This window comes from Eucalyptus grandis, chromosome 3 (assembly GCF_016545825.1).
Source record: "Eucalyptus grandis isolate ANBG69807.140 chromosome 3, ASM1654582v1, whole genome shotgun sequence".
In the NCBI taxonomy this organism is placed as follows: Eukaryota; Viridiplantae; Streptophyta; class Magnoliopsida; order Myrtales; family Myrtaceae; genus Eucalyptus; species Eucalyptus grandis.
In genome coordinates, this window is record NC_052614.1 from 14,187,071 (window position 1) to 14,329,478 (window position 142,408).

Genomic DNA, 142,408 nt, shown 5'->3' on the forward strand with positions numbered 1-142,408 from the left:
TGTAGGATGAAGGACTATAGTAACACCTTAGAAAAAAGACAAAGGCAGTTCTTAGAATTTGTGGAAGCTAGGCCAAGATAAAGGGCTGCTCTAACACCATAATAGAAAATAAGGTAGAATGGAGAGGGAGAATTTTCTGTATATCGATGTATTGTGTACAATTACAACGATCCAATTATAGTGTAAGAATGAAAAGGAAATTAGGTAATAATATACAAAGAATCATAATTTCCTATTCACTAAATCCATTATAAATCCACTGAATCAATTAGAATTGACGCCATAGTCAGGATCTTCAATTATATCTTCAACATTGTCTTTCTTTCTTCTCCTTTTTTGCAATTTCCTTTTTTTCTTAATTTTTTTAACTACAAAGTTCATTTTCTTATTCCTTAAATTCTACGTGGGATGCAATGTCGGCGTTGAACAACTAATATCAGCATTTCACTCTCTATTTTTCACACACACACACACACACACACACACAAAAAAAACCAATTCAAAAAAGAAAGAAAAAAAGCATACATTTTAGGGGCCCAATTGTCCAAAAAAGAGAGTAGGTGGACTAAATTTTCCTGTGATTTTTCTTTTCTTGTTTTACTTTTATTTTAGACTCCATTAGTTTTACAAAAAATATTTTCTTTAAAAAATGATTATTGCATTCATTCATTTTTATAAACGATACAAATGATCATTTTAAGAAAATATTTCCAATCATTTATTTTTCATGAGACTCTATTTATTTTGCGGAATATGTAAAAAATGTCTTCCATGAAATCATTTTTAGGAAAATGAAAATATTTTTTGGTGTTTGGCTAAAACCTAAAAATGAATTGGAAAATATTTTCTACCATTTAGTAAGGAAATTCTAATTTGATTTTTTTGAAAAGACATATACTATTCGGATGCTAGTGACTTGTGTATGGGCAGTCAAAGAATCGAGTGTTGGTACTAGGGTATTATGTTTAGCCTCAATGGACCTTCATCCAAGTATTGGGGACCTGGGCACGAGCACAAGTCGAGTCCACAAAAGTCAAACTCAAGAACCTATTACCCATGCTCAGATCTCAACACCGAAGCTAGAGTCCCTAAACCCTAGTGACTATGCCTAGTCCCTAGCGGTTGAGCTTGAGTTGCCAAAGAGCAACCTTGGTATATTAAGGCTAGGCTTAGGCATAACATCGAGGTTTCAGGCCTGGCATTGATGGACCCAAGCCTAACTCTCAATGGACTTAGGTGTTGCGCATCAAGATTCTAGACCGCCTTAATGGATCCAAGCATAGATACCGAGGAACCAAAAATAGGCACTAAGGGGTCTTAAATCCGATCACAATAGACATGGATCTAAGTGTCGAAGACCCAAGCACTGACACCAAGCACCTGAGCCAAGCCTTGATGGGAGCAAGTGTTGGGGATATGGTCACGAATGTTAGGGCCCAGGGCTCGGCCTTAATGGATTGGGGCAGGAGCGCCAGGATCTCGAGCCTTGGCCTTGAACCCAAGCATAGGCACTGGGGTCTTAAGCCTTGGGCTTGATATACACTAGCTTGAGCAATAGGACCCAAGCTTGAGCATTGGTGCTCAAGACCTAAATATGGGTATTGGGATCCTACACTCGGTTTTTGTGGAACCAGGCCTAGCCTCAATGTATTTGAGCATAGGCTTCAGGCCCATGGGCTTGGTCTTAATGGACTCAGGCCCGGGGGTAGGGGAGCCAGTCCTTGAACGTCAAGGACCCTAGAAACCAACGCTAGGGTTCTTTTACACAAATATAAAGTTATGTTTTAAGCGTGGAATTCTAATCATGTTATGGAAAAATGATTTTCAATTTGTTTAAAAGGAAATCATTTTCCTAAATTTAAACATAAATATTCAGTTAATTAGGAAAAATATTTATATTGACTTATTTTACTAATAGATCTAAACGTTGAAAATGAAAAAAAAAAACACGGAAAAAAAAAGAAAAGAAAAGAAAAGAAACCTCAGTTACCTTTTTTCCAATCCACTTCCGAGGTATAAAAGGAGAGTGTGCACGCGCCCGAAAGGTGCGTGCGAGACTGTGGTGCTGGCGCGCCTTGCATTTAGATTCGACCTTCGATATGCCTGCCCCACTTTCCCACCTCACGTTTCGCCTAAGTGTGCTCTCTCGTGCGTTGGCTACTCTTACGTGTCGGCCCTTGGCTCGGCCACGTGTAGGCCCCAGCCTTTTTTCCATCGTAATTCGGATTGAATAATTTTGTTTTTGGGCGCTACAGCCAGGGACGTGGGGAGAAAAATATGAATAAACTCTCTCAACCGTTGAGCAAAATCCAAAGAAACGACAAAATCGAGATTGGCTCAGAATCAAAAACCCTTTTCCCAACTCCCCTTTCTACCTGTCCTTTCATGCGCCCCGAATGATGACATCTCAATTTTCAAGCAGCATCTTCTAGCATCATACTTGGGATCTCAATTTGGACCGTCTTGGCAGTGCCAAATTTTCTTGCTCCATTTACACTTCGCATGTGACATCTGTCATCGAACCCTTCTAAATCTTTACGAATTTCCTCGAATGCTCATTTAGCCAGTAATGTTATAATCATCATTAAGTGCGTTTGATAAACAACTCAGAAATGACTCCAATCACCGGATTCTGCGAATCCACATGCGACATGACTTCTGAATGCAGTTATTGTTTATGTTTTCTTTTTTGGCTGTGTTCCACTTTTCCATATCAACTTGAGTTTCCAAAGCATCAACCTATTATCAACTCGACTAGGAAAATTAATAAAAAAGGCAAAGAGATCATGTGTTTTTTGGAATTTTCCTATTGGACTAATGGCCGTACATTCTCTCTTATCCATCTAAATTAATGATGTGAGATATTGAGTGGATACTAGCACAGTAGCACTTGGGGATTTTCTGTTATGGCTGTGTCCTTGAAAACAAACATAGTAAGTTCTTGCTCACATTGTGCTCGTAGTTGTAGCTACTAGCCAAGTTACCTAAATTCTTCGCTTCTCTGTTATTACCGTGTTAGTCAAAAGCAAGCATAGTGAGTATCTATTCATGCTTTTGCTTTCGATTGCAGCTAGTAGCCGAGCTACCTAGATTCTGCACCGATTCTCTGTTATCCATTAATTGTCGGTCGGGCCATTTTTTCCTTACCAAACATAACCTGACCCTGAACTAATTCCCCATTTGTGAATATACTTAAGTGACTTGTCGAAGCCTAATTTCCCTCTGATGAAAGGCGATTACACCATCATTCTTCTTTCCTTCTCAGGAACGTCGGTTGGTTTAACATGGATGTGCTCAAGACGGTGTATGTGGAAAGCCGAAAAGGACAAGAATGTATCAGAAAAGGGCAAAAGAATCCAAAAATCAGAAAGTGACGAATAAAGGTGAAATAATTTCGATTGATTTCCTCCCGATTTAGACGTGGATTACGAAGTCTAATTGGTAAGGAAAAAGCCTGATTGGACTGAAGTGATTTGTGGCTCAAGCCGACTTAGGAGAATATGCTGGATGCCACCCCCGTTGCAAATCTAGAAGTAATTCGGATTAAAGCATCTCTTAATTAGGATTAGGAGGGTCTAGAGTTCCTCGTATTGTCTTCGAATTAGAGGGTGATTCTGACTTGAAGGAACAGTCGTTTGTACATTGCCATCTCATTTCACCTAAGAGCCTATGAACCCACCAAGTAGCTTTATTAATTTGGGCATATCTTCATATTCTAGAGCACCCTTCTCCTATCCATATTCACAATTGTATCATGACAACGATCATTTTGCAAACTTTAGTAGAATTTGTTGCCATCTTGTCAATCAAATTGGAACGAAAGATACAGAGGTTGGTTAGATTTCTAGTTCTATCACTATATATAAGAATTGGATAGGCTTTTGCTTCGATCGCTGCAAACATACACTTCAAACCTACAGTCTGAAAAATTCCCCCCAAAAGTAAGCAAAGCAAATTAACAGTAAACACGTAACCCTTGATCTTTGACGGCTGAGCAAATTAAAGGACAACGTCAAGTTTGCATGTGGTGAGACCTTAAAATTTTGATGCAAAAGCTTGAATAGGTAGACAAAACAAGCAAATCTCACATTATGTTCGTGATCCATTTGGAGTACCTGACGAATTCAAGTGGTGAACATCTAAAAAGAAACGAAAGACCAACTAGGGTATATTCCATCATGGATCATTCTTTATTACTTGTCCCTCTAATCAATTCAAGGACACGACTCAAAAATTGTGATGTGACTGACAATATCAATCGCAACCGCCTTGGCGGACAAAAGTCATTGTACATGTACATTTGGAGAATTATTGGGTGATGTTTGGTCAATTGGACCTTTTATGAAATTTTGATTTTTCTGATTAGAAAAAGCGAATATCTTTATTATTATTACTATTAATAGATAAAGCCCAAAAAAAGTGTCGATTGATATGATGCCACAAAGGCCTGCTATTCCTACCCAAGCGATGGTTAAACCCAACTTCTTTAAGTAGTAAGCGATCTTGATTGGAGGAGAAAAGTGGGCGAGGCTTGTGCGATACATCATACGGGTCACATCCACTAGTCCTAGACCCCGGTGATGTGTCGAAATTAGGTTCGAAGTTGAAGATCAAGTAAATGCATCTTGATGTTGACAGTAGAGAGGAAGGATTGTGTGGCAAGCAATTGGCAAGAAAGAGCCACGACTTATGTTAGCTTAGAGATTAGGGTGAAACACGGTCAATGGCAGTTGGTCGTTGGACCAGGGGCATAGTTTTGTGTCGTAGCTGACGGGGCAGTTTCTGATTATGCATCTATTCGAATTTAATTGTAAACTTAAACGATGTAATAAAGCGGTGCCCTCTCACAGTCAATAGATCTGTTCCTAAATGAATTGTGATCAACAAAGATTAACGGTGCTCGAAAATCTATTGCAACATTTTGTGATGTGAAATCATAGATTGGTTTGCTTCCCTTGTGATTGGACTGGTGGATTGTATTGCCAAGACCCATAAAAGGAAAAATCTTCATTGTAATTGGACTGCGAATCCTCTTTTAGTTCTTTGGGGTCTTATTTATTTGAAGGCCCAAGTATCTTATAATGAAGGTTTCACTTAAATTAATGAAAGGAGACTTTTTTCTGACCAAAAAAACAAATCATAAATTGGTATTAATACGTTCGATGTGTTTATGTGTCCTTAAATGTCAATATGCATATTTTTATATATCAAATTATTCACTTTAAATTATGGTAGAATATTGAATGGCAAGAAAAAATATCTAATTCTAGATACTAAATTTTGTATGAGCCATTCCAAAATATCACATGACGGTAATTCTAAACCGATCATGCCAGCAAATTCAATCATCATCCAATTTTCATTATTTGTTGCTAGGGCGGCACTTTTAGAGAAATCTTTTATGAGGAACACCATCAACATAATGTCCCTTTTCTTTGGGTTATAAAGTTAATTCTCATTCAAAATGCTTAAATTTGATTCACTGTTGCGATGGGCTGGATTAAGATCAAAGAAAAACCTTATTCAATCCCGAGCCTCGTTGATAAGCACACTTGCGTCCCACCTCGCTCGATCTGTGCTCAACACCCCTCTTATCAGATCGGAGTGGTCTGACTCCAACTCCATACACTCGTCAAATCGCGCTCGAAGGTGAAGTAGGGTTTCTGGATGGGCAATTGCTTCGATTCGAGCTGCAATTCCGAGACGAGTCGATCCGATGCTGCCCCTTTTAGTTTTGCCGTTGATGCCCACCGAGCGATGCTCTTTCGTTCACGGGCTCTTGCCGATTCCATGTCCACCGACTTGCTAACGTTCGCAACAAACTGTCGGGTGCTCTCGATGTCTTCGCGCACAGTCAGTTTTGCGCAGGTACAGTCGAACGGAACTGGGCCTAGATTTCAACTGAGAGTCACTTTTGCGCAGAAGAGCTAAGTCAAGATGGTCTTTCCTTTCAATTAGGCCCATGAAATTGCTACGAGTTGCCCGGTCTGATGGAATTATTATGATCAGTCTTTATTAAATTTCCGTAATTATGTGCTTAGCAGATGCCTAAGGGGCACTCTTTTTGACGAGATCTTCAATTACCATTATCATCATCGTCAGATCTACTGATAGTGGTGATTGTTATTAGGATGGTTGTCTTTGCAATCTTATATGTTTATTTATTTCTAAGACCGAATCCCATCAATCACGTTGAGATGGCCGAGTTGGTCTAAGGCGCCAGATTAAGGTTCTGGTCCGAAAGGGCGTGGGTTCAAATCCCACTCTCAACACCCATATTTTTTGCTTTTTATTTTTAAAATTTTCCTTTATCATCTCTTTTTATTTTTTCATTTTCAAGCGTGCATGTGCTTAAAAATTCTACTTTTAATTTGGCTGGCTTGGCTGAGCTTCTAATTTTTTTATTTTTTTGTCGGTGGCTAAGCTTCTAATAGATTAGTCTTTCACTGGTTGTGTTTTCCTTGAATGAAGCAGCGACGCCACTAGCATAAATCGCCGATATGGCGAAGTTGGATGCTGTGGACAGACCTTCCGACCTCCATTGAGTCATCCAAGGCCAGGTTGGCTGGTCGCCGCCACTGCCACCGCCGCTGCCGGCTGGCCGCCGCCGCTGCTGTGCGGTCAAGGGAGAGGTTGGTGGCTATTAAAAAAGGCGAGGCCATCCGCGAAAAAGATTCTTGAATATTCATCACTCATCAGCAAAGCTGATTGATGCAGAACTTTTTTTCTTTCCCCCTTCGGGTCCTACCACTACCAGATCCACCTTTCTCTTTTCGGTCTCATTCTCATCGACCCACCAACGATTCCTTGTCTTTGAAAATAGGTTATTCGTGTATCGGCAAGATCCATACAAAATAGGGTAAAAAAGATTAAAAATGATATGCATTTGATACGTCAGACGCATATACAAAATAAATCGCCCCCTCCAACGTGGCTTACGGTCTATTTTTTTTAGCCCGCAAGCACCGTGTCCCTGATTCTGAACTACCCTTCAACATTGCGTTTGAACCGCAGTTGTCTACTAAATGGACAAATTGCTGGAGCAAGGCCAGCAGCCGATCGCAAAGCTTTTGACCCGACGCACGTGCCCATGGATGGACGGATAGGTCTGAACAACCGCTGAAGATCTATAGATAGAGACTAAAGTCAAATTTACTCATGACTACCTTTCTAAAATCTCTCTCTCTCTCTCTCTCTCTCTCTCTCTCTCTCTCTCTTCCGTGCAGACTCCATTGCTAATCATCTCCTTCTGGGCCTCCTCTTCATTTCAGCCATGGTATGTACATGCATTCTTTTGCTCTGATGTCCGTTTCAATCGTGTGTAATCATGGAAAAATGATGGGTTTTGGTTTTTTTTGTGATCTGAGTTTTGAATCATGAGCAAAGGAGAGGCCAGTACATGTTGAAAAATGTGTTTTTTCATTGGTGTTTTTGCAGTCTCTAACGACTTTGATGTTCCGATCACTGGTCAGGCTAGTGACGTCGCTCGTTGGTGATCCTGCCGCCTCCGTGACCACCATCCTGTACTATAGCACCCTGCTGCCTCAGAGCGTCGTCCTAGAGAGGCTGGTCCGGCACGAGCTGCTCGACCATGAGAACTACCTGTTCCATTTTCTCGTCAATTTCTTGAGGTGTTTTTGGTGATATAGGGGTTTTTGGGATTCGCTTGTTCTTTCTTTTCGGTCAATGCCCCTTGAAAGATTCATTTTCCTTGCCAGAGACCCATTCATTAATTGGTGAATGTAGGGGTGATTGTAATTGGATCGTCATCTACGACGAACATTTTAATCTATTAACTCGAAATCAAATACCAGAATCTTGTCTCTCAAAGTCGAATCTGCGTTCAAATAGGATAAAAGCTAAAAGCTTTTTAGTTTATGTAACTCTCCAGTTTTATTTTCCGCATTGAGAAGTGATTGAAAAGTGCGAAAGATTACAAAAGGAAACTGCTTTTTCAAGGCCCAACTATTTCAAAAAATCAAAAAAGGATTCCTGGATGGGCCTGCTAATTGGGCCTAAAAAATGAACCGATCCGATCAGGTCATGGGGTTCATGATCGACCCTGTTATGAAAAGCGACACCACAGGCGATTAGAGATAAGCAGATCTCAAATAATCTTAATTTGCAGTCTTCCCCTAATCACCCGCGCGGATCGATGGATGGTAGGGGCGATCAATTTCAAAATATTGGACCACCCATTAAGTACCCCCGTCGATTCCATGGAATGGATTGAAATGTCCTAGCAAATTTATGCAATTTATCTGTTCAAAGCTAAGGAATTCACCTTCCTTTTATTATGATCTGTTCCACCGCTTGACCCTTTTAGATCATCAAAGATGAGAGTCGATTCGAGAGACGCATGTGGATTGTGAGAATGTGGCTAGTCAAAAGTCACGATCGATGCTCCTTGTTGACACTTAAATTTTGGCGATTTGTTTAATCATTTATCGCATTAAAAAATCAAGGATTGATTTTATTCTTGAAAAAATATTAATTGCATAAGCATATAGATTTATGTGCATTTATTTTGCATTTATTTTTTGGATCGGTAGCGGATGGGTTCGAATTGGTGGTTATGAGCTTTAAATTGACGAGGTCGGACTAAGTTCACAAAGCAAGCAAATTAGCCCAAGTTCATATCCTCAAGTAAATTTTACGGATTTATCTTTCAAATTTGAAAAAAAAAAAAATCCTATTACAATAAGAGAGTATTCATTTTTTTTTTTTACAAAAGAAATCTAAAAGAGATATGGAAAAGAAAAAGTAATATTACGTGCGGAAAAGAAATCTCTGTGGATATTGATTTGAAATGGAAATTGAAACCCTAATTCCTTCTCCTATAAAAGGGCTGTGCGCGTATGTTTTAAAGGGGGCACACATTGAACATATAGCCACATGTTGAGTGAATAGATAGAGTGGAGGATCCAGTTGAGAATTGAAACCGAAGTTCTTTCTGCTCTTTGGGTCCCAATTCTGAGATCGCTCCATCACCGCCTCCGAGATCCACTAGCCATCATTGTTGCTGCTGTACCTGCACCGCGACGGCCCCCTCTCGGCCGAGCTCTTCCCTTTCACTACAGCGAATCTCTTTCTGTTTTGCAGGTTCTCGAATGAGCAGCACCGAGTTTTTACCGTGCTGTGAGCCGTGACATCGCCGCCGTTGTCGAGCTGAGACCAGTTTGGTGCCTTCCCGCAACAAAATCGTTCTCCATTTTGCAAGTTCGCTGTGAGACTATCTCGGTGAACATCTGAGCATCCTCCTCACCGTCAGCCCATGCTTGTGCGTGGTGACCACCTCCATCGAGAAGTCCACCTAGTGAGTTGCTCCTTCCCTGGCCGACAATTATTGAACCGGCAGGCTTCACCAAGCAGCCCGTACTGAGAGTCCCACCGTCGGTCCATACGTGACACCACCACCACGGATTCCCCATGGACGAAGCTACTGCCGTGCTGATCTCGATCCTCTAGCCTCACCGCAGGTCCGCAACTCAGATATTGAATCCTCCATTGACACGATCTATTTGAGATTGTTTCTCTGATGGTTTAGCTTGAACGTTGGTATCTGAAGTCAAAGTTCTGCTCCTCAATCAAATTTGCCAGCGTATGCTCGACAAGAAATTCTTAAAACTGAATTGGGATAGATTTGTCTCTGATTGTTGGATTATTTTGAGTGCACATTAATTGCCGACCACGATTTCAGTCAAATTTCGTTGTTGCCGAGATTGAATCTGCCCATATCTTTTCTGTTTTGTTTCCACCCTATGAAATCAAATTCCGTCGTTGCCGAGATTGAATCTGCCGATATCTTATCTGTTTTGTTTCCACCCTATGAAATCAAATTTCGTTGTTGCCGAGATTGAATCTGCCCATATCTTTTTTGTTTTGTTTCCACCCTATGTTGGCGTGTCTTCCCGCTGCGTTCAATGTGGGTCGCCGAAGAGGTCGGAGAGGAGACCGAGCTGGAAGTGAAGTCAAGCGTTCCTGACCCTCATACTAGAAGATCCAGCGAGTTTCCCGCAACGAGCGACTTTGGTCGGGTCACATCAATTTGCGACAACATGTTCCATTGAAGTCCTGATTTTTATTGTTCTTATAGGATTCTTTCGGTCGGCAACTAGAGTCTTCCCATGCATTTAGAGAGATAGAGAGGGAAGGTCTCAATCGACCCTTGGCGGGACCTTGCCAAACACTACTCGAGTTTCTACGTGGGTCACCATCCCAACGACGTTACTGCTAATATTAGCATCGCAACGAGCTGCTCTTTGCCGATCACTCAACTGCTGCCCGGACACTCGCTATCGTTTGTGTCGCTGCCGAGGTTTGACCAGTTCTGAATCCACTGCTGGTCGAGTTTGCTTTGCTTTCCTCTTCATTGCATCCAACGAAGTCAACAGAATTCGTTGGGTCCAATTTGGATTATTTGCAGACTTCTTTAATTATGTTGAGAAGTACAAAGTTCCTGGGGCCAGAATTCATCGACGGTGGACGTCCATCATCATTATTCATCGCAAGCTAACCCACTACCGATCTACCGCCCGTTAATTGTGGTTCTCAGGTTGCCAAATTTGAAAGCTGATATTTGAATTAGAGCCCATTGTGACGATCCACCGCTGAATGCAGCACGGTCTTCCAGTCCCAAGCGTCAGCTAACGAGTTTCCAACGTCCTCGGCGAGTCTCCCTGAAGGTTACGGGTTCCTGTCGGAGTTGCCATTGTCCCGTGGTTTGTGGTCCTATCCAGCCACCATCCAACGCATTCTAACTTGGAAGCGTTATCCGCCTGATATTGTGAATCAGGTGAGAATTTTGATTAATTCGTTATTGTTGCACAATCCATAGAATTGTGATGTTGTTTGAATATTTGATCAATATTGCCACATCCAAGAGATAAAAAAAAGAAAAAAAGAACTAGAATTAGTGCAAAGAGTCATTGCACATTATGATAAAATTGCATGCTTAATTTTATTTTCTAATTAATTATAAGTTAGATAAAAAAAAAATTTAGATAGATCACATTTTAGGTTAGGGATTACCAAGTTAAGATAACATTCTAGTTTAAATTAAGATTTGGCCTAACATAATTCTTAATATAAGTTAGATGATATCTTAACTTGCATAAATAATTTTTGCATTTTTTAAATTTCGAATTTCATGGAAAATACCAAAAAAATTGTATTTAGAATAAATCAATTTCATTCTTTAGTATAGACTGCATTTTATTTATGTCATATAGGTAGATCATATTGCCATGTCATATCATTTCATGTTAAATCAATAGCATGTATTGCAGGACTCTCATTAAACAAGTGAAAACAAAAAAAGAAATTGCGTATTAATTAGAAATCATATCTAGGATTGTTGATGTGAATTATAATCTAACAATGCAGATATGTTTTCGTTGCTATGAGGTCTTGCAATTTATTCATTGCTTTTCTTGGATGATAAATTGGTGGTATGCGCATCCGCATGAACACTTCACATGTTAGGGAGATAAATTAAAATCAATTTAAGCTGCTTGCAAAACATTATTTTTCAAAATAAAAGAGAAATGTACCGAATGGGCGTTAGAGAAATCTAGCGTAACTAAGTTCTCGAACTCATAGTCTCTGGTTCGTAAAAGTAAAATAATTCTCAAATTATTTTACTTAGGTGTCTAATCGACTCTATGAAAATAGATTAGTGACGACTTCTAGTTGAAAATCAATGGCATGTTAAGAACTTGGATTAAGTCGCGAATTGGTATGGACTTAGGAGAACCCGAGCTAAGTAAGACTTAATAATCCATTAGCCCAATTTTAGATGGTACACCCGAAATTTTAGTCACAATACTCCTATTAATAATTGTGTGGAAGTAAAACCAAATAGTCAGATTGTCTCGTATGTTTTAATGACAAGAGCCATAGGGAACGTGAGAGAAGGAGCAAACTTGGAGAAGCCAACAAAGGGAAATTGCTATGGAATGTCGGCAGAAAATATAGTGAAGGTGAATCTCTTCTTTAGAAATCTCAAACCTTCATATAATGGAGTCTTAAGAGTTTAGCATCTCCTCCATTGTGTTGAGACTCGAAAGTGAATTAAGCAGAGGAAATTACTTGATACATGCAAAGACCAAATAGAAGGCTGATAATTATATAAAAATAAGGGGAAATTCCAAATAAGAACCTCAAGTAAGCTCATTTTTTTCAAATAAGGAGTAGAAGTGGACATTATTTCAAATGAATACCTGAAGTGCTTTCATTTTCTTAAATAAAGGCTTGAAGTGGATATTATTTCAAATAAAGGCTTAAAGTGACTATATTAGTATCAAATAAGGGCATAAACTTAATGTTTGGTGAAGGGCAATTTCGTCTTTTAATTTTTTTTATTTTCTCTTTTCTTTTTTCCTTTTCTTTTTCTTTCCAAACTCAATCCTCGGCAATGGTGCCAAAAACTTGTTCAACATGTTCATCGCATTTAGAATTTCATAAACAAAAGCCCGATCCCTAAAGTAGGAAAATGGGTTCTCGTCCTCCATAGGACATCATCGGGTTTTAGGATTTCTATTGAGATCATAGAAGTAATGCTAAGGGGGCCATGTCGCCTAAGGGGTTGGCACGGTCTTTCTCCTCAGCGGTGGACCAGGGCTGCTTCATCTTCGTGAACGCCTAGTGTAGACAGAGAACGAGAGAGAAGCAAAGCATGAGGACAAAATGACGTGAGGTGGGGAACGGCTCGTGGAACAGGTCAAAGCTCCCTTCCTCGTCGGCCAGGAATGGACTCCTGGAATTGCGCAACCACCTATCCCTCGCCACCTATTTATTAAGTTCTCGAAAGTGTACAAGCGACACACCACAAACACCAAGAAGAATGACATTTTCCGGCAGCTCCAGCCTGAGCCCAAGGAGGCGACGCTCTAGCTCCAGCCCAAGCTCAAGTCCTCTCCCGTCGCCGCCTCCTAGGGGCCACCGTGAGGGACAACCCGATGCTGACCTAGGTGATAGCCCGGCCCAATAAGAATAAAGCGTTAGTGCGGACGAAGGCCATAAAGAGCGTCCTAAAGAAGAGAATAAAACCCGTCAATGCGACCGTCTTACGGCGGCCGATCCTATCGGCGATCCGCTCAGCCATTGCTACTCTGATGAACAAGAAAAAATTCAACGTGGCGGCCTGTACATCAATGAATTGCTAAAAGATCCATTTTTCTTTTTAATAAACGTGGGCGCCTCGCTAAATGTTCCAACAACTAACAAACAATATGAATGGAATCGAGATAGGAAGAGAAGAACTCACATAAACCCAAAAATATGAGGGTCATTGCTGTGCTGCCAGAGCTTCCATGGCCCTCATATTTTTGGGTTTCTGTAAATTCTTCTTTCCTGTTTCGATTCCATTCATATTGTTATGACTGACAAATGATATTTTCTTGTTTTCTTTTTAATTCTTATTGTTAGTTGTTGGAGCATTTAGCGAGGCGCTGTGTTCATTAAAAAAGAAAAATGGATCTTTCAGCAGTTCATTGATGTACGAGCCACCACGTTGAATTTTTTCTCGTTCATCGGAGCAGTAATGACCGAGCAAATCGCCGATAGGATCGCCGCCGCAAGACAGTCGCATTGACGGGTTTTATTCTCTTCTTTGGGACACTCTTTATGGCCTTTGCCTGCACTAATGCTTTAATCCTGTCGGGCCGAGCTATCGCCCAGGTCAACATCGGGTTGTCACGGTGGTCCCTAGGAGGCGGCAACGGGAGAGGGCGAGGCTTGGGCTAGAGCTGAGGGAGCATCGCATCCTTGGGTTCGGGCTAGAGCTGCCGGAAGATGCCATTCTTCTTGGTGTTTATGGTGTGTCGCTTGTACTATGTTGGGGACTTAATAAATAGGCGGCGAGGGATAGGTGGTTATGCAATTCCGGGAGTCCATTCGCGATCGACGAGGAAGGGAGCTTTGACTTGTTCCACGAGCCGTTCCCCACCTCACGTCATTTCGTCCCCACACTTTGCTTCCCTCTCGTTCTCTGTCTACACCTGGCATTCACGAAAATGAAGCAGGCCTCATTCGCCGCTGAGGAGAAAGACTATGCCAACCCCTCAGGCGACATGGTCCTATCAGCGTTACTTCTATGATCTCAATAGAAATCCTAAAACCCGATAATGTCCTCTGGAGGATGAGAACCCATGTAGAATTTTTTATTTAAGAATCAAAATTTTGATTATTTTTATTTTAAATTTCTTTTTCTTTCTATTTTTTCTTTCCCCATTCTTCTTCTTTGGTTGGTCCACAGCAACGGCTAGGGCCAAAGGCAAGCTCGACGTTCGTTGGCCTCGAGCCTTGCTAGATTGGTGAGTCAAAGGGTCATGTTCGCCAATTCGGCAAACATTTCTTGAAAATTGTTTTTCACGAAATGAAGCAACCTTAGATTAAGAATGAAGAAAAATGTTTCTTTTTTAAAGAATTTTAGCGAGTATTTAATTAAGTGGATATGCAATGGGTAGTTATTAAGGACATGCAAATTGAATTATTATATGCTGAATTTGCCAGATTTGGTAGTAGAGGAGAAAATTCAGTGGGTGGGTGGTTTTTTATTTTATTTTTCCTCACTATTTGAGTGGGTGGTTTTTGAAAGTGGAGGCAATGGCAAAGAAGTTAGTGGGTGATTCATGAATGTGTCTGATTAGTGATTACTCAACTAACCTTTATCTAGTTGAGCAATCACTAACCTTTATTTTTCGAAAAAAAAAACCATTATTTGTACCATTCTTCTTTAAAAGATGAACCAGACCAGACTTCTTTTAGTGTGTAACGTTTGAGTTGGCCAAATATGGTAGGTGCAAAAAATAAAAATGTCCGATGCTCTTTGCCATTTTTTCTTTTTTAAATTTTCTTCGATAGAGGGAAATAATCAACGAAAAACGAAATGGAGTTATGGTTCAACTTTCGTTGTGTTCGATTTTCATGCCTTATATTTTGGTGTATTATGCTATGTTGTATTATTCGATGGCAAATTAGGTTTGGTGTGCTGCACTCAAAAACTAAAGATTTTGAAATAGTTTTAAAGTCCAAAATAAAATTTTAATGAACTTTTTGTATATCTAAGAATCATGAAAAATATCGAAACGGAAGAACCAAAACAAAGCAAATCATCTTCAAATAGCCTTGATTTTTACTAGTTTTCGCTTATTAATAGTTTGCCCGATGCAATAAAAGCCCTAAAATTTAATGCGCAATAGATGTGAATTAATTGAAATCATTTAATCAAGCGTGCCTTTTTTTCAATTGTCATGTCTGATTTAGGATTTAAATTATCTGTGCTCCATCTCCCAATAAAAGAAGCCAAAACAATTTAACTTTTAATTAAAGACCAAAAGTTGACTAAAAGCCCGCTAAATTAGGCCCAAAGATGTGCGGTCCAGCTGAGGAGATCCCTTTCCCGTCCCGATTCCGCCAACATTTTTACGGTTCCACCACCCACATCACCGTCACGATCTCCATCGTCATCCACTCCCCATTTGACCCGCTGAAGTTCCCACATCCAACGGCAACCATCCCTTTCTCTCTACCCGAAATGGCCTTTCGCCCTTTTCCCGTACTACCCTTTTTCTTTATCAAGAAAATGACACAAATGATCCATGAAATTTTCTCTAATATACAATGTAATCAATGAATTCTTAAATTATTTATTATGATCTCTAAAATTTTGATATCTATTCAATTTAATCCTTGAAATATATAAATATTTTTAATGTTGTCCATAAACCTGAAATAATGAAAGGACAACATGGGATATTTTCATATATTTCATGAACTAAGTTGAATATGTATTAAGAGTTCTGAAATTTTATTAAAAAAATTAAGATTTCATGGATTATATTACATATTGAGCCAAAGTTCAAGATCATTTATGTCGTCATCTTTTCTTTTTTTCTTTTTTTATATGAAGCCCCCTTCAGCTTTTGTTTTCATCTTAGCAAGAGATCACGTTACAAACTTCAAGTGAAAATCAACAAAGATTACATTAAATTTCCACATAGAGGCTAAGTATCAAATTAAAACGACCAAAGAGTTTAGAATCACATCAAAATCGGAATGATATATTTTGGATTGTATTAATATACTTTCCCAAAGCATTAGACTCGATTTTGGATGCTATCTCAACAACAATATTCTCTAGAAATAAGACACTCATGGAAATCATTATTTAAGATAAAAAAATATTTGAAAAATATTTTCATAAAATTAATATCTTATATTACTTACAAAAATAAATAAACGAAAAATATTTTCATTGAAAACATATTGTCAATAATGAAGACATTGTATATAAATTAATTATTTCAATAACCACAAGTGATCATTTTAAGAAAATATTTTTTAAATTGTTCATTTTTGCCGAAACAAATAGAGCCTGATAATGACCTAAGAATTTTTTCTGTATTTGACACTGATAATTTTTTGATTGACCACAGATCCTTCCAAAAAAATTAAGAACGTGGGGGATGGGGGCGAGGTCATCATTGTAACTTCCGCCTCCGCTCGCCGTCCCACTAACTGAGTTGAGCACAGTTTTATTTTGAAAAAGCGTGCTTACTGACCCATCCCCCTCTCTCTCTCTCTCTCTCTCTCTCTCTAACAGATAGAGGGAGACGTTACCGTGCATTCTCGAGGTGAGGACACCTGGAGTGCCATAACTTGGCACACCGGGACACTTAAGTGCCATAACTTTAAAATGCTACACTTAAGTGCCATCATCGGAGTAAAATGGGACACTTAAGTGCCACTCCGGCGAAAATCCGGCCAAATGGCTGACGTGGCAATTTTCCGGCGAGTTTAGTCCAAAACGGCGTCGTTTTGCACGCCGACGTGGCAGAGAAAACGCAAAACGACGCCGTTTCGTGCCTACGTGTAAATAATAATATAAAAATTAATTAAATTATAAAGTATTCAAAAAAATTTAAAAATTTTTAAAAAATTTAAAAAATTAAGAAAAATTTAAAATTTTTAAAAAATTAAGAAAATGAAAAATTAAAAAAAAAAAAAAGGGTGGGGAGGTCGAACGGGCGGGCGAGGGCTGAGCCTCGCCGTCGCCGCCTCCCCCGCCGTCGCCGGAAGGGTTGGCGACGGAGGGGGAGGGTCGGCCGGGGTCGCGACCCCCCGCCGACCGACGGCGAGGGCTGCGAGCCCTCGCCGAATCGCTCGCGGCGAGGGCCGTGACCCTCGCCCTAGATCTGGGCGAGGGCTCGCGGGCCCTTGCCGACCCTCCCCACTCCGTCGCCGGCCCTTCCGGCGGCGGCGGGGAGGTGGCGAGGGCTGCGAGCCCTCGCCGGATCTGGGCGAGGGCCGCGACCCTCGCCGGATCCGGCGAGGGGTCGCGGGCCTCGCCACCTCCCCGCCGTCGCGGGAAGGGCCGGCGACGGAGGGGGAGGGTCGGCTGGGTCGCCGGGCCCGGCCGGGGGCCGGCCGACCGGCGGCGAGGGTCGCGGCCCTCGCCGCGATTTGGCGAGGGCTCGCGGCCCTCGCCGTCGGTCGATCGGGGGCCGGCGACCCCGACCGACCCTCCCCCTCCGTCGTCGGCCCTTCTCGGCGACGGCGGGAGGCGGCGGCGAGGGCTCGGCCCTCGGCCGCCCGTTCGACCTCCCCCACTTTTTTTTTTTTTTTTAAATTCTTAAATTTTAAATTTTTTAAATTTTCTTATTTTTTTAAAATTTTTAAAATTTTTTTAAATTAAAATTTTAAAATTTTCTTTTTTGATTTTTTGTTAATTTTTATGCTGATTTGGAGCTCCGGCGAGCCACGTAGGCAAAAAATAATAATAAAATATTGCCACGTAGGATTTCCGGCAAGGGTCGCCGGAGGTGGCACTTAAGTGTCCCACTCGAAAAAAAGTGGCACTTAAGTGTACCGTTTGGAAGTTATGGCACTTAAGTGTCCCGGCGTGCCAAGTTATGGCACTTGTGCTGTTCTTCTGCCGTGCATTCTCAGTCTCTCTCGCTCTCTCTTCCATGGCCAAACTCGATCTGCATCACCGGAGGATGCTGCATTGCTGAGTCGCTCTCGCCCCGACTCGCCCGACTCGGTGGTCGTCGCTCGCCGAGGAGACGAGCCCGCGCCGCCGCCGCCGGAACGATGCTGGACGGCTTGCTCGGTCGCGGCTTCGCCGCCAAGTGGTGACCTCCTCAGATCTCTTCCTTCTCTCCGGTTTTTCTCTTTTGCGCGTGCTGTTGTTGCTCCGCGCGTCGTGGCCACGGTGCCGTTTCGGTTGGTGTTCGAGGGCCGTGACTTTTTGCCCCGGTGCTTGTTTTGGCAGCAAATCGCTGATCAAGCTGACGAGGTCGAGGATCGATGTCATACGGAGGAAGCGGCAGGCGACGCAGAAGTTTTTGAAGAAGGACATGGCCGATCTCCTCGCCAATGGCCTCGACATCAACGCGTATGGACGGGTACTTGACTCCTATAAATTGCTTTCCGTGATTTTCGGTCCTTTTGCGTGGTCTGATTTGGAGTAGCTCTGTTTCTATTTTGTTTATGATGTGATAGTCCCCAGTAAAGAAAGACGGTGTGAATGTGGCGAGGAGGTGGCTATGTTTGCAGATTTTTGGAAAAAAATTGAATCTTTTTTGGAACTTCTTTGCTTTTGTAAATGGAAGGGAAAAATGGAATGACTATCATGTTAAGTTGTTTTGAGTTACAGAAGTGCAACGATGCAGTTGCATTTAGGGGTAGAATTAGGAGAATGTAAAATGGACAACGGTTGATTTTGCCATAGTTCTTGAGTGGATGTCGATGGCTTTGGGTATTGTGCTTAACGTTGGTGTATTCGGTAGCTCCAACTTAAACTAGTAATCTCTATGGTGAACGCTGGGGCAGGCTGAAGGACTTTTGGTCGAATTGATGCTCTCGTCATGCAATGATTATGTAGGTCTTGTTGAAGCAAATGTCGACAATGCAAAAGCAGAGGTATGACCTTCGACTCCAAGGATATTGCCCTACGTTAGCAAGTAATTCATGGAAAAATTTCCATCTTTTTTTAGAAGAATTGCAGTCCATAGCTCTTTAACTCAACTGCTCTTACTTTCCAGACGCGGCTCTTTTCAATTGTGAGGACATATGATGAAGTAGAGTCCGGAGAATTTTAAATCCCCATTTGCTAATCATCTCTATCTTCGCCTAGGAAACCCTAGGGAAGAGAGGAAGGGAAAGGGAAACAGAGAGGGAGATTGACTGAAGGCAGAGAGAGAGCGAGACAGATAGAGAGGGAGAAAAAAAAACACAGAGGGAACCTAAAGCGGAGAGAGAGAGAGAGAGAGAGGAGAGAGAGGAAAACACTGCCGCTACCACCGAGCGGCGCTCAATCGACGCCGACACCACTCAACCCAGAACCCAAATCTGAAGGCGCCATGTGGAGGAGGTCAAATCCGGCAGGACTAGAGACGCCATTCGAGCCGTCGCCGCCCTCTGTCCCCGACGTCGCTTGAGCCACCACCCTTCGAGCGACGCCATTACGCTCGACCAAGCCGAGATCTGGAGGGAGGAGGCTCACCGTCACCATTCTGCTGCCATCGCCACCTCCTCAGCCACCAACAGCACCATTGACCCCAACGTCGTCGTTGCCCCTTTGCTACCCTGTGTCGCCATTGAACCACCCAATGCAGCATCGCTGCCACCACCCACCATGTCACGGTTGCCGCCCGTCGCGTCGCTGTCGCCGCCCGCCGCGTCTCCATCACCGTCCCTACTGCTGTTGCCATTGTCTGCCGCCCACCACACCGCAATCGCTGAGTTGCCGGTGTCCCGAGCGTCCTCCTTTGGCGCTGTGAAAGCCCTGCAGAAGGGCACAAAATCGGGTCACGGCCGGGTCGGTGGAGCCTCCAATCGGGTAGGTTTTGGGTGAATCGGGGCCGGGTTTTGGCTTGTGGGCTTGTGGGCTTTTGGACTTTGTGGGCTTATGGGTTTATGGGCTTATGGACTTCTTTCTTTCAAAAAAAAATTAGACTGAACTAGGCATGCACATTAGGCCCAACCTAGTTAGGTTTCCGCTGGCCTTGGGTTGCACAGCCCAGCCTAATCTGGGTTCAGGCCGTCTAGCCCGATCCTGGGCCCTTTATACTGAACTGGTCGGACCCAACCCGGGAATCCAACCCAGTTCGTTTTAAAGATATTATGTTATTATAATAAAAATTTTAAAAATTAAAAATATATATTTAAAAAATTCAAAAATTCAAAATTTAAAAAAATGTAGATTTTGGTTAGGAATTGCTATATCTTGCATTCTTAATGTGATTAGGCATTTTATTTGCTCGTATTTTGATTATATCGTATATTTAATTTGGATATCTAATTATGTTTGATTGCACGTATTTAATTTTACCGCAATTAGAATTTTGATAGCTATGATTGTTACTTAATGATTGCGCACCTGCATGATTACCTCATATGTTAGTGTATAGTTATAAAATCAATCCAAACTGCTTGCCAAAAAATCATTGTTAAAATGAACAAGATTAGGTATGAAAATGACACTAATTGGTTAATTAGTGTAATCAAGTCTTTGACCATTGATTATCTGGTTACGTAGAAAGTGAAACACACTCCAATGCCTCACTTGGTTTCTAGCGAACCTCAGTAAGCTAATGGCGACTCCTTTTGTGCAAAATTCCTAAAAAATATCCCGATGTCACGCGAGGTATGAGCTTGGGAGAGCTCGTACCTAATTAAGGGCTATAAGCTCATCATTTAGGCAATACCCCTAAACTTGTTCCATTCCCCTGAGGGGTAGGTTGCGACAATCACATTTAGAATTTCACAAACAAAGGCCTGATCCCTAAAGTAGGAAAGTGGGTTCTCGTCCTCCAGAAGACATCATTAGGTTTTAGGATTTCTATTGAGATCATAGAAGTAACGCTAAGGGGGCTATGTTGCCTGAGGGATTGGCACAATCTTTCTTCTCAGCGGCCGACCAGGGTTGCTTCATCTTCGTGAACACCAGGTGTAGACAAAGAACGAGAAGCAAAGCGTGGGGACGAAATGACATGAGGTGGGGAATGGCTCGTGGAATAGGTCAAAGCTCCCTTCCTCGTCGGCCGCGAACGGACTCCCAAAATTGTGCAACCACCTATCCCTCGCCGCCTATTTATTAAGTCCCCAAAAGAGTACAAGCGACACACCACAAACACCAAGAAGAATTGCATCTTTCGACAGCTCCAGCTTGAGCCTAAGGAGGCGATGCTCCAACTCCAGCCCGAGCATGAGCCCTCTCCCGTCACCGCCTCCTAGGGGCCACCGTGAGGGACAACCCAATGCTAACCTGGGCAATAGCTCGGCCCAATAAAAATAAAGCATTAGTGCAGGCAAAGGCCATAAGGAGCATCTTAAAGAAGAGAATAAAACCGGTCAATGCGATCGTCTTGTGGCAGCCGATCCTGTCGGCGATCTACCCGACCATTGCTTTTCGATGAACGAGAAAAAATTCAATGTGGCAGCTTGTACATCAATGAACTGCTAAAATATCCGTTTTTTTTTTTTTTAATGAATGTAGGCGTCTCGCTAAATGCTCCAACAACTAACAATAAGAATTAAAAATAAAACAAGAAAATATCATTTGTCAGTCATAACAATATGAATGGAATCGAGACAGGAAGAGAAGAAGTTACGAAACCCAAAAATATGAGGGCCATGGAAGCCCTGACGACACAGCAATGGCCGTCAATGCGATCGTCTTGCGACGGCCAATCCTGTCGGCGATCCACCCGACTATTGCTATGCTGCCAACTTCCATGGCCCTCATATTTTTGGATTTCTGTGAGTTTTTTTCTTCCTATCTCGATTTCATTCATATTGTTATGACTGACAAATGATATTTTCTTGCTTTATTTTAATTCTTATTGTTAGTTGTTGGAGCATTTAGCGAGGCACCCGCATTCATTTAAAAAGAAAAATGGATCTTTTAGCAGTTCATTGATGTACAAGCCGCCACATTGAATTTTTTCTTGTTCATCGAAGCAGGCAGATCGCCAACAGGATTAGCTGTCGCAATACGGTCATATTGACGGGTTTTATTCTCTTCTTTGGGACGCTCTTTATGGCATTCACTCGCACTAACGCTTTATTCCTATCGGGCCAGGCTATCGCCCAGGTCAGCATCGGGTTGTCCCTCATGGGGCCCCTAGGAGACGGCAACAAGAGAGGGCTCAGGCTCAAGCTGGAGTTGGAGCAGCGCCTCCTTGGGCTTAGGCTGGAGTTGTCGGAAGCTGCCATTCTTCTTGATATTTGTGGTGTGTCACTTGTACTTTGTCGGGGACTTAATAAATAGACAACGAAGGATAGGTGGTTGCGCAATTCTAGGAGTCCATTTGCAGCCGACGAAAAAGGAAGCTTTGACCTGTTCCACATGCCATTCCCCACCTCATGTCATTTCATCCCCACGCTTTACTTCTCTCTTGTTCTCTGGCATTCACGAAGATGAAGCAACCTGGTCCGCCGTTGAGGATAAAAACTATGCCAACCCCTCGAGCGACATGGCCCCCTCAGCGTTACTTCTATGATCTCAATAGAAATCCTAAAACCCGATGATGTCATTTGGAGGACGAGAACCCATATAGAATATTTTATTTAAGAATCAAAATTTTGATTCTTTTTATTTTAAATTTCATTTTCTTTCTATTTTTTCTTTCCCTCCTTCTTCTTCTTTGGTTGGTCCACAAGCAATGGCCAACAACCGGCCAAAGGCAAGCTCGACGTTCGTTGGCCTTGAGCCTTGCTAGATTGGTGAGTCAAAGGGTCATGTTTGCCAGAAAATTCGGCAAACATTTCTTGAAAATTATTTTTCATAAAATGAATCAACCTTAGATTAAGAACGAAGAAAAATGTGTCTTTTTAAAGAATTTTAGCGAGTATTTAATTAAGTGGATAAGTAGTGGGTACTTATTAAAGACGTGCAAATTGAATGGTTATATGCTAAAGAGAATTTGTTAGATTTGGTAGTAGAGGAGAAAATTTAGTGGGTGGGTGGTTTTTTTTTCTTTTTCCTCACTATTTGAGTGGGTGGTTATTGAAAGTGGAGCAATGGCAAGGAAAATGTCGAAGCTTGGTCCTTGAACTTTCATCTAATATTCAATTTCATCCTTGAATTTTCAATTTGCTCAATTTGGTCCATAAACTTTCATCTAATATTCAATTTCATCCTTGAATTTTCAATTTGCTTAGGGATGAAAATGAAAGTTCATGGACTAAATTGAGCAAATCGAAAGCTCAGGGATGAAAATGAACATTAGATGAAAGTTCAGGGATCAAATTGAGCAAATGAAAAGCTCATGGATCAAATTGAACATTAGATAAAAGTTCAAGACCGTTTGTGACATTTTCCTCAATGGCAAAGAAGGTAGTGGGCGATTCATGAATGTGTCGATTAGTGATTACTCAACTAACCTTTATTTAGTTAAGTAATCACTGACCTTTATTTTTCAAATTAAAAAAAAAAAACCATTATTTGTACCATTCTTCTTAAAAGATAAACTGGATCGGACTTCTTTTAGTGGGTAACGTTTGAGCTGGCCAAATATGATAGGCGCAAAAAATAAAAATGTTTGATGCTCTTTGCCACTTTTTCTTTTTTAAAGTTTTTTTGATAGAGGGAAATAATCAATGAAAAACGAAATGGAGTTATGGTTCAACTTTCGTTGTGTTCGATTTTAATGTCTTATATTTTGGTGTATTATGATGTGTTGTATTATTCGATGGCAAATTAGGTTTGGTGTGCTACACTCAAAAAATAAAGATTTCGAAATAGTTTTAAAGTCCAAAATAAAATTTTAATGAACTTTTTTTTTTGTGACCCAAGAACCCCTCGCACAGCCGGCAGCCGGAGGGGTAAACCTAGGGGCTGCGTAAGCGGGAGGACCCACCACCCCCGACAACCCACTTAAGACGTCACGCGGCAATCCACTAGCCTCCCTTCAACTTGCGTTGAAGGGGCTTCGAACTCCAAACCTCCTCGTTGGAAACCTGAAACCTACCCAGCGAAGCCACCACGGCCGGTGGTAATTTTAATGAACTTTTTATATATCTAAGAATCATGAAAAATATCGACACAAAAGAACCAAAATAAAGCAAACAAAGCAAAGCATCTTCAAATAGCTTTGACTTTTACTTGCTTTCGCTTATTAATAGTTTGCCTGATGCAACAAAAGCCCTAAAATTTAATGTGCGATAGATGTGAATTAGTTGAAATCATTTAATCAAGCGTGCCTTTTCTCAATTATCATGTCTGATTTAGGATTTAAATTATCTGTGCTCCATCTCCCAATAAAAGAAGCCAAAACAACTAAATTTTTAATTAAAGACCAAAAGTTGACTAAAAGACCGCTAAATTAGGCGCAAAGATGTGCGGTCCAGCCGAGGAGATCCCTTTCCCGTCCCGATTCCGCCATCATTTTTACGGTTTCACCACCCTCATCACCGTCACGATCTCCATCGTCATCCACTCCCCATTTGACCCGCAAAGTCCCCACATCCAACGGCAACTATCCCTTTCTCTCTACCCGAAATGGCCTTTCGCCTTTTTCCTGTACTACCCTTCTACCTTTTCTCTTTACAAGGAAAATGACGCAAATGATTCGTGAAATTTTCTTTAATATACAATGTAATTAATGAATTCTTAAATTATTTATTATGGTCTTTAAAATTTTGATATCTATTCAATTCAATTCTTGAAATATATAAATATATTTAATGTTGTCCATAAACTTGAATTAATAAAATAACAAAGCATGGGATATTTTCATATAATTCGAAATCTAAATTGAATATGTATTAAAAGTTCTGGAATTTTATTAAAAAAATTAAGAGTTCATAGATTATATTACATATTAACACAAAATTCAGAATTATTCATGTTGTCATCCTTTTTTTTTTTTAATTTTATTTTATATGAAGCCTCCCTCGGCTTTTGTTTTCATCTTGGCAAGATATGACGTCAAAAAATTCAAGCGAAAATCAACTAAGATGACATTAAATTTCCACATAGAGGCTAAGTATCAAATTAGAATGACCAAAGAGTTTAGAATCACGTCGAATCGGAATGATATATTTTGAATTGTATAAACATACTTTCCCAAAGCATTAGACTTATTTGGATGCTGTCCCAACAAGAATATTCTCTATAAATAAAACTCGTGAAAATCATTATTTAAGGTAATAAAAGATTTGAAAAGATTTTCATAAAAATAATATATTATATCACTTACGAAAATGAATAAACGAAAAATATTTTCATCGAAAATATATTATCAATAATGAAGAAATTTTATATAAATTAATTATTTCAATACCCACAAGCAGTCATTTTAAGAAAATTTTTTTTAAAATTATTCATTTTTGTGGAACAAAAAGAGCTTAATAATGACCTAAGATTTTTTCTATATTTGACAATGATAATTTTAGATTGACCTAGATCCTTCCAAAAATAAATTAAGAACGTGGGGGGGGCGAGGTCATTATCGTAAATTCGACCTCCGCTCGCCGTACCACTCACTAAGTTGAGCCCAGTTTTTTTTTAAAAGGCGCGCTCACGTTACCGTGCATTCTCAGTCTCTCTCTCTCTCTCTCTTCCATGGCCGAACTCGATCTGCATCGACGGAGCATGCTGCATTGCTGAGTCGCTCCCGCGCCCCGCGTCGACTCGCCCCGACTCAGTGATCATCGCTCGCCGAGGAGACGAGCCCCGCGCCGCCACCGCCGGAACTATGCTGGACGGCTTGCTCGGTCGCGGCTTCGCCGCCAAGTGGTGAGCTCCTCAGATCTCTTTCCTTCTGTCCGTTTTTTCTCTTTCGCGCGTGCTGTGTGGGGGAAAGCTGTGGTTGCTCCACGCGTCGTGGCCGCGGTGCCGTTTCGGTTGGTGTTCCGGGGCCGTGACTTTTTGCCCCGGTGCTTGTTTTGGCAGCAAATCGCTGATCAAGCTGACGAGGTCGAGAATCGATGTCATACGGCGGAAGCGGCAGGCGACGCAGAAGTTTTTGAAGAAAGACATGGCCGATCTCCTCGCCAATGGCCTCGACACCAACGCTTATGGCCGGGTAATTGACTCCTACAATTTGCTTTACGTGATTTTCGGTCCTTTGCGTGGTCTGATTTGGAGTAGCTCTGTTTCTATTTTGTTTATGGTGTGATAGTCCCCAGTAAAGAAAGACGGTGTGAATGTGGCGAGGAGGTGGCTATGTTTGCAGATTTTTTGGAAAAATTTGAATCTTTTTTGGAACTTCTTTGCTTTTGTAAATGGACGGGAAAAATCGAATGACTATCATGTTAAGTTGTTTTGAGTTACAGAAGTGCAACGATGCAGTTGCATTTAGGGGTAGAATTAGGAGAATGTAAAATGGACAACGGTTGATTTTGCCATAGTTCTTTAGTGGATGTCGATGGCTTTTGGTATTGTGCTTAATATTGGTGTATTCGGTAGCTCCGACTTAAATAAGTAATCTCTGTGGTGATTGCCGGGGCAGGCTGAAGGACTTCTGGTTGAATTGACGCTCTCGTCATGCTATGATGATGTCGATCGGTTTTGCGAGGTCTTGTTGAAGCAAATGTCGACAATGAAAAAGCAGAGGTATGACCTTCAACTCCAAGGATATTGCCCTACGTTAGCAAGTAATTCATGGAAAAATTTCCATCTTTTTTTAGAAGAATTGCACTCCATAGCTCTTTAACTCAACTACTCTTACTTTCCCGTGGAATAGAGATGCGGCTCTTTTCAATTGTGAGGACATATGATGAAGTAGAGTCTGGAGAATTTTAAATCCACATTTGCCAATCATCTCCTGTAAATAAATTTGGTCCCCAAATCCTCATGTTGGTATCTGCAACCACGTCACTTAGTACATAGACTGCAACAATTAAGTTGCTCCAGTCTTGTGGAACGCGCGAGTGATAAATGACATCAGTTAGGGATGCTCATGAGCAACTGCCGCTGCCATGTAGCAAGTCACTGATGCGTCTGTGCAGATGCTGTTGCTCTTCCCAAAGCAAGCATTCTGATGAACGACCACACCTTTAAGAAGTTCGTGGCATATGAAATTTGCATTTTTTGTTTTTTTCCAGGTATTGCATTGCAGTTTCTATTGGTGTTTGGCTGCGAAAGACTACTTTCTCCTCTGTCTATTTCTTCCTAGCTGTTAAACATCTCTGTTGAGATTTTTTTTTTTTTTTTGATATCAACTGAAACTCTAGAAAGAAAAGCCCAAGACAAAAAGGGTGACGATTTCCATGATGTCAAATCTTACCACTTGGATACCGACAATAAAAACCTTATTGTTATTAGTTAAATGTTTTGTCAGGAAGTACCTGGCTATAAACTCCACTAGAACTTTAGCATGTTGCTTCTTACTCTTCTGACCAAATACCATTCTTGCTGTTCTACACTAGACTGAAGCATTGTTAGCTAAGATAATTTTTCATTTATCGCATTGTTCCTTTCAGTGAATGCCCAGAGGAATGTCGAGAGGCTGTATCGTCCCTGATGTTTGCTGCTGCAAGATTTTCTGATTTGCCAGAGTTGCGCGACCTTAGGGATAGTTTCCAAGAGAGATATGGAAATTCCTTGGACTGTTTCATAGATCAAGAGGTACACCCTACCTCAGATAATGCTTGCTAAGCTATTAATGTGCAGGTTTGCTATATTACTAATTACCTGAAATACTCTCAGTTTTCCAATAAATTAGCCGGAAAGCCTTCTACACTGGAAAAGAAAGTTAAGCTAATGCAAGACATAGCAACAGAGTTTTCGATAAGGTGGGATGCAAGAGCTTTTGAACAGAGAATGTCCAGAAACTCTTCGACTGTCCAGGTACGCTCTTGCGCTTTTGTTGTATTCGAGTGTTAGACTATCCTTACATGAACAGCTAAGACGTATTTTCCAAGTGCATCTATTCATATCCTGACTCTGTTTGTGTGTCTTGCAGGAGCAACCAAAAGATCAAGGACTTCTTTCCCATGCCACTCCAAAGCAAAGTTTTGAAGAAGTGGATGAAGGGCAGAGGTTCCGTAATAACATGGGAGCCAGTGGCTTTAGAAGAAATGACCTCAATCCTCAACCAAAGCTTGAATCAACTGGCAACAAGTGGAATGAGTTTGAGGATGTTATCTCGAGGAAAGATGATCATGATACTCAACAAGGAAGGCCTGGTCTCGCCTCTGATAAAGCTGAGGAGGGTACTAGCTTGAAACAAGTTAAATCTGGTGCTTCATCTCATGAAAGACGACATAAGGACACTAACGGTACTCAACGAGGAAGGCTTGGTCACAGCTCTTATAAAATTGAGGAGGATAGTAGCCCAAAACCAATAAAATCTCATGAAACAGGATATAAAGATGCCGCTGGTGGATTGAAGTACCAGAACAGAAGGGAGAGAACTGTCCTAGAAAGGGAGCACGGGGATGGTTCACTTCACTGGAAACAAGGCACAATGCCTAGTTCTGCTGGAACCTACATAAAGACCAATGTTAAGGATGCCCCGTCTGCTAATGACAATAATGGCAATGAAGACCATGCTGCTAACTCATTGAGGAAGGCCAGGAGAGGAGATATAGAAAGGTCCTACTGCAAAAGTCCTCTGCCACCTCCTTATGTTAAGCCTCCTTATGTTAAGCCAAATGTTAAACCCCCGAAGGATGGCAAGTACGGGTCCAAATCGGAGTCTGATTTTGAAGGCTCGAAAATTCCAGAATCAATTGGAAATTCTATGCCAATTTTCAATGTCACAAAATTTCTTTGAAAAATTATGTCTAACGGTTTGATTGGAAGAAATTTCTTCAAAAGAATGTCAATAGCTAATGCGGCATGAGAAGTATTTAAAGGAGATCATTCGATCAAGAAGTGAAAGGAAATTTGAATTTGAAATTCAAAAATCTAAAGCTATTCTTAATTACCTGTCTTGGTTTATGAGCATTACGATGTGTGATCAAAAGAGAAAAAACACAAAAAAAAAAAAAAAAAGTGTCTTAGTGAGCTAGAGAAATCTAGCACTGAGTGTTTGTACTCATAAGTTGATATTTACTAGCTTTCACTTATTAATAGTTTGCCTGATGCAACAAAAGCTCTAATCATCGGTCGTGGTGACTCTGCTGATAAGTCTTTCCCACCGTGGGGGGACCCACCGACTCTTTTTAGGAGGGAGAGGTGGTGGTGGGTCCTCCTGTAGGGCCCCAGGGTTTACTTTTGTCATCTCAGGCCTATCGAGACTACGTGTTAATAAGACGGGTTTCCGAGTTTCCGGATCAAAAAAAAAAAAAAAAAAAAAAAAAAGCCCTAAAATTTAATGTGCAGATTGTGAATAGATGTGAATGAATTGAAATCATTTTATCAAGCGTGCCTTTTTCTCGTTTGTCATGTCTGATTTAGGATTTAAATTATTTGTGCTCCATCTCCCAATAAAAGAAGCCAAAACAATTAAATTTTTAATTAAAGACCAAAAGTTGACTAAAAGCCAGCTAGATTAGGCGCAATGATGTGCGGTCCAGCTGAGGAGATCCCTTTTCCGTCCCGATTCCGCCATCATTTTTACGTTTTCACCACCCACATCACCGTCACGATCTCCATCGTCATCCACTCCCCATTTGACCCGCTGAAGTCCCCACATCCAACGGCAACCATCCCTTTCTCTCTACCCGAAATGGCCTTTCGTCCTTTTTCCCGTACTACCCTTCTGCCCTTTTTCTTTACCGGAAAAATGACGCCGTGAAATTTTCTCTAATATACAACGTAATCAATGAATTTTTAAATTATTTATTATGGTTTCTAAAATTTTGATATCTATTCAACTCAATCCTTGAAATATATAAAGATATTTAATATTGTGCATAAACTTAAATTAATGAAATAATAACATAGGATATTTTTATATAATTCGAGACTTAAATTGAATATGTATTAAAAGTTCTGAAATTTATTTAAAAAATCAAGAGTTTATAGATTATATTGCATATTAAGCTAAAGTTCAAAATCATTTGTGCGGTCATCCTTTTTTTTTATATGAAGCCCCCCCTTCAACTTTTGTTTTCATCTTGGCAAGAGATCACGTTAGAAACTTAAAGCGAAAATCAACTAAGATTACATTAAATTTCCACATAGGCTAAGTATCAAATTAGAACGACCAAATAGTTTAGAATCACATCAGAATCGGAATGATATATTTTGGATTGTATTAACATACTTTCCCAAAGCATTGGATGCGATTTGGACGCTATCCCAACAAGAATATTTTCTAGAAATAAGACACTCATGAAAATCATTATTTAAGGTAATAAAATATATGAAAAATATTTTCATAAAAATAATATCTTATATCACTTACGAAAATAAATAAACGAAAAATATTTTTATCGAAAACATATTGTCAATAATGAAGACATTCTATACAAATCAATTATTTCAATAGACACAAGCGGTCATTTTAAGAAAATATTTTTTAAATTGTTCATTTTTGTGGAACAAATAGAGCCTAATAATGACCTAAGAATTTTTTCTATATTTGACACTGATAATTTTTGATTGACCACAGATCCTTCCAAAAAAAAATTAAGAACGTGGGGTTTGGGGGGTTGTAACTTCCATCTCCGCTCGCCGTCCCACTCACTGAGTTGAGCCCGTTTTTTTTTTAAAAGCGTGCTTACTGACCCATCCCCTCTCTCTCTCTCTAACAGATAGAGCAGACGTTACCGTGCATTCTCAGTCTCTCTCTCTCTCTCTCTCTTCCATGGCCGAACTCGATCTGCATCGACGGAGCATGCTGCATTGCTGAGTCGCTCCCGCCCCGACTCGCCCCGACTCGGTGATCGTCGCTCGCCGAGGAGACGAGCCCCGCGCCGCCGCCGCCGGAACGATGCTGGACGGCTTGCTCCGTCGCGGCTTCGCCGCCAAGTGGTGAGCTTCTCAGATCTCTTCCTTCTCTCCGGTTTTTCTCTTTTGCGCGTGCTGTTGTTGCTCCGCGCGTCGTGGCCGCGTTGCCGTTTCGGTTGGTGTTCGGGGGCCGTGACTTTTTTGCCCCGGTGCTTGTTTTGGCAGCAAATCGCTGATCAAGCTGACGAGGTCGAGGATCGATGTCATACGGAGGAAGCGGCAGGCGACGCAGAAGTTCCTGAAGAAAGACATGGCCGATCTCCTCGCCAATGGCCTCGACATCAATGCGTATGGACGGGTAACTGACTCCTATAAATTGCTCTCCGCGATTTTCGGTCCTTTTGCGTGGTCTGATTTGGAGTAGCTCTGTTTCCGTTTTGTTTATGACGTGATAAGAAAGACGGTGTGAATGTGGCGAGGAGGTGGCTGTGTTTGCAGATTTTTGGAAAAAAATCGAATCTTTTTTGCAACTTTTTTGCTTTTGTAAATGGAAGGGAAAAATCGAATTACTATCATGTTCAGTTGTTTTGAGTTACAGAAGTGCAACGATGCAGTTGCATTTAGGGATAGAATTAGGAGAATGTAAAATGGACAACGGTTGATTTTAGGGGTGAGCATCGGTCCGGGGTTTAACCTAGACCGACCGCCCAACCCCTGTCAATCCTAGTCCGGTTTTCAGAGAGATTGGGTCGATCCCTAGTTCTAGAATTTCTAGATCAGCATTGTGCGAGTCGGTCATCGATCAAAGTTCCAAGTCGGTCCAATCCGGACTAACCCTGAATAAATATATCTAATATATTATTTATAATTTTATAGAGAGAAAATATTAAAATAAACGGTGTCAACAATATTAAATAACTCTTTAGTAAGAAATTCAAGTAATTTTACATTATTCTTTAATAACTTAAATTTTTAATGTCTTTTATGGCGTCAATAGTCATAATTTACAAAAGAGAAAAATGTTTGTGAGAAGAGTTCTCACGGCATCCAAAAAGGTATAAACAACTCCTCACGGTACCCCCCTCTAGTATTCATTCACTTCTCTTATTTGTCTTCTTAGTCTTCAATTTGCCAAAATCGAAAGAAACAACTTCTCCTCTCGACACTCGTCTCACTCGCTTTGAGTCACTCGCGCCGCTTGCCTTTCTTAGCTGACCTCACTCATCATCGAACCCATTGAGTTGATACAGTCATCAATTGCCCTTTCAAAGAGTACAAAAATGAAATAAAAAATTATTGCTTAGTCTTAAGTTGACATTGAAATCGGACCGAACTCATTGGTTTCGTCCGATTCTCAAAAATGAAATAAAAAATTATTAGTTGGTCCCGGGTTGACCCTAGAACCAAACCGAACCCATTAGATTGGTCTTGTCCTCAGTCCCAAGCTCAATGGGATTGGTCATCGGTCCCAAAAATTAAGGACCAACACTGTGTGGGTTGGTGAATAGGTATAAAATCAATCCAAACTGCTTGCCGAAAAATCATTGTTAAAATGAACAAGATTAGGTACCAAAAGGACAATAATTGGTCAATTAGTGTAATCAAGTCTCTGACCCTTGATTTTATGGTTCTGTAGAAAGTGAGACACACTCCAATGCCTCACTTGGTTTCTAGCTATGGCAACTCATTTTGTGCAAAATTTCTAAAAAAATATCTCGATGTCACGCGAGATATGGGCTTGGAAGAGCCCGTGCCTAATTAAGGGCTATAAACTCATCCTTTAGGCAATACCCTTAAACCCGTTCCCTTCTCCTTAGGGGTAGGTTGCGACAATCACATTTAGAATTTCACAAACAAAGGCCCTATCCCTGAAGTAGGAAAGTGGTTCTCGTCCTCCAAAGGACAACATCAGGTTTTAGGATTTCTATTAAGATCATAGAAGTAACGCTAAGGGGGCCATATCACCTGAGGGTTGGCACAGTCTTTCTCCTCAGTGGTGGACCAAGGCTGCTTCATCTTCGTGAACACCAAGTGTAGACAAAGAATGAGAGAGAAGCAAAGCATAGGGACAAAATGACATGAGGTAGGGAACAACTCGTGGAATTAGTCAAAGCTCCCTTCCTCATCGGCCGCGAACGGACTTATGGAATTGTGCAACCACCTATCCCTCGCCGCCTATTTATTAAGTTTCCGAAAGAGTACAAGCGACATACCACAAATACCAAGAAGAACGGCATTTTCTTACAGCTCCAACTTGAGCCCAAGGAGGCGACGCTCTAGCTCCAACCCGAGCCCAACCCTCTCCCATCGCCGCCTCCTAGGGGCCACCGTGAGGGACAACCCAATGCTGACCTGGGCGATAGCCCGGCCCAATAAGAATAAAACATTAGTGCGGGCAAAGGCCATAAAGAGCATCCAAAAGAAGATAATAAAACCCATCAATGCGATCGTCTTGCGGTAGTGATCTTGTCGGCGATCTGCCCAGCCATTGTTGCTTCGATGAACGAGAAAAAATTCAATGGGGCACCTTGTATATCAATGAATTGCTAAAAGATCCGTTTTTCTTTTCTAATGAATGCGGGCGTTTCGCTAAATGCTCCAACAACTAACAATAAGAATTATAAATAAAACAAGAAAATATCATTTGTCAGTCATAATAATATGAATGGAATCGAGACAGGAAGAAAATAATTTACAGAAACCCAAAAACATGAGGGCCATGGAAGCTCGGCGGCACAGCAATGGCCGTCAATGCAATTGTCTTGTGGCGGCCAATCTTGTCGGCGATCCTCTCGGCCATTGTTGAGCTGCCAAAGCTTCCATGGCCCTCATATTTTTGGGTTTTTGTGAGTTCTTTTCTTCCTGTCTCGATTCCATTCATATTGTTATGACTAACAAATGATATTTTCTTGTTTTATTTTTAATTCTTATTGTTAATTGTTGGAGCATTTAGCGAGGCACCCACGTTCATTAAAAAAGAAAAATGGATCTTTTAGCAATTCATTGATGTACAGGCCGCCACGTTGAATTTTTCATCGTTCATCGAAGCAAGCAGATCGTCGACAGGATTGGCCGCCTCAAGACGGTCGCATTGACGGATTTTATTCTCTTCTTTGGGACGCTCTTTATGGCCTTCGCTCGCACTAACGCTTTATTCTTGTCGGGCCAGGCTATCGCCCAAGTCAGCATCGGGTTGTCCCTCATGGTGGCCATTAGGAGGCGGTGACGAGAGAGGGCTTGGGCTCAAGCTGGAGCTGGAGCATCGCCTCCCTGGGCTTAGGCTAGAGTTGCCGGAAGATGCCATTCTTCTTGGTGTTTGTGGTGTGTCACTTGTACGATTTAATAAATAGGCGGCAATGGATAGGTGGTTGCGCAATTCTAGGAGTCGTTCGTGGCCGACGAGAAAGGGAGCTTTGACTTGTTCCACAAGCTGTTCCCCACCTCACGTCATTTCGTCCCCACGCTTTGCTTCTCTCTTGTTTTCTGTCTACACCTGGTGTTCATGAAGATGAAGCAACCCTCGTCCATAGCTGAGGAGAAAAATTGTGTCAACCCCTCAAGCGATATGGCCCCCTCAGCGTTACTTCGATGATTTCAACCTAAAACCCGATGATGTCCTCTGGAGGACGAGAACCCATTTATAATTTTTTATTTAAGAATCAAAATTTTGATTATTTTTATTTTAAATTTCCTTTTTCTTTCCCTCCTTTTCTTCTTTGGTTGGTCCATAGCAACGATCAGCAACTGGCCAAAGGCAAGCTCGATGTTCGTTGGCCTCGGGCCTTGCTAGATTGGTGAGTCAAAGGGTCATGTTTGTCAGAAAATCCGGCAAACATTTCTTGAAAATTGTTTTTCATAAAATGAATCAACCTTAGATTAAGAACGAAGAAAAATGTTTCTTTTTTTAAGAATTTTAGCGAGCATTTAATTAAGTGGATAAGCAGTGGGTAATTATTAAGGACGTGCAAATTGAATGATTATATGCTGAAGAGAATTTGTCAGATTTGGTAGTAGATGAGAAAATTCAGTGGGTGGGTGGTTTTTTTTTTTTTTTTCTTTTTCCTCACTATTTGAGTGGGTAGTTATTGAAAGTGGAGCAATGGCAAGGGAAAATGTCATAAATAGTCCATGAATTTTCATCTAATGTTCAATTTCATCTTGAGCTTTCGATTTGCTCAATTTGGTCATTGAATTTTAATCTAATATTCAATTTCATCATTGAACTTTCGATTTGCTCAATTTGGTCCCTGAACTTTTATCTACTCTTCAATCTAGTCCCCAACTATTTGAAAATTGACCAATTTCCATTTTTTTAAATACCAAACTATTTAAAAAAAAAAAACCCAGTTTGGTATTTCTTTTTTGTATATGCAAATTACTTGAATAATGTACCACATTTATGCAAAGTGATAAAGATCAATATTTCTTTCCTTTCTCCATATTAAAAACAAATGGAAAAATGGACACTAATAATAAACAAAGGTAAATCTTGCATTTTGATTTCTTTTTTGTATATGCAAATAATTTGAATAATGTACAAAAGCCCATCAATCGATTTTTCCATTTTCGGTGAAGTCCATAAAAAAAAAATTCGATTGATGGGCTTTTGTACATTATTAAAGTAATTTGCATATATAAAAAGAAATTAAAATATAAGATTCACCTTTATTTATTATTATTGTCCATTTTTCCATTTGTTTTTAATATGGAGAAATGAAAGAAATATTGACATTTATTACTTTGCATAAATGTGGTATTTTTTCGACCAAAAAAAAACCAGTTTGGTATTTTTTTTATTTATAAAAAAACAGTTTGGTATTAAAAAAAGGGAAATTAGTCAATTTTCAAATAGTTTTGAACTAAATGGAACATTAGATGAAAGTTCATGGACTAAATTGAGCAAATCAAAAGCTCATGGATAAAATTGAATATTAGATTAAAGTTCATGCATCAAATTGAGCAAATCAAAAGCTCATGAATGAAATTGAGCATTAGATGAAAGTTCAAGACCGTTTGTGACATTTTCCCCAATGGCAAAGAAGGTAGTGGGTGATTCATGAATGTGTCTGATTAGTGATTACTCAACTAACCTTTATTTAGTTAAGCAATCATTGACCTTTATTTTTTGAATAAAAAAAACCATTATTTGTACCATTCTTCTTAAAAGATGAACCGGACCAGACTTCTTTTAGTGGGTAACGTTTGAGTTGGCCAAATATGGTCGGTGCAAAAAATAAAAATGTTCGATGCTCTTTGCCACTTTTTCTTTTTTAAAGTTTCTTCGATAGAGGAAAATAATCAATGAAAAACAAAATGGAGTTATGGTTCAACTTTTGCCGTGTTCGATTTTCATGCCTTATATTTTGGTGTATTATGCCGTGTTGTATTATTCGATGGCAAATTAGGTTTGGTGTGCTGCACTCAAAAACTAAAGATTTCGAAATAGTTTTAAAATCCAAAATAAAATTTTAATGAACTTTTTATATATCTAAGAATCATGAAAAATATCGAAACGGAAGAACCAAAATAAAGCAAACAAAGCAAAGCACCTTCAAATAGCTTTGATTTTTACTTGCTTTCGCTTATTAATAGTTTGCCCGACGCAGCAAAAGCCCTAAAATTTAATGTGCGATAAATGTGAATTAATTGAAATCATTTAATTAAGCGTGCCTTTTTCTCAATTATCATGTCTGATTTAGGATTTAAATTATCCGTGCTCCATCTCCCAATAAAAGAAGCCAAAACAATTAAATTTTTAATTAAAGACCAAAAGTTGACTAAAAGCCCGCTAAATTAGGCGCAAAGATGTGCAGTCCAGCCGAGGAGATCCCTTTCCCCTCCCGATTCCGCCATCATTTTTACGGTTCCACCACCCACATCACCGTCACGATCTCCACGGTCATCCACTCCCCATTTGACCCGGAAAGTCCCCACATCCAACGGCAACCATCCCTTTCTCTCTACCCAAAATGGCCTTTCGTCCTTTTCCCGTACTACCCTTTTGTCTTTTTTCTTTACAAGGAAAATGACGCAAATGATCTGTGAAATTTTCTTTAATATACAATATCATCAATGAATTTTTAAATTATTTATTATGGTCTCTAAAATTTTGATATCTATTCAATTCAATCCTTGAAATATATAAAGATGTTTAATATTGTCCATAAACTTGAATTAATGAAAGGATAACATGGGATATTTTCATATAATTCGAGATCTAAATTGAACATGTATTAAAAGTTTTGAAATTTTATTAAACAAATTAAGAGTTTATAGATTATATTACACATTAAGCCAAAATTCAGAATCATTTGTGTCGTCATCCTCTTTTTTTTTTTTTTTTTTTTTTATATGAAGCCCCCTTTCTTTGTTGTTTTCATCTTGGCAAGAGATCACGTCAAAAATTCAAGCAAAAATCAACTAAGATTACATTAAATTTCTGCATAGAGGCTAAGGTTTCGTTCATTTCGCAGAAAATAATTTTTAGGAAAACATTTTCCGGCGTTCATTTAATGGAAAATGAATTTCTTAAGAAAAATGTTTTCCATCAAAATAACAAAGTTTTCTAAAGTATGGGAAAATGTTTTGGAAAACATTTGTTTCACTTGATCTCTTTTATCTCACACCTCTACAAATCATCACTTCTCCCTCAACTTTCTTCTTATTCTTTTCTTTTTCTTTTTAATACGAATTTTTTTAATTTCCTTTTTATTTTTTTTTCATTTTTCTTTTATTTGTTTCACATCTTCTTCTTTCTTGGTTAGTTGTTGGACTAAGTGAACCTCAAGCTTGTCGATCTCAAACTCGCGCTCGTCGATCTGGCGAGCCATGAGCTTTACGCTCACGCACTCACCAGTCTAGTGAACGGAAAATGTTTTCTTTACTGAACACCGGAAAATATTTTCCGAAACATTTTCAGATTTTAGCTGAATACTAGAAAATATTATCATTTTCCTGGAAAATGACTTTTGAGAAAATACTTTTCGGAAATGGCCTATTTTCTACGAAACGAATGGATTCTAAGTATCAAATTAGAATGACCAAAGAGTTTAGAATCACGTCAGAATCGAAATGATATATTTTGGATTGTATTAACATACTTTCCCAAAGCATTAGACTCGATTTGGATGTTGTCCCAACAAGAATATTCTCTAGAAAAAGACTCATAAAAATCATTATTTAAGGCAATAAAAGATTTGAAAAATATTTTCATAAAAATAATATCTTATATCACTTACGAAAATAAATAAACGAAAAATATTTTCATCGAAAATATATTATCAATAATAAAGAAATTCTATATAAATTAATTATTTCAATAGCCAGAAGCAGTCATTTTAAGAAAATATTTTTAAAATTATTCATTTTTGTGGAACAAAAAGAGCTTAATAATGACCTAAGATTTTTTATATATTTGACAATGATAATTTTTGATTGACCACATATCCTTCCAAAAATAATTAAGAACGTGGGGGCGAGGTCATTATCGTAAATTCGACCTCCCGCTCGCCGTACCACTCACTAAGTTGAGTCCAGTTTTTTTTTAAAAGGCGCGCTCACGTTACCGTGCATTCTCAGTCTCTCTCTCTCTCTCTCTCTCTCTCTCTCTCTCTTCCATGGCCGAACTCGATCTGCATCGACGGAGCATGCTGCATTGCTGAGTCGCTCCCGCGCCCCGCGTCGACTCACCCCGACTCGCCCCGACTCAGTGATCATCGCTCGCCAAGGAGACGAGCCCCGCGCCGCCACCGCCGGAACGATGCTGGACGGCTTGCTCGGTCGCGGCTTCGCCGCCAAGTGGTGAGCTCCTCAGATCTCTTCCTTCTGTCCGGTTTTTCTCTTTCGCGCGTGCTGTGTGGGGGAAAGCTGTTGTTGCTCCGCGCGTCGTGCCCGCGGTGCCGTTTCGGTTGGTGTTCGGAGGCCGTGACTTTTTTGCCCCGGTGCTTGTTTTGGCAGCAAATCGCTGATCAAGCTGACGAGGTCGAGGATCGATGTCATACGGCGGAAGCGGCAGGCGACGCAGAAGTTTTTGAAGAAAGACATGGCCGATCTCCTCGCCAATGGCCTCGACACCAACGCTTATGGCCGGGTAATTGACTCCTACAATTTGCTTTACGTGATTTTCGGTCCTTTTGCGTGGTCTGATTTGGAGTAGCTCTGTTTCTATTTTGTTTATGATGTGATAGTCCCCAGTAAAGAAAGACGGTGTGAATGTGGCGAGGAGGTGGCTATGTTTGCAGATTTTTTGGAAAAAAATTGAATCTTTTTTGGAACTTCTTTGCTTTTGTAAATGGAAGGGAAAAATCGAATGACTATCATGTTAAGTTGTTTTGAGTTACAGAAGTGCAACGATGCAGTTGCATTTAGGGGTAGAATTAGGAGAATGTAAAATGGACAACGGTTGATTTTGCCATAGTTCTTGAGTGGATGTTGATGGCTTTGGGTATTGTGCTTAACATTGGTGTATTCAGTAGCTCCGACTTAAACAAGTAATCTCTGTGGTGATTGCTGGGGCAGGCTGAAGGACTTCTGGTTGAATTGACGCTCTCGTCATGCTATGATCATGTCGATCAGTTTTGCGAGGTCTTGTTGAAGCAAATGTCGACAATGCAAAAGCAGAGGTATGACCTTCAACTCAAGGATATTGCCCTACGTTAGCAAGTAATTCATGGAAAAATTTCCATCTTTTTTTAGAAGAATTGCAGTCCATAGCTCTTTAACTCAACTACTCTTACTTTCCTGTGGAATGGAGACGCTGCTCTTTTCAATTGTGAGATATGATGAAGTAGAGACTGGAGAATTTTAAATCCCCATTTGCTAATCATCTCCCGTAAATAAACTTGGTCCCCAAGTCCTCATGTTGGTATCTGCAACCATGTCACTCAGTACATAGACCGCAACAATTAAGTTGCTCCAGTCTTGTGGAACGTGCGAGTGATAAATGACATCAGTTAGGGATGCTCGTGAGCAACTGCCCTTGCCATGTAGCAAGTCACTGATGCGTCTGTGCAGATGCTGTTGTTCTTTCCGAAGCAAGCATTCTGATGAACGACCACACCTTTAAGAAGTTCGTGGCATATGAAATTTGCATTTTTTGTTTTTTTCCAGGTATTGCATTGCAGTTTCTATTGGTGTTTGGCTGCGAAAGACTACTTTCTCCTCTGTCTATTTCTTCCTAGCTGTTAAACATCTCTGTTGAGATTTTTTTTTTTTTTTTTTTTTTTATATCAACTGAAACTCTAGAAAGAAAAGCCCAAGACAAAAAGGGTGACGATTTCCATGATGTCAAATCTTACCACTTGGATACCGACAATAAAAACCTTATTGTTATTAGTTAAATGTTTTGTATGAAGTACCTGGCTATAAACTCCGCTAGAGCTTTAGCATGTTGCTTCTTACTCTTCTGACCAAATACCGTTCTTGCTGTTATACACTAGACTGAAGCATTGTTAGCTAAGATAATTTTTCATTTATCGCATTGTTCCTTTCAGTGGATGCCCAGAGGAATGTCGAGAGGCTGTATCCTCCTTGATGTTTGCTGCTGCAAGATTTTCTGATTTGCCAGAGTTGCGTGACCTTAGGGATAGATTCCAAGAGAGATATGGAAATTCCTTGGACTGTTTCATAGAGCAAGAGGTACCCCCTACCTCAGATAATGCTTGCTAAGCTATTAATGTGCAGGTTTGCTATATTACTAATTACCTGAAATGCTCTCAGTTTTCCAATAAATTAGCCGGAAAGCCTTCTACACTGGAAAAGAAAGTTAAGCTAATGCAAGACATAGCATCAGAGTTTTCGATAAGGTGGGATGCAAGAGCTTTTGAACAGAGAATGTCCGGAAACTCTTCAACTGTCCAGGTACGCTCTTGCGCTTTTGTTGTATTCGAGTGTTAGACTATCCTTACATGAAAAGCTAAGACGTATTCTCCAAGTGCATCTATTCATATCCTGACTCTGTTTGTGTGTCTTGCAGGAGCAACCGAAAGATCACGGACTTCTTTCCCATGCCACTGATTACTCTAAATTAACGAATGCCAAGTATATACCTTTGAAAGGAGATAAGCTGAATTTCCCTCCAAAGCAAAGTTTTGAAGAAGTGGATGAAGGGCAGAGGTTCCGTAATAACATGGGAGCCAATGGCTTTAGAAGAAATGACCTCAATCCTCAACCAAAGCTTGAATCAACTGGCAACAAGTGGAATGAGTTTGAGGACGTTATCTCGAGGAAAGATGATCATGATACCCAACAAGGAAGGCCTGGTCTCGCCTCTTATAAAGCTGAGGAGGGTACTAGCTTGAAACAAGTTAAATCTGGTGCTTCATCTCATGAAAGACGACGTAAGGACACTAACGGTACTCAACAAGGAAGGCTTGATCACAGTTCTTATAAAATTGAGGAGGATGGTAGCCCAAAACCATTAAAATCTTATGAAACAGGATATAAAGACACTGCTGGTGGATTGAAGTACCAGAACAGAAGGGAGAGAACTGTCCTAGAAAGGGAGCACGGGGATGGTTCACTTCACTGGAAACAAGGCACACTGCCTAGTTCTGCTGGAACCTACATAAAGACCAATGTTAAGGATGCCCCATCTGCTAATGACAATAATGGCAATGAAGACCATGTTGCTAACTCGTTGAGGAAGGCCAGGAGAGGAGATATAGAAAGGTCCTACTGCAAAAGTCCTCTGCCACCTCCTTATGTTAAGCCTCCTTATGTTAAGCCTCCTTATGTTAAGCCAAATGTTAAACCCCCGAAGGATGGCAAGTACGGGTCCAAATCGGAGTCTGTTTTTGACGGCTCGAAAATTCCAGAATCAAGTGGAAATTCTATACCAATTTTCAATGGTCACAAAATTCCTTTGAAAAATTATGTCTAACGGTTTGATTAGAAAAAATTTCTTCGAAAGAATGTCAACAGCTAATGTGGCATGAGAACTATTTAAAGGAGATAATTCGATCAAGAAGTGAAAGGGAATTTGAATTTGAAATTCAAAAATCTGAAGCTACTCTTAATTACCTGTCTTTGTCTATGAGCATTACAATGTGTGATCAAGAGAGAAAAAAAGAAGAAAAAAGAGTGTCTTAGTGAGCTAGAGAAATTTAGCAATGAGTGTTTGTACTTATAAGTTGTAATCTTCTATTGATCTTGTAGTGAAATTCAGTCAGTAGGTTGTCGGCATGGAATGATGAACGTAGACTTGATTTAAGTTGAACTATTATAAAAGTCGTGTATAATTTTTTTCCCTTAACTCTATTTATTTTAAGTTTGTTGCACTTACTCTCTTAGAAATCAGGTGTTTCTCAAGACTATTTCTATTCCTCATTCATACTTAGCTGGCAATTTAATTCTACTCCATAATCGTTCGGTAAAATTTATTTAGACACTCATTCACCCCATAGGTGTTAGAACTAGCTATTTCAGTTTGCAAGTTTGGTGACTATATTTTCTATATTGGACTTGGTCTCTTTAGGTTGTTTGAATGTTGGTTGTGGTCTCATCATATTTTGATACTCCATGAAAAACTTGGATGATTGCGGCATCTCAAATTATATGTGTTAGAGTAGGGATTATTTAGTGACATGTCAAAATTTCCAACACTAAGTTGTGTAAAAGAATTACCTACCTAACACTCTCTGCTTACATGTCCTTCACCATAAAAGTTACATGTCATATTTTGAATTTTCATGGTTGAAACACTCATGTTATCTAGTTTTTTGTTGAGCACTTCAAATTGTGTAGTAATTACAATGAAAGCTTTTACTTCATGAACTCTATTAGCTTTTGGTATCGGTAGTCTCTCGGTAGGGCCACTGATAGCTATTTTATGCCATTTACTCTAATAGGTTTGTAAAAGTTCTCGCTGCAGTTGCATCAATCATAGAACAAAAATTTATAATTGATTAATTATAAAAAGTTTGTACTTGCATCCATATGGGTAATCCATGATGTGGGAATCTCTTGAGAAACTCCTTAAATCTTTTCCATACTTCATACAATGATTCATTATCCCTCTACATAAAATTAGTATGTCTTTTTGCAGACTTTGCAGCTAGAAAGAACTTACCAAGAATTTTTTGAGCCATATCATTCTATGTAATGATCAATCCTATGGAAAAAGAAGAGAGCTAACCCTTAACCTTATCTCTAAGGGAAAATAGAAATAATTTTAATCTAATGGCATCATCTATGACTCCATTATATTTAATTGTGTCACAAATTTCAAGAAAAAAACATTGATATGGGCATTTGGATCATCGCTTGATAGCTCACTAAATTGCATTGATTGTTGAAGGATCTGAATGAGTAATGGTTTAATCTCAAAGTTATTTTTTTGAATTGTAGGACTTTTGATGCTTGATGTGGTGCCCTGAATTGTTGGCACAGCATAATATCTCAAGAGTCTATATTGATTTTCATTCTCACCATCTTCCGCCATCTTCTTAGCATGATTTCTCTGTTCAATTAGTTACCTTTTAAATGTATGTTCGATTTCTGGATCAAATTCAGAAAGTTTCCATTGTTGACTACGTGTCATACACCAATCTATACCTTAGAAAAAATAAAATGAAAATTAAACTTAAAATTATCCAGAATCAATATTAATTAGTATTAAACAAACAATCCTCGACAATGGTGCCAAAAACTTGTTCGGTGTGTTCATTGCATTTAGAATTTCACAAACAAAGGCCCAATCCCTAAAGTAGGAAATCTACTATCTACTTAAAAGAGACGTGTGAGACTTAATAGTGACAAACAAAGTTGGAGGCTAGAAGCAATCGAGAGTGACGGAGGGAACAACGAGGATGGAGGCGATTGAGAGCAAGAGTGAGAGATGCACTGATAAGGCCAGAGGCCATTGAGAGCGAGAGTGAGAGAGGGAGGCAAGGCCGCGAGATAAGTGAGATGAGAGATGAAAGGGAAACTTGGATTTTGATATGCAAATTTAAAACGTAAAAATTAAAATTATATATATGCTGGTCTGCAATTCCATACTTTGAATTGAATCGATACTCACTAACTCTAGTAAAGTGAAACTAGGAACCAAATTGATCCCCATTGGGATAACCCATTTTGGGCCAATCCAGTCCTGTCCCAAGTGTTTTTTGATTCTTTTGTCACACCCCTAACAAATAGAGGCATCTATATCTCATAAAAATACACTCAATCCTATCTCCTGGATGGAATTTGCCCCCTGACATTTTTAAGGGCGCCTAAACTCATGTTAGGAGACAATTGAGAGATTTTATAAAACTAACAAATTCTAGATTTTAAAACTATTATTCAAGTCACTTATCATATTCATCTTATCTTATTTCTTAACGACCGTCTCTATAGGAAATATAAATTTTTTCAATACAAGATCAATTCAATACTTCTTTGCAGTCGATGTGAGATTGGAAACTAATTTCAAAATACTTGTAGACAATCCAAAATAAGTGACAATCAGTCCAATCACTATAAATGAGCTAAATATAGAGATGATCTGAATTTTTTAACATATTTAAGCTAGGCTTGTTTCATTAAAATGACTAATTTCAAAAATATTTTTCACAAAACGATTACTTCCGTTGCTTGAAATACTTAGTTAATTAAAAAAAAATACTATTGGCAACAATTTATATGTAAACATTTTCATGAGCAATGAAAATATTTTTCATTTATTCATTTTTGTAAGCAATATAAACAATTATTTTTTGAAAAAATATTTTTTAAATAATTTATTTTCTATGAAAAAAGCCTTAATTTAGATTTGAGAAATTACAACATATCCCTCTGCAATAATAGATGAATGATTAGCATATCATTCATAGGCGATCTTTTGTTTTAGGAAAAAAATGGTCGGATAAGTTGTTGATCAACTGCAAAGGGGAGGAATCAAACAAACAATAAAAAAGAAAATAGAAATCCAACCTTAGAAAAAATGTTGAAACAGTCCAAAAATATATAATCTAAGTAGGTGGAAAGTCAGTTATTTCTCCAACTTTCCAAAAGCTGACATAACTGTTCTTTCGGGACTTGTTCTTGCCTAGGTTGTTGTCTTGCTACGGAAGGAAAAATTACTAAAAAACAGTTCGAACTTTATTTAAATTACATTAAAATGCAATTGCTTCAGAAAGATTCTTCATGGTCGACGGTTTTTCTTCCCCTGGTTGGGCAGAGAAATCGATGTACTCCACCACCTGAGCAACTAAAATATAAATAAACTAAAATGTCCTATTAATAGAAGAATTTGTTATTATTATTTTCCTGGAAATGTGGTCATGGGAAAATTAATGCATCCCAGCCTGGTGGATAAAAAAAAATTATTGGTGTAAGAATATATATGAGTTAGCTAGGTTCTCATTGCTACTATAATTTCAACTGTATTTCAGAATAAATTATTTATGTTAGGTTATGTTCATTTCATAAAAACAATGTGACGTTTTTTGAAAAATATTTTATAGGATGTCATTTTTCAATAAAATGACAATATTTTTCAACGTTCGGTAAAAGTTTATAAATAAATTAAAAAAATTTGTTGTTGTTTGGTATGAAAATTTTGATTTGATTTTCTTCCATGCACTCCTTTTAAGAATTTTTTATTTAGAAAATCAAAATTTTGATTATTTTTATTTTAAATTTCCTTTTTCTTTTTATATATTTTTTCTTTCCCTCTTCCTCCTTCTTTAGTTGGTCCATAGCAACGGCCAACAACCGGCCAAAGGCAAGCTCGACGTTCATTGGCCTCGGGCTTTGCTAGATTGGTGAGCCAAAGCGTCATGTTTGTCAGAAAATTCAGCAAACGTTTCTTGAAAATTGTTTAAATGAATCAGCCTTAGATTAAGAACGAAGAAAAATGTTTTTTTAAAAAAAAAAAATTTAGCGAGTATTTAATTAAGTGGATATGCAGTGGGTAGTTATTAAGGACGTGCAAATTGAATGATTATATGCTGAAGAGAATTTGTTAGATTTGGTAGTAGAGGAGAAAATTCAGTGGGTGGGTGGTTTTTATTTTTTATCTTTTTCCTCACTATTTGAGTGGGTGGTTATTGAAATTGGAGCAATGGCAAAGAAGGTAGTGGGTGATTCATGAATGTGTATGATTAGTGATTACTCAACTAACCTTTATTTAGTTGAGTAATCACTAATCTTTATTTTTCAAAAAAAAAAAAACCATCTTTTGTACCATTCTTCTTTAAAAGATGAATCGGACCGGACTTCTTTTAGTGGGTAACATTTGATTTGGCCAAATATGGTAGGTGCAATAAATAAAAATGTCCCATACTCTTTGCCGCTTTTTCTTTTTTAAAGTTTCTTCTATAGAGGGAAATAATTAATGAAAAACGAAATGGAGTTATAGTTCAACTTTCGATGTGTTCAATTTTCATGCCTTATATTTTGGTGTATTATGCCATGTTGTATTATTCGATGGCAAATTAGGTTTGGTGTGCTACACTCAAAAACTAAAGATTTCAAAATAGTTTTAAAGTCCAAAATAAAATTTTAAAGAACTTTTTACATATCTAAGAATCATGAAAAATATTGAAACGGAAAACCAAAACAAAGCAAAGCATCTTCAAATTGCGTTGATTTTTACTCGCTTTCACTTATTAATAGTTTGCCTGATGCAGCAAAAGGCCAAAAATTTAATGCGCAGACCATGGATAGATGTGAATGAATTGAAATCATTTAATCAAGCGTGCCTTTTTTTCAATTGTCATGTCTGATTTAGGATTTAAATTATCTGTGCTCCATCTCCCAATAAAAGAAGCCAAAACAATTAAATTTTTAATTAAAGACCAAAAGTTGACTAAAAGCCCGCTAAATTAGGCGCAAAGATGTGCGGTCCAGCTGAGGAGATCCCTTACCCGTCCCGGTTCCGCCATCATTTTTACGGTTCCACCACCCACATCACCGTCACGATCTCCATCGTCATCAACTCCCCATTTGACCCGCAAAGTCCCCACATCCAACGGCAACCATCCCTTTCTCTCTACCCGAAATGGCCTTTCGTCTTTTCCCGTACTACCCTTCCGCCCTTTTTCTTTACGGTGAGAAAATGACGCAAATGATCCATTAAATTTTCTCTAATACATAATATAATTCATGAACTTTAAAATTATTTATTATGATCTCTAAAATTTTGATATCTATTCAATTCAATCCTTGAAAAATATAAAGATATTTAATGTTGTCCGTAAACCTGAATTTATGAAAGAACAACATGGGATATTTTCATATATTTCATGATCTAACTTGAATATGTATTAAGAGTTCTGAAATTTTATTTAAAAAATTAAGATTTCATGGATTATATTTCATATTGATCCAAAGTTTAGGATCATTTGTGTTGTCATCATTTTTTTTTTTATATGAAGCCCCCATTCGACTTTTGTTTTCATGTTGGCAAGAAATCACATCGAAACTTCAAGCGAAAATCAACTAAGATTACATTAAATTTCCACATAGAGGCTAAGTATCAAATTAAAATGACCAAAGAGTTTAGAATCACGTCAGAATCGGAATGATATATTTTGGATTGTATTAACATGCTTTCCCAAAGCATTGGACTCGATTTGGATGATGTTCCAACAAGAATATTCTCTAGAAATAAGACTCATGAAAATCATTATTTAAGGTAATAAAAGATTTGAAAAATATTTTCATAAAAATAATATCTTTTATCACTTACAAAAATAAATAAACGAAAAATATTTTCATCGAAGACATATCGTCAATAATGAAGACATTCTATATAAATTAATTATTTGAATAGCCATAGGCAGTCATTTTAAAAAAATATTTTTTAAATTATCCATTTTTGTGAACAACTAGAGCCTAATAATAATGACCAAAGAACTTTTTCTATATTTGACAATGATAATTTTTGATTGATCACAGATCCTTCCAAAAAAAAATTAAGAACGTGGGGGACCGAGGTCATTATCGTAACTTCCGCCTCCGCTCGCCGTCCCACTCATTAAGTTGAGCCCAGCTTTTTTTTGAAAAAGCGTGCTCACTGACCATCCCCCTCTCTCTCTCTCTCTCTCTCTAACAGATAGAGAGAGTGACGTTACCGTGCATTCTCATTCTCTCTCTCTCTCTTCCATGGCCGAACTCGATCTGCATCGCCGGAGCATGCTGCATTGCTGAGTCGCTCCCGCCTCGACTCGCCCCGACTCGGTGATCGTCGCTCGCCGAGGAGACGAGCCCCGCGCCGCCGCCGCCGCCGCCGCCGCCGCCGCCGCCGCCAGAACGATGCTGGACGGCTTGCTCGGTCGCGGCTTCGCCGCTAAGTGGTGAGCTCCTCAGATCTCTTCCTTCTGTCCGGTTTTTCTCTTTTGCGCGTGCTGTTGTTGCTCCGCGCGTCGTGGCCGCGGTGCCGTTTCGGTTGGTGTTCGGGGGCCGTGACTTTTTGTCTGGTGCGTGTTTTGGCAGCAAATCGCTGATCAAGCTGACGAGGTCGAGGATCGATGTCATACGGAGGAAGCGGCAGGCGACGCAGAAGTTCCTGAAGAAAGACATGGCCGATCTCCTCGCCAATGGCCTCGACATCAATGCGTATGGACGGGTAATTGACTCCTATAAATCGCTTTCCGCGATTTTCGGTCCTTTTGCGTGGTCTGATTTGGACTAGGCTCTGTTTCTGTGTTGTTTATGAAGTGATAGTCCCCAGTAAAGAAAGACGGTGTGAATGTGGCGAGGAGGTGGCTATGTTTGCAGATTTTTGGAATAAAATTGAATCTTTTTTGGAACTTCTTTGCTTTTGTAAATGGAAGGGAAAAATGGAATGACTATCATGTTCAGTTGTCTTGAGTTACAGAAGTGCAACGATGCAGCTGCATTTAGGGGTAGAATTAGGAGAATGTAAAATGGACAACGGTTGATTTTGCCATAGTTCTTGAGTGGATGTCGATGGCTTTTGGTATTGTGCTTAACGTTGGTGTATTCGGTAGCTCCAACTTAAACAAGTAATCTCTGTGGTGAATGGTGGGGCAGGCTGAAGGACTTCTGGTCGAATTGACGCTCTCGTCGTGCTATGATTATGTTGATCTGTGTTGCCAGTTCTTGTTGAAGCAAATGTCGACAATACAAAAGCAGAGGTATGACCTTCAGCTCCAAGGATATTGCCCTACGTTAGCTAGTAATTCATGGAAAAATTTCCATCTTTTTTTAGAAGAATTGCAGTCCATAGCTCTTTAACTCAACCACTCTTAGGTCCTGTTTGTTAAAAACAATTTCTGTTCCCGGAACAAAAATTTATATTCTTTTGTTCCAGGGAATGAAAAAAAATAGAAACTTGTATGGTAAAATTTTTGTTCCGGGAATAGATTTGGAAAAAAATAGCTTCTTGTTCTAGCAATAATTTCTAGAATCAATTTTTCTCTCTTCTGTTTTCGTCTGTTTTCTTCTTCTTCTCGACCTTGGCCATGGCTGGCGCCGGCGACCGGCTAGATGAGGGCTGGCAACCTTGCCGGAGCGTCGCTGGCCCCCAAGACGCCGAGCCTCGCCATGGCCGCGAGAGGCTCGGCCTCCCCAGCCGGTGCGAGGCTGGGCCTCGTTAGGCCAGGGCAAGGCCGACCTCGCGCTGGCTCGGTGAGGCTGAGGCTCGCTGGGGCTAGGCTGGCCTCCGGCGAAAAAATCTAAGAATTTTACATAACGAATTTCTATCCCGGGAATAGAAATTTTAATAAGTTTCCAACTATATTCTTTTGCTCAGAAATTGTTTCCGAAAATAGAAATAGAAAAAATCATTTCTCATTAAAAATTGACGTGGCTCTTTTCAATTGTGAGGACATATGATGAAGTTAGAGTCTGGAAAATTTTAAATCCCCATTTGCTAATCATCTCCCGTAAATAAACTTGGTCCCAAAATCTTCATGTTGGTATCTGCAACCATGTCACTTAGTACATAGACTGCAACAATTAAGTTGCTCCAGGCTCGTGGAACGTGCTAGTGATAAATGACATCAGTTAGGGATGCTCATGAGCAACTGCCTTTTCCATGTAGCAAGTCACTGATGCGTCTGTGCAGATGCTGTTGCTCTTTCCGAAGCAAGCATTCTGATGAACAACCACACCTTTAAGAAGTTTGCGGCATATGAAATTTGTATTTTTTGTTTTTTCCAGGTTTTGCATTGCAGTTTCTATTGGTGTTTGGCTGCGAAAGACTACTTTCTCCTCTGTGTATTTCTTCCTAGCTGTTAAACATCCTGTTGAGATTTTTTTTTTTTTTAATATCAACTGAAACTCTAGAAAGAAAAGCACAAGTAAGAAATGGTTACGATTTCCATGATGTCAAATCTTACCACTGGGATACTGACAATAAAAACCTTATTGTTATTAGTTAAATGTTTTGTCAGGAAGTACCTGGCTATAAACTCCACTAGAGCTTTAGCGTGTTGCTTCTTACTCTTCTGACCAAATACCGTTCTCGCTGTTCTACACTAGACTGAAGCATTGTTAGCTAAGATAATTTTTCATTTATCGCATTTTTCCTTTCAGTGAATGCCCAGAGGAATGTCGCGAGGCTGTATCCTCCCTGATGTTTGCTGCTGCAAGATTTTCTGATTTGCCAGAGTTGCGCGACCTTAGGGATAGTTTCCAAGAGAGATATGGAAATTCCTTGGAATGTTTCATAAATCAAGAGGTACCCCCTACCTCAGATAATGCTTGCTAAGCTATTAATGTGCAGCTTTGCTATATTACTAATTACCTGAAATACTCTCAGTTTTCCAATAAATTAGCCGGAAAGCCTTCTACACTGGAAAAGAAAGTTAAGCTAATGCAAGACATAGCATCAGAGTTTTCGATAAGGTGGGATGCAAGAGCTTTTGAACAGAGAATGTCCAGAAACTCTTCGACTGTCCAGGTACGCTCTTGCGCTTTTGTTGTATTCGAGTGTTAGACTATCCTTACATGAAAAGCTAAGACGTATTCTCCAAGTGCATCTATTCATATCCTGACTCTGTTTGTGTGTCTTGCAGGAGCAACCGAAAGATCACGGACTTCTTTCCCATGCCACTGATTACTCTAAATTAACGAATGCCAAGTATATACCTTTGAAAGGAGATAAGCTGAATTTCCCTCCAAAGCAAAGTTTTGAAGAAGTGGATGAAGGGCAGAGGTTCCGTAATAACATGGGAGCCAATGGCTTTAGAAGAAATGACCTCAATCCTCAACCAAAGCTTGAATCAACTGGCAACAAGTGGAATGAGTTTGAGGACGTTATCTCGAGGAAAGATGATCATGATACCCAACAAGGAAGGCCTGGTCGTGCCTCTTATAAAGCTGAGGAGGGTACTAGCTTGAAACAAGTTAAATCTGGTGCTTCATCTCATGAAAGACGACATAAGGACACTAATGGTACTCAACGAGGAAGGCTTGGTCACAGCTCTTATAAAATTGAGGAGGATAGTAGCCCAAAACCAATTAAATCTCAGGAAACAGGATATAAAGACACTGCTGGTGGATTGAAGTACCAGAACAGAAGGGAGAGAACTGTCCCAGAAAGGGAGCACGGGGATGGTTCACTTCACTGGAAACAAGGCACACTGCCTAGTTCTGCTGGAACCTACATAAAGACCAATGTTAAGGATGCCCCATCTGCTAATGACAATAATGGCAATGAAGACCATGCTGCGAACTCATTGAGGAAGGCTAGGAGAGAAGATATAGAAAGGTCCTACTGCAAAAGTCCTCTGCCACCTCCTTATGTTAAGCCAAATGTTAAACCCCCGAAGGATGGCAAGTACGGCTTCAAATCGGAGTCTGTTTTTGAAGGCTCGAAAATTCCTTTGGCACCTAAAAGCGAAATTCCTGGTCCATTTATTGAGAAACTCCATTTAGGTTCATCTCGTCCTGATGATGAGAGAAAGGAAGTTGGGCCTGGAAGAATGACAAGTCATGATGATAATAAACAGTTCCCTTACCAAGATGACATGCCTGGTTATCCTGTCCCAAAACCAAAATCATCAAGGAGGAAACATTCAAAATCACGATCTGCTCATGACGAGATTGATTATGAGGATGCTCATACTGGAAGATCATCAAGAAGTAGGAGAAAAGATGATCCAAGACGTGGCCTGCAGATACTGTTTGATGATGAGCGTGGCCAGAAAGATGAGGAGGAAAGGATCATTGACAAGCTGTTGATGCACTACAGCAAGAAACCTTCTGCCTATGAACCTGGAAAAGTGAGAAGAAAAAGTAGAAGCCGTCATGCCCATGGTTCAGGTGGATCTCCAGTTGATAATAGCAGGCCTAAGTACGACGACGATCCGGAAGTCGTTACACTTCCTCCACGATCAGTTTCCCTCCCACGTGAACAAACAACAGCCCCAGTGGAACCAGCCAAGGTTTTTGCTCGTGCTGCTTCATTTCAGCCCGAGAGGCCCAACCTGGCTCGGCATGTGCACCCAAACTTGCCAGATTGTGATGATTTGGCAGCTAGAATTGCAGCCTTGAGAGGAAGTTAATCGGATCCATGGGCAGAATGATACTCTCTACTATGACACACTGTCTCGGTTACATCAGCACATTGATCCTCCGCCTGCATTGTCTCCCAGTGTGTTCTGCCTTCTCATGAAGATATCATTAGCAATTTTACACGCCAAGCACCATGCAGCCAAGTGCGTACCCCAAGACTGTTTATCACATTGGATTGTACTTAGTCTTAGAGCATTTGCGTTTGCATTTGCATTTGCAAGAGGCAAAACTCACTTTTCTCCTTAGTGGCCTACCGTTCAGTTATTCCACAAACCCGATTGTCAAGGGAATGTATTAGTGTTTACTTAGGACTTAATGATATATACAGGATAGATGTAGGATCGATTGTGCCAGTGTTGCTACTGTACCGGAGTTTCACACTTTAAAAAGCGAGCTGGTAGTCTTCGTTTTTTTTTTTTTTTTTTTTAACTTCGGGCAGTACATATCACGACTTGACCAAGGTAGTGCCCGGGCGATGCTATTGTCAGTTCTTCTTATTTCTGTTGTCGTCGTATGAGGTCGCTAGCACTATCCCTGCTGTCGTTTTGTGTGGTGTTTTGACCTGTTGGAACGAAGGGCGTACATGAGTAAAACACCGTGCTGTCGGAGTCGGACAAAACCCCCAGTGAAAAGAAGGGTCAGAAGCAGAAGCCCTCTCTCAAGTGAAGCGCCTAAACATTCCAGAGGCCCAATGCCCATGTAATGTAAAGATTCGCTTCCCCAAATCCCTCTTTTCCCATTCTTTCGAGGTCCCAGCACCACTTTCCCGCCAAACCCAGCTCCTTATATCACCATACCCTCCATAAAACCTCTCTCTCTTTCTTCAAAAAGGCATCCAAATTACTCCCTACACTCGTGCGCATACTCTATAGAGAGAGAGAGAGAGAGAGATGAAGGGAACGTCGAAGGTCATTATGGGAGCAACGCTGGTGATGGCAGGCAGCCTCGCCATCGTCCTGGGCCTCGTCCTGGTTCTCCTGGCCGAGCTCTACTGCTCCCTTCTGCTTCGCCGGCGCAGGCTCCAGAAGACCGCCGCCACCTCGGACGCCCCGGTCTCCGCCCCTCCCGCCGCTAGCCCCTTTGCCGACCCTCCGCTGCGCACTTTCTCTCGGCAGCTTCTACGCGCAGGGCGTCCTCGATGCCCCCGCAGCCTCCTGTTCCCCGCGGTTTCCCACGACGACGGCCAAACGGAGCTGAAGACGAAGCTGAGCCCCCGCCAAATCGGTCTCGCCGCCGCCGCCGCCGCTTCTTCCCCGAATTTCGCCTCCGTCGGCGTGACGCAGCACGTTCAGAACTTTCCCGTGCGGGGGAGTTGTAACTACGGGAATGCGCTCGAACATTTGGTTTACATATCGAACCCCATCTACGACGACGACGGGAACCGCCCGAATCGGCTAGCGAGCACTCCGTTCGAGACTCCGGACTCGTCGCCATCGAGGTTAGAGGCCGGGGCTTCTTCCAGCGGCGACGACGACGACGACGGGAACGACATTGAAGCGGCGGCCGAACCATCGTCCAGACAAAGTCCCGTCACCCCGCCATTGACCCCGATGAAGAAACTCCCCGCTCAGGCCTGCTCTGTTCCATTGAGAGATGCAGGGTCTCTGTGCACATCGGGGAGCGAATCTCATTCCCGAAGCATCAATGGCCTCTCGTTCTCATCCGCCGGAACCCCATCTACTTCTCCTTCGTGGTAGTCTAGTTTCAGTTTAGTTTAGGTCACTACATTTTCACTACATTTTCTGCAAACAAAACATGTAGAAATCCGCAAGAAAATCTGCTCTGTTCTCGAACCTTCTGGAGTTGGGTGCCATGTGCATTAGCAAAGTGATGGTCAATGGAGGGTGGGTTTTCGCTACTTTCTTTCTTTTGCAGGCATGATGCACATTGGGCTCGCCCACCTAAGCCACGCCTGTACTGACTGAAACTGCTCTGTTTTCTTTCCCTTGTTGCGATTGTTTCCTCCTTTTCTTTTTCTTTCGTGGATATCTCCTCCATGAATCAGCAGAGGGGCAGTTGCTTTTCACTTTACACTTTTTTGTTTTTGGTCTGACATGGCGCGGTGTGCTTTGGAAAGCTGGGTGGTACGTCGTCCAGCTTCTTCTTACATCTCAGCAGAGCTGAGGAAGCAGGCTTTCTTGTCCATTGCTGGTCGGCCTGTGTTGGGTTTACGAGAGCTAGCATGTGAACTGCCCGTGGAGATGAAAAAGGGCAAATTGGGCTTAAAAAACAAGTGAAAACGTCTCTGTTTTTCATGGTTTTGTTGGTTTCCAACGCACTGATTTCGAGAAACGGAACTTTGTCCCGCCCGCGAGGCTTTTGTCCCCTGCGATAAAGATGGGTTCCCCCTCTTTGGATTCCAACTGCTCCCCGCATCGGCCATGATCTTTGGTATCCATTGGCTTGTTAAATAATGTTTGGGACCAGCGCTTGCAAATTTGCTCACAAAATAAGGTCATATGCTAATTGCATGTGCATGTTCAAATGAGACAAGTGATCATTCTCGAACAGCTTTTTCCTTATGGATGGAAGTATTCATAAATTTATAAAAGAAAGTGTCAATTTCATCAATCGACTTTCCTCGATTACAAAATGCAAATAGCTGTATTAGCCTAGAGTCCGGTTTGATCATAAGGGTATTTACGGATTCGAGGTTTGTCTCACGGAAAAAAAGTTTTTTGCAGTCCATTTCTAGTCCTTAAAACAAGAGAATAGAACTCCTTTTGTCACCATCATTAGAAAATGCAGTTTAAATAAAAAAAAGGAAATTATTAGAAAATGGAGTTGACTCTGTGATTTGACCAAGGTCATTAGCTGTTTCTCATGTAAATATTTGTAACATCTATCTCTCAGAGTCGGAGCCTTTCATTTAATCAGTTGCCTTCCCAGGCCCAAGTTGGCCATTGATTTGCTAGAGAATTCCTAGAGATACTCATATAAAATATTTTATAATTTTTTATGAAATCTAGAAACTATTTTTTTATTTTCAAATTTCAGAAGAAACAATTTTGTTTTGTGTAGAAGAAGAGCGATGAGTTATGGGTAAGTCGGATTGGCCACTAAATGAAATGATTTAAAAACTTTTTCCGATGAAGAGTGAGTTGCGGTTCGGAGGTTCTTCCATATTTTTCAAGCAGAGAAATAAGTATTCTTGCGTCATCAGTTATTCATTGTGATTTTCTAATTTTTTTTTTTAAAAAGTGAATATATATACCTAAGAGATAGTGTTTATTTCTTCGTATAGATAGTAGTCATCCACATGCAAAAATAAGATTGAACATATTAATTATTAGTACTTTGTCCAAGTAAATATATAGAGAAACAAGAGTTCATACATGATGAGTGAATTATCCATTTGATGTGTAATAAGTTATGGGTGAGCATGGATCTTGGGTAAAATTGAGGGCCAAATTGGACTGATCCTAAAAATTGATTATGTTTTTAGTTCCGAGATTCCTTGATCTAGTTTTTGATTTCAAATTTTGTGGAACCAGTACTATTTAGTGCGATTCCCAATTTCCATGTAGGAACTGAATTGAACCAAACTAGGAATTGTATAATTAAAGAATTGAATTGGGTACTAAAGAATTGGACCAGGAACTAGAGAACTAGACCGAACTGAGGTAATCTTAAAACTAGTAGTGTCTATGGATCTTTTCACCAATTTTCATACTAGTAATATCAAACTTTTAGAATTTGGAACATCATTTTATTACTAATGTTATTCAACACGTTCTTCCGATAGTAGGCATACTTTTAAACTTGCTATGGTGTTGGTGGAAAATATGTAGTCATTAGAATCCACTTGCATTTATATATATTGCAGGAGAAATCAGTATACTTTGCACTTTAAAAACCTCAAATTAGCTAATCACTACTTTTTTTACATGTGTTTCTCTTGAATCAACCTCTTTCATTTACTTTACACGACGGCACAATATGACTTTTGTTAGGTTTGACAAATTACTTCACTTATAAATGGTTCTGTTTGGGATTCTTGTTGATGAAATTCTATATATCTATTTGGGATAGGTAGTCTTGTTGATGGAACTCTATCTATCCAAGTGGAACCTGGACTTGTCCTAGAATCGCTCACCCCTATGGAAAATGTTGTTATAACACAAATATCTCTCATTGTATAACTATAATCAGCACTAGTTATGCATTAGTTATATGAGACTAGTAACTTTTCCACAAGGTAAAATTACCAATTGCAATCACTTATTTATTGTCACTCACTACCGGTGATGCAATAGTAGCACAAAATAGAGATTTTCAATCTAAAACTCATAATCAAATTTTAAGCACCGAGCTTTCAAAGCAGCATTGTTCTTAGTAATGCTCATGAGTTCCATAAACCTTTTCACGTGAAGGAGAATGTGATACGAATGAGTTGCAAGAAAAGGTTCCGATGAAATTTTGTGTACATGTGAAGTAGGGGTGAGCAATGGTTAGGGTTGACCCTGGGAACTTTCCCGAACCGGCCCAACCCGCTGGTCCTCCGGGTCCGGTTCCCAAGGGATTGGGTCGGTCCTTGGTCCATGAACTATTGATAAATGTCCGGGTTGGATTTGGTCCTTGAACTTTCAATTGGCTGGACCAATTTATATTATATTATATTATATTATTTATAATTCTTTTATATATTCAAACCTAAGTAAAATGTCTGTTATATTATATTATATTGAGATGTTCTATCAATAGCACTAATAGTAGTTTCAATTTAAAACTTTTGTTGAGTATTAATTATGTGTTGTTTGTTTTGTTCCCTGTTTAGAAGTTCAAGTGAATTAACAAGATGTAAAGTTATATATTCATGGTTTATATTAAGTATTTTGAACTTTTTATGGTTTAATTGTATTTTACTAATGAATTTCAACTGCACTTTGCTTTTCAATTTGTGTCAAATGGTAGAAGTTTTTGAAGAGTAAAGTTGCTACGGTGATTTGCTAGTCAAGTGGTATGAAGCTCATTTTTTTGTTGAGTGGACTCTACATGATCAAATGCAGGAAAACACTTTTGCATATGTTGTTATGAATATTAAAGATAGATGATTACAAGAACTTTCCATCTTGTTCCATATCTCGATAAGCGGTTAGCAGGTACGAAATTTCTATTATTGTGTCATCTTAAATTTGCTAAATATGTATTAGTATTTATATTTTAGTTGCACAATGCCGCATTGTCAATAGATGTGTAATTTGAATTTGTAGGTTTGATTTTTTAGGGAATATAAAAAATAAGACGAAAAAAATTATCGGTCGGTCGGGTTCGGGAACCGGATACCCATTGGGTCGGTCCGGTCCTTGGTCCCGAGCTCAATAGGGTCGGTCCTCGGTCTTAAAAATTGAGGACCAACATGTACGGGTTGGTCCTAGGGTTAGGGGGTGGCCCGGACCAACCCGGACCATGCTCACCCCTAATGTGAAGAGTATTCACGAGTCAAGGTCTGAATGATGTTCCATCTTCAACGTTGCCAATTACGTGCGCCACATCTGCTCTCAGCAATTACCTTGCTGAGGTCATAAAGCAAGATTTGAGCAAAGGATAAATTTCTGATTTCAGCAATGGTGGCACATATAGGGTGTATGGAAAATTGAAGACAATTGCTATAGCAACGCTGACGGTAACAAACAATAATCTAAACCTCTATACAGACACGTGCACTTGTTATGTCAAACATTAGAAAAAAGTAGTGCAAACCATTAGTTTGTTGGCGCCCGTGGAAACTCAGGGTGATGCTGACCTTGGACAACTTCATGTGCCTGAAAAGAAAGTAGAGGATTCCTTCAGATACCGACGCCCCCACAAGTATGAGGAGGATCTTCCATGGTAACCTTAGGTTTGATAGCCAATCATTGAATATCGCCATCTTTACTAGAGCAAACAAAGTCCTGAGCAAGTTCTCCTTAAAAAGTTTCAAATTAAAGATCATTGAATATCGCTTCTTCTTCTTTTTTCACTCATGTGTAACTCATGCGGGCGTTGGTGTGAGATGGCACGTAGAGTGGAGAAGATATTGCACTACAAAAGATATTAAGAGAACTCTACTATGGGCCTATTTGGTTCGGCTTTGGGCAAATACTATTGGGAAAATGCGTTGTAGTTTTAAAGTGCATTGTGAAATGTCTTTGGGCAAAATATTATTCGGTAAAAATTGCATTTGGAATGGAGTTTTGTTAAATTAAAAAAATAAAAAAAAATTACAATTTTTTATTTTTGAAGTCTAGCTATCGGACCGCCGGATTTGGCCTCGGGCGGCCCAATCGCCCCCAGTTGCCGTCGCCTAAGGTTGCCCACCTTAGGTGCGCGATCCTAGGCGTCGGCGACCCTAGGTGTCGGTCGCACGCCTCAGGCGGCCGACGCTTGAGGTCGCACAACCCCAAGCGTCGCAACCCCAAGTGTCGCGACCTCAAGCGGCCGCCTGGGTCACACAATTCAAGCAGCCAATGCCTGGGTCGTGCGATTCGGGTGTTGCCTGAGGTTCGGCGACAGTTGTCGGGGTCAGGTGACCGTTAGGTGGCGGTCACCGGCACACGCCACCCCTTGGCCTGCGGTCGTTAGCCTCCGATCAGCAACGATTAGTTGGAGAAGTTGGAGAAGATGAATAGTAACTGAGCTATTTGCATTCCCAAAATACAACTTCTCAAAGCACCTCAAGCCTTGCATTCAGCTAAAGTCCTTTAGAGCCATTTGGAGATGCAATTACATCTTGCCAAAATCACCCAAAAAATCAAATCAAACACGTTTGCGTTTGACCAAGAGATTTTAGAGTCCCAAAGCCCTTCTAAAAGTCGAACCAAACAAGGCCTATTATTAGATGTGTCAAAGTTGCAATTGCATGTCTTCTTTAACTAATATTATGTATCTGTTACGATCTAAATAATATAAAGTATTTTCAAATGATTCTTTCCTTTTCTTCCAATAGCTATGTATCTATTAGACACTTACTCTAGTAATAGTAAACGCTTCACTGAGGTGTCTGTAAATTTGGGCACCAAAATGATCACATTGCAAGAAAAGAAAAGGAAAGAAGTAGATGGAAAGTATTGTGGATCATTTTCCCTCCCTTGCGAACAAACAACAGCCCCACTGGAGCCGGCCAAGGTGTTCACTCGTGCTGCTTCATCGGAAGCATTATACTTTCTTCTACGGCACACTGTCCTGGGTTGCATCAGCAGAGTGACACTCTGTACCGGACGCTGTCCCCTGGGGTGCAAAGACTGTCTGCCTGCCCCGCCACAACATTGTCCTGAACACGCTGGATTGTGCTTGCCTAGCGCTTGTCTTAAGGCACTTTGCATTTGCGAAAGGCAAGCTCCCTTTTCTCCCTAGTGGCCCACTGATTAGTTATCCACAAACACGATTATCGACGGCATGACGCAGCATGTTGAGAACTTTTCTGTGCAAGGAAGCTATGACTTCGGTAATGCATCTGATCTGGTGTCCATATCGAACCCTATCTACCACAATGACGTGAACCGCCCCAATAGACCAGTGAACACTCCGTTCGAGACTCCCAACTAGTTGCTGTCGAGGTTAGAGGCCGGGGCCTCTTCCAGCGACTATGACAACTGTGAAGAGATAATTATTTTTCTAATAATAAAGAATAAAAAGGGTTACAAATATATATATACTCATATGTGTTTAACCCTACTTATAACTAAGTTATTATTTTACCCTTATCACTTATAATATTTCTCAACACTCCCCCTCAAGTTGGGATATAGATATCAAATAAACCTAACTTGTTACATAAGATGCTTACTCTATTCTCTCGTAGAGATTTCGTAAAAATGTATGCAGTGTTTAGATGGCCATAATTCTTGAATTGTAGTCCTTTACCTGACGCTCCTTTCAAATATTTGATAATTGAAGTACAACATCCCAATGAGTGGTATGAGGAGAACTCATGAATTGACTTACTACACTAACCACGAAGGATATATCAAGTTTTATGATAGTAAGATAGTTTAACTTACCAACTAACCTTCGATACTTTGCTAGATCATGTAGTAATTCTCTATGTTCTGCATCAAGTTTCATATTGAGATCCATATGGGCATCGACTGGCTTTACTCCAAAAAATCCAACCTCACGAAGGATGTCCAGTACATGCTTTCGTTGCGATAAATTGATACCGGCATGTGAATAGGATACTTCAATACCAAGAAAGTATCGATCCTAGATCTTTAGTACTTAATTGTTTATGCAAAAATTGCTTAAGTTTTTTAATACCACCTAAATCATTGCCAATAATGATGATATCATCCACATATACAACTAGAAGAATACGGCCAGTTGAAGACACAGAGCTAAAAACTAAATGATCTACCTGACATCGCTTTAATCCAAATTTGATAACCGTATCACTAAATCTACCAAACCAAGCACGAGGAGATTGTTTAAGTTTATACAAAACTTTGCGTAAACGACATACCATATTCTCTCCCGAGCAATAAATCTAGGTGGTTGCTCCATGTAGATCTCCTTAGTCAGATCACTATGTAAAAATGCATTTTTCACATCCAATTGATGATTGCACAACCAATGAAATAAAGACATGGATAGAGGGAATTTGGCCACGGGAGAGAAGGTGTCATTATAGTTAACACCATAAGTTTGAGTATATCCCTTCATAACTAACCGTGCCTTCAATCAATCAAGAATACCATCCGGGTGAACTTTAACTGTGAAAACCCAACAACAACCAACATGTTGCTTATCAGTAGGTAAGGAAGTAAGTTCCCAAGTTTGGTTTTGAATTAGTGCCTGCATTTCATCTTCCATGGCATGACGCTAACTTGGATGAGCAAAAGCTTCAGCAACATTGCTAGGCACAAAAACAGAGACAACGGCGAGACATAGGCAAAGAAGGTAGGAGATAAACGATCATATGACACAAACTTTAGAATAGGATGACGTGTACTAACACAATCAGAAAGACCAGAATATGTAGAATAACGATCAATAGGATGACCAACACAAGAACGTGAACCTTTTCGAGATGCAATGGGCGGATCAGGATTAGAGGTTGGCACTGCAATTGATGGGGGAATAGATGAATCGTGCTGATGAAGGCTGTACTGTCATAATTGGAATTGTACTTCGTCGATCATAGGTGCGGTCAGCAAATTGAAATTTTCTGGAGGTAGTTGGAGAGATGGAAGGCAGTGGAAGCATTGCTAGGACACAATCATCACTATTACCATGTGTCTGTGGAACATTCTGAGAAGAAAAATATGATTGATCTTCAAAGAACGTCAATCTGTAGACACGAACATACGACGACGAGTAGGACAATAACATTTGTATCCCTTCTGAGTTCGAGAGTATCCCACAAAGACACATTTTTCAGCACGAGGATCAAGTTTATTAAGACTTGGAGTAAGATTATGTACAAAACAAATCAGATCTTGAAAAACACGACGAGAAGAGGAAAAGGTCAATGAACAATTTAGTTCTTTGGTCAATAAGCTAACATAAATTAAATTATAAGGAGATTTTGATAGGTGAAGGACAAATGATAAAGAAAGAGATGGACTCAAATGAGCAACTCCCATACCAGTAACCTGAGATTGTGAACCATTTGCTAATGTAACTAAATTTGATAATGAAGGAGATGTAGAGTGAAAAAAATACACTAGGTTAGAGTTACTAGTCATGTGATTGATAGCTCCAGAGTCTATAACCCAAGAATCAGACAATGTAGACAACAAACACAATGAACTACCTTTAGAGGTTTGTGCCAGAGTTGCAGTAAGAGCTGAAGATCTTGTCACTTGTTGGGAGCGAACCAATGTATCATACTTAGCACATGTTAATGTAACTGGATCACCTATCTTAAGAACTTGAGTTGAACTTGATGGAGCCATTGAGAGAGGACTAAGAGAATCCTCAACCCTTGCATAAGCAGCAAGAGGTGGTTTGAGGTCTAGATGAAGTGTATAGCAATAAGCTTATGTATGTCTTGCTCTTTGACAATGATGGCAATAGCAAGAATCACGACTATTCCCAGAATTGATTGTACCACAAGTCCCAACTCCCCTTTCACGGCCTCCATGACTTCCACCATGAACAACACTACGTCCACGACTTCGATAACCATGACCTCGACCTCCACATCCACTAGAACCATGAGAAAGCATAGCACCAATCTCCACCGCCGGCATGGAAGAACTCTTCTCATGAATTGTAGAACGAAGAGCTTGGGAAGACTTCATCTATTGTGGGAAGAGAACTCTGAGATGTAATATGCTGACGAAGAGATGAATACTCAGGCCCTAATGACTTGAGATATAATATTACCCTCAAATCCTCTTGACGTTTAGCCAGAACATCTGGATCATTTGAGGCAGGAAGATAAGTATCCAATCGTTGGTAGAGAGTGGTGAACCAAGCATAATGATCAGACAAAGATTGATCTCCACACTGAATATCAAATAACTTTTCCCACGTGTCACATACTCACATCATATTATTTTGCCCCGAATAGAGTAATGCACACTTATCCCAAATTGCTTTAGCGGAGTCACATTGAATAAAGTGAGGACAGACCTTAGGGTCCATGCTATTCCATAATAGGGTCCGAATCATCGCATCTCCTGCCATCCAATTGGCAGCTTTACTCGTGTCAGACGGTATTGTAGACGTGAGATAGTTCAGTTGTTTAGTGGTAATAAGATAGACCTCGACCACTTTAGATCAGAATAGATAATTAGTTCCATCTAACTTGACAGATGTTAATTGAAAATGACCAAAAGGAGATCTAGAAGTCGATCCAGAAGTCACCATTAGTGAATAAAGAATGATTGAGCCCAAGAAATGAACTTCAAGGTTGCCAATACTAATTCAAATAATTCAATCAAATACACCAAAAAAGAAAATCTGAAAAGAAAGGCTTCAATCAAATCACCATACAAATCACCAAAGCACTAGTATACTTATTCTCAATATCCCCATTGATTCAATGCAACATCACTTTCAAGTGCGAAACGACAACTCTATCCTCTGTAATAACTATCAAATCTATATTCCACAATGGCCACTTCTAAAATTTTGTGCAATACAAATAATAAAGTGGGTTATTGTCAACCAGAAAATATCTCATCATTTGTCATTTTTAGAAGCCTTTCCAGCACTCCATAGCACAAAATTTTAACAGTAATAATTAAGATAACATAAAGTATCCCATCATTCACCGCGCGCATCTAAACCTCAGGAAGAGGCGATGCATCAATTTCTTCTGTTTCCTCCTCCTCCTTATTACCTCTAGGTTTTTACAAAGAGCTAGGCTTCTAGTTTTTTTTTTGGTCGGAAGCTAGGCTTCTAGTTGTAGCAGCAATAATGCGCACTTCCTGGATGGTGCACCAATTTCCAACGGTAGCTTTAAATTCAAGCTCCTGAGTCACATGGAGTGCATCGATTTCTGAAAAAGATAAACAAAAGAAAGTGGATTTACTTGATGTAGCTACTGATTGGCGATTCCGGGGTCAGCAAATCCAACTTCTTCTCCCAATTCACTCGCAACGAGTTCTGCCTTGAGTCCAAATCCATTATTGGCGTCGAATCCACGCTCAATGACTAAGCCATTCAAAAAAGTTCGTTGGTTCAAGCTCCATGGTTCCAAAAGTTACGCCAAGTATTCGCGAGCGCGATCAAGCCGCGCAAGCAGCATGAGCAATGCGAGCTATGTGAGCAAGCCGCATGAAGAAGCGAGAGAAAGGAAGAGGGACGCTTGAGTGGCGAGGGGGTGTTCAACGGTGAGCGGCAACGACAGCCAACTATTCCGGTGAGTCGACGGCGGCGAGTGGCTGCTCCGTCGTCTAGGGTTGTCTAGGGTTAAGTCCTGGACTCTAATACAATGTGAAGAGATAATTATTTTTCTAATAATAAAAAATAAAAAGGATTACAAATACATATATGCTCATATGTGCTTAACCCTACTCATAATTAAGTTACTATTTTAAAAAAATAATTAAGTTACTATTTTACCCTTGTTACTCATAATATTTCTCAACAATAACAAAGACATAAAAGAGGCAGAACCATCATCCGGACGAAGTTCGTCACCCCTCCATTGACCCCCATGAAGAAACTCCCCGCTCAGGGCTGCTCTGTTCCATTGACAGATGCAGGGTCTCCGTGCACATCGGGAGCGATTCTCATCTGCATAGCGACAATGGCCTCTCGTTCTCATCCACAGGAAATTCATCTGCGTCTCCTTCATGGAAGTCTAGTTCAGTTTAGTTCAGTACATTTTCTGCAAAATGCTATGTAGAAATCTGCAAGAAAATCTGCTCGGTTCTCCAACCTCTTGGAATCGGGTGTCTTGTGCATCAGCAAAGTGATGGTCAATGGAGGGTGGGTATTCGCTACTTTCTTTCTTTTGCAGGCATGCACATTGGGCTCGCCCACCTAAGCCCCTTTGTACTGACAGCACTTACTGAAAACGTCCTGATTTTCTTTTGTTCTGCTGATACCTTTTCTGATAAATCAGCAGAGGGCAGTGCTTTTACTTTTCTTTCGTTTTGGTCCGATACGGGTGGTGGGCTTTTTGGAAAGCTGGCGGTACGTCGTCCAGCTCCTTCTTCCCTTGGCAGAGCAGGCTAGGAAGCAGGCTTTTTCCTTGTCCATCGCTGGCTGGCCCGTGTTGGGATTACGAGAGTTGGCATGTGAACTGCCCGTGGAATTGAAAAGAAGAACAAATTGGGCTAAAAAAACGAAGTAAAAACGTCTCTGCTTTTCATGGTTTTGTTGGTTCCAACGCACTGATGTCGAGAAACGGAACTGGAGCCACCCGCGAGGCTTTTGTCCTCTGCCTTAACGATTTCAGTCCTCTCTTCGGATTCCAGCTGCTCCCTGCATCGACCATGATTTTGCGGATCTATTGGTTTATTCGAGCGATGATTGGGACCATCGCTTGCACATTTGCTAACAAATTAACGTGATGTGCGGATATACAAGTAAAATAAGTGGATCAATACCGAAATATTCAATAAGCCTGTACCACTATTTTCTAGGAAGTCTTTCTGATCAAGCCTTATGTTTCTCAGTATTCCATTTACTCCTGCATGCACTATTGTCTTCTAAAGAAACTCCTTTACTTTTCCGTGTAAATAAAAAGCCCCTTGACGATGAAAAGTAATTTGTAGTTCATTCTTTACACGTATTAATAACTTTTGTTCACGTAGAAAAATCCGTACCCGGTACTTCATAGCTTATTCATTGTGAAAATTTTGACTTGAAAAAAATGTCAATATATATATAACTAAGAGTTGACTAGTACTATTATTGTGCATTAGTAACTTTTCATTAGGAAAAAAACAGTAACGATGCCTTTTAGTTCTCTGTCTGGATACTAATTATCCATACAAAAATGTCAGGTTGAACATGTTAATTCTTAGTGATTTCTCCATGTATAATTAGTACTAGTACATGAGGCTAGTAACTTTTCACTCCTTTCCCAAATCAGTGTAAAAAGCAACAGGAATCCCTCCACAAGCAGTTAAAAATGCCCGAAAAACGTTAGCCACAACGATCATTTTTGGAGCAACATTTCTTATTGCTTACGAGTTTTCATAACCCTTTCCACATGAAGGAGAATTTGATACAATTGAAATGGTAAGCAAAGGATTTTGTCCGGTGAAATACTGTGTACATATGAAAGTATTCACGAGCCAGGGTCAGAATGAGATTCCATCTTCAACATCGACAACCACAAGAGGTGCATCCACCACAGCCATTCGCAGCAATTTCCTTACTGAGATCACCAAAACAAGAGTTATGCAAAGGGTAAATTTGTAGCATTTCAGCAAAGATGGCACATAGGATACATGGTATTCGAAAATTACAATAGCAAGAATGCAAAACCTTACAAACAATATATCTATCCGGCAGTCTAAGGGCTTGTTTGATAACTGTTTTATTTTTCTCTTCTTCTGTTCTTTTGTTCTCCGAAATAGAAGAACAGAATTCTGTTTAGTGACATCAACTAATTTTTCTATTTCTTGGAATAAAAAAATGGCCAGATAATAGATTTGAAATAGAAACAAAAAGTTAAAAAAATCTATTTCTTTGTTCCTGGTAATAGAAATGGAAAAAGCTATTTCTGAACAGAGATTGTTCTTAAAAAGAGAAAGGTTATCGGGAACAAATGTTATGCACTCATTATGATAGTTCACTGTTGAACCCACCAACTTAGGAGTTATTTGTCATCAATAGTTATCTCATACTAACTTTAACGAACCCATCTTCTCAGTAATAGAATCATGGAGGCAAAATACGTACAGAGAGCAAGCACTGGAATCACCCCGAGCAACAAAATAAGCTTCTTCGACTTTCTTGTCTCTGCAGCTTCATTCCAGTCGGTCGTGAAGGAGTAGCTTTTGCAATTCTCTTCGCTGCACAAAGTTGTATGTACAGTATATTAAAGCTTATTGGGGCTAAGGGAAAATTCTCAATAGATAAATCAGTCAGACTATGCATTCCGACAAAAGTAGGGCTGCATCTGGAGCATGGTTATCTTATGCAATATTTTTGAACAAATTCAACGTTTAGGGATAAAAAGGAGGGGAAGAACTTTGAGCAGCCGGAAATTGCTTATATCTAAACTTCCAGCTTTCAGTTTTATCGGGGAATATATGGATGCAGAAAAACTAACTGCAAGACATTTGAGGTTGGCAATTCCTACCACTTGATAAACACCCCAGCCTAATTATAAATGTATCCAGTTTCGCAGGAGCAGCAAGCTCAGCCAGCTAAAATAAAACGTTTGCCTTGTCAAATTGAAAAATTAACATTTAAAGCCATGAAATTACCTATCTCATAGAAAAGCTCATTGACATTCTGTGCAGTCTTTGCTGAAGTTTCAAGAAACGACAAACCATTTTCCTTAGCATATTGCTCGCCTTCCTGAAATATAGATGTCACTTGAGTAATCACTGATGTTGAGAGAAATAAGATATCGCATGCATGACGTCAGCAAAGGAGCTTGCAGTTACATCCATCTCAGTTGTAAAGTCGCATGCACTTCATAACTTCATTTTTAAGAGACAGAAAACTCCATAAATAAAAGTAGAAGCTTTTTTTGGTCAAAGCACAGAGGAGGTATGCAAGGCTCAAAAGTCTGTTAGGTGGGCTGAGAAATGATATTCTGATAAAGCCAAGGAACTGTGAAAGTCTACACACAGTCACTGAGGATTGAGAGCACTAGGGAGGTTTCTTTTGATTTAAGCTGAAGGTGCTGATGAAGAAAAAGATTTTTAAGAATGTCAAAGTCATTGATGGGAGTCAAAACTTCCATGAGCATCAGCAGTAGAATATGATTTGATCGGTTTTTACAGCAGGCATCCTGGAAGGTAGTGATTGGCTTCTTACACTTAAAAAAATGACACTTGCCACTGCCAGTAGTGGGATTCGACTGTAACAGATTGAAAATCTTATCTTCTCTAATCTAAGATAATGACGCTAGGTGCATTTAGACAACTATGGTAAGCCAAAAATATGTCATCCTCTATGCTGAAAATGAATGCAGCCTTCACTGCCAGGAAAATGCAAAGGAAAGAAGAGTAGTTTCATAATATTTTGGGTGCTGCCACTGAAAAAATAAAAAGTGCCAGAAATTTTTATGTTGCATCACTTTGTTTCCTTCTCAAAGAAGTCTATGCCTGAAGTAAAGATGGTTGGACATTCAACGTACCTCACTCAGCACTTGCCTTTTCTGCTCCAGGTCCGCCTTGTTCGCCACCAAGAACATTATTAACTTGGGATTCCCTGCTGTCATATTAGCACCAAGATTATTCACAAAACACTACCGCACAATTTACAACAACTACTAAAACACATTCACCAGCTACAACAATATAGAAAATATCTTTGAGGTCTTATTTCTCACTGATCTTGTTTAGTTTGAGTTGCAATATCTGCTGCATGGTTGGCATGATATAGTGTTAATAGAAACAGAACGCATAAACTTCTACAGACTAATGAAATTATACGTTGAACTTGTTTGCAAGTGCACCATTAATCTGATATAGGAAAATCAAGTCATTCAAAAGGAAATGAGTCAATGACATCCCAACACACATTGTCTAAGACACCTCTTCAAAGTACTATTTACTAAATGAAATATGCTTCTTGTGACTAGTCACTAAAGGATAAAAAGTACAGATGCAACCACTAATGGACTCAACTTCAAAGCATAGTAAAAAGGAAGATGCATGGTTTATAAAGTGAATATCGAAATGAATGAAGCCCGCCGAAGATTGGAAATGAAAACAGAAATCTAAGGCCTAACTACTTTAACATAAGGAAAAGAAAACCTACGAAGTTTTAACTGCAGCTTAGAGAATCATATGATTTAAATCATCCAGTCTTTTGACCCTATATACAAGCAGCAACCTTCTCTCCAATTGTTGGAAAAAAAGAAGAAGAAAAAGAGACAATACAAAGAGCTCAAATAAATTTTTTAATGTTACCTTGTCTCTGCAGTTCTAGAACCCATTTTTTGGCTCGTTGAAATGAGTCCTGAAGCCATGGAAAAAGAACTTGAATTGGTTAAGGTGATCTCTTACTGCTACCAGTTAACAAAAAAGGTATCAGGGGAGAATAAGTTCTACAATAAGCCTTTCCACTTGAGGTACTTCATTGAAGCAAATATATGAGCACCATCTCCTAAGTACTATAATGTTCAATCCAGGACTTCCACAAACTTTGTTTATATGCTCCATCACCATTATTCTATGATAAGTTATCTTCACCAGAAAACATAAAGATATCAAACTACCTCTAAGCAGATCACGTAATTACATGGCATTCACCAATATCAAAGCAAAACCTTGAATATAAGTCATTCTAAAACCTAAATAATAGAACCCTGCTTCCATCCCTCTAAACAAAAGTATAAAACACTTGCATTAATTGTTGTATCAAACTTGAGACATTAATACCATGCTAGTGAGGTCATAGACAACGACAGCTGCAGCAGCACCTCGATAGTACATTGGAGCCAAGCTGTGATATCTTTCCTGTCCGGCCGTATCCCATATATCAAACTTCACAGTCGCTTCGTTCAGGGACAAGACCTGAGTAAAGAAGGCTGCGCCGATAGTGGATTCCTGCAACTCACTCCAGTCAGAGGCTGCAGATGCAGCAATTTTTTTGAAGCGTGGTGGAACAGATGTAATGTACCTGGTACTCGTGGAATTGGCCCTTGACAAATCTCAGCACCAGACTTGTTTTTCCAGCTCCCATGTCCCCAAGAAGTACCTACGACAAGAGTTACGTACTGTCATTAATCCAGAACTTTCCTCCCATTTTCCGCATTGTCATTGAATAAGCAGAAGTCAATGCTTATTTCCAGCAAGGAGTTCAATGCATATATGAGAAAGAGATTCAAGCAAGCTCTTCTCAGAGACATCTTTCTTACCAGGCGAAATTCCAGACAACGAGTAGTAATCCAACATTGATATTATGAAAAGCTGCATTCTACTAGGCATAAATAAACACCCATTTCAAATAACAAATTGCTAGCAAGCACATTCCTTTTGGGGTTGCAGTCGACAAATTTTCATCCACGGAACTTATACTCCAAGAATTGGCTTCCTATTTAAGCAATCCGCCATGCAGTATTATGTGGCAGCTCGAGCGTAATCAAGAATCATTCGAGAAGCTCAACATCATAACCGATCACAAATATTTAGGGAGTTTTCTCCATAAAATCACACCCTATGCAACATACAGCAGCAGCACACTCGATTGATGCAAAATCCCCACTCCCTAAATTCAAAACTCGACAGAGAATCATCGACACACACGCAGACCGAAAAAACAAGAAAAGGGAAAGACATACCCACCAGCTTGGCTTGTATGTTCTTGTTCCCCGCTCGGGCCATCCCTCTCTCCCTCGATCCAATCTCTCTCTCTCGTTTTCTCCCCCTCCCTCCCTCCCTCCCTCCCCCCCTCTCTCTCTCTCTCTCTCTCTCTCTCTCTTAATCCCACACCCACCACAAACACCCGCTCAGGCACGAACCAAAGAAACCCAAATTGGAGAACTCCAGAAAGCGGAGACTTCCAGCTCGAATTTGAAAACGAAAGGGCGATCGGGGTCGAGGAGAGCCCGTGAAGAAACCCCAAAAAGGCGTCCCCTTTTTGTTGGTTTATTTTGAATGGCAAGGAAACGAAAAGCCGTGGGACAAGAAAGCGAGACCGGCAACGAAAGATAACGAAGGGAGCACTAATGGGGCATTAGCGATCAGCCCAGCAGCGGAGATTTTGCTAAATCCACGCAAGCTCGAGCGAGGGGAAAAGATGGGCGTGGCAACAGCAGTTCGAACGCAAGACTGGTAGTTTACCGTTGACTGGTAAGTTGGGTGTCCTGTCGGTCTGGCTTGCCGCTATCCTTGGCTTTTGGTCCTGTTGTTGGAGCGAAAATGCATACCTTTTTTTTTTTTTTTTTTTTTTTTCTGTCCACGTCATTGGTTCGGCGCTCTCTCTGGATTAGATTGGAGACGTAAGGTGTCGCGTGACGCGCACGCGCTCGCCAGCCGGCGAAAAATTCAGATGGCCGTTAGTAGTTTATGCTCTTATTTGAAATTCCCTAATTATTAATTCACCATCGATCGATTTCAAGAGGAGGGTTTTCTCTGTTTTGGTAGCCAAGCGAGATGTTGACATTGTGACGTTGTGATGTGAGGGGGACCTTCCATCTTGAGATTTGCAGGTTCATAGGCATAGGGAATTAAGGACGTGTTTGATTCAGTTTTTCCATTGACACTCGGCCTCCAAAGTCTTTTAGGAAAATGATGAGGTGCTTTGAGTAGCTTTCCATCAAATGCTAACATTGGGAATACTAAACATCCGAAGCCATCTAGCATTCTAAAGTAGATTTACGGAATGCTAAAATTAGGATTCGAATTTTTTTCCTACCAAAAGTACCCTCATTAATTATTTTAGTTTTTCGGTTTTGCCCATTCCGGAACTATTCATCTTTTTTGTCAGATTCTTTAGTTTAGCTAGCGGTGAGAAACCGGCGAAGGGCCAAGCGAAAGGCTAACTAGGGTTGTGTAACCTAGGTGACTGTTGCCAGAGGTTGCTTAGGATTGGGCAGCCGTTGCTCAGGTCTCACAACCCTAACTAGAGGTTGCCCGAGGTCATTACCAATGCCGATTTGGCTCATTGGAGGCCTTAGCCTTTGTCGACTCTGACAAAGGGTTTTGAGTTTTTTTATAGAAAAAAATATAAAAATGTAACCAAAACCCATCGCAAAAGCTTTTTTTATCAAACACTGCTTGAATCCGAAATAACTTTGTAAAAAATTTCGCCAAACATAATTTGCATTTCACAATAGGCTTTGGATTTGAACATTTACTTTACACCCAAAATCCATTCCCAAAGTTAAACCAAACCCACCTAACTCCTTACGAAGCAAATCACTTAAGTCCTTATTAGTTTGTTTTCCAAAATGGCGAACTTAAATTTGCTACCCAAAAAACCATCGGCCGTTGGACCGGCTTTGAGCAAGCTCTCGAGTACCTAATTTGTTGTCCAGACGTGCCCATCGAAAAAAAATATTCGTCTTCGGGCTAGGCGGGCTAGGCTCGGCCCAATCCGGCTGGGCTTGACCCTAGGATAGTGCTCAATCCACCTTGAAGAATCTCGATCCGTGCAGAGATGAAAACTGTTTTCGTGACCTCAGTCAATTGCAAATCAGTGGCTAACGATCGGTATAACCCAGGCGTCGAAGTGGATTCTGACTCTACGCATGCCTATATCAGTCCCCAGATATGGCGCCTCTCTTACTCTAATGCGGGAAACTTACCGGTTCGCATTTCAGAATCTCCAATTGGTTCACAAGAGTTCATAACTAGCATTCGACAAGTTGTCGGCACCAACCAAGATCGTGAACCGTGAACATTTACATCGATCGGAGTAGGTCAAGAGAGAGTGAAAAAAAGACAAAGGGACTAGATTGAGACATCTTACCTCGCAACATTCATCATTGAGGTGATAAAGAAAAAAGGCGAGATGACGAGGACGATGAGACTGAACACATCGTCTTTCAATGTTTCTTTATACATGATCGAGACATACACGTAGAGTCATTGCGCGCATCTTCTTCCCCACACGTACTCCGCGATATGGAGCCTGCACCGGAAAGACCCCGCGTGGCCCGTGGGCGAGCACATGCACCGCCTCATCACGCCGCCCCTGCTGCCGGCCTCAGGTGCCGCCTCCCTAGCCAGCACACCTGCCTCCGCTGTCGAACTGATGCCCGTCACCGGCGAGACCTGCCATCTCGAAGGCCGAGCCGGGTCCCCGAGGGAGGAAACTGGAACGTTCGGGTGGCACATATTGGCAACGCAAAGCCCTAGCAGCCAACGGGCCAGCAAAGAATCTCTGTTGTTATATGGGAGGGGAGGGGGGTGGAGAAAGGGGATCGGAAAGAAACGAATATGTGCAGTTGCGGAATGATGTAGCGGCAGAAGAAAGCGAATGAGAATGGGTGCTAGGTAAAGTTTCGGAATCAAGTGCTTTAGTTTCGTCCATCTTCTCCTTTGATTCCCGGGAGAATTCTGCCGCTTTCTATTGGCTTTTCAACGAAGGGTTGTGAGAGGCCAGCGAGTCACATCTAAGGACGCGATGCTCGCCCAAGAACAACTTGATCAAACGCATCTCAGTTTTTGCCTTGACTTGAAAGATCTTAGTTCGAACACTTGAGGTAGTGAGCGCCCACCATCTTCGGCCAAGTGCTCCTATGCGAGGTCGATTTCTGTGGCCGACGATTTTGTACAAAGATTCGTTTTAATATGAGGCCTAAATATGAACCGGAGTTAAGGTTCGCATCACATGGTAGTCGTGTCGATTGGTTTTTACTTCATGCTTCGAAATTTGGATACCGTGCATTGTTAACTCGCCGAGGTTTGATGTCCCTGATCGCTAATGGGCAGCTCAGTGGACCAAAAACCACTTCTCGAGAGAATGTTTTTAGTCTTCCCGACATTCGAATGGTGCCAAACTGAAGGATCAAAGGACAACGATTCCTGGTTTGAACTAGTTTTCGGCACAAGCAACTTAAATGGGTGATGGGTTCTCTCCCAAACGCAATCCTTAAAACCTGAGTTCAGTTCCTCCTTTCGGGTATTTCCGATTCTGATCGGACTCAAAACTTCGATAAAACGACGACAACGGGAGTATTCCCGAATCTCTCGATTCACACGGCTGAAATACATAGAGATCAGCGCAGCTCAGCAGCCGTCCGCTTACGACATTTGTACGACACCACCATCTCCAGAACACCCAAGAAAACATTGCCCTTTTTCGTCGAAAAACCAAACCCGAAATTGGCTTCGACCACTTACCTTGTCTCGATCGGGCTATTCGCAATGAAACGAAGGCGAAGTTAAGGTGGGTTCCGTCCGTTCTCAGCTGAAATTCCACCCCATCTGGAATCTTCTGATGCGGAAATGGTTATGGGATTGCCTGTCCCGTCACGACTTCCTAATGAGTTTGTTCGATCCACGAGAGACGCTCGACCTGTTCTAGAACCTGGAGAAACGCGAGGGAAGGTTCGAGGTTTTGCCGAACGGAACTCTCGAGGAAGACGCGGGTTGAAATGTTGACCAGAATAAACAAAAGCTGAAGAGTCGCTCGGTTCCCACCATCGGTCAAAATCGAAACGCCAATTCGCCACGAGGCAGCCCAGGAGTCGCCATCGTCTCCCCAGGGGGCCGTGCCCGAGTCAAAGAATAGAAGCCGCCATCTCCGCCACCGCTAGTCAAAAATTGAAAACTCAGCGTTCCCGACGTGTTTCTTCTCTCTCTCTCTCGACTTTCCAGGAAAATGCAAATTGACCCACCCTGCTCGCATTCATATAAGGCCCTTTCAAGATCCTGAACCGGCGTCCACGCAAATCCTCCCATCCCACCACTCTCTTTTTCCCCGTTTCGCTTCTCAGTTCCGATCTCCGTCCAGGTCTCGCGATTCTTCTGCTTTTGGAGCGTTTTTTTTCGCAAAGATGAACGCGGTGAGATCGTGCTTCATACCAGTCATCGTCGGGTTCATGTTCTTGACCCTTCTTCAGCTCGGCTACGGACAGTCCATGGTCCCGTCGCCCGCGCCGGAAGGTCCTTCCAACGATGGTACGCGTAAGCACCCTTTTCTCTCCCCATTCTTTCTTTCATGATAGAGTTCTTTGATTTCGAGATCAGTCGACCGATCGTGCCTTATCTCGCTTCTTTCTCTTGAATGCAGGGAAGGCGATTGATCAAGGAATTGCATACACCCTCCTGTTAGTTGCCCTTGCGGTCACATATCTCTTTCACTAGCTCCTCTTAGGTGCGGCCATTCATTCGATCTGACCATCCGAGCCGATTCTTTGGGTTGGTTTCTTCCCCTGCGATGGACGGACCTCCATTAGGTCCAATTCGCAGCGTGTTGTAACCCATTTTGGGGGTGCTCTGTAGTCCTTGTAATTAAAGCTATGTCTTTTGAGAAATTAAATTATCGAGCCATTTTTTGCTAATTCCATATTGCTGGTTGATTTATCCTATGGTCAAGTGCTTATCGAATAGTGGCAATGTGCACATGTTTGAGAAGAACATTGGTGGCGCTAATCAATCGATCTACTGCCTCCTCTCCTGCCACACGTAGTTTGCTTTAGGAAAACATTTAGAATACACGATGAATACACGATGCAATCTCAATCACAAGAAAGGAAAAGAAGATGTGAATATTATTGTAAAAGGGAGTCCATAAAATGAAAATGAGGTTTTGGCTTATCAAATTGTTGAAGGTAAACATTTTTATATGAAGTTTATCCCCCGCAACAATTTGCCAGTCTGCGTAATGAATTTATGTATCTCATTTGTCATTGTTTAACAAGTTCTCTTCCAACCATAGATGCCGGATTTATCTATCTGCTCGACCATTTTGGTTGAAAGAGCTGGTAGGGATTTAACATATTTGAAAATTCCGAAGAAGTTGTTGAAAGAACTATAGTTACCATTGAGGTCACTTCACATGCAATGGCTACCTTGATCACGAGAGAAGGGAAATGAAAATGAACGTCACTTACAAAGCAAAGGGTGCGAAATAGAAAATCGATAATTTTATTATTTGAATTGCTTGAGATAACTTTTTCATGTAAATTTTCTATACCTTGCAATAACCTCCTGGACCTCCAAAGCTAATCATGTAGCCAGAATAAAGTATAGTACGGCGATGGTTCATCAAATCATAAACATTGGATCTGTCCACCCACGTCGTCGTCTTATCCGGAGGTAGGGATTTGCCATCCGATCGAACCCAATGGAGTTGTCGAAAGACGGTAGCATGGTCGATTGTACCGTCAGGCCTGTGGCCACTTCCCATCGGTGGACAGAATCCATTGCTTCCAGCCATGCCAATTCCTCCCCAAGCTGTGTGTAGTGAGCCGTTGCGCAAGTACCGGAATAGTTCCTTTGGCCAGTAGCCTACTTTAATTGCTTTATAGGTTAAAAGCAACCACCAATTCCCAGTAATTTTATCCTAATTAGAAATAAATATTGATAATAAGTGCTAGTAATGCAAAAAATGCATAAATTATTAACACTAGTTTATTTAATAATGATATCGAAATATGCTTGGTATTAGGGGCCATGATAATTAATAACATGGATGATTATATGCTTATACGAATAACTTTCAGTAGGGTAGAATGATATGGAAAGTTTCTAAATTTAAAGAACACAACTATTAGTCTCTAATATATTTTAGCAAAAATCATTATCTTAAGAACCTTGAAAAGATCAGACATACCTGCTGGATATGGATTACAATCTCATATTGACTTCCACCATAAGTTGAAGTAGGACCTACTGGATTACCAATAATTATTCCCCTATCCACCTGCACAAAACCCGGACATAGTACATTGTAGCACCCATTGCGATGGCCATCACCTTATGAGGACAATGCTTTGGTCAATAAATTTCAAATTATGGTTCAGTTAAAAATTAACTATTATCGTCATAGCTCACCTGTCCAATATGTGAACGTCCGAGAAAGAGTATCGCCAAATAATTGTGGAGAAACCTAGGAAAATAAGAGAATTTCCTCTTAGATCATTTCACCACATATTGAACTTCTTCTGTTAAAAAAAGAAGAAGAGAAAAAACGATGACATTGACTTACTAAAAAAATCACTTACCATCCAACCAAATGCGATCATGCTAACATGCTCTGGGGGACCAGTTTCAATCCACATATTATGTGCACTGAATTGATCATGAGCAACCGTTAGATTGTAGACTGTCACATCTCCACCTCCTCCATATTTAATATTTTCTATCATGTTGTCCCTTAGAGATACCACCTACAATTGATAACTTGTAACTTAGATTGCTAGAAAGTGAAGGAAAACTAAATAATCTCTTGCTCACCTATGCCTACCGGTCTTACTTTAAAAGATGTATTGATTTTCTTTTTGTACCCAAATCATGAAAACAACATATTTTGAGATTGTCATAAGTGGACATTTGACATGTGGTCTCATGAAATTCATACGTACATAATCTCATTAAAAGATTTGAATAAAAAATCACTAATGATATTGTGATATGCATGTGAGCATGAGAAAGAGGGATAGTACATGTTGATTTGAAAAAACAGTATTTTGTCTCATAGCCGCAACGGACGGTATCCCGGGCAAGGATCTTGCCCTTATCAGATCTTCTTTTGTTACTCGACGAATGGGTACTGTTCCAATCGGGCAAGGTTCTTCCAACCCAAATCCAATCGATTTTGCATTTGGAGAAGTTTGGTGCAAGCTAGTGACATGTAGATTCGGTTTTGTCTACAAGAAGAAAAAACTGATTATAGAAGCATCAAGTAGACCATTTCACCTAAATTATCCGATGTTGGTCCGGATAGTTATCGGTTGATTTAGGAGACAATGATAAATTTTTACCTGAACCTTGTGATCCTTCAGTAGAGGATGATCGAGTGCCGGTTGTTTATTTATATCAACACAGTCAATTGTGTCTCCTTCTTTAGTCTTGATAAAATCAAACACAGTTAGTCATTCGTCGAGTAGCAATCATACTTCAAAGATTAACGTGATAGATTGCAATATCTTCGTGAACTTCAAATGAGACTATTGCAGAAAAAAGGTTTGGAGAAAAATTACCAAAAAGGTCTTGATGGATGGCTTGTTCATAGTCCTGACCTGTCTTTCCAAGTCTAAATCATCCTCTTCGGAAATATATGCCATTTCACACAGAGAAAGACTGAAGAAAAGGAGCAGCAACGGCGCAAATTCCACATTCACTTTCATGGTGACAAAAAAGAAGCGTAAAGTGAGGCCCTCTAGCGGTTAGCTACGCTTGTTTATATATTGCGGGAACTTTTCGTTTATTATCGCAAGGGCAAGTGGTAAAAAGGTTGGACATTCTTCTACGAGGTCATAAGTTTGAGCAAAGTAAATAGATTTGAAAGATGGTAAAAGATGAATGTTTTTTATTCCAAAGATGTTAAAAGATAGATGTTTGAAAGACAAGAAAATTGTCTGTAAATAATGCGTGCTAACCACCATCCTAAAAAAAATGCATGTTTGCCACTTGTCATGCATAATTACTGCCATAACCAATGTTATTCTCAACGACCGGAAAAAAACAATTTTGCCCATTAAAGATAAAGACAATTCAGGTATGGCAGTAACTAGATTTGAAAGATGGTAAAAGATGAATGTTTTTTATTCCAAAGACGTTAAAAGATAAATGTTTGAAAGACAATAAAATTGTCTGTAAATAATGGGTGCTAACCACCATCTAGATTTGAAAGATGGTAAAAGATGAATGTTTTTTATTCCAAAGACGTTAAAAGATAAATGTTTGAAAGACAAGAAAATTGTCTGTAAATAATGCGTGCTAACCACCATCCTAAAAAAATGCATGTTTGCCACTTGTCATCATAATTACTGCCATAGCCAATGTTATTCTCAACGACCGGAAAAAAAAATAAAAATTGCCCATTAAAGATAAAGACAATTCAGGCATGGCAGGAAATTAGAGCATCGGGATATGAAAGCTTTTTCGTAAAATGGTGCATGGTTGCCATTTTGAAAAGAGTATATGTTAGCCATTTGTTTGCAAACTCCTTCCACGTTCACCCGTGCATAACTAGTGTTGAGGCCTATCTATCATCCAAGACTAAAAAGTGTTAAGTAATAAAGGGAACAAATTTAAAATGCAAATGAAATTAAAAGGACAAAATAGAGAAATTGAAATTGAAAGAAGAAAGTAAAGGAAATGTATGACCCAAGGCATTTCCATGTAGAGATGGATCCAAAAGAAACTCCTTAGGGCGGCTGGGTTGGCCGACAATATATATGATGAAAAACTTTTCTTTAATCCAAATGATTACAAATTTCAAGTATTTAGAGAAAGGTTTCTAAAGATTTGATCTATTTCAAAAGTGAACTGTGATTCCTTTGAAATAACAAAATAATTTAACTTAAAAAAATGAAAATATTCGAGTAAGTTTTGAAAGTGCCGAAAATTTAAGGAATCATGAATGTCAGAGATTCAATTTTCGTTGGAATCTTCTGGACTCTTCTTCAGCCCAGCAATGGACACGGGACGGTCCATGGCTCCATTGCCAGCGCCAGAAGGTCCTTCCAACGATGGTACGCCGAAGCATCCTTTTCTCTCCCTGTTCCTTTTTTTTTTTGGTCGAAAGATGGTAGATATCTATTCATGTAGGGAAAAAAGAACAATCCTTAACAAGGGCTTCAGTACAAAGCATGTCCAACATAATTTGAGGAGGAGAATTAGCCCAGTTTGGTGAAAGGTATCCTCGTCCGTGGGCCTTCGCGGCCCAATCAGTTAGGGCATTGGCTTCACGTCAACAGTGTTGCATGTTTAGGTTTGGGAAACAGAGCATCAAGGCTGCGCATTCAGCAAACAAAGCACGGTAGTCCCACGACGGCATACATCACCGATTGATTGTCTCGATAAGAATGAGATTGTCGGATTCAATCACCAGGTAAGATTAAGTTTTTCCTTTCTATGATAGGTCCTGAAGTGTGTATAATAGCGCTTGGGTCTCCGTCTCGAGTGCAGAAGTTGCTTGAATGCTGCGAGTTAAGCCTCCGATCATTCTGCCGGTGTGGTCTCGAGTAATACTGGCGATCGCTCCCATATGATTTGTAATAGGAAAGGCGCCATCAAGATTTACCTTTATGATGCCTTGTTTCGGTGGTTGCCATATTCGATTAGGGTTCAGCCAAGTAGTCCCGTTGCTCGATTCTTGCTGCTGGGTTCTAAGACTGAACTGTGCCAGAGTTAGAGCTGTATCAACAAGTTGATCCGAATGAGTACGTTGATGGCGAAAGACAAATTGATTCCGAGCTTTCCAAATTTGCCATAATAGGGCGACGATGCTCTCAAAATCTAGTACGTGCCCCTTCTGTTCTATAAGATTAGCTAGCCATGCATCTATGCGGTATGTTCTGTAATTTGAGATGTTAATCTGTACTTGGGGGTGGCTCCATATATAATGTGTCTAGGGGCAGAACATAAATAAATGTTCAGGGGTCTCGGGAGTGTTTGATGAATAGAGTTTACAAGCTAGGTCAAGGGTAATTCTTCGTCGAAATAGATTATCCTTTGTAGGTAATGCATTTTGGCATAAAGACCAGAGAAAGATGCATATTTTTGGGGCTGTTTTTGTTTTCCAAATATGCTTCCATAGCTTGCTGGGTGTATGATAGGAAAAGGAAGCGTGAGAGTTTACCTTTTCGGATGCTTTTTGCTTGATGAAATTATAGCCACTCTTCACAGTATAAAGTCCATCTTGAGTTCCTGTCCATAGAAGTTTATCTTCGGTAGAAGCTGGCCAAAGCTTTATAGTTAGTATTTCCTCGACAATGTGTTCATGAAAAGTTTGGTTTAGAAGCTCGACGTTCCACTTATTCTGTTCAGGAATAATAAAACCAACTACCGGTTCCGGTTCCTCTCTATTTGCTGGCCCACCTAGAATACCCATATTTAACCATTTGTCATCTTTGGCTCGTATCATTTTGCCATTGCCTACTGACCATTGAAACTTCTCAACAATAGAATCCCTACCTAGTAGAAGACTCTGCCAACCCCAAGAAGGTCTATTCCCCTTATCAGCAAACCAGAAATTTGTAGAATGAAAATATAAGGCTTTGAAAACACCGCTCCACCAAGATGAATGATTTTGAAAGAGTCGCCAAGCTTGCTTTCCCAATAGAGCTTTATTCAAAGATAGTAAGTCTCTAAATCTGATTCCTCTTTTATCTTTTCTCTCTTTAAGGAGTTCCCAACTTTTCCAATGAATTCCAGATCTGTTGATGTTGTTTTGCCACCAGAACCTAGCTATTTTTTTGTTCCAAAGACTTACATATAGATACAAGAACTTTAAATATCATCATTGCATACTGCGGTAATACCAGAACCACTGATTTCAACGGAATCTCTTTCCCTCCTTTAGATATTAGATTTTCTTTCCACCCTTCTAATTTAGCATTTACTTGTCCTAAAAGCCAAGCAAACATGTCTTTTTTAGATGATCCCCAATCATAAGGTATGCCTAAATATTTGCCCGTTTTATCCAACAATGGAACCCTTAATTCTTCAGCCATATTTATCTTAAGAGACCGAGGGCAGTTTTTACTTAGGAACATACCAGACTTGTTCATATTAATTTCTTGACCTGTAGCTAGGCAATACTGATGTAGGATGTTTGCTAAGTTTTGGCATTCCTAGATTCTACCATCAAGGAAAAAGATAGCATCATCAGCAAAAAATAAATGGGATAAAGTATGACACCACCTATTGATTTTGATTCCTTGTAGATTGCCCATATCGACAGCTTGTTGGATAAGGGTGGATAGCATATTTGCCAACAAAATGAATAAGTAGGGGGAGAGAGGGTCGCCTTGTCTGAGTCCCCGCAATTGTCAAAAATAAGGTAGAGGTTTGCCGTTGAGCTTTACACTTAGAGAGGTCGTAGAAACACACTGCATCAACCAATTTACCCAACAATCTTGAAATCTCATTGGACAAAGATAAGCTTCCAAAAAGTCCCACTCCACCCTATTGTAGGCTTTCTGCATATCCAACTTAAGGATCCCCTGAAATCTTTTTCTTTTTTTTTTTTTTTTTTTTTCGAATCTTTAACTGATGTAGAACCTCTTGAACTATGAGGATATTATCTTGTATATGTCTACCTGATACAAATGCACTTTGTTCTTTGAAAATCAACTCCAGTAGCCAAGGCTTCAGGCGATTCGCCAGAACTTTTGAAATAATCTTATAGATAAAATTACATAAATTGATAGGGCGATATTGATCAAACCTCTCGGGGTTCGGTGTCTTGGGAATTAGGGATATGGCTGTTCTCGATTTGATATCAACCGGCATCACGCCCGTGGTGAATTTTTTTTAAATGATTTAAAAACATCTTCTTGTATAATGTCCCAATGATTATGGTAGAGCAATCCATTCAAACCGTCAGGTCCTGGTGCTTGTGTGGCTCCTAATTGAAATGTCGCGTGCTTTACTTCCTCTCACGTAATTTCTATTGTGAGTTGTGTATTTATTGCTACCGTAACTACTTGATGACATTGCATTAAAATAGGTCCATAGTTTCGATGTCGAACTGAAGTATAAAAATTCTTAAAGAAAGTAAGAGTCTCATGCTTCACCTGATCTGGTTCTCGGATCCACTCCTCATTTTCATTCTTTAAAATGCTGATTATGTTTCTTTTTCGCCTTTGTATAGTAGTGGCATGAAAGAATTTCGTGTTTCTATCCCCTCATCTCATCTAGTTAATCCTGGAGTGCATCACCCAATATTGTTCTTCCTGTAACTATATGTTCTGAGTTTTTTCTTTCAATGAAGTGACCTGATCTTTGTCATAATTGTAAACAAGCTGATTTGTGCATTGTTGAAGTTGCTGTTGCAAAAGAATCGGACTGTGGTCCGACCCTAGGGCAGGTAAAGTTAGAACTTAAGCTTCTAGGTAATTTAATCGCCATTCAATAGTACACAAAGCTCGATCCAATCTTTCTTTGACAACTTCCTCTCCACTTCTATTGTTTACCCAAGTATAAGCACAGCCCTTAGTCTCAAGATCCATCAAAGCACAAACATGTAGTAGTTCTCGAAAGGAGTGCAGCCTATAGGACTCATCTTGCCTTATTTTGCTTATCTCTCTCTTGAATGCGGGGAAGGCGATTGATCAAGGAATTGCGTACGTCCTCCTGTTCGTTGCCCTTGCGATCACATATCTCTTTCGCTAGCTCCTCTTTTGTGCGGTGATTCATTCGATCCGACTATCCGATCCGATTCTTTGGTTGGTTTCTTCCCTGCAATGGACGGACCTCCATTAGGTTGAATTCGCAGCGTGTCGCGACTGATTTTTGGGTGCGCTCTGTACATCCTTGTAGTTAAAGTTATGTCTTGCGAGAAATTAAACTCTCCAGCCAATTTTTGCTGATTCCATATTGCAGTATTGTCCATTTCACCGACTGTACGTGGATTACACAGGGATCGCACGTGAATTGTACGTGCGATGAACATGCAATTTTGTGATGGACCATGATATTTTGATGATGATGATCAGAGTCGCCCAAATCTTCCATAATTTGTTCTTGCCAAGGCAGGGCAGAACAGGCGAGGGATAGTGCGTTTCTGTGGTGGCGAGAAACCACGTGGGAGTGGCGATGAGTGTCAACGGGGCGGTGAAAAGTGCCGAGCAATGATGACTGAGCTCGGTAATGATGGGATTCATGAAGTTTGCGAGGCACGCTTACTTGAGATTCGGGTTGCTTGACATTCTCGGCCACTGGATCGGTGACAATTGGAGAATGAGGTCAGCATGATCTGAATAGGCGGAAACGCTCATTAAAGATTAGTTCTGAAATATTCAAACTGAAACTCACTCCTAAGTTTCATAAATTTACCTATTCTGATCTGGTTTCTCCATGAATCCATGACCTACAAAGGGTGCCTTTGGAAATTTTTTTGACAAAAATCTTTAAGAAAATACAAAAACTATTAGTATAAAGGGTTTTGATGAAATGCAAAAATTATTTAGTAAACTATAATTGAAAAATGCCTTAAGAAGTAACTTTAGGAAAATACTATTTGATAAACACATATTTAGGGAAGCCCTTTAGCGCATTCCTTTACTCTGATGTCCGTTTCAATCGTGTACAATCGTGGAAAAAGATGTCATCAGCTCATTGAGCTTTCTGCACAGTTTATGGGTTTTTGGTTTTTGTAATCGAGATCCGAATCACGCGTGCAAGAGAAGCCGGTACATGTTCAAAAATGTGTTCTTTAATTGGTGTTTTTGGCAGTCTCTAACGACTTTAATGTTCCGATCACTGGTTAGGCTAGTGACGTCACTCATCGGTGAGCCCACCACCTCCGTTTCCGCATTCCTGTACTAAAGCGCCCTGCTGCCCCAGAGCGTCATCCTCGAGAGGCCGGTCCGGCACGAGCTTCTCGACCATGCATTTTCTCATCTATTTCTTGAGGTTTTTTTTTTGGTGATATAGGGTTTTTTTTTGGATCTGCTTCTTCTTTCTTTTCGGTTGATGCATGCCCCTTCAAAGATTCAGTTTCCATGTTAGAGATGGATAGTTCTCATTCATTAATTGGCGAATGTCTCATCGATTGTGACCAGGTGATCAGCCACGATGAACATTTTAATTTACTATCTCGAAATCGAATATCAAAGTTGTATATCACAAAGTCAAATTGACTTTAAATGGAATAAAAGATAGAAGCTTTTAGTTTTCGTAATTCTTGAGCTTTATTTTCATTTAACGGGAAGAGTTGCCGAACGGTATATTGACTTACTTATAACATATGATTGTGAAGAGACCATATATCGCAAATTCAATATTTTACCATGATTTACATTTTGAAGTGATGAAAAAGGGCGATTTGACCTAAGATTACAAAAGGAAACTGCTTATTCAAGGCCCAACTATTTCAAAAAAAGAAAAAAGTATAAAAGGGTTCCTGAATGGGCCCCCTAATTGGGCCTAAATGATGAACCGACCCCATCAGGGTTTCTGGATGGGCCCGCTGATTGGGCCTAAATGACGAACCGCCTCGATCAGTTCATGGGGTTCATGATCGACCCAGCAATGAAAAGCAGAACCGCAAGGAGATTAGAGATGAACAGATCTCAAACCTAATCTGCATTCTTCCTCTAATCATCTATGCTAATTGACAGATAGGGCCGGGTCGGGCTGGGCCGACACATTTTTTTTTTTTTACACCCCTGGCTAAAACCCATCGGTAAAACCTTCTCTCTAGAAATTAGTTATATAAGCCCCCATCACATGAAGCATTGAAATAATTGTCCAAAAAATGATAAATTTATTGTATGATAGTCAATTCATTCATAAATCTTTCAATTGTGTCAATTTTATCTTAAACCTTTAAATGATATATCAATATAGTCTTTTTAGCCAATTTTAACTGCAATCTATTTCTCAACATTTTAGTAATGGCTATTATTTCTCTAACAAAAAAACAAAAAACAAAAAAAACACGAATGTTAGGCATTAGCAGGGTCAAAACACAACACTCCACAATAAGAATTGAGTATTATGCATTATAACCATTTTGTTTCTTTATTTTTCTATTTTTCTATTCCTTGGAACATATTGGTGATGCTATTACATTTTTCTATTTCTTGAACAAATTTTTACTCCAAAAATAGGTTTGGAATATAAACCAGAAGTTAAAATTTTTAGCTTTTCTATTTTTTGAACAAAAATGAGAAATAAAAACTCTTACCATCATTTACTCTCATCATCATTTGCTCTCATCACCACTCATCAACCGCCCACCATTGGTCGTTAGCCATCAGTCGTCGCCATCAAAATTCGATGGCTCACCACTAGTTGCCGGTCATCGAAGTCCACCATGTCGCTCGCTCGCCGAAAGCTAGTCATCTGTTGTCGGCCTCTCGCCATTGCTCACTTGAAGCTAGGAAGATGGTTGCGCACTGCCTATTGTCAAGAGGAAAAATTTCTTTATTGTTATCAAACGAATTTCTAGCCTAGGAATAGAGATTTTGTATTGTTATCAAACATATATTTTTGCTTAGAAACTCGTCTGAATAATAGAAATAGAAAAATCAATTTCTAGTTAAAAATTGATTTTTGAAATATAATCGTTATTATTCACGCCCCAAGTGTTCAAATCTAAGATCTATAGATATGGTGAATATATATATATAAGAAAGAAATATTATGCGGAAACCAAATCAAATGGTATATCTAGTAAGTAAATGCATGCTATAATCTCTCAAGGGCAACACATAAGAAGTAATTTTTTCAAAAATTATCCGCGCCCCTTTTGGATCGTCAGGCTAATTAGATTAGTCAAATTGACTGACGGCCTTTTTTAATAAATCAGAAAGAAACACGTGCATGAAAATCTATGTACTGAATTTCAAGTAATTGTCATTCTTAGTGCTGAAAAAGAAAATAAAATATTATTCGATAATAGAAGAATATAGAGTATTGATGGCATTACCTTCTTGCCTAATTAGGAACCGTGAATATTTATTGTAGATTTTAGGATTTGAGTAATGCAATGAACGATATTTGAATGCCTTTCTAACGGATTAATTAATTAATTAACCGCATATTGACCTAGCAAATTAAGTGATTTTTTTTTTTTTGCGTAATTGAATCTTTTAATCGAAAACCGTTTAAACACATTTCTTGTCTCATTGGACCTTCAATCACATCTCTTTTCTTACACATTCGGAAACATTATACCACGCTCTTTTGCTAATTAGTTATAAAAATGATGGGAATTAGTTCGGGCATTTATTGAAAGATCCCTAATACAAGTAGTGCTAGACATGTGTAAATGTTACACCGGAAAATGCCTGGTGGCCAAGCAAAAATAATTATTTATGAACGATTTGCTTCAAGTGTCGGACGACCCTCGGCCTACTCGATAGGGCATGCATGATCAATGCTAGCAACTGATGTAGGTTAGAGAAATAGGAGTCGGGATCAATTATGGGGTTAGAATTGGGAATTATTACAAATGATGGGGCAGACTTTGAATATTTGGAGGAGTTGCTTCCCGACCTATCAAGATGATGGGTTGGATAGCATTTTCTTTCGAGTTTCCACCATGCACGAAGGGTTTGAGGACCAATTCAGGCTCACTTTCCAGTTCAACTTTCACGTTGAGTTCTTTGTATACAACTTTACATTTATTGAGATTTTAGTAGAATTAGTCCTTTCAATTCCGTCTGCCCCTTTGATTTCTTATCATTTCCATTCGTAGTAGTAGTAGTTCAACTTCAATTTTCCTCTTCATTTTACCTAAATCTAAAATTCAATCAAATTGTGATTGGATTTGAACCAAGCACGAACTCGTTCATGTCTACATCATCTCAAACGGATTTATTATTGAATTGATACCAATACAATAGGTTTAACACTTTTTCTCAAATTTCAGAAAGAAAGTGAAGATGATATGTATTTTGAAGGAAAAATGTAATTCTATTACTTTGTATATTCTTTGTTCATGTATGCTCATATTTATATGAAGACGATAGGTCTTGGTGTGCTAGTTGACGAAGTGGACGGACCGTGAACTCTCAATAAAAGGATTCAATCAATTCTTTGAATGATTGATCGTATCTAAGTACGTAACTTTGATCCAGCATGCTTCCGGGTTGGAAAAATGCACAAAGAAACCTCCCACAAAAGGTCTGTCGTGAATGGAAGGAAAGAAACTGCTCATGTTGATTGCCTTTTGCTGTTGAGAGATATGGAAACCGCCCTTTCGAATGAAGAAACTCAAGTCTTGACCGGGAAAGAAGGGTTGCTGCTTGCCGGAGAAAGAGCATGGAAGTCTATACGTATCAAAACTGACTCTTTTGCTGCAGTCATGGATATCAATGCTGCGAGTGGAAATGTCACCTGGAAAACGAAACGCAGACTGGAGGAGACGTGGTTTCGGGGTATCTTGTCCATTTGCTCTGGTCACTTCGATGAAACTGAACTTGAACAGCACATGCCGGGCGTTTCGTGAACTCGAGCAAGGCACTGAAAGGCCGCTTTCACCTGTTCTCATCGGTTCACTCTTCCTCATTGAGGATGGAGAGGAGAAATTCAGAGGTTTTTCTCTAGACAAGCAGGCCCTTGGCGTTGCATATAATGTAAATAATGGAATGCATTACTAATTTGTTCCATGTGGTGCTGAATTGTTTTGATAATGACGATTGTCTTTACCTCCGGCATCTACCATGGCCACACGACCATCACAGATGTGATGGCCCCCATCTCGCAGCTATTAACTGTTAGGCTTTTCCTGTCTAATAGCGGCAATACTACTTATTATAAAGGATGTGGAGAAGGAACAAAAAAAGACTCGGAAGTCTTCAAGTGATCTGTTGGAAGCTGTAAATGATATGCAGATGTGGATATCATCTGATAGCTTATCAGTGCTCATCAGACCCATCTCAAAGTCCATGGGCCCTCAGATGCCTGTTCAAAATGTGCAATAGTTTAATAGCTCAAATGAAAAGAGTCTCAATAATATACTGTCCACGTAATGCTAATCAAGTTGCGAATTGAATTATAAAAGCTTATCATAGAGGAAGTCTACCTCCCAGTTGGCTATCTAAGCCTCCGACCCTTGTGAGATCTCTTATGTTTTGAATCTAACTTTCCTTGTTTTTATAAACCAAAGCGTTGAATGAAAATAGTTTAAATTTTGACCGAAAAAGAAGAAGGGATAATAGTAATAACATAATAGACCCCGGTGAGATTCAATTTCGTCTTCTTTTCTACGTTCCATAATTCATGCTGATTCCAAAAAAAAAAAATGCTTTATGTATGGCATCTTGAACAACCTTTCGGTCACAAAAAGGAGAAAAAAAGCTTTCCTTCTCTTTTCTTTCTTGTAATTTTCTTGTGAAAGAGAGAAAAGCATCCCTTCTATTTAATTGCCATCATAGATTTGATGATATTACTGAAGTTTTTTTCCTCGAAACAACAGCTTTTAAATTGATACAGTAACACTGCACCTTGCAAATCCCTCCCTCCCTCAAGAGCTTAAAGAGCTCAACGCGGAGTCTTCTCTCGCTTGAAGAGCTGCTCTCTACCTATTGGTAGCTTCACCGCTGTTTCCAGAAACCCTAACCTAACCTAATCTCTATAACATTCCCCTTCAGCCATGAAAATAGTGATTACAGAATACGCCCTTCCATTTGGGTAGCTTTACCCACATTTTCTTAGCTCCAAGACATACAATTGCAACTTTGACTATGCAATATAGAGTTTATGAAACTTTTCGATTGATGCAGTATCTTGCCGCTTCTTGCATCTCGTAATAATATTCAATTTGGGAGGTTGACACCTGGCGCAGGTCATAACTTGCGCACGGAGGGACATTTAAGTGCCATAATTTTAAAATTGTACACTTGAGTGCTAATATCGGAGTAAAATGGGACATAAGTGCCACTCCGCGAAAATTCACCAAATGGCCGACGTGGCAATTTTCGGCGAGTTTGGTTCAAAACGGCTTCGTTTTGCACGCTAACGTGGTAGAAAAATGCAAAAACGACGCCGTTTCGTGTTTACGTGTAAATAATAATATAAAATTTAATTAAATTAGATTTAAAATATTCAAAAAATTTTAAAATTTAAGAAAATTTTAAAAAAAAAAAAAAAGGGAGGGGAGGTCGAAGGGCGGCTCAAGGGCGAGGTCGCGGCCCTCGCCGCGATCCGGCGAGGGCTCGCAGCCCCTTGCCGTCGGTCGGCTGGGGCCGGCGACCTCGGGCCGACTCTCCCTCTCGTCGCCGGCCCTTCCGGCGACGGTGGGGAGGGCGGCGAGGGCTCGGCCCTCAGCCGCCCCTTCGACCTCCCCCTCCCTTTTTTTTTTCAAAATTTTTCTTAATTTTTAAAATTTTTAAAATTTTTGAATATTTTAAATAAAATTAATTTTAAATTTAATTTAATTAATTTTTACATTATTATTTACACGTAGACACGAAAACGACGTCGTTTTTGCATTTTATTCGCCACGTCGGCCGTGCAAAACGATGCCGTTTGACCAAATTCGCTGGAAAGTCGCCACGTCAGCCGTTTGGTTGGATTTTCGCCGGAGTGGCACTTAAGTGTCCCATTTAACTTTAAAACTGGCAACCATTTTAAAGTTATGGCACTTAAGTGTCCTTCCGTGCCAAGTTATGACACTTATGCTGTACTTCTACATTCAATTTGGAACTATTTAAGGAGAACTTGCTCGGCACTTTGTTTGCTCAAATAAAGATGAAGACGGTCATTAATTGGCTAGCAAACTTAGGGTTACTGTGGAAGATCGTCCTCCTGGAGCAACTCTGTACTATCCTTTCAGGCAAGTCGTCCAGTTTCAGTGTCAACCTTAGTTTTGATGGGGCTCAATTGGACAATGGTTAATACAGCTTTTTCCTAAAATTATCATAAGAAGCGCACACGCCATTATACCGTACAGAAGTTCAGACTGTTGCTCGTTAGTTTCGGCGTTCTTGCTGTAGTAACCACCTTCAATCTTCCATATATCCTATATATGCCGCCTCATTGCTGAAACCACAAATTTATCCTTACTCGTAGAAAGTTAATCACTAACAATAGCTGCACAGCACTTGATTATCGTGTTATATTCATGGTAGGTTAATGGATCAACGAAAATGAGCAAAATGAAATTCGTTATTTTCATTCATGTATCTCATTAATTCATGTCTTTCTTGAGTTCGAGTATATCTTGGATTTGTGTATCTATTTAATTCTTGTTTCATGTACCTTCTAAATTCTTGTATCTATTTAATTCGCAGTTCATGAACCGTTTCTGTACATGAATTCAAAAACTCTATAAAATATATTTGAAATTCTTCAATCCAAGAACAACTTAAAGAAGAAAACACATCTACATCTCCTCTCGAGTTTCTCTAAGTGTGTCGGTTTTAAGAATTGTTCGATAGAGTCCTATTCACATAGTATTGATACTAGCGGGTTAGAAGTGTTGTATCTTGATGGAAAAAGTTTATGAAGTTGTTTAGTACAATTGGTAGAAACTAATCATCTTAAAGAAATTCGACTAGCCATATCTTACTTCCATTTGCTTGATTATTTTATTATCACTCTATCAAATTAATTTTTCGATTACAATAAATAGTGGTACATATTTTTCCTCTAGTACGTCTTCTTCTTCTTCTCCTCCCCCTCTATATTTTTCCAACATGTAATTGTGGAAGATGGCACCTCTTCCTTGCTATGGTCATAAAAGTGGGTCCGAATTACGCTTGGTGTCTAGCCCGGCCCCACGACCATCGCCATCACATACAAGATGGTCCCATGGAGCAGCTAGCAAACAGAGCCGATGTTAATGCCTTTCCTTGTCTAATAGTGCCGCTAATCCTTGTTTTGCTAGGGATAATAGTAGAATAATTAAACCCCATAATGAGGTTCAACCTCACTACCCGTCTTAGCTTCCAAGGCTTCTTCTTCACGTTCCACAATTCAGGCTAAAAATCGAAAAAATATGCTTTAGCTTTATGCCCGGCATCTCGACCGACCAACTTTCGGCCACAGAAAGAGATAAAAAAAGGGCGGGCATCTTGAAGTACTCGAAACGGCATATTCCACCGCAATATCTCTTTCCGTGGCGTCGATTGACAGTTCCGTGAAGGGCTCTCCAGAGGAAATCAAAAGCTTAGACATTCCGTGGAAGCTTTCGCGTATCGAAGGGATTGCTTGAGAAGGACGGGTTCTGTGTCAATTCCTTCATCCATGTTCAACCGCTAAGTGTGCATTTACATTTTTCCACCTCAAAAAGTACAAAGAGAGGAGAAGAAAAAAATATGAATAGAGTTCACCCACTTTTGGTCGTTGAATTGATACGCTAGACAAAATGAACAGGAAAAATACTAAAAGAAGTCATATATATTGTATTAATGTTAATTCAGTTATAAATCTTTCAGTTGAATTAATTTAATTATAAATCTTTTTGAATTGATACAAATTCAGGTTATCAGACCAATGCTGACGTGACAATTTTAACTCTTTTTTATTTTCATTTTTTTTTCTCTTATTCCTCTTTGGGCTTCTTCTTCCCACAAAGGCTGCCGGCCACTAGGTGAGGGCAACAAAGCCCTTAGCAGCCACCGAGGTTGTGACCTCACCCAGGATTTGTCTAGGTTGTTTCAAGTGAGGTCGAGTGAGAACCCGGCGAGGCAGCTCCATTAGAATTAGGTGGATACATATGTGAAAATGAAATATCTATGAAAAAAAAAACCACTTTTTTCAATCACAAAAGAAGAAAAGGAAAGTGAAATATCTCAAAAGATCAGTACGTCAAATGCATGATGAGGTGGAAAATGGAGCACCTTTTCTGGATTACAGAAGAAAAAGGACAGGAAAAAAGAGGGAATTGTCAGGAAAAACGAAAACATTTTAATTCACGTGTCTGAGCATTGGAAACATCAATAGATCCATATAATCCGGAAGAAAATTGGGGCGAAATCCTTTCCTTGAGGCCGATGCCAAGTCCCGTGACTTTCCACTAATTTTCTAGCCTAGCTGACTCTGTGGACTGAGCTCGTGGAGTTTGGTTTCTGTTCCTCGTTCCAATATTTTGTTGTTGTTCGTGTTCGATTGATCAGTAGTCAGAGCTTTATTTGAGATTAACGAAATTAAGAAATGTGTCGCTCGATTAAAAATGTATCACTTCTAAGGTCTGCTCTGCGCTGATCAGGTCCAGAGAAGCACCCATTTATATTGGGGCCCGTTCAAGAGAGTGGTGGACAAGGGATCTGAGAAAAAAAAAAGGAAAAAGGACAAAAGGAAAAAGGACAAAGCAAAAGAAGAAAGAAAATTTTAAAAGATGATTACAGACGAAAATGCTCCTTAATCATGACTTCGAAAGTTCAACCGGGTGAAAAATGTGGCAGCTAGCCGATTAGCTGGCGGTGATTTGAGAACAAATTGTCAAGTTAAACAGAATCTATTTTCAAAGTTTTTTTTTTTTTTTTAATTTAGAAACAGGCTCCACTTCACGGCCCAACTTAAAATTTCCATTTAACTTTAGATTTCATCTTGGCCAAGTGAATTTTTTTTTTCAAATGATACACGATTATCCTTTCCTCTATTTTAAAGAAAAAGAATATTTTCATATCAATTTAAAAAGGGTTCGAAGTATTTACCTTGACGAATAAATCTCTCTAAACGGCGCAAAAGACAGGCATACCTCCACCAAATGAAATTACTGGAATCTAATCGAACTTAGCACGTCTGATCACATTTTTTTTATTTTTTTATTTAAACGAAGTAGTAATGATTTGAATGCTGCAAAAAGTGACATCAGCACCTGCCACATAGACACTCAACACCCAAGTAGTACTACAAAAGACCAATCTCCAGTTGGGCATGGACCAGACATTGGGTGTCCGAAAGCCAAATTCTCCCTTCACATTCACATTACCAAAAGCCAAACCCTCTCGCCCTCCCATGCCTCTCTCCAATGGACCTCAGAAGCTGGTGCAAGTGCAACTCGGGCTGCTCCGACGGCGAGACCGCCCATCTCGGCCGCTCAGGAGGCACGTCGTCGTCGGCCCCCTCGACGCCGCTTCCGCCGCGTCCGCCGGCGCCGAGCGGATCTAGCCCTGGGAAGCAGAGGTGGAGGGAACTGTGGACGAGGCTCAAGAAGGAGAAGGGCGGCAGGATGCCGTCGCCAGCGGCGGCCGAGGCCCTCGTCCCGTACGACTTCGACAACTACTTGCAGAACTTCGACCAGGGGATCGCGTGGGACGAGCCCGAGAACCTGTCGAGGTCGTTCTCGGTGAGGTTCGCCGACCCGGCCTCCAGGGGCTTCGCCAAGAAAAGAGTGGCGAAATGAAAGTTGGTCGTCGGGATCTCTTTCCTCGTCTGGTTTTTTTATGTTGAATACGGCTTTGGCCGGTGAACTCATGTAGCTTCTCTCTCTCTCGAAATGTTGTGTATACTGAACATGTCTTGAAGATCTTCTCTGTCTCTCTCATCTTGTCTGATTGTCTTGGATCTCCGTTCATCGATCCAACCAGCTAAATTCATGTAGTCGGTATTCGGATCCGTATATTCGCTATGATCGCTATGAATCGGTACTACTTCGAATCCCCGAGTCAAAGTGAGCGGCGATAATAGTTAGCAATGATTCCTTAGAAAATTCGAGGCGATGTGCGCCGCGTGACGAACTCTCCATCGATTATTAAATGAGAGCACGCGCGGGAGGGAAGAAAACTATAAGAGTCTAGTCAGGATACCGGCAGCTTGAAAGTGAAGTTCGATGATGGGTACATCGAAAAGCGAATCGTATTCTCGAACACGACAGACAAACACAAAGGTCGTACCATCGAAAGTCCCGGAACAAGTTGCTGGGAAAGTGTAGAGAATCAGCATAAACCCTTCGACGCCACGCATGTGACGACGCCCGGTCCGTCGCCGTCGACGGCGTTCGCCAACCGAGTATGCCGTCGACTAGGCTGCGGAGGTCGCCGGCGAAGCTAAAAGCCGGCGACCCGCGAGCCAGAAACGCAGCCGTCGTTTTCGAGGAATTACAGCCTGCTGCTGCTCTCGACAGAAGCTCGAAAGTTCCAGCTGTTCCGCGCAAGAAAAGAAGACGGAAGAAGACGAAGAAGATGAAGCGTGCCCATCTCCTGATGTTGACAGGCCCGGGCCACGTGCTGGGCCAAGCCCGTCAATTAAATTGGGCCTAGGTGGGCCTGAATGGGCCGGGGCATATCGGGCAGGCCCGGCCCGTTAGAGGTCGTTCCTTCCCGTCTTCTTCCCCGCTTGCCCATTTCGCCGGCGAGCTAGAGAGAGAGAGAGAGAGGGCGACCGAGCGAGCTAGAGAGAGAGAGAGAGAGAGAGAGAGAGAGAGAGAGGCGATGGCGGAGGAGCTGGTGATCGAGACGGAGAGGGTGCGGAAGTTCGCCGGCGGCCTCGAGTCCCAGATGAGCGCGCTCTCCGCCTGCGCCCGCCTCTTCGCCGCCCTCTCCGACCGCCTCGGATCCCTCCAGCGCTCCCTCGACGACAAGACCCGCGCCGTCGAGTCCGGCCTCCAGGCCCTCGCCTCCTCCTCCGTCGCCGCCACGGAGTCCCTCTCCCGCCGCGAGGGCTCCCTCCCCGGCCGCGAGTCCGCCGCCGCCGCGCTCGTCGAGGAGCGCAAGGCCGCCGCCCTGGCCGACCTCGGGGGCCCCGGCCCCGGCCCTAGCGGCGGGTCCGGCGGGCTGGCGGATTCGCTGCGGTCGTTCGCGCGGCGGATGGACTCCTCGGGGCTGGTGAAGTTCCTCGTCTCGAAGAGGAAGGAGTCGGCGTCGCTGCGGGCGGAGATGCCGGCGGCCGTCGCGGAGGCCGTGGACCCGCCGCGGCTCGTGCTGGACGCGGTGGAGGAGTTCCTGGAGAACAAGTCCGCGAAGGTCGGGGTGGCCGATAAGCGGTGGGCGTGCGGGCTGTTGGTGCAGGCCCTGTTTCCGGATGCGAAGAGGGCGGACGCGCTGCGGCCAGAGTATGCCCGGAGCGTGGTGGAGAGGGCCGCCGCCCTCCTCGACGCCTGGAGGAAGCAGGTGGAGGGCGTTAATGGGGCCGGCGGGGCGGGAGAAGAGAGTGACGGAGCGATTGGGCCCGCGGAGGCGGTCATGATCCTTCAAATGGTGGTGGCGTTCGGGCTGAAATCGAGGTTCGACGAAGGTTTCTTGAGGAAGCTGGTGGTGGATTTCTCGCGCAGAAGAGACTTAGCTAAGCTCGCAGTAGCTCTAGATTTCGGGGAGAAATTAGCAGGTACGATGTGCTCATATATAAAGTTTCTTTCTTTGCAAATGCATGTGATTTCCGCACTGAAATTCGAAGGAAATGGTAGGATGCCAGTTCTTGATGCTTTCCTGATCAATATGTAGTTATGGCAGTCCTTTGAAACATATGTATATAGGTGGATTCGAATTTTTCCGGGTTGCTACGGAAATGAAGACAAATGATAGATCTTTGTGTTTAATTGAGTTCTTTTAGCTAAAGAATATGCTGAAAATGCTAAAAACACATGCTTTTCTCAAAATTGTAGGACATCGTGGGTAGTGAAGTTCTATGAATGACAATCCTTTGAAAGCCTGTTTTGAGCTCCCCATATTAGAAGCTGTCCGCTCAATGTCTCCTCTATGCTCTCTGACTTCAGAGCTATAGTAAATTTAGAGAGAGAGAGAGAGCAAAAAAAAAAAAAGCATCCTCACCATAAGAGCGTGAGCAAATGCTGGTGAATCTCGAATCTGTTGTGCTTTTAACAAGGAGCCAAAGCTTCGATTTTTCTCTGTTTCTTGGAATTGGGAATGCTCATATTTGCAGGCTTGGACCTGAGTGGGTCTTTAAAAGGCTCAGGAGGAAGAAACAGGTGGGAGATTTGCCCTAGGATGAGACATCCCACAATGTCACCCCATATTCCCTCCCCTCAGGGAAGAAAAAGATACAGGAGGGGGCTTCTGGAAATGGGAATGCTCATACCTGCTGGCTTCTGCTGGTGGATTATTGCAATGACATCTTAGAATAGTGCCCACAATAGGCTGTTGTTAGCATGTTAGTTGTCTCTTACCTGACCCTTCTTGTCTTACTGGATATCCGGTCTTTCCTGATGGCGAATAAGCAATGTGCAGGTGAAGAAGCAGGTCACTTGATATTTCATAAAACTGGTAGAGTAGAAACGTTAGCTCTTCCTTCCTAGGCGGCAAATCCAATAATGGATTAAAGAACAGTTTAAGGTAGTCGATTTTCTTAATTGTTAGAGTAAGGCTGCACTAATTGAATAGATGACTAGGATTAGAAGTGGTAGCAATTGAAACCAAATACCAGATTTTCTGGGTATCGGCAGTGAATCAAATAGAATATGTAATTGTTCCATTAGGAGTTCGTCTTATAGAAGTAACGGTGTTGGATAGAAGACCATTTTAGTTGTCAGTGCTACTGCTTGAGAAGAAGCTATACATTTGTAAGTAAAGGCTTCCTACAGACAAGATGCTAATCTGTTGGCCGATTAATGTTGTGATGGTAGAAATGCCATTTCAGGGTTTGGCCTCCTACTCCCTGATGTCTAATAGGAATAGCATGGACATAAAGAATAGAAGAGGAAAAAGAAGGCTGAGGTGCTCGACATGAAAATGAGTTCCAAATACTTTTCCATTGCCATAGGCCTGAAGCTTTTCAAATTGAATATTGGGCCAAAGCTTAAAAGTTATGCTGCATTTCAATTCTATGACAATGGATAGCAAATTTGTCATGTATGTGCTTGGGAAGTATGCCTTTAGATGCCTCATCTGTGCAGAAGGATCTTCTGGTGAAACTGTGTTGAGTAAGTCATTTCTGGTGGTGTGCAGACATTATTGAGGAACTGGTGAAGAATGGTAAGGAGATAGAGGCTGTCTATTTTGCTGCTGAGGCGGGCATGACCGACAGATTTTCGCCCGCTTCACTTCTGAAGTCGTACCTGGGTAATGCCAAGAAGAACGCTCAAAATGTGTTGAAGAGCGGCAATAACAGTGTGGTCTCTGCGGTAGGTTTAACCTCTTGATCTTCTCTCTCCCCCTACAGCGTCAACCCCGCAACCAGAAATTTATGAACAAAAGAGGAGAGCACCTCGATCTTCCATATATTCTTCTTCTACATGTAAATTCTGTTATTGATGTCAACTTTATTCACCTGAAGTGGCTTGAATTTTCAGGAGGAGGCTAGTACTATCGAATTGAGCGCTATCAGGGCAGTCGTCAAGTGCGTGGAAGACCAGAAACTCGAGTCGGTCTTCCCTCTCGACAGCTTGAAGAAGAGAGCCGCCATTCTGGAGAAAGCCAAGGCAGAAAGAAAGAAGAACTCATCTTCCGGTAGCAAGCCTTCCAACAAACGAGCCCTTGGACCCGGCGGTAGCCGCAGTGGCGGACAACCTTCAACCCACCCAGCCAAGGCAGCTAAATTTGCTAATCCTAGCCCATCGTTCAACCGGAGGAACCCGCTTCCACTTGCGCACCTCAGCTCTGCTGTAAGATATTCCACCCCTTACAGCTATCCTGGCCAGGGTGCTTATGAAGTTCCGGGCGTAGCTGCATACACGCCGCCATATGGGAGGACCAATGCGTCGCCCGCCTATGGGAGGTCCCACAGTCCGGCCGAAGCTCAAATCATAATCCCTCAAGGGTATTCCCCCACCTATTCACCCATCGTCCAGAGACTAACCTATTCGCCCATCATGGACACTAGCAGCAGCGCAAGTTCATATCGCGCGGGTACATATCTACCGCCACCAGGATCGAGTCAGGGTCCGCGCAATCACGACACGCAGCAGTATCCGTCGTCTTACGGGCAGTAGTAGCTAGATCACGAGACGATCGGCCTTGAGGCCGGCAGTTTTTCTTAAGCTCTGCTAGGAAATCTCGGCGGGGACTGTCCTGTTATCCTGATTTATCTCTCAATTATAACATCATCTATCGCACTGACTTCATCGCGTGTCCCATGTTTAAGTTCTTCCCTGATCGAATATGAGTAATGGTAGAATGGTAGGATCTTGATCCTTTCTTTTTCCTCAAATAGGGGCAGGCAAGATCGAAAACGATGAGGGGGAAGTCCATCGTTTCTGCCATCATCGCTTGTGGTGAATTTAGACCATCGGGCAAATTAATGTGGCATGATCGAAATAAGATGTAGAAAATTTACCAAAACTAAGAAGTCGGCATGCATTCATGATTGTCCATCCAAATGCGCTTAAAAGAAGAAAACGATAAAGAGGAGAAGAAAGGAATTACAAAGATCAAGATCTATTTACGAGCTTCAGACGTTATTTCTAATGAAGACAGATGCAGTATAACAACTACTCTCATAATCCTCAGCGATCGAGCGAAGAGATCGTAAACCCGCGGAGTCCTTGGTCGCCAACGTCGATGATTCTTCCGGCGACCCGCGGCGGCGATCACTTCCCGATCTTGCCCCTGAGCTTGACGCCGAGGACCCGCTCCATCTTGGCGAGCACGGCCTGGTTGGGCACCGCCTTGCCGTTCTCGTACTCCTGCACCACCTTGGGGGGCTCGTTGATCTGCTTCGCCAGCTCGGCCTGGCTCATCTTCTTCTCCAGCCGCGCCCTCTGGATGGCCTGCCGCACCTCGCCGGGCACCCTCTCGAGCGCCGCCGGCTCCGCGGCCTCGTCCAGCTTCCGGGCGCTCACGGCCGGGAGCGCCGAGGACGAGGCCTTCTTGTTGGAGGCGGCGTCGAACTTCTTGACGGTCTGGACGGGGGCGCCGGAGCGGAGGGCCTTGTTGACGGCCTTGGGGTCCCGGAGGTCCTGCGACTTGGGCTTCGACTTGTGGAGGACGACGGAGTCCCAGTCCTGCGTGATGGCTCCCGGGAATCTGCTCGGCATGGCGAGACGACGACGACGACGACGACGACGACGACGACGGAGGTTGATGGAGATTCTGAGACGCAGAAAGAGGATGACGAGGATGACGAGGATGAAGAAAGAAGGTGGTGGAGAAGTTTATTTATGGTGGAATTGAGTATCTGGAAACTTCTTTTTCTTTTTAGAAAGAAAAGGAATAAATAAAGAAAAAAGGGCATGAGCTTTCCGGGACATATATCCTGGAAGGTTCTAGGGAAAATGGAGAATCCAATTCCTAATCAATTTTGCCTTGGAGCCCACGGTTTACTTTCTTTTCTTTTCTATCCTTTTTTTTTCCCCTTGAGCCCCAAGTCCAGATTTTGGGATGTGTCGTTAACATCTTAATTTTCATAAAATATTCAAAATATTGTGAACGAGGGGTTCTTTTTATTTTATGCATGTCGATGTTGTCTTTAGGTGCTTGATAAGACATTACTTACCTCGGTATGTTCTCTCCTCCAAAAGTAATGAGATTCTGATTTTCTTCTTGGCAGCTAAGGCGAAGCGATGTCGATGAGTTTATGGCCTAAGGTTAAGCACGATCACTACATGATTGGTCAAGAACCGAGCGCTGCGCTTACGACCGACTATAAAAGGGCTGGCTTCGAAAGCCGAAAGGCTGAAAGTGACCCTTTACGCTGGGCTTCGTAATTGCCGAGCTGTGTTTGGGAACAGCCTTGCAAAGCCTCTTGGGCCTCTAAAGACCTTTAGCCGAATGCTAGTGTGTTTGGCATTAAATTTTGGGAGCCCATTTTGCAAATGCTAGCGTTCCCTAGAGGCCTTTAAATCGAGACTCCCTCCCACTTGCTTCGGCATTTTGGCTTTCTCGGCACGCAACAGGTCCGAATTAATGAATTTTTAAAATTTTCAATCTTATCCTCGCTCATTAAATGTAATTCCACATTTACCCCCCTTTAACATAAAAACCCTCAGATCTATGTCTCTCTTCTCTCACCTCTCTTCGCTTGTCTACTCACTTTAGTCATTCGCCTTGCATCTTGTTGGGGGCATATCGCTTGCCTAGTCGCCTCCGGTTGCTTGGTTGATGGTTGCTGTTGATCCCCTGGTTAATGGTCGTACCGTTGCTCCGGAGCTATTGTCGCAAGGCTCGCTGAGATCGTGCAACCCCAGCATCATTGCGCCTTGGGTGTAACCACCTTAGAGCCCTCCCTTGGGCTCCAAAATAATCCCTAGAAATCTTCTTCATCCCAAATCCAACGACTATGGGAGCTCCAAAGAAATGGAATGTCACCTTCATGAAGCACCTAAAGCATAAGCGCAAGCACAACTCCAATCGCGATAGCTTCCTCTCTCTCCGTAGCTCCATGGCAAGGTGCCTTCGCTCTCACTACTAATCTATGCAGCTAATGTCCAACTCAACTCAATCAACAATTTAGTCACCTTTGATTTAGCTCTTGATTGGCTATTCTAAGTAAAAACTGCAATGACAATCAATTGATTATTGTTTTTCTTGGGAAAGAGGAGGTTGAGAATAGAAAACATTATTTCCTGTAAGATTGTCATATTAACTTGTTCCTCTAGTTGGATTGTATTGAACTATGCTAGTACATTGGACACTTATTTAGTTAGAAACTTGCTGTTTTTTTCTCTTTTCTTTTCCTATCTATTAAGAGCATGTTGTCTAGAATATGGATCCATGCAATTATAAGACATGTTAGATTTTATAGTTTTCCCTTTCCGTTTTTCTCCGCATACAATCTAACTTTCCTTGAAGAAGTAAAGGACGAAATACACAAAGGAAAACTCCAAAATTTTACTCAACCTAATGCTATACAAGGAACTCTGTTCTTCACTTCTCGGCCATCTAAACTGATCCCATCTTCAATCTCAGTGCTCATCATCATCACTTCATGAGCTTGGAGTCTATGCTGAAGCCATTTACACACAGGCATGTACTCATTACTAACGTATCAGTTGAGCTAACTCCATTATAAACCATGAATCTCTGTCCTAACATCTCATCCTGCAGCCAAACTGTGACAAGATTTCAAAGGTATAAATTTTGCATGGCCAGAAAAATAATTGTTAAAAATTCATCCAACATACTTTATATGCCAACCACAGAGGACTTTGAATTAAGAATGCTAAATAACTAGATTTCTCAGAAATACACCATTTCAAATCCTACCAAAAGAAGAAACCACGATGTTAAAAAAAGCAAGATCAAGACACAACTAAACGGAAACAAGATCCCGACATATTGTGTGAATTCGACTCCCTAAAAGTTCATCTTCCACGTGGAAACTATAAAAAAAAACACACATCCCTTATTCATCAATCAAATCATTTCTTTTCTTCATCAAGATCTCAGTCCAATCCGTCTTTAAACAAGAGTTATGTCTTTTCTAGTTGCAAGAAGCAGAATATCCACCTAGAGATCATCAATCTGTTCTTACTTTCTTGGTTCCTAGTTCCTGGTTCTACTGAATTTCCCATCAGTCACACGTACAAGCAGAAAAAACAGAATTTAACAACTTGAGGCATTCGATTTCTCACAAGAAAGATGTGCAACAACTTACCATTGGTGGTGGCAAAACACAAGCCTCAACAACAGAATTGGTTACATCTCTTAAAAGAGAATCCTGCTAACCAAACAAACTTTACAGCATTCACTTTCACATGCTTTGCTCTTTGCTTGGAATTACAATTCTCAGCATTTCCTCAAAATAGAATACTGGCGAAGATGGCCCATTCAAACTCATCGATTCATCAGTGACCACTCGACCATCCATCGCGAACGCGCATCATCACAACTTGTGATAATCATGAGATAATCACCCAACAGCTTAGAGCGAGAAACAGGAGAGAGAGGAGAGAGAGGCTGCGACATTTCCTCAAAAATTTCGTGTTCTTCTCCACTCAACTCATGGGGGAACTAAGAAGATTAATGGCAAGAATTACATTGCAGAAATTCATGAATGACAGAAAATCTGCGGAATTAACACGTCTGTCACAAAGCTAAAACAATAATCTTGTCCAGAGGATAGGAAGACAGGCTCCAATGAACTAAAACTATCCTATTTCACTGAAACAACATGGATTCTCAAGCAGATATTTTGATCTGTCAAATTTTGTGCTAGCTTCTTTCCGCTCCTCTTAGGTAATCACTCTTATATTTTTTTATAACTAGGATTGAGGCACTCACCTTAGGACCTTAGGTAGGCAAACCCCTGAAAATGTTTGTACTCAGTGGTGTGGGAATCAAACTTGTACGGCGTGCCAAATTCACACATATAAGTATGCCCTTAACCACTTAGTTGATCCTATGGGGTATATTGACTATCTTATATCACCACACCCAGTGAAGTCCAGCAAGTGTAATAACTATACATATCTCTCTTTGAGCATGTGTGTGCATTTTTGTCATTGATCAGCTGCTAGACAGCATTGAAACAAACTATTAGGATGAAACAAACTATTGTGATTCACAATAACCTCAAATGCTCGTTCGCTCATTCGCTCAACTCCTAACCAATTCTCAAGATTCGTCCCACCGAGAAAAAAAACACCAGACTCGCAATACAAGAACGAATAAAAAGAGCAAACATCGACGACGCTGGCGCGGGGGTAAGTAGAACTAATTAGCCGGCAGCTCAAAACGAAGAGTAAAAATCGTGCTTACCAGTGATGGCGCCGGCGCGGGGGACGGGGACTTATCGAACAGCTCGGCGGGGAGGAGGACGCTGTCGACGGTGAAGATCACGACGGGGGTGGACTTGAGCACCGTGTTGGCCACCCGTGAGGAGTCGATCCCGGTGTCGAGACGAGGAGGCCCGCGAACGTCTTGCACCCAGCCTTCTTAAGCAGCGAGGCCGACGCCGGACGGGGTCGAGGTGGCGAGGATGGCCGGGACCAAGATGGGGGCGCTGATCTAGAGGAAGGCGATGCTGCTTCCGCTCGGATGGATCGGCGGAGGTGAGACCGGGAGAGGCTGAGAGCAACGAGCGTGCTGCGTGAGAGACTGAGAATTGAAAGTTAGAAACGACTAGGGTTTTGTTTTGGGGCCCAAAAACCGGTTCTCAAACCGGTTCCCAAACCGGTCCGGTCGATCCGGTTCCCGGGTGGGTATTCCCTCGGAACCGGTTCCCGGACCGGTTTAAACAGGGTCTGAACTTTGGGAACCGGTTCCCGAACCGGTTTCAACCGGAACGGTGTGCAATTGATTAGAGCAAGTCCCTGATTCAACTAGAAAACACAATGTTATTTGTTCATGTGAGCTATTAGTGTACCCATGGTCTTTGCCATTGCCTGATATACCTTGTAAATAGTTCTATTTGGCATGATTGTCTGTGCACAGAATATAGCATCAATTAGCTCAAGGTTTGTCTCAGAAATATGTACACATCCCACAGGTATGAAGTTGATATATATAAGCTATGGGGATGCTATGAATTTAAATTGCAAAATGTCAAAAAGACGATGGAGCAATTTCACTTACTAATTGACTTGGCAAATTCTCACAAACGTTTGAAGAGGAATAATTTAATTCATGGGTTTCGCTCATATCAATACTCTACTAAAAATTTTCATATTACCTAACTAAAAAATAAATGTGATTTTTTTTTTGCCTTTATAAATTTATCAATGTATTACATTTATTTTCAACATTCAAATCGTAAAAATTGCTATAATTGTTTTTTTTTTCAATTTTAAACCAACTAAAAATTTTAAAAAAAGTTAAATTAATCATAGCAAAGGACATTCCAAATGTGTTTTTACCAAATATTTTTCTCTTAAAGTTACTTTTCGAGGCACTTTTTAATTTCAGTTTACCAAATAGTATTTGTCTTTCATAAAGTTCTTGTAGCTAAAAGCCTTTGCATTCTCCTAAAGGCTTTTCCTAAAAGCTGAACCAAATGCACCCTAAGTATTGTTCATATCATCAATAAATCCATTTACACCTTTGCCCTTCTCCGATCCATTTTAATTTCTCTACAAAATAAGGTGTATCTTTAGGGCACGCATGTAACGATTCTATTCCAAAAATCAATTTTTGGCTAGAAATTGATTTTTCTATTCTCATTCTTCGAATAAGTTGCTGGGCAAAAATATGCGTTTGAAATTCTCTTTTTGAAATAGAAATTCATTTAATAATGACATAAAATTTCTCGCTCCCGAGTGGTGGTGGGAGGCATCTGACATTCGACGACCAACAATTGGGGGCCGCATCCAATAGGTGTTCGACGGCCAATGACCATTGATTGGCCACTGAGGGCTAGCATTCGGGGGACGGCTAGCGACTAACATCCAAAGACATGCGACGGCAGTCGACAGTGGGCGTCCAAAGCCCCATGGCGGTGGGTGGGCGGTGACAAGAGTGAACGATGAAAAAAAATTTCATCTCCCGCTTTTGTTCTAGAAATAGAAAAGTTAAAAATTTTACTTCTAATATTTGATTCAAAATCTATTTTTGAAGTAAAAATCTGTTCCAGAAATACAAAAATAAAATTGTGTTACCAAACGGAATTATGTTTCAAACCTATTTCGGGGAACTGGAAAACAGAGAAATAGAGAAATCTAATGGTTATTATGTGCGCCCTAGTACATGAAATATCATATAGAATTCAAAGCTCACACATTAAAAAAGGGGCGAAGCGATGACAAATCCATCATCTTAGCAGGGGCCAAAAGAGATCACGGATGCATGTCACAAAAACTCTTAAAGAGGAAAATTTTGAATTCTTTATTACTTGTGAGATGATATAAATGAAGAGGAGAGTCTCAAATATAGAAAAGTATTTCTCAATGGAGGTTTTCTATCTCTTTATCCACAATCACTCTAAAGTAATATATAATTCTCACAAAGCCCATAGGAGTACACAAGAAAAGCTCGCCCGATTTTCATCCTTGGTCTTCGTACGTTAAAAACCTCTAGACCTAAGGCCACGTCCTTTCTTAAATTGCCAAAAGCTTCCGTGGCTTTCCAACTTGCTTCGTTGTCGTGTATATCCTTCCATCAAATTAAATACTCTCACTTCGGTGCACCATTACCATTTACGCATGACTCCATCCGCCAAGAGATATTGTGCACAGAAATGAAAGTGTCGATCTAATGCAAGGGTCTGCCTAAAAGTGAAGCAAAGTGGGAACGTACGGAAGCCATCTGGCAATTCAAGTAGCAAATTGATGCCTTCCTTACCGAAGATGCACGAGGACATTGCCAAATTAGATAGGAAAGCATAGGCGAAGAACTGAGAATGATCCAAGAAGACCTGGCGAGGATGCTCTAGGAATATTCTAGAGTACACAAGAAAAGCTCACAGAGTCTTCTTAGATCATCGTCGGCCCCTCGTATGTTGAAAACACAAGTTTTTTGAAGTCGTGGTCTGACCTAAAGAAGGAGTACTACTAGTTTGAGACATTATATACTCCAACATGCTACAGTCACACATTAGCGATAACTACGCCAAACACTTCTTACACATCATGCAACCACATCATAGTCATATCATATCATGGGTCTCTCCTATCATTTTCATCTACAAACCCACGGAGTTGTCCCTGAAAGTGTCGCCGCAGAGTTTCAGAAATGCCGTTGACGCTGTGGATATGAAGAAATTTATTCCAAAAATATCAAACTTTGCTCGCAGCCAAGATTTAGCTGGTCAAAATGCCAAACTCAGACATTGGCAATAATCACTCCAAACAACTCTCACCCATCACGCAACCACATTAGATCCTAACTGGCAATAATCACTCCAAACAACTCTCACCCATCTCACCCAATCATATTATGACTCTCTCCTATCTTTTTCATCTACAAATTATGATCTTCAAGAGTTTGGCATTTTGGCAAGTTATATCCTAGCTACGAACAAAGTTTGATATATTTGGAATAAATTTCTTCATATGCTATATTCAATCGCAACTACGAAAGAGATAAAAGATCATTTTTTCCTCCAATTAGTGATGGAGGAATAAATGAAGCGAAAAGAAATTAAAAGAGAAATGATTGGGTTATAATCTTTCAATCTACCATGATAATAACGGTATTTTTAGGATCATGAGAAACTAAATAACAAATTATTACATAATTTTGTGGGGTCTACAATTTTAAGAATTTGTGACTTATAACAAGTTGTCATTCTTACAATAGCCCAAAAATTGTTATTCTAGGAAAGTCCATATTAAAACTCATTCGAGGCCATGCCAAAATTAGAATGGAGAGTTCAAACCATACCCAAAACATCAAAAGCATTGACCATGCATACATGACATTGATTTACTAAATATTATGTTGGACTTAAATAGACCTTAAGCTTTACCATGAGCACATGACATTGATTTCGTGACCAATGGCAATTTGAGACACATCACTTAGTAGATTGATTAAAGTCTACTGCAAATTGGAGCTAGTGCATGATGCACTTCATGAAGTGGAGATGAGCTCCACAAGGACCTTGAAATCGGCCTCAGCACTCCCATCAGGTCCAGCTGCCTCCACCAATCTCTCCCTCAACTCACCAACCTTCTTCCTCATTTCCTTCCCATCCTCACCCCTCAACACCACCTCCAATGCCTTCTCCATCCCACTCTTCGTTATGGTCCCACCTTCTACTTTCACTCCAATCCCCCACACTTCCTCTATCATCCTCCCATTCATCATGTTATCCGCCCAGAATGGCTTGCACACCATCGGCACGCCACCCGCCACGCTCTCGAACACCGAGTTGTACCCACAGTGCGTCACATAGACCCCGCACGCCGGGTGGCTCAGCACCTGACCCTGCGGAGCCCATGGGACGAATTTCCCATATGCTCTTGTCCGCTCCTGAAGCCCCTTGGGCAAGTATGCCATCACGTGTTCCTTAATGGACCATAGAAATGGGATCTTAGTAGACTCTAAAGCTTCCCCAAGAGCCGATATCTCACTTGGCGACGGCATTGCCACCGTCCCAAAGCATATGTACGCCACAGACCGAGGGTCTCTAACATCGAGCCACGTCAAGCAACCAGTAGTGTCAGAGGCGTAGCTCGATGGCAGTGGCGGCGGGGGGAATGACACAGTGAGATACCCTACTTGGAGGAGCATCTTGAACTTGGATTTTAGGTCCGCTATCAGAGGTGTTTGGGTCACTTCCGCGTAGGAGTTCATGACAACAGCGGTGGTGCCACGTGGGAGCACATGCCCCACCTCGCGCAGCATGCATGCGCTCCTTGATGTGTCCTGATCATCAATTAGCTGCTTAGGTAAATCTGAAGTGCGCATCATAGATAATCCTGGAATTACGTCGAGGCTCTTGTCGTCGTCGTTGCCGTCATCGGTGGAGGTGCCATCGCCAGAGGATTCACGACGGAGCTCACTTATGACGTCAATGTACACATGCGCTGCTAAACAAGGCGGAGCGGGGACCCAGAGGGCTACCCAGGGAACTTGCATTTTCTCTGCCATTTCGCTTGCGAAAATCACGAGAGCGTCAGTCAGAAAACAACTCACCTTCTTCTTCACGTCTTGCTCTGCAGCGTCAACAGCCGCTCCAAAACTCTCGGGCGCCGCTTTTAGGAACAACTCCACGTGTTCTCTCGGATGCTTTGTCGCCTCACGGTGGCCATCCTGCAAGCCATCGCTAACGTCATAGACTCGGACGTTGCTGGGTAGCTCGGCTCTTGACGGTAGAGGGAAGATGACCCCGTTGGACTTGGCCGAGTTCAAGAAAGAGAAGTGGACATCCGAGGCGACGGTGGCGAGCCTAAGGAGCAGGTTGGCGAGAGGCCAAGGGTGGCTGCCGAACGGGAAGGCAAGGATGGCGACGTGTTTTTCTGACGACATGGTGGTCTGGATTTGCAATCTTTTACGTGGTAAGTTATGTTGTAGTTCGAGCAAATGGGGAATCCGGAATGAGTCCTCTTTTTGGATGCTTAGGAGTAGAAGAGTTGGCTTTATATGGAATATAAATTATTGGCTGTTTTTAACGCGTCACATAGGATACGTGTTAAATCATGAGTTGTGCTAGCAGGACGGTACGATTGTGCGACAGTAAAAATTAATCACAAACTTTTCCTTCTTTCAACAAAAGCACGTGGGACATTGCCAAACAAAGTATAGACCTTTTCTCTCCCTTAAGGAAAATGTGCAACTGAGCATTTACCCTCTCTTTTCCAAGCTAATAGTACCGTTAAATCATGAGTTGTGCTAGCAGGAGGGTACAACGGTGTGAAAATCAAACAGAATCATCAACTTTTCCTTTTTTCTACACAAGCAAGTGGGAAATTGACAAGCAAAACACAAACCTTTCTCCCTCCTATGAAAATGTGTGGCTAAGCATTGACCGTCTCTTTTCCAAGCTAATGGTACTATTAAATAATGAGTTGTGTTAGCAGTAGGAGTGAGCATTGGTCCACAGTCAACCATGGACTGACCCTCGACCGGCCCAACCTTACCGAACCTGCACTGTGTGGGTTGGTTCTCGATCTTAAGAGTTCATAGACCAACCTTGACTATATATATATAATATTATTTAAATATAATTTTTCTATATAGAGAAAACATTAAAATAAACGGTGTCAACAACATTAAACAACTCTTTAGTGAGAAGTTCAAATAATTTTATATCGTTCTTTAATAACTTAGATTTTTAATGTTTTTTACAACGTCAACGGTCATAATTTACGAAGGAGAAAAATGTTTTTTTGAGGAGTCCTCATGGCGTCCAAAAAGGCATAAACAACTCCTTATGGTATCCTCCTCTAGTATTCATTCTCTTATGTTTTATTTGTCTTCTTAGTCTTCAATTTGTCAAAATCGAAAAAAACAATTTCTCCGCTCGCCACTCGACACTCGCCTCGCTCGATTTGGGTCACTTGTGCTACTCGTCACTTGATGCTTGCTTAGCTTGCTCCTCACTCGACACTCACTTTGTTCAACTCTCCCCCCACTCGACCCTCAATGCTTGCCTTTTTTAGCTAACCTCACTCATCATTGAATCCATTGGGTTGGTTCGGTCCTCGGTTGCCATTTCAAAAAGTACAAAAAATGAAATAAAAAATTATTGGTTGGTCCTGAGTTGACCATGGAACCGGATCGAACCTACTGGGTTAGTCCAGTCCTCGATCCCAAGCTCAAGAGGGTCGATCTTCAGTCCCAAAAATTGAGGACAAACACTGTGCGGGTTGAGCCTAGGGTTAAGGGGTGGATCGACCCAACCCGGATCATGTTCACGCCTAGTTAGCAGGAGGATACAACAGTGTGACAGTCAAAGATAACCGCAAACTTTTTCTTTTTCCTACACAAGCATGTGGAAAATTGCCAAACAAAACACACACCTTTCTCTCTCGAATATAAATTGAAGGACTTGAGCTCAAAGGAGAGATGAATTGAAGGCGTGTCGAATAGGAGCAAAGGTTTTACGACCCTTTGTCCTTATGAACGTGAGGGAATGGACAACTTTGTATCTTCTCACAAGAAACTTAAAATACCATTAGAATCTCAAATGATCACAAAAAAAATAAAAATTATATCGTAATTTTACATGCTAACATTCATATATTATAAAAAATTTATATAATACGGATAGACAGAGAAAGTCAAATTGTGCAATGCAAGATTTTGATTAAGTAAGAATAATATTTTTCAATGCTCAATATTAAGATACGGGAGTGTGGAACCAACACTACTTCAAACATGCGGGGACCATTTATCAAGATAACTCCTTAAAGCAAACTAGAAAACACAATGCTATTTGTTCATGTGACCTACTAGTGTACCCATGGTCTTTGCCTTTGCTTGATATACTTTGAAATGGTTCTGTTTGACATGATTGTCGATACACAAAATATTGTTAGCTGTATGCCCTAAAACAAACATATAATAGTTAAATGTTAAGGATTATTTAATGGCAAATAAGTTTTTTCTTTCATTCATCGTCCAATTTATATGAATGAAGTCCATAAAATCAGCTACGACTGAACCTATTCTTAAGGTGTTAAGAATATGTGTAACAGGCTTACAGTTATGCTGAATCTTTAAACAGTTCTTGGCCGATGGATCATTGAGAGGATATTGATGATCCTGTTGAGACCGGTATGTTCTCAAGCTTCACTTCAATATTGGATATTTGAAGGGATGATGAGTCACAAGTCATTGGGTATTGTGATATCCGAGCTAGAACATAGGTGCTTGTCTTGGACAAGTTCACTAAACGTGACATACATAGAACGATTAGCGACATGGAATCTTTTTAGCGGGGTCAATGTCTGATCGTTCATACTTTGGTTAGGTGTAAGATCCTTAGACCTAAAGCATGATGCTGACTTGTATGTTGGATGGCTGTGGTTCACAAGTGCGAATTTTAATGCTTTGTTGAACCGTCTTTGTACTTGATGGTCATAATTTGTTCACATATAAAGGCACATGCGTGCGCAAAATGGAATATGTCTTCTGAAAAGGCTAGTATAAACACCTAGAGGTGTGTGAATATGTGTTTAAAATAAACCTTGACAAATAAATATGAAATAAAATAAATTTCAAGCAAAGTCTGAATAAGGATCAGAATCTAATAAGCGAGCCACTAGACTTCTGTTAGAAGTTCAGAATCTTTTATGTGATGGAAAGACATCCGAAATAACTTGTAAGTATGCAACATACTTCAATATAAAGAGTTAAGGAAAGAGAATGTTGCACATGAAATTTATAGTGGTTCGGCTTAGATCAAGCTTACGTCCACTTTCTCACGCTAACAGCTTTCTGGCTAAATTCCACTATGCGATCAACAAGAGATTACAACTTTGAGTGCAAACACTCAGTGGTAGATCACACTATCTCACTAAGTCACTATTTTGGTATTTCTCTCATGATCATAAACGTTTAAGCTCACGAAAGACAAGTGTATGATCAAAGATCGCTCGAACTTTAGAATTATAAATTTTATGCTCTGTATCTTACTTGCTCATCGATCTTTGTTGACACCTAAATTTTTGCTCAAAAATCATTTTCGAAAAATGGGAACTTTTTTTCCACAAAAATATTTCATGTCAAATTCTTGCATCTTGCATATAGATTAGTTAGGTGTTTGGTATAGTATTTTAAAATGGAAGATGTTTTTCCTAAAAAAGAAAAAAATTAAAAATATATATAAAAAGAGAGATAAGATATATATATATATATATATATACCAATGATATAAATATGACTAGCCAAGCCTAGGAGGTCATATTGGAATTAAAATGACAAGTTTGGGCCAAAATGCAATTTCCAAAAATTGAGGGACCAATTTGCAAATTTTGTAAAATTTTGCCCGAGCCCTTAAATCATCGTCTCGGCTCCCAATTGAGTTGAACTTGAACTTAGGTTAGGTCTAATTAATCGAATCGGGCAAAAAGGACCAAATTGCATTGAATTGGGCATTCTCAGGCAAAAAAAAGACCAACTTTGAGGGACGCCCTTGCAAAATTAGGTGAAGACAATTGGAAAAAATGGTCAAGATCTTAAACTAATATACATGAGCTTGCTAATTGATCAAAAACCGCAGCTAAATTGATGGATTAAAGCACTCAAACCAACCACCAAAACCCAGCCCACGGTTAAATCTTAATTCGAAGCTGCTAAGTAGGCATATTAGTAGCCCCACCATATCCCACTTAGCCGCTCAATTAGATTCATATTTGCACATGATGAAAGACCATTATTGGTAGTACAAGTGCACAAAAATTGGTTTGGAATAAGCTGCTAAAAGCACGAGAAAATCGCAGCAAAATCCGTGAACTCAACAGCTGTAAAAGTTGAAAATTTGGTTAGAACGGAAAGTGGGTGAACTAGCTCAGTTGGCAGGCTTCATAGGTGGACAAAAATAGACAAAAATCCCTTAATTCGGGGGAGTAGATCACTGAAGCAAGCTCTTTCAAAGCACGAAAGGTAGGAGACAAGGAGGAGAAGAGAGAGCTCACAATCGTGCCCAAAACCACCCTCATAAGCAACTCCAGAAAAGCAAAATCCAGAAATTCCAGATAAACCTTTAAAGAAAAAAGTGAAATTTTCACAAACTTGCAGCCAAAATTAGCCAAAACCTTCAACTAGAGAGTAAAAATTCACTTAAAGATATTTCTAACCATAGGTCACACGTCCAAAATAGAGATCGGAAAAACCTCCTAAAACCCCCCGAAAAGATTTTTCGGGCCAAGGGAATCCTAAGATTTTTCTAAGTGTTGAGTCCGGTTGGTCACAAGTGAGGAAAAGCGAGTGTTTTTTAGAAAAGTGAGAGACAAATGAGGAAATCCATGACTTACAACCCAAACTAGAATACATATAGTTTGGGTTGGTTTTAATTTGGCCATTAAAAGAGGTTCTGAAGCCTAATTTTGGAGGTCAACGAAAACCTTCGTTGTCAGTTTGTTACTTCTGCAGATCTCACTTTCAATTTGAAGGAGCCGTTTTCCACGTGCCCCCCGGAAGATAATTTCTCATTTCCTCCACCAAGAGTCACTTAAAAAGAAACTAGAAAGCAAGGTAAGCATCCTATATGTATTTTTGTTTGAGTTTGAACATGTTTTGATCATGAAAATCAAGAGGAAAACTAGTTAGGAGAACTGATTTCCGAGGTAGAAATTTTTCTAAGTAGTTAAAATATCTTCAATACCCCTACATGCTTGACTTGTTACTCTCCTTTGCATGCTTTTTTTTTTTTTTTTTTTTTTGTCATTGTGACTTTGATGAATGTTATATGGGAGTACAAATGATGTATAGGACAACCCGGTTTGGTCTTTAAATCTCCTTTTGAACCATGAAACCGTCTATAACATGAGCCAAAAACCAAGCCAATCCACATTAAGACATGGTTGGCTAGCATAGGTCATGCATTTATGCTTCTTGGAGAGTTCGTTTTAATGTGTTTGGTCAATCGTTGTCTCCGTGATATTTGTTGCATTTGAAAGTCCATATTACCTACTTTCATTTTAATCAAGTGATATTTTCTGTAGATCTTACATGTGATGAGTGTCGAGGCTTTAATATGGGCATGCGACATGTTTTCTTGACTTGGGTTCAAACCCAGATTTCAAAATCAGCTTAACCCACACATTTGAGACTGATTTCAACTTAGTTATTTTGTGTTTTAAGCTATGATTTGTATATAATCTTGCTCCTTGCATGTGGTAGTATAATCTTGATACTTTAGTTTCATGTGAGATTGCTTATAAGTTGAGATTGAATGCCGCAAACATGGCCCGAGGAAGCTGGTTTTGGGTGATTTGATGCACATCAAGGGTTCAACGAAATGCGTAAACCAAGCTTCGATCTTGAAACGGTCGATTTGAGCTAGGTTCTTGTTATATTCATGTACTGGGCAGTTCCATATTAGTATAAATCAACATATATCAGTTTAGGAAATTATTTTTAAATAAAAAATAAAAAAAATGAAAATGTCAAAAAATTATAAAAATGATGGATGGTATCAAGTTATGATAGAAATGACATCTATGAAATTTTCCTAATTTTAAAATGTCATTTTCCTAATTTAATGCTATTTTGGTATTTCATAACCATTTTTGTAAATAATCCATCTTGCGTAAATTAAAATTATTTAGACTAATTTCATGCATATTTGAATTTTCATTTTGCTCATAGGGGTCCTATCCCGGGGCGCGATAATAAATCTATGTAATATTATTTGCTCGACTTGTATCCGATCTTTCTTTTCCGCATTACTTTCAAGTCATTTCAATTTCTCGAATGTTTATTTACCGCACCGCTTTTTAATAATTTGAGTGTAAATTTCTTTTCTAAAGTATGTTAGGATTAGTCTAGATATTAAAAAAACCTACAAAAACATTTGCATGGACAGTTAGTGGTTTCATAAAGATTATAATTGGTAATCAAGATTGTGTGGCCATTTAGATAAACAACATTCCAAGTTAGTGGTACCACGAGGGCACTAATAGAAACATTGGCGTAAACATGTCCCCGTTCCTAGAAATCTCTAATTGCATAGGAATCGAGACAATACTCCCGTGTCTTGATTGGTTTCTAGCTGACCCCAATAGGCTAGTGGCGACTCCTAGAATTACAGAGGTTGTTAAGAACTAAAAAAAAAAATCAACGTCGCACGAGGTATCTTGGTTTCCATCAGTAGAGTTTCTTCATTTAAAAATTTTTGTCTTCAATATCTAATTGTCAATCAATTAGATTGAATCAATCAAATCTATCTTGATGTAGAATCCAAACCAGGTTACTAGCCGTTATATGTTTGGGGCTTATGTTATGTTCTATCAAATTGTTTTGTTCTAAACATGTTTCGTTTTGAATCTGCTACGTTCTGAACTTGTGTCTTGTTTTGTATGTAAAGTATGAGTGTCTTCCATTTGAAATAGACATTACAATCTGGATGTAAGTCTGAACATATTCTATTTTTGAACATATTTAGTCTTAAGGTTTAAACATAGTCTGTATAAGTTTAGCTTCAGCATAGAGTCTGTCTTCTGATTCTTTCAAGTATAGACTTTGTATCTTCTCACAAGAAACTTGAAATACCATTCGAATCTCAAATGATCACAAAAAAAATGAAAATTATATCGTAATTTTACATGCTAACATTCATATATTATAAAAAAATTTATATTATACGAATAGACAGAGAAAGTCAAATTGTGCAATGCAAGATTTTGATTAAGTAAGAATAATATTTTTCAATGCTCAATATTAAGATAACGGGAGTGTGGAACCAACACTACTTCAAACATGCGAGGACCATTTATCAAGATAATTCCTTAAAGCAAACTAGAAAACACAATGTTATTTGTTCATGTGACCTACCAGTGTACCCATGGTCTTTGCCTTTGCTTGATATACTTTGAAATGGTTCTGTTTGACATGATTGTCTATGCACAGAATATTGTTAGCTGTATGCCCTAAAACAACCATATAATAGTTACATGTTAAGGATTATTTAATGGCAAATAAGTTTTTTCTTTCATTCATCATCCAATTTATATGAATGAAGTCCATAAAAATCAGCTACGACTGAACCTATTCTTAAGGTGTTAAGAATATGTGTAACAATCTTACAGTTATGCTGAATCTTTAAATAGTTCTCGGCTGATGGATCATTGAGAGGATATTGATGATCCTGTTGAGATCGGTATGTTCTCAAGCTTCACTTCAATATTGGATATTTGAAGGGATGATGAGTCACAAGTCATTGGGTATTGTGATATCCAAGTTAGAACATAGGTGCTTGTCTATGCTTGTCTTGGACAAGTTCACTAAACGTGACATACATAGAACGATTAGCGACATGGAAGTTTTTTAGCGGGGTCAATGTCTGATCGTTCATACTTTGGTTAGGTGTAAGATCCTTAGACCTAAAGCATGATGCTGACTTGTATGTTGGATGGTTGTGGTTCACAAGTGCGCATTTTGATGCTTTGTTGAACTGTCTTTGTACTTGATGGTCGTAGTTTGTTCACATATAAAGGCACATGCGTGCGCAAAATGGAATATGTCTTCTGAAAAGGCTAGTATAAACACCTAAAGGTGTGTGAATATGTGTTTAAAATAAACATTGACAAATAAATATGAAATAAAATAAATTTCAAGCAAAGTCTGAATAAGGATCAGAGTTTAATAAGCGAGCCATTAGACTTCTGGTAGGAGTTCAGAATCTGTTATGTGATGGAATAAACTTCCGAAATAACCTGTAAGTATGCAACAAACTTAAATATAAAGAGTTAAGGAAAGAGAATGTTGCACACGAAATTTATAGTGGTTCGGCTTAGATCAAGCTTACGTCCACTTTCCCACGCTAACAACTTTCTAGCTGAATTCCACTATGCTATCAACAAGAGATTACAACTTTGAGTGCAAACACTCAGTGGTAGATCACACTATCTCACTAAGTCACTCTTTTGGTATTTCTCTCATGATCATAAACGTTTAAGCTCACGAAAGACAAGTGTATGATCAAAGATCGCTTGCACTTTAGAATTAAAAATTTTATGCTCCATCTCTTACTTGCTCATCGGTCCTCGTTGACACCTAAATTTTTGCCCAAAAATCATTTCCGAAAAATGGGAACTTGTTTTTCCACAAAAATATTTCATGTCAAATTCTTGCATCTTGCATATAAATTAGTTAGGTGTTTAGTATAGTTTTTAAAATTGAAGATTTTTTCCTAAAAAAGAAAAAAAAATTAAAAATATATATATATAAAAAAAAAAGAGATAATCAATGATCTAAATATGACTAGCCAAGCGTAAGAGGTCATATTGGAATTAAAATGACAAGTTTGGGCCAAAATGCAATTTCCAAAAATTGAGGGACCAATTTGCAAATTTTGTAAAATTTCGTCTGAGCCCTTAAATCATCGTCTCGGCTCCCAATTGAGTTGAAATTGAACTTAGGTTAGGTCTAATTAATCAAATCGGGCAAAAAGGACCAAATTGCATTGAATTGGGCATTCTCAGGCAAAAAAAAAAACCAACTTTGAGGGACGCCCTTGCAAAATTAGGTGAAGACAATTGGAAAAAATGGTCAAGATCTTAAACTAATATACATGAGCTTGCTAATTGATCAAAAATCACAGCTAAATTGATGGATTAAAGCACTCAAACCAACCACCAAAACCCAGCACGCGGTTAAGTCTTAATTCGAAGTTGTTAAGTAGGCATATTAGTGGCCCCACCATATCCCACTTAGCCGCTCAATTAGCTTCATATTTGCACATGATGAATGACCATTATTGGTAGTACAAATGGACAAAAATTGGTTTGGAATAAGCTACTAAAAGCACGAGAAAATCGCAGCAAAATCCGTGCACTCAACAGCTGCAAAAGTTGAAAATTTGGTTAGGATGGAAAGTGGGTGAACTAGCTCAGTTGGCAGGCTTCATAGGTGGACAAAATACAGACCAAAAATCCCTTAATTCGAGGGAGAAGATCACTAAAGCAAGCTCTTTTAAAGCACGAAAGGTAGGAGACAAGGAGGAGAAGAGAGAGCTCACGATCGTGCCCAAAAAACCACCCTCATAAGCAACTCCAGAAAAGCAAAAATCCAGAAATTCCAGATAAACCTTTAAAGAAAAAAGTGAAATTTTCACAAACTTGCAGCCGAAATTAGCCAAAACATTCAACTAAAGAGTGAAACTTCATTCAAATATATTTCTAACCATAGGTCACACGTCCAAAATGGAGATCGGAAAGACCTCCTAAAACCCCCCGAAAAGATTTTTCGGGCCAAGGGAGTCCTAAGATTTTTCTAAATGTTGAGCGCGGTTAGTCAAAAGTGAGGAAAAGCGAGTGTTTTTTAGAAAAGTGAGAGACAAATGAGGAAGTACATGACTTACAACCCAAAATAGAATACATATAGTTTGGGTTGGTTTTAATTTGGCCAACAAAAGAGGTTCTGAAGCCTAATTTTGGAGGTCAACGAAAACCTTCGTTGTCAGTTTGTTTCTTCTGCAGATCTCACTTTCAATTTGAAGGAGTCGTTCACGTGCCCCCCGGAAGATAATTTCTCATTTCCTCCACCAAGAGTCACCTAAAAAGAAACTAGAAAGCAAGGTAAGCATCTTAGATGTATTTTTGTTTGAGTTTGAACATGTTTTGATCATGAAAATCAAGAGGAAAACTAGTTAGGAGAATTGATTTTCGAGGTGGAAATTTTTCTAAGTAGTTAAAACCTCTTCGATACCCCTACATGCTTGACTTGTTACTCTCCTTTGCATGCGTTTTTTTTTTTTTTTGTTATTGTGACTTTGATGAATGTTATATGATAGTACAAATGATGTATAGGACAACCCGGTTTAGTCTTTAAATCTCCTTTTGAATAATGAAACCGTCTATAACATGAGCCAAAAACCAAGCCAATCCACATTAAGACATGGTTGGCCAGCATAGGTCATGCATTTATGCTTCTTGGAGAGTTCGTTTTAATGTGTACGGTTGATCATTTTCTCCATGATATTTGTTGCATTTGAAAGTTCATATTACCTACTTTCATTTTAATCAAGTGATATTTTCTGTAGATCTTACATGTGATGAGTGTCGAGGCTTTAATATGGGCATACAACATGTTTTCTTGACTTAGGTTCAAACCCAGATTTCAAAATCAGCTTAACCCACACATTTGAGACTAATTTCAACTTAGTTATTTTGTGTTTTAAGCTATGATTTGTATATAATCTTGCTCCTTGCATGTGGTAGTATAATCTTGATACTTTAGTTCCACGTGAGATTGCTTATAAGTTGAGATTGAAGGCCGCAAACATGGCCCGAGGAAGCTGGTTTTGGGTGATTTGATGCACGTCAAGTGTTCGACGAAATGCGTAAACCAAGCTTCGATCTTGAAACGGTCGATTTGAGCTAGGTTCTTGTTATATTCATGTACTGGGCAGTTCCATATTAGTATAAATCAACATATATCAGTTTAGGAAATTATTTTTAAATAAAAAATAAAAAAAATGAAAATGTCAAAAAATTATAAAAATGATGGATGGTATCAAGTTATGATAGAAATGACATCTATGAAATTTTCCTAATTTTAAAATGTCATTTTCCTAATTTAATGCTATTTTGGTATTTTATAACCATTTTTGTAATAATCCATTTTGCGTAAATTAAAATTATTTAGACTAATTTCATGCATATTTGAATTTTCATTTCGCTCATGGGGGTCCTGTCTCGGGGCGTGATAATAAAGTTATGTAATATTATTTGCCCGACTTGTATCAGGTCTTTCTTTTCCGCATTACTTTCAAGTCATTTCAATTTCTCGGATGTTTATTTACCGCACCGCTTTTCAATAATTTGAGTGTAAATTTATTTTCTAAAGTATGTTAGGATTAGTCTAGACATTAAAAAAAAAAAAACCTACAAAAACATTTGCATTGACACTTAGTGGTTTCATAAAAATTATAATTGGTAATCAAGATTGCGTGGCCATTTAAATAAACAACATTCCAAGTTAGTGATACCACGAGGGCACTAATAGAAACATTGGCGTAAACAAATCCCCGTTCCTAGAAATCTCTAATTGCGTAGGAATCGAGACAATACTCATGTGTTTTGATTAGTTTCTAGCTGACCCCAATAGGCTAGTGGCAACTCCTAGAATTACATAGGTTGTTAAGAATTAAAAAAAAAAAATCAACGTCGCGCGAGGTATGGACTTGGGAGAGCCCGCATCTAATTTAGGGCCATTGAGCCGCCTCTTTAGGCAAATACCCCTGAATCTTCTTTCTTTTCCCCAAGATGGAAAAAGAGATGTAGCGATAGTCCTTGATCTTCTTAAGTACTCATGCATCTCTAAACTAGCCGTTAGACAATATCTAGATAATCATCTTCCAATCTACCCATTAGACAGATCTGTATTTAAAAGATTTAGTAACCATTGAATAACAAAAGTAAAATCCTAAATTGATTCTAATCGTCCACACAAACAGAATCTTGGTTTCCATAAGTAGAGTTTCTTCATTTAAAAATTTTTGTCTTCAATATCTAATTGTCAATAAATTAGATTGAATCAATCAAATTTATCTTGATGTAGAATCCAAACCAGGTTACTAGTCGTTATATGTTTGGGGCTTATGTTATGTTCTGTCAAATTGTCTTATTCAGAACATCTTGTTCTGAACATGCTTCGTTCTGAATCTGCTACGTTCTGAATTTGTGTCTCGTTCTAAACCTTGTCATGTTCTGAACTTGTGTCTCGTTTTGTATGTAAAGTATGAGTGTCTTCCATTTGAAATAGACTTACAATCTGGATGTAAGTCTGAATATATTCTATTTCTGAACATATTTAGTCTTAAGATTTAAACACAGTTTGAATAAGTTTAGCTTCAACATAGAATCTGTCTTCTGATTCTTTCAAGTATAGACTTTGACAATATCATTTACATGTTATATCATCTGCATAGTCTTTTACTCAACCATTAAACATGTTAGTAGCATTTAATTTATTTTATCATCTTCAAAACATCATAAATGATTTCTTTACTATCTTTTTATTTTATATATATATATACAAGATTGATGTCCTATGCGATCTTATCGTGACATTGTATTGACATCCTCGGCCGAAGTTGCAATCGAGAATGAATGGTTCATGTCTCAAAGAAATATATGTCAATCAGATTTGGGCAAATGATTGAATCGATGGCTTGACCAATAGTTTCATAGCCTTTGTTCGATCGGGACATGGTGAAACAGAATGATCGAATTACACGGTCGCCAAAGTTGACAGGTTCATTATGTTCTAAAGACATTTCACACTATTTGGGTAACCATGATATATTGCTAGATGTCACTCATGATTTGCATAACAAAATATTGATCTAGACAATCAGTTTTTTGTTGTTGTGCTAATGTATTAGTACAAGTCCTGCTGCCAGCTCAATGATAAATTTAGGGATGCCACACACCATAATCAATTAAAATGATGTTTAAAAAATAAAAATAATATTACAAATGTGTTTGCAATTGAGCCAATCAGATTGAATCGAGCCCAAAATGAAAGTTCTGATGAAAGCACTTCAGAGTTTACAAGGTTTGAAACAAGTTTCAAACTCTACGGGCGAATCAAAGATTTGAAGCGTGTTCAAATTCAGTAACCGAATTAATAATCTAAAGTAAGTTCAGAATTAACAGATACATTAATAATCTGATGTGAGTTCAAAATTGATCACATCATTAATGATTTGAAGTGAGTTCTGAATCAATAGCCAAATTTATGATACCGTGGATATGAAGAAATTTATTCCAAATATATCAAACTATGATCATAGCTAGGATTTAGCTTGTCAAAATGCCAAACTCAGACATTGACGATATCATAGAATTGGATTTCTAGGGTTGACTAGCTCTTGAGAGCAGAGGGAAAATGACGCCATTGGACTTAGCTGTTGTAACGACCCCAACTTCATCCCCAGGGTCACGAGCAGCAAGGATTATTTTTGCGACATCTCGGGCGCGTCATCGTCCTATTTCTTTTTATCTTTTCATTAAGTACCTGCGGAAGTGTACATACAACATCCGAGCAACAACAAGTAGCCAAGAAAACGACCATTTAAAAATATACAATTACATCAGTTATTTTTATAAGCCATTTTTGTGATTGACCATTATATTTACAACCATTACATGCTCTATGCTCAAAAGGCTAGGGTAAATCTTAGCTCCTCTATCAAGACTGCAACCCCTCCATACCTACAATCTGAAAAACAACGGAGTGAGTCATGGACTTAGTAAGTAAAACCCCTAATTCTCTACTAAGAAGACATATGATCATCAAAATCTAGTAGGTACAACACTCGCAATACAATATCGATAGCAGATCATTAACAAACTTATTGCTACACCTCAACTACATGTAGATGTCCATTACTTCTTATTTCAATGCATGCTTACCTTTTGCTTGTCAATGAACATATCAACATACCATGCTTATGCATAAACCACTACTCATGCAAATTCATTTATCGCCGTTCTAGCTCAACCAAGCCCTCCCGGCCCAACCGAGGCATCCGGCTTCAAGTTAGGCATTTCGGCTCAACCACGGCATCCTGGCGCTAGCTCACCATGGCATTCGGGCTCAACCTAGGCATCTTGGCTCAACCAAGGCATCCCAAGGCTAGCTTACTTGAGGCATCTTGGCTTAAACCTAAGCATCATAGCTCAACTAGGGCATCATGTTCAATGAACGAGGTATCGCCGCCAATGCTATGTGGCGACGGATGCTTTTTTTTTCTCTTTAGGTGCATCATATGAGTGCATCACACAAGCCAATTCTTCATCTTTCATCTTAGCCAATGCATACAAAGCCCAATGGCATGAACACATTCAATCATGCGAACATGACCAAACCATACAAAAGAACATTACAACATACATGCAGCTTACACAGGTGAGCACACCACAAACTTGATGATGTTGGCTATCGCCCTGGCCAAGAGTTAGAAACTCCACTTACCTTCGATGAACCTTGATAAACTATAGGTAATTTTACCAATAGAGGGTCCTCTGATGAGACAATGGGCAAGCAAGGCCGAGAGAGGAAGAGAGGGCGACGGTGAGAAGGCGTGAGAGAAAGAGAGAGAGCAAGTGAGGGAGCAGAGATGGGGTGGCGTGTGTGGTATTAGAGGGAATGCCTCTATTTATAAGTAGATCTCTCATCATTACCTTTCCAAATTGACCAAGAGGATTTCTTTGGGTGGCAAGCCTAGGTTGGTAAGGTGGTAAGGAGGAAGATGTGGCTAGTCTAATTCTTAAGGCCACACTTGTTTCTTTTCTTATTGGGCCATTTGAGGGTTGAGTCATCTTTGTGATGACTATATTAATTAGGGGACACCTAAACCTTATGACTCAACCTAGCATTAATGCACTATGGTCCAAGAGCATTTAATGCATCTTTATCCCAATCCAGGAAGACTCTAGATAGCTTGCTTCTCAAGTTGGGCGTGCAGCCCATTCCTCTCCAAGTTTGGCGTGTAACCTCCCATTCTAAGTTGAAGAACAGTTTCGAGTAACTTTCGAAATTAGTGTCACTACATTATTAAACGGGCTCGAAAAATTATAAAATTATAATATGTTGTTGAGAAAATCTTAACAAGCATTTTTTATGAAGGAAATTTTGCCAAATTCGTGTTGTGAAAAGAGCATAAATTCACTAAACACAATCCAAAAATTCGTCCGATGAGCATATTCAACTGTCGAGAGAGAGAGACTCATTTGAAATCCAAATCTTCACAAAAATTTTTGAAATATTAATATGTAGTACATATGGATGTCATTTAAAATTTTTTATGAAGAAAGCATGTCCAAATTCAAAAGGGAAGATTTTATAAGAATTCGAGAAAACATCATGGTTACCATTTTCACTATACTAGGCAGGTTCTGCATGATAATTAATTGAGCCTTCGTCCCAACCATTTCACCTTAGAAAAATCTGAAATTTTAAGTATGTTATATATTAAGATGTTTTGAACAACTTTCATGAAGAAAGTTTCTGCAAATTCGAAGCACAAAGAGCTCTATAAAATTGGAAAATAGAAAAGGTCCAGCAATTTCGAAAAACTGGGAAGTCAAAACCTATGAAACTTAAGGTGGCAAGTCTATGGAGAAGCAGTGACGCCCCTAATAGTCTTCCAAGACCATCCTTCATTAATTGGTTGATGATTCATCAAGCATTTAAAGTTAGAACTAACTTGTCTTCGAAGCCTCAAAGTAGAGGAAATTATGACCCTAATCTAATAGGGACACATGGACATATGATTTACCTCATTCATTAATGGCTTGTCATGATGACTATACACCTAAGCTTATGAGTCATTTTCTCTCAAAGTAGAGGAAATTATACTCACACCCACATTTAATGCTTTTCACACTTGTTCACACTTATTTTCTATGAAGGTTTAACTAATCCAATGCCTATCTAACTTAAACTCCTAGTTAGAACCAAAATAAGGGTTGAAATCGAGAATGTTACGGCTGTGTTCTAGAAAGAGAAACGGAGGTTGGGGGTGGACCTAGCTAGCTTGAGGAGGAAATTGGCGAGAGGCCACGTGGGGCTACCAAATGGGAGGGCAACAACAGCAACATGACCGTTAATTAAGGTGTCAACAAGTTTGGTTTCTATGGTACCTAATCCAAAACACTAAAGGAGTATGCTCGACCTAACCTAACCCCAAACCCAAAGGGCATACAACCCACGTGATCGGGTCGGGTTGGTCCAAGTTTTTTATTTTTTTATTTTTTGTGCAAAGGTTAAGATCAATATGCTTTTCAAAAATCACTTATGGTTCTTAGAGCACACATTTTCAAATACCTTGAAGAGATAAATTCTCAATTAAGGCATAACTTTTAGTGTTATTGCCTACGCTTATTTCACTCTTTGTTTCTCATTTCTCAAACTTCTATTTGTTGTTGAGCCTACAAAATTATTAGAATGCCCAACCGAAAGTTCTGAATGTAATTGCAACTTGATCATGTATTATCGCGCCACAAATATTTCATCATAGTTATTGTGACCTATGAAACATTGACATATTACAAGAACTTCCATGTTGTGTCCAACATGTTTAGACATGCGGTTAACACGAGTCGGATTTTTCAACATATGGTCAACTTTTCCCGATACGTTCTGATACATGTGTCCGAGACATGATGAGTTTCTGGGGCGAGTCTGCAAGTGCAAAGAGAGAGAAAATAGTTTAAGAAGACGATGGAAGGTTGAGGTGAGGGAGTGGGAGAGGAGGTGAGGCCACGACGGCAAGGCCACGATTGTAAGGGAAGGCCAAAGGAAGAGTAGAGACTGAGGCGACCCAAAGGGCCACAATTGGGATCTCGTAATGGAGGGCCGAAGGCGAGGTTGCGGCTACGAAGGATGAAGGGCTAGAGACGAGGTAGCGAGCAATTACGAGACGATCGAGAAAGAGAGAGAGAGCAAAGATCAAGAGGAGGATCGTGTGACGTAGCGTAGGAGGAGGTGACGGCTATGTTTTTAAGTTTCTTCCTCTTTTAATTTTAGCAAGAAGAGTAGAAAATAAATTAAAAATGAGGTTTCTTATGAGGCTTAGTGTATAATTTTTAAGAAAGGAAATGATAGCCTGACAGGGGTGGGGGAAAGAAACGAGGGAAGGAAATTTTTTACTGGGGGAGGGGGCCCTGACAGGGGTGGGGGAAGGAAATGAGGGAAATAATTTCTTTTGGGGAGGGGGACCTGACAGGGGTTGGGGAAAAAAACAAGGGAAATAATTTTTTTATGGGGGTTGAAAAAACCAAGGAATGGGGGCCTGACAGGGGTTGGGGAAAAGAAATGAGGGAAATAAATTTTTGGAGGGAAGAAACGAGGAAAATGCATCACATCGTATTATTTTGAAAAAAAAATTCCGGCAGCCCTTGAACTTGCGATTTTTAATATCTAGCGCAAGAAAAATATAAAGTACAAAAAAAAAAAAAAAAAGAGAGAAAGAAATAAGGAAGAGAAGAAAATGAGAAAAACGAATAAAAGAAAACGTGGGCATCTTCTAGAAAATGAGGGAGTGATTTTTCTTTTTGATTTTTCTTTATTTTTATCAAGAAAAATAAATAAATGAGGCTAAATAGTGATTTTGAAAAATAAAAGATCAAATTAAATAAAAATAAACATATTTATTTAATATATTTATAATAACGTATCGAAATTCTCTATTTTTAATAAATAATGTGTCGCGTAACGTATCATATCGTATCACGCGTTGCGTATCGCATAACAGTGCTACTTAGATTGTAACGGGAGTTTAGTCATGCATCTGGACCGTTTGTTGGGAATAAAAATGATACTGAATTCATATTCATCTCGGCTTACCTTCCCTTCCTAATTTTTGCTTTCTTTTTGTCTGCATTTTCTTGACGTTGAACTTAAAAAACCATGCCCTCACATTTCTTGTGCACGTGCCGTGCGGGGCCCTTCAGAGAGCCTCGTGCCGCACACCCACTGCTACCGCAACAGCAACCAGCAATTTCTTTCCTGCATGCGGTCCAACATCTTTAGTCCTAGCTTCATGAGTCTTAACTGTCTTATACATTTCCAAGTCAAAGTTGAAGTGTTTAGGTGTTTTAATGCATTATCTAGTTCCTAAGTCTTTATTTATTTTTCATTTCTCATGTCTTTATTAATTATGTAATTCTTTTGTTTTTAATGCTTAGTTTATTTCCTTTGTAACATTCACAGTATTTAATACTGCGAAATCTCAAATGTAAATAAGACAGATTTTGATGAATAAAAATATATAAGATTTGTATTTGCATGACCAATTTTCTATCCCTAGTTTTAGTCTTCCCATGTTATATTCAATCACAACTACCAAAGAGATAAAAGATCATGTTTTCCTCCAATTCAATGGAGGAATAAATGAAGTGAAAATATATTAAAAGAGAAATGATTAGGTTACAAATCTTTTAATCTACTATGAAAATAACGTTCTTTTTAGGACCACAAGAAACTAAGTAACAAATCATTATATATTTTGTGGGTCTACTTATTTAAAAATTTGTGACTTATAACAAGTTGTTATTTTCATAGGGGCTGCATGGAAACACTTTTGTTCTTTTTTTGTTCCAGGGAACAGAAATAAATAAAAAATGTTTCTATTCCGGGGAACAATTTTTTACTAGAAAAATGCGTTTGGTAAATTTGTTCCGGGAATAAAAAAAAATGAATAGAAACATGTTTGGTAAATTTTATTCTTTTTTGTTTCTTTTAATTTTTTAATATTTTTATTTTATCTTTCATTTTTCCTTTCTTTTTATTTTTTTCTTCTTTCGGCCGGTCACCGGCCTCCGGCGACACAGCCGACGGGGGCAGCCTCGCCCGGCCACGGCAAGGCCGAGCTCGCCTCGCTCGGGCTCGCCCAGCCAAGGTGAGGCTCGGCCTCGCCGAGGGCCGGCGACGCTCCGGCGAGGTCGCCGACCCTTGACGACGTCGGCCCTCGACGGCCGGTCGCGGCCATGGCGAGGCGGCGACCAGCCAAAGAAAAAAGAAGAAGAAAAGAGAAGAGATAGAAGAAGAAGTGTTTCTTCAAAATCGTTTATGGAACAAGAAATAAGTTTTTTTTGTTCCAATTTTGTTCCGAGAACAAAAAAAAAAAAGAACAAAAACGCAACCAAACACGTTGCTTTTTTTTGTTCCTGAGAACAAAAAACAAAAAAAGTGTTCAGAAACAGAAATAAGAAGTAAAAACATGCAGGCCCATAGTAGCCCAAACACTATTATGATAGCAAAGTTCATATCAAAACTCATTCGAAGCCATACCAAAATTAGAATGGAGAGTTCAAATCATACCCGGAGCATCAAAAGCATTAACCATGAGTACATGACATTGATTTACTAAATATTACGTTGGACTTAAATAGACCTTAAACAAGTAGGGGGTCTTTCACGACCAATGGCAATTTGAGACACATCACTCAGTACATTAATTAAAATCTACTGCAAATTGGAGCTAGTGCATGATGCGCTTCATGAAGGAGATGAGCTCCACAAGGACCTTGAAATCGGCCTCAGCACTCCCATCGGGTCCAGCAGCCTCCACCAATCTCTCCCTCAACTCACCAACCTTCTTCCTCATTGCCTTCCCATCCTCACCCCTCAACACCACCTCCAATGCCTTCTCCATCCCACTCTTCGTTATGATCCCACCTTCTACTTTCACTCCAATCCCCCACACTTCCTCTATCATCCTCCCATTCATCATGTTGTCCGCCCAAAATGGCTTGCATACCATCGGCACACCACCCGCCACGCCCTTTAACACCGAGTTGTACCTGCAGTGTGTCACATAGACCCCACACGCCGAGTGGCTCAGCACCTGGCCCTGCGAAGCCCATGGGATGAATTTCCCGTACGCTCTCGTCCGCTCTTGGAGCCCCTTGGGCAAGTATGCCATCACGTGTTCCTTGATGGACCATAGAAATGGGGTCTTAGTAGACTCCAAAGCTTTCCCCAAGAGCCAATACCTCACTTGAAGACAGCATTGCCACCGTCCCAAAGCATATGTACACCACAGACCGAGGGTCTCGAGCATCAAGCCACGTCAAGCAACCGGTTGTGTCAGAGGCAGAGCTCGATGGCAGCGGCGACAGGAGGAATGACACAGTGAGGCACCCCACTTGGAGGAGCATCTTGAACTTGGATTTAAGATCCGCTATCAGAGGTCTTGGGTTCACTTTGGCGTAGGAGTTCATGACGACAGCAGTGGCGTAAATTGGGATCACACGCCCCATCTCACGTAGTAGGCACGCAATCCTTGATGTATCCTGGTCATCAATTATCTCATTAGGTAAATCTGAAATGCGCATCATAGATAATCCTGGAATTACTCCGAGGCTTTTGTCGTCGTCGTCGGTAGAGGTGCCACCGCCGGAGGATTCACAAAGGAGCTCACTTATGACGTCAATGTACACATGCGCCACTAACGAATACGGAGCGGGTACCCAGAGGGTTACCCAAGGAACCTGCATTTTCTTTGCCATTTCGCCTGCGAAAATCAAGAAAGCATCGATCAGTAAACAACTCACATTCTTCCTCACATCTTGCTCTGCAGCGTCAACAGTCGCTCCAAAACTCTCTTTTGCTGCTTTCAGAATAACTCCATGTGTTCTCTCGGATGCTTCGTCTTCAAAACAACTCCTCGTGTTCTCTCGGATGCTTCGTCGCCCCGTGGTGGCCATCCTGCAAGCTGTCGATGACGTCATAGACTCGGACGTTGCTGGGTAGCTTGGCTCTCAATGGCAGAGGGAAGATGACCCCGTTGGACTTGGCCATGTTCAAGAAAGAGAAGTGGACATCCAAGGCGACGGTGGCGAGCCTGAGGAGCAAGTTGGCAAGAGGCCAAGGGTGGCTGCCGAGAAGGCTAGGATGGCGACGTGTTTTACCGATGACATGGTGGTCTGGATTTGCAATATTTTACATGGTAAGTTATGTTGTAGGTCGAGGAAATGGGGAATCCGAAATGAGTCCTCTTTTTGGACGAGTAGGATTCGAGGAGTTTGCTTTATACGGGATAGAAATTATTGGCTCTATTTAACGTATCAAGTAAGAAATGTATTTAAATCACGAGTTGTGCTAGCAGGACGGTACAATAGTGTGACGGTAAAAATTAATCACAAACTTTTCCTTTTTTCAACACAAGCATGTGGGACATTGCCAAACAAAATACAGACCTTCTCTCTTATGGAAAATGTGTGGCTGAGCATTTACCGTCTCCTTTTTTTTTTTTTTTGGTCAGAAACGATAATTTTATCATTCAAGGCGGACGAAAATTACAACCTATAGATAGGGCGTCAATACATAGGAAAGTCACTAACTTTGCAGGAGGAAATTTGGGCCAAGAAGGTGAGAGAGAATTGCGTGCGTGGGCCTTAGCGGCCCAATCGGCTGCAGCATTAGCTTCTCTTCGGCAGTGTTGAATCCGCAAGTGAGGAAAGGAGAGACGCAGCACAGAAGCATTTGCGACAAAAGCTCAAATCTCCCATGGTGACGAACGGCGATCGTTGAGGGTTTCCACAAGGGTCAGACAGTCAAACTCAATAATGAGGTGAGCTTCTTCCTTGCCCTATTCTAGCAAATAAGTGAGGGTGGAAATTAGGGCTTGAACTTCGCATTGCAGGGCTGAAGACGCACGAACAGTGCTGCTGCATCCATCGATCAAAATACCAGTGTGATCCCTGAGGACACACGCGATTGCACCGGTGTTGGTATCAGAGGTAAAAGCCCCATCAATATTTGCCTTAAAACCGCCTTGATCCGGTGGAGTCCAAAGCCGATTAGGGTTGAGCAGAGCAGATTCCTTAATGGCTAATTGCTACAAAGAGTTTCTGTACAACGTTGCTTCTGCGAGGACCACATCTACAAGCTGATCAGGAGCTGTTCGCTGCTGTCGAAAAGTAAAATGATTGCGCGCCTTCCATATATGCCAGAGGATGGAGGCGATGATCTCTTTGGAAGGTAAACCCGACTGACTCTCAAAAACTTCCTCAAGCCACACATCTATTCGATTTCTGTTGTAGGCTGAATGATAAATTTGTACTCTGTGGTGAGACCAGATCTTTGATGTCCATGGGCAAAATAACAGAATGTGTTCAGTGGTTTCAGGGGTGTGCATAGAACAGAGCTGACATAGAGGGTCCGGTAAGATGTGTCTTCGGAAGAGATTAGCTTTAGTAGGGAGAGCATTATGACACAATGACCAGATAAAAACTTTAATTATAGGGGGGGTCTTGAGATTCCGGATAGATCGCTAGAGACGGGCTGATGGCTGATAAGAGGATGAGGGTAGATTGCTGTTTGTAGGGTAGGCTAATTGTCTGAGGATGTGGTAGGCAGATTTAACTGAATACTGACCTATCTGTGTTCCTGTCCAAATAAGATGATCAGCTGAAGGAGCATGACTTAATGGGATAGTAATAATCTCCTCAACGATATGTTGGTCAAAGTGCTGTTGGAGAAGAGGGATATTCCAAACCTGATCGTGAGGGACTATGAAACTAGCAACCAGTATGGATTCTACTCGAGGAGCTGGTCCTCCAATGATTCCAGAGTTAAGCCATTTATCATCTCGAATATTTATTTGCTGTCCGTTACCAACAGACCACTGTAGCTTAGGAAGAATAGCATCTCGACCTAAAAGTAAACTTTTCCATCCCCAAGAGGAGTTGGTCTTATTCCTTGCATGCCGGAAATTGGTAGAATGATAATATAGGCCTTTGAAAAGTCTAGCCCATAGTGAGGATGGGTTTTGAAATAGTCTCCAGGCTTGTTTCCCTAAGAGGGCTTTATTAAAGGTTAATAGATCACGAAAGCCAAGGCCGCCTTCTACCTTCCTCTGTTTTAGAATATCCCATGCTCTCCAATGAATACCAATTGTAGTGCTGCTTGTTTGCCACCAAAATTTATCTATTCTCTGCTCAATGGATTTACATATAGAAACTGGAAGTTTAAAAATAGACATTGCGTATTGCTGGAGAGCCTGCACTACTGTCTTTAACAAGATTTCCTTCCCTCCTTTAGAAATAAAGTGCTCTTTCCATCCTTCAAGTTTGGCACAAACCCGACCCAAAATCCATGCAAACATATCCTTCTTAGACGCACCCCAGTCAGATGGAATACCCAAATACTTGCCTATCTTAGATATAACAGGAACTCTTAACTCTGCAGCAAGGTTTTGTTGTAAAATAAGAGGACAGTCCTTACAACAAAATAAACCAGATTTGTTTCTGTTGATAACTTGGCCCGTAGCAAGACAATATTGATGTAAAATATTGGCTAGATTCTGACTTTCTAGGGTAGTTCCATTCAAGAAAAAGATTGCATCATCCGCGAAAAATAAATGAGAAAGAGTAGGACAGTACCTATTCAGTTTGATTCCTTTGAGAGTGCCTGATTGGACAGTTTGATGCATGAGAGTAGATAAGAGGTTGGCTACAAGAATAAATAAATATGGAGATAGTGGATCCCCCTGTCTAAGACCCCTTGTAGGATGGAATTATTCCAAAAATTCACCATTAAATTTAACACTGAATGTGGCGGTGGTGACACATTGCATCACCCACCGAACCCATTAAACATGGAAGCCCAGTTTTTTAAGATAGTCCTCTAAAAAATCCCACTCAACCCAATCATAAGCTTTCTGCATGTCTAGCTTTAAAACCACTTGAAAGTGTTTCTTTCTTTTGCTGATTTTTAAATGATGCAAAACCTCTTGCACAACCATAATATTGTCTTGAATCTGTCTACCTGTGACATAAGCACTGTTCGTTGAGATTAGTTCTGGGAGAAACCGCTTTAAACGGTTGGCCAATACTTTAGAAATGATTTTGTATGTGAAATTGCATAGACTAATAGGGCGATACTGTTCTAACCTTTCCGGATGTGGAACCTTGGGGATAAGAGCAATGAGGGTTCTATTGACAGTAGAGGGCATCACTCCTGAATTGAAAAAAATTGCTGACTGATGAATATATGTTCTCGTGAATAATATCCCAGTGATTGTGAAAGAATAACCCGTTAAAACCATCCGGACTAGGGGCTTTGTTGGCTCCAAGCTGGAAAGCAGCCTACTTAACTTCCTCTCTAGTAAAAACTGCAGTTAAACTTGCATTCATGTCTGCTGTGATGACCTGACGACATTGTGTAAGAACAAGCTGGTAATCTCTAAAGCCAGTTGAGCGATAGAGTTGTTAGAAATATGTTTGCGTTATACACTTAAGCTGAGTAGAATCACAAATCCAGCCAAGGTGTTCATCTTTTAACATGCTGATGCGATTTCTTTGTCTGCATTGGATTGTCGTTGCATGAAAAAACTTGGTATTTTTGTCGCCCTCCCGTAGCCATTGGATCCGCGAACGCATTGCCCAATATGTTTCTTCTCTCTGCCATATTCTGTGAATTTCATCTTGTAGGCTAGATACAAGTGCTTTGTTATAGGTAGGACTTGGTTGATTAATGTGATTCTGAATCTGCTGTTGTAACAGATAGACTTGTTGCTGGTTGTTGCTGAGAAGGGATTTACTCCACTTGGCAAGAGCAAATGAAGTACATTGAAGCTTGCTGGTCAAGGATTGAGGTCGCATTGTTGATGAAGTCCATGCAGTGCTTATGATCGATTTACAGTCTTTCTCTTGAAGCCAGAAAGCTTCAAAGCAGAAAGTTTTCTTCCTTTTAAAAGAGTTCGGTTCAGTGAGTAAGAGCAGAGGACTATGATCAGAGGCTAAAGCAGGGAAAGCAAAGACTTCTGCCTCCGGGTAAGATAACCGCCATTCAATTGTGCACAGGGCCCTGTCTAGCCTTTCTTTAATGGCTTCATCACCATCTCTTTTGTTCACCCATGTATAAAAGCATCCCTTTACTTTCAATGTCCATAAACATGCAATCGTTCACAAACTCTCGAAAGGAATTTAATCTATATGACTCTATAATCTTTTTGCCCTGCTTTTCCCAATGATAAAGGATGTCATTATAATCACCTATACACACCCATGGAAAGGAACTTGAAGTCCGAATCTGTCTGATATATGCCCAGACTTGCTGTCTATGATGGTATATCGAAGGCGCATGAAGACAGGTAAGTCTCATAGTTTTAGCAGTTTGATTCTTGGTACAAATTGTGTCGATGAAGTGGCAAGTAGAATGCTCAACAGTTAAAGTCACCTCCTGGTCATTCCAAAAGATTACCAAACCTCCAGCCAAACCCATAGGATTTACTACAAAAGAACTTGAAAACTTCAGCTTTCTCTTGAGATGCTGGATCATCATATCTTGATTTTTGGTTTCCATCAAAAAAACGATATTAGGCCTTTCGCTGGCCACAAGGGCCCTTAATGCTTGAATTGTCAGGGGATTGCCCAACCCCTGACAATTCCAACTTATGATCCTCATTTGTCCTGTGGTGGCTTTTTTAGGCAAGCCACCTCAGCCCATGTTCCAACCCCTTCAGTGGAAAAGATAGGGGTATCCAGGAGAGTTGAGTCATCGAGAACTGCATTTGCATTAGAAGAAGTCCCATAAAGATTATATCTTTTGGTTTTTTTCAGTGGACTAGATTTGGAGATTGACCTTGGAGTCTTGATTTTCTTGCAGATGGAGGAATCCTCTGATGTACTGTGTGGTAACATCAGCTGGTTGAACATATGAGATTTCTGTTTTAGGTCAGCAGGAGGAGAAGGCTGCGGCATAGTTGATGATTGTTCTGCTCTGTTTGCCACTGTTGCCGAATGCTGATTAGGAAGCTGAGGAGTTGGAAGGAGTAATGGAGCTATCTGCGGTTGAGTTTCTGGTATTATTTCTTCAACATCTTCTTGATACGGATATTCCTTATAAAACGCAGACCATAATGGACTATGTTGATTGACCTCTGCCCTCAACCATTTACCATAAGACAAGTTATCAGTTCCTTCAATTTTTGCTGCATCATAAGGGATGTCATTACATTACATGGCATAATGGCCAAGGATACCACATGAATAACAATAATGTGATAGATGCTCATATCTAAAGTCGAGCCATATGTGTTTCCCATCCACCCTGATGAGTTTACCAGATTGCAGAGGTTCTTTTAAATTAAGTTCAACCTTAACCCGCACCGATCTAACTGAAGAACTATCATTGCCTTCAATTCTCACCTCCTGAACCGTGCCAAGTTGTCGGACAGCTTTTGTAATCATATTTTCAGTGCATCGTTCGAGAGGAAGACCATAAATTTGCACCCAAAACGCACAAGTTGTAAAGTCATAGCAGTGCAAAGGGGTATTGGGCAACCAAGGTTTGAGAATAATCAGGTGATGTCCAAACAACCAATGGTCATTGTCTAGGATTCGCTGCTTTTCACCTTCAGTATTGAATTTAAAGATATAGAATCCGTCTTCACGTGGAGAGATTTCAACATAGTCATTGCGCCAGACTCTTCTTAAGGTACTCTGAAAAGCAGGAAAGTTGATAGTAGGATTGGACAGAATTTTACCAATTAATGTGAGTTTGCATTCTTGCAGTTTCTCTAGCGGTACTTCGTCTTCCTAGATGTCCACGCCTTGTTCAGGCCAGAGTCGTCCAAGTCGTTGGCAGAGAGCAGCAACCCGAGCATCATCTTGGTGAGTAGAGTCGGCCATGGAAATCACGAGTTGCGATGGGTTGTGGCGACATGCAAACACCAAATAAGAAAGCACTAGTTGCGATGATAGTAAAAAAGTAAAATTGAGCTGAATTGCGCTCTTGATGATGAGATGGGAAGCAGAGAGTCCATGCATGCAAGGATTACAAACATAAAGGGGAAGATAGAGCTTGGGAGGATGGAAATATAGATATGGTTAGAGAAATTCATAGTGAATGGACTGTAATTGCATGGAGAACATGAGGAGAGAGACGGATGGAAGAAAGGCCACCAATGCGAAGCAGAACATGGATCTTGTAGCTGAAATTGGAGTAGAGAGAGTTGCGATGGGGTGGAATGCAATGTAACGAGGGGGAAATTGCCATTACGAAGGCAAAGATAGAGAATCGGTGTAGTTAGGGTTTAAAGAAGGTGTAACAGACTACCATGGCGGTAGAAACAGACTCGACAAAACGAGAGAAAGAAACCGCACCCATTTTAGTTGTGCTTTAAGGATGTATTTCACCAGTACGGGAATGTATGTACCGTCTCCTTTACAAAGCTAATAATACCGCTAAATCATGAGATGTGCTAGCAGGAGAGTACAACACTGTGACAGTCAAACATAATTACAAACTTTTCCTTTATCCAACACAAGCACGTGGGAAATTGCCAAACAAAACACAGACATTTCTCTCTCGTAGGACTTGAGCTCGAAAGAGAGATGAATTGAAGGTCAGAATAGGAGCAAAGGTTTTAACGTGAGGGAATGGACAACTTTTTATCTTCTCACAAGAAAACTTGAAATATTCTAATCTCAAATGATAAAAAAAAAATTATAACGTAAATTTACGTGTTAACATTCATATATTATAAAAAAAAAATATATTATATGAATAGAAAGAAAAATTAAATTTTGCAATGCAAGATTTTGATTAAATAAAAATAATATATCTCAATGCTCAATATTAAAATAACAGGAGTGTGGTACCAACACTACATTAAACATGCAAGGACCATTTATCAAGATAACTCCTTAACAAATTGACAATTTTTTTTTTTTATGATTCAGGAAACCTGCACGGCCGACAACCGGAGATAAATCACTGGGGCGACATGTGCTAGCCACCACATACGTGCCACGGGAAAGTCACCAAGAGTCTCAAAGCTAGCCTTCCTATTGCAGGAATTTCGAACATAAACCTCATCAATGAAAGTTTAGCACCTACCCAGTTGAGACATCAGGGCGGGTGGTCAAATTGACAACTTTATTACTATCAACAAACAAAGGAGTACCTAGACATTTTTGAAAGTAGGTCCATATACAAATGGGCTCGGAGCCGTCGTAATTACGTGACCACCCGAACAGTAGAACACGGAAAAAGAAGAAGAAAGCGAATTGCAAAAGATCAGGATCCATTTACATTCTAACGATGACCGAAAGTATGACGACTTCGAGATCATGAACCTGCGGCGTCCTCGGACGCCGTCGATGATTCTTCCGCGAACCCGCAGCGGCGATCACTTTCCGATCTTGCCCCTGAGCTTGATGCCGAGGACCCGCTCCATCTTGGCGAGCACGGCCTGGTTGGGCACCGCCTTGCCGTTCTCGTACTCCTGCACCACCTTGGGGGGCTCGTTGATCTGCTTCGTCAGCTCGGCCTGGCTCATCTTCTTCTCCAGCCGCGCCCTCTGGATGGCCTGCCGCACCTCGCCGGGCACCCTCTCGAGCACCGCCGGCTCCGCGGCCTTGTCCAGCTTCCGGGCGCTCACGGCTGGGAGCGCCGAGGACGAGGCCTTCTTGTTGGAGGCGGCGTCGAACTCTTGACGGTCTGGACGGGGGCGCCGGAGCGGAGGGCCTTGTTGACGGCCTCGGGGTCCCGGAGGTCCTGCGACTTGGGCTTCGACTTGTGGAGGACGACGGTGTCCCAGTCCTGTGTGATGGCTCCCGGGAATCTGCTCAGCATGCGAGACGACGACGACGACGACGACGACAACGGAGGTTGATGGAGATTCTGAGACGCAGAAAGAGGATGACGAGGATGAAGAAGGTGGTGCAGAAGTTTATTTATGGTGGAATTGAGTATTAGGAAACTTCTTTTTTTCTTTTAAAAAGAAAAGGAATAAATAAAGAAAAAAGGGCGTGAGCTTTCCGAGACATATATCCTAGAAGGTTCTAGGAAAATGGAGAATCCAATTCCTAATCAATTTTGCCTTGGAGCCCAAGGTTTACTTTCTTTTCTTTTCTAATCCTTTTTTCCCCTTGAGCCCCAAGTCCAGATTTTGGGATGTCTTGTTAACATCTTAATTTTCATAAAATATTCAAAATATTTTGAACGAGGGGTTCTTTTTTATTTTATGCATGTCGATCTTGTCTTCAGGTGCTTGATAAGACTTTACTTACCTCAGTATGTTCTCTTCTCCAAAAGTACTGAGATTTTGATTTTCTTCTCGGCAGCTAAGGCGAAGCGGTGTCGATGAGTTCAAGAACCGAGCGCTGCGCTTATGACCGACTATTAAAGGGCTGACTTCGGAAGCCGAAAGGCTGAAAGTGACCCTTTACGATGGGCTTCGTAAATGCCGGGCTACGTTCAGGAACATCCTTGCAAAGCCTCTTGAAACTGTAAAGACCCTTAGCCGAATGCTAGTGTGTTTGGGCTTTAAATTTTGGGAGCCCATTTTGCAAATGCTAGCATTCCCAAGGCCTCTACAAGGCCTTTAACTCGAGGCTCCCTCCCACCTGCTTTGACATTTTGGATTTCTCAGCATGTAATAGATCCAAATTACTGATTTTTTTTAATTTTCAATCTTATTCTCGCTCATGAAACGTAATTCCACATTTACCCATTTTTAACAGAAAAAACTCTCATATCTATGTCTCTCTTCTCTCACCTCTCTTCGCTCGTGTGCTCACTTTTGTCATTCGCCTCGCATCTTGTTGGGGGCATATCGCTTGCCTAGTCGCCTCCGGTTGCTTGGTTGATGGTTGCAACTGATCGCCTAGTTAACGGTCGCACCGTTGCTCCAGAGCTATTGTCGCAAGGCTCGCTAAGATCGTGCAACCTTGGTGTCGTTGCACCTTGGGTGTAACAACCTCGAGCCCTCCTTTAGGCTCCAAAATAATCCCTAAAAATCTTCTCCATCCCAAATCCAACGACAATGGAGCTCCAAAGAAATGGAATGTCACCTTCATGAAGCACCTAAAGCAGAAGTGCAAGCACAACTCCTATCGCAATAGCTTCCTCTCTCTCAGTAGCTCCATGGCAAGGTACCTTCACTTTCACTACTAATCTCTCGTGCTAATGTTCAACTCAACTCAATCGGCAATTTAGTCACCTTTGATTTAGCTCAAACATGATTCAGTTTGATTGGCTATTATAAGTAAAAACTGCAATGGCAATCAATTGATTACCATTTTTCTTGGGAAAAAGCAGGATGAGAATAGAAAACATTATTCCCTGTAAGATTGTCATATTGACTTGTTCCTCTAGTTGGATCATATTGAACTCTGCTGGTACATTGGGCACTTGTTTAGTTAGAAACTTGATATTTTTGCTCATTTTCTTTTCCTATCTATTAAAAAGTGTAAGAGCATGTTGTCTGGAATCTGGATCCATCCAAATACAAGACATGTTAGATTTCATAGTTTTGATTGTTGTCCAATATCGACGACATATTGGTTTTTCATCTGTGGCATTTATACGATCTTTTATTGTCATATCCAATATTGCTCTCTCCTAGAGCAGCATCGAATGGAAATTTACTGCATAACTTATTACTTATCTTAATTTTACATATGAGTTGAGATCTTGGAAAACTCTTGGTTTAACAGCACTAGAACAAGGAAGGCATTTAGAGGTTTTTCTTGTATGAATAGAATGATATTTGGCACAGGGAAAACCATACCCATTACATTTGAAGTTTAGTTGGACTATCGGGTTAGTGCTTAAGGACCTTCATATTACCAACACGAATGGACACTCGGACTCCTGAAGTGCCAAAAGTTGACACAAATGGACACTTAAGTGCCAAAATCGAAGCAAAATAGATCACTTGAATGCCACCAACGAAAAAATCTAGCCAAAACACTAACATGGCAATTTTCCGGCGAGCTATGCGCAAAACGACGTCGTTTTTGTATACTGATGTGGCTAAATAGTGTCAAAACGACATCGTTTTTGGTATAATTCGAATTTTAATATAATAATTAATTAAATTAAATTTTTAAAATTTTATTTATTTATTTATTTATAATTTTTTTTTTAAATGAGGAGGGAAGGAGGAGGAGGAGGCAAGGTGGCGGTTGAAGGCTCGGCCGGCGGGCGAGGACTTAGCCTCGCCGCCTCCCTTATGTCGCCGGGGGAGGTGGGGGAGGGTTGGCCAAGGCCACCGAGCTCGGGCCAAGGGTCGGTGGCCCTAGCCGACAAACGGCGAGGGCCGCGACCCTTGCCTAGATTTGGGGCAGGGCACGCAGGCCCTCGCCGTCGATTGGCTGGGCCGCCGCCCTCAACCCTGGGGCTCGGCGGCCCAGCTAACCGACGGCGAGGGCCGCGACCCTTGCCCAAATCTAGGCGAGGGCATGCGGGCCCTTGCCGCTAATCGCCTAGGGTCGCCGACCCTCAACCTGGGCTCGGTGGCCCCCACCTTCCGATGACGGCGGGAGGCAACGGTGGTGAGGGCTCGACCCTCGCCTGCTCGCCTTCCTCTTCCTCCATTTTTTTAATAAATATAATTTATTATTATTTTGTTTTAAATTTAATTTAATTAATTTTTATATTATATTAAAATTCAAATTATGCCAAAATGATGTCGTTTTTGTATGTGTTTTCTTTGATTCAAAGCATTCGGCGAGCCATGTAAGTGAAAAAAATTAATAAAAAAATGTCACGTAGGATTTCCGACAAGGCTTGCCGGATGTGGCACTCAAGTGTCTCATTTTTCTTAAAAAGTGGCACTTAAGTGTCACTTTTGTAAGTTTTGGCACTTAAGTGTCTATTTGTGCCAAATTTTGACATTTGAAGGGTTCTTTTGCCAGCACAAATGTGTAGTAGATGTAGAGGAGACCTAAGTTAGCACCACGTGACACTCCATTACATTCCTTAAAGATGCTACTTTTCGAAGGCTTATGGAGATTGTGATCTTGAAGAAAATATGACACCATGCAACAAGGCATGAGGGCTCCCAATGATGTTTATTGCCGATCCATTGTGAGGAAAAGTTCAGTTGTAATGCCATCATGCCCTCATATTGTCTTCTCATTATGAAGGGTGATGCTTGTGTGTTTTTCCTTGAAGCAGATAGTGAATCTCTTTCCTTTAATATTGGCATGTGTTAAACCATGTCCTGACTTTGCTCTATAAGTCATTCATTTGACTAGACAAATTTGGTATTGATTGTTGCATGTCTTTAGGTGTCCTAAGTGTTGGAGGTTTTCATTTTTTGTCCAACGTAGTGGTAAATTTTGAAACTTCATAGCAGTAATATTTTTTGTGTGCTCTTTCTCCTTTTAATCTAAAGTAGGATTGTAAAAATTTGAGAGATTATTTTGTATGAAATTTTGGATCAAGTCTACCTCTGCCTTTTTTGGAACTCTTGTCCCATATAATTCCAAGAAAAATTTGTTAAGATTTCTGGAAATCAATAGGATTGGTCTTTTGTTCATTAATTTTGTCGTGTTCCATTTAGCAATCTGATATCAGAATTCTTGAAGGCTATATTAGAATTAGGTAAGCATATTCTCTTTTTGGCGCAATGGGACTTTTTCTAGGACTTCGCATATGTTCTTGTAATGCTAAATGGATCTTCCGATTTGATGCTAACTTTCTTCCATTACATTCCTCCCCGATGCTGAATTCATGGGCGCTTGTATTCATTTTTAATAGTCTTGTTTCATGTTGTGCATATCCTATTTCAATATAGAACAATTCAAGAGGTGTAATAGTTGTAGTTGGTGGTTTTAATTACCTTTTAAGATACAAAAAGAATGTTTTGTTTTAGACAAATCAATTGATTATGGTGCCTCTGCATCTGGCCGAGTTCAGCTCTATTATGATATGCAATAAGGGTCACTCTTACACAATTGGCTGAAAATATATCAGTTTCACCATTGTGAATTTTCATTTTCATAGGCCTTGCAGCATGTGCGAGATAATGCCGACAAGGTTTGCTTGGCTGAATGGAAGCGTGGGCAAAAGTCCATGAAGCCGGCCCCTAGCTCAGCAAGAAGAGCTTTGCTGTCATATCGGAGCAGATCCTTGGTTTGCCTTGTTCGGAGATGTGAAAGAGTCTGTATCTTTGTTGTTTTGTTTTTTCGTTGCATCTTTCTCGATTTAAATGAGTTTCGAGCTGCATTTGTCAGGGAATGAATGCAATTGGACTAGACGATTTCCATCTCCTTTATATTGTACAATTGATTAGAGCAAGTCCATGATTCAACTAGAAAGCACAATGTTATTTGTTCATATGACCTATCAATGTACCCATGATCTTTGCCTTAGCCTGATATACCTTGAAATAGTTCTGTTTGACATGATTGTCTGTGCATAGAATACAACATCAATTAGCTCAAGGTTTGTCTCAGAAATATATACACATCCCACAGGTATAAAGTTGATATATATAACCCGTGGAATGCTATGAATTTAAATTACAAAATGTCTAAAAGACGGTGGAGCAATTTCACTTACAAATTCACTTGGCAAATTCTCACAAAAGTTTGAAGAGGAATAAATTTATGGGTTTCGCTCGTATCAATACTCTATTGAAACTTTTCATATTACTTAACTAAAAAATAAATGTGATTTTTTTTTTTTTGCCTTTATAAATTTATCAATGTTTTACATTGCTTTCAACATTCAAATCGTAAAAATTGCTATAATTGTTTTTTTTCAATTTTAAACAAACTAAAATTTAAAAAATTTAAATTTCTAATGTGTTTTTACCAAACAGTTTTCTCTTAAAGTTACTTTTCAAGGCACTTTTTAATTTCAGTTTACCAAATAGTATTTGTTTTTCATAAAACTCTTTTAGCCGAAAGCCTTTGCATTTTTCCAAAGGCTTTTCCTAAAAGCCGAACCAAACACACCCTAAGTATTATTCGTGTCGTCAATAAATCCATTTACACCTTTGCACTTTTCCGATCCATTTTAATTTCTCAACGAATAAGGTGTATCTTTAGGACACGCATGCAACCATTTTGTTCTAAAAATCAATTTTTAGAAAGAAATTGACTTTTCTATTTCTATTCTTCGAATAAGTTTCTAAGCAAAAATATGTGTTTGAAATTCTCTTTTTAAAACAAAAATTCATTTAAAAATGACGTGAAATTTCTCCCTCTCGAGTGGTGGTGGGAGGCATCCAACATTTGGCGATCAGCGGCTGGGGGCCACGCCCGATAGGCGTCCTATGCTGATCGGCGATAGTCAACAACAATCAATAGGCAACCGAGGACTAGCGTCCGACGAGCAACTAGTGACTAGCATCCAACGATGGGCGACAACAAGTCGACGGCGGGCGTCCGAGCGCCCCATGAGCGGCGACTAGATGGTGATAAAAGTGAATAATGAGAAAAGTTTTCATTTTTCACCTTTTTTCTAGAAATAGAAAAGTTAAAAATTTTAACTTCTAATATATGGTCTAAAATCAATTTATGGAGTAGAAATTTGTTCCAAAAATAGAAAAATGAAATTGTGTTATTAAACCGAATTCTCGTTCCAAGCCTATTTTGGGAAATAGAAAAACAGAGAAATAGAGAAATCTAGTGGTTATTATGTGCACCCTAGTACATGAAATCTTATAGAGAATTCAAAACTCGCATAATAAAAAAGGGGTGAAGCGATGACAAACCCATCATCTCAATAGGGGCCAAAAGAGATCACGGATGCATATGTCACGAAAACTCTTAAAGAGGAAAATTTTGAATTCTTTATTGCTAGTGAGATAATACAAATAAAGGGGAGAATCTCAATATATATATGTGTGTGTAAGTATTTCTCAATGGAGGTTTTCTATCTCTTCATCCACAGTCACTCTAAAATAATATATAATTCTCATAATGCCCTTAGGAGTACACAAGAAAAGCTTGCCCAATTTTCATCCTTGGTCCTCGTACGTTAAAAACCTTTCTTATATTGCCAAAAGCTTCCGTGGCTTTCCAATTTGCTTCGTTCTCATGTATATCCTTCCATCAAATTAAATACTCTCACTTCGGTGCACCATTACCATTTACACATGACTCGGCCGCCAAGAGATATTATGCATTGAAATGAAAGTGTCGATATGGAAGGGTCTACTTAAAAGTGAAGCAAGGTGGGAACCTGCGAAAGCTATTTGGCAATTCAAGAAGCAAATTGATGCCTTCCATACTGAAGATGCACGAGGGTCTTGCCAGATTAGATGGGGAAGCACAGGTTTTCAACATACAAAGAACTGAGAATGATTCAAGAAGATCTGGCGAGGATGCTCTTAGGAATATTCTTGAGTACATAAGAAAAGCTCACAGAGTCTTCTTAGGTCATCCTCGGCCCTACGTATGTTGAAAACACGTGTTTTTTGAAGTCGTGGTCTAACCTGAAAAAGGAGTATTACTAGTTTGAGGCAT

General features: G+C 40.4%; 10 protein-coding genes, 2 long non-coding RNA genes, 2 other non-coding genes and 1 pseudogene across 25 annotated transcripts; 8 read left to right on the forward strand and 7 right to left on the reverse strand.

Moving 5' to 3' along the window:
• The first annotated feature begins 6,191 nt into the window (after window positions 1-6,191).
• Window positions 6,192-6,272, forward strand: TRNAL-AAG. The gene has a single exon. It is a non-coding gene; the product is annotated as a tRNA-Leu (tRNA).
• Window positions 6,273-7,141: 869 nt separating this feature from the next.
• LOC104436603 lies at window positions 7,142-7,830 on the forward strand. 2 transcript variants are annotated; one of them, XR_005549945.1, is made up of 2 exons: window positions 7,142-7,276; window positions 7,473-7,830. It is a non-coding gene; the product is annotated as an uncharacterized LOC104436603 (long non-coding RNA). The 2 variants fall into 2 exon arrangements; XR_724060.3 differs by having other exon boundaries at window positions 7,152-7,276; window positions 7,438-7,830.
• A 10,245-nt stretch (window positions 7,831-18,075) lies between these two features.
• On the forward strand, window positions 18,076-52,682 carry LOC104436604. Of its 8 annotated transcripts, XM_039310105.1 has the most exons (8): window positions 38,375-38,596; window positions 38,753-38,885; window positions 39,314-39,417; window positions 40,288-40,432; window positions 40,514-40,654; window positions 40,770-41,498; window positions 41,529-41,595; window positions 51,563-52,682. In XM_039310105.1, the coding sequence occupies exons 1-8, from the start codon at window positions 38,556-38,558 to the stop codon at window positions 52,255-52,257; spliced, it is 2,055 nt and encodes a 684-aa protein (XP_039166039.1). In that variant the 5' UTR covers window positions 38,375-38,555; the 3' UTR covers window positions 52,258-52,682. The 8 variants fall into 8 exon arrangements, with proteins under 8 accessions (XP_039166035.1, XP_039166034.1, XP_039166036.1 ...); XM_039310101.1 differs by lacking the exons at window positions 38,375-38,596; window positions 38,753-38,885 and adding exons at window positions 18,076-18,137; window positions 31,022-31,154 and having other exon boundaries at window positions 40,770-41,595; XM_039310100.1 differs by lacking the exons at window positions 38,375-38,596; window positions 38,753-38,885 and adding exons at window positions 30,651-30,880; window positions 31,022-31,154 and having other exon boundaries at window positions 40,770-41,595.
• Window positions 25,414-28,883, forward strand: LOC120292135. The gene is made up of 6 exons (XM_039310106.1): window positions 25,414-25,750; window positions 25,907-26,039; window positions 26,466-26,569; window positions 27,439-27,583; window positions 27,665-27,805; window positions 27,921-28,883. The coding sequence occupies exons 1-6, from the start codon at window positions 25,710-25,712 to the stop codon at window positions 28,731-28,733; spliced, it is 1,377 nt and encodes a 458-aa protein (XP_039166040.1). The 5' UTR covers window positions 25,414-25,709; the 3' UTR covers window positions 28,734-28,883.
• On the forward strand, window positions 42,737-42,842 carry LOC120292355. The gene has a single exon (XR_005550150.1). It is a non-coding gene; the product is annotated as a small nucleolar RNA R71 (small nucleolar RNA).
• Window positions 52,683-52,957: 275 nt separating the features above from the next.
• Window positions 52,958-54,268, forward strand: LOC104436605. Its single transcript, XM_010049436.3, has one exon. It carries the CDS (start codon window positions 53,158-53,160, stop codon window positions 53,962-53,964), a length of 807 nt encoding a protein of 268 aa, XP_010047738.2. The 5' UTR covers window positions 52,958-53,157; the 3' UTR covers window positions 53,965-54,268.
• Window positions 54,269-65,774: 11,506 nt separating this feature from the next.
• Window positions 65,775-70,592, reverse strand: LOC104436606 (ras-related protein RHN1). 4 transcript variants are annotated; one of them, XM_018869854.2, is made up of 8 exons: window positions 70,119-70,592; window positions 69,458-69,535; window positions 69,217-69,384; window positions 68,746-68,794; window positions 67,968-68,044; window positions 67,087-67,180; window positions 66,557-66,669; window positions 65,775-66,029 (listed from the first exon to the last, which is right to left on the reverse strand). In XM_018869854.2, exons 2-7 carry the CDS (start codon window positions 69,518-69,520, stop codon window positions 66,575-66,577), a joined length of 546 nt encoding a protein of 181 aa, XP_018725399.1. In that variant the 5' UTR covers window positions 69,521-69,535; window positions 70,119-70,592; the 3' UTR covers window positions 65,775-66,029; window positions 66,557-66,574. The 4 variants fall into 4 exon arrangements, with proteins under 4 accessions (XP_018725399.1, XP_010047739.1, XP_018725400.1 ...); XM_010049437.3 differs by having other exon boundaries at window positions 70,123-70,590; XM_018869855.2 differs by having other exon boundaries at window positions 67,968-68,041; window positions 70,119-70,588.
• A 1,623-nt stretch (window positions 70,593-72,215) lies between these two features.
• Window positions 72,216-74,789, forward strand: LOC104436608. The gene is made up of 2 exons (XR_005549007.1): window positions 72,216-74,406; window positions 74,519-74,789. It is a non-coding gene; the product is annotated as an uncharacterized LOC104436608 (long non-coding RNA).
• Window positions 74,790-75,418: 629 nt separating this feature from the next.
• Window positions 75,419-77,579, reverse strand: LOC104439075. Its single transcript, XM_018870023.2, has 5 exons — window positions 77,433-77,579; window positions 77,214-77,300; window positions 76,455-76,619; window positions 76,064-76,153; window positions 75,419-75,793 (listed from the first exon to the last, which is right to left on the reverse strand). The coding sequence occupies exons 1-5, from the start codon at window positions 77,577-77,579 to the stop codon at window positions 75,419-75,421; spliced, it is 864 nt and encodes a 287-aa protein (XP_018725568.2).
• A 16,570-nt stretch (window positions 77,580-94,149) lies between these two features.
• On the forward strand, window positions 94,150-97,886 carry LOC104436611 (FRIGIDA-like protein 4a). The gene is made up of 3 exons (XM_010049440.3): window positions 94,150-95,124; window positions 96,702-96,877; window positions 97,046-97,886. Exons 1-3 carry the CDS (start codon window positions 94,233-94,235, stop codon window positions 97,682-97,684), a joined length of 1,707 nt encoding a protein of 568 aa, XP_010047742.2. The 5' UTR covers window positions 94,150-94,232; the 3' UTR covers window positions 97,685-97,886.
• A 137-nt stretch (window positions 97,887-98,023) lies between these two features.
• On the reverse strand, window positions 98,024-98,832 carry LOC104436612 (multiprotein-bridging factor 1c). The gene has a single exon (XM_010049441.3). It carries the CDS (start codon window positions 98,726-98,728, stop codon window positions 98,282-98,284), a length of 447 nt encoding a protein of 148 aa, XP_010047743.1. The 5' UTR covers window positions 98,729-98,832; the 3' UTR covers window positions 98,024-98,281.
• A 7,304-nt stretch (window positions 98,833-106,136) lies between these two features.
• LOC104439078 (anthocyanidin 3-O-glucosyltransferase 7-like) lies at window positions 106,137-107,537 on the reverse strand. Its single transcript, XM_010052198.2, has one exon. The coding sequence runs from the start codon at window positions 107,535-107,537 to the stop codon at window positions 106,137-106,139; it is 1,401 nt and encodes a 466-aa protein (XP_010050500.2).
• Window positions 107,538-126,669: 19,132 nt separating this feature from the next.
• LOC104451762 (anthocyanidin 3-O-galactosyltransferase F3GT1) lies at window positions 126,670-127,113 on the reverse strand. The gene has a single exon (XM_010066358.2). It carries the CDS (start codon window positions 127,111-127,113, stop codon window positions 126,670-126,672), a length of 444 nt encoding a protein of 147 aa, XP_010064660.2.
• Window positions 127,114-127,147: 34 nt separating this feature from the next.
• On the reverse strand, window positions 127,148-127,897 carry LOC104451772 (kaempferol 3-O-beta-D-galactosyltransferase-like). Its single transcript, XM_010066369.2, has one exon. The coding sequence runs from the start codon at window positions 127,895-127,897 to the stop codon at window positions 127,148-127,150; it is 750 nt and encodes a 249-aa protein (XP_010064671.2).
• Window positions 127,898-135,118: 7,221 nt separating this feature from the next.
• On the reverse strand, window positions 135,119-135,872 carry LOC104448847 (annotated as a pseudogene).
• Window positions 135,873-142,408: the final 6,536 nt, after the last annotated feature.

What these genes read in the sequence shown, in the direction of transcription:
- LOC104436604 (XM_039310101.1), top strand. Translation starts at nt 18,097, where the DNA reads ATGCTGGACGGCTTGCTCGGTCGCGGCTTCGCCGCCAAGTG. An exon ending in CGCGGCTTCGCCGCCAAGTG is followed by an intron (nt 18,138 to 31,021) that starts GTGACCTCCTCA and finishes TTGTTTTGGCAG; the next exon opens with CAAATCGCTGATCAAGCTGA. An exon ending in GAAACTCTTCAACTGTCCAG is followed by an intron (nt 40,655 to 40,769) that starts GTACGCTCTTGC and finishes TGTGTCTTGCAG; the next exon opens with GAGCAACCGAAAGATCACGG.
- LOC120292135 (XM_039310106.1), top strand. Translation starts at nt 25,710, where the DNA reads ATGCTGGACGGCTTGCTCGGTCGCGGCTTCGCCGCCAAGTG. An exon ending in ACTGTTTCATAGATCAAGAG is followed by an intron (nt 27,584 to 27,664) that starts GTACACCCTACC and finishes AAATACTCTCAG; the next exon opens with TTTTCCAATAAATTAGCCGG. An exon ending in GAAACTCTTCGACTGTCCAG is followed by an intron (nt 27,806 to 27,920) that starts GTACGCTCTTGC and finishes TGTGTCTTGCAG; the next exon opens with GAGCAACCAAAAGATCAAGG.
- LOC104436605 (XM_010049436.3), top strand. Translation starts at nt 53,158, where the DNA reads ATGAAGGGAACGTCGAAGGTCATTATGGGAGCAACGCTGGTGATGGCA.
- LOC104436606 (XM_010049437.3), bottom strand. Translation starts at nt 70,161, where the DNA reads ATGGCCCGAGCGGGGAACAAGAACATACAAGCCAAGCTG. An exon ending in AGAACATACAAGCCAAGCTG is followed by an intron (nt 69,536 to 70,122) that starts GTGGGTATGTCT and finishes CTCTTGTCGTAG; the next exon opens with GTACTTCTTGGGGACATGGG. An exon ending in AAAGGCAAGTGCTGAGTGAG is followed by an intron (nt 67,181 to 67,967) that starts GTACGTTGAATG and finishes TCTATATTTCAG; the next exon opens with GAAGGCGAGCAATATGCTAA.
- LOC104439075 (XM_018870023.2), bottom strand. Translation starts at nt 77,579, where the DNA reads ATGAAAGTGAATGTGGAATTTGCGCCGTTGCTGCTCCTTTTCTTCAGT. An exon ending in CATCCATCAAGACCTTTTTG is followed by an intron (nt 77,301 to 77,432) that starts GTAATTTTTCTC and finishes GATTTTATCAAG; the next exon opens with ACTAAAGAAGGAGACACAAT. An exon ending in TGATCGCATTTGGTTGGATG is followed by an intron (nt 76,154 to 76,454) that starts GTAAGTGATTTT and finishes GGTTTTGTGCAG; the next exon opens with GTGGATAGGGGAATAATTAT.
- LOC104436611 (XM_010049440.3), top strand. Translation starts at nt 94,233, where the DNA reads ATGGCGGAGGAGCTGGTGATCGAGACGGAGAGGGTGCGGAAGTTCGCC. An exon ending in TTTCGGGGAGAAATTAGCAG is followed by an intron (nt 95,125 to 96,701) that starts GTACGATGTGCT and finishes GGTGGTGTGCAG; the next exon opens with ACATTATTGAGGAACTGGTG. An exon ending in ATAACAGTGTGGTCTCTGCG is followed by an intron (nt 96,878 to 97,045) that starts GTAGGTTTAACC and finishes TTGAATTTTCAG; the next exon opens with GAGGAGGCTAGTACTATCGA.
- LOC104436612 (XM_010049441.3), bottom strand. Translation starts at nt 98,728, where the DNA reads ATGCCGAGCAGATTCCCGGGAGCCATCACGCAGGACTGGGACTCCGTC.
- LOC104439078 (XM_010052198.2), bottom strand. Translation starts at nt 107,537, where the DNA reads ATGTCGTCAGAAAAACACGTCGCCATCCTTGCCTTCCCGTTCGGCAGC.
- LOC104451762 (XM_010066358.2), bottom strand. Translation starts at nt 127,113, where the DNA reads ATGGCATACTTGCCCAAGGGGCTCCAAGAGCGGACGAGAGCGTACGGG.
- LOC104451772 (XM_010066369.2), bottom strand. Translation starts at nt 127,897, where the DNA reads ATGGCCACCACGGGGCGACGAAGCATCCGAGAGAACACGAGGAGTTGT.